The sequence below is a fragment of the Ovis canadensis genome, chromosome 3 (genome assembly GCF_042477335.2).
Source record: "Ovis canadensis isolate MfBH-ARS-UI-01 breed Bighorn chromosome 3, ARS-UI_OviCan_v2, whole genome shotgun sequence".
Lineage (NCBI taxonomy): Eukaryota > Metazoa > Chordata > Mammalia > Artiodactyla > Bovidae > Ovis > Ovis canadensis.
This window is the reverse complement of record NC_091247.1, coordinates 89,261,444-89,405,622: the sequence shown is the minus strand read 5'-3', so window position 1 is coordinate 89,405,622 and position 144,179 is coordinate 89,261,444. Positions and strand designations below refer to the sequence as shown.

The following is a 144,179-nucleotide window of genomic DNA, read 5'->3' as shown; positions in this document are numbered from 1 at the left end:
CGCACAGGAATCCAAGGAAGCTTCACCTTTAGACAGCTTGTCTCTTTGATGCTACAGGTTGGGAGGGGCAGAAAGGAGTTTTTGTCCCCACAGTTCTAAACCTTGATTTGCATGATTATTATATAGGTGAATATGTATGGAAAATCAATATACTTAAAAATTTCACTTTTTGTTATGAGACATGCCTCAATATGGAGAAGGCAATGGCACCTCACTGCCGTACTCTTGCCTGGAAAATCCCGTGGATGGAGAGGCCTGGTAGGCTACAGTCCTTGGGGTCACTAACAGTCGGACACGACTGAGTGTCTTCACTTTCACTTTTCACTTTGATGCATTGGAGAAGGAAATGGCAACCCACTCCAGTGTTCTTGCCTGGTGAATCCCAGGGATGGGGGAGCCTGATGGGCTGCCGTCTATGGGGTCGCACAGAGTCAGACATGACTGAAGTGACTTAGCAGCAGCAGCATGCCTCAATAAATACATTTTAAAATATTTAAACCAGGAATTTCCTTGTGGTCCAGTGGTTAGGACTCTGTGCTTTCATTGCTGAAGGCCTGAGTTCAATCCCTGGTTGAGGAACTAAGACCCACCAGCCCATGTGGCATTGCAAAGAAAAATTAAGCCATGTAAGTAATTCATTTTAACACTCACCAGGGACAAAAAACATGAATTTGTGGTAGAGAATGTAATGCTGTAGAAATAATGACACTCTATAAGCTATCTTATTGTTTAATTTAGAATTGCCATTTCTTTTTTTTTTTTTTTTTTTTTTTAGTGTTTCAATATTTTTATAGAGGGTACTCCATTTAAAGTTATTTATACAATACTGGCTATATTTCTCTGTGATATACAATATACCTTGTGCTTATTTATTTTATTTTTTTATTTTTATTTTTTTAGTTTTTTATTTTTTAAATTTTAAAATCTTTAATTCTTACATGCATTCCCAAACATGAACCCCCCTCCCACCTCCCTCCCCAGAACATCTTTCTGGGTCATCCCCATGCACCAGCCCCAAGCATGCTGCATCCTGCGTCAGACATAGACTGGCGATTCAATTCACATGATAGTATACATGTTAGAATGTCATTCTCCCAAATCATCCCACCCTCTCCCTCTCCCTCTGAGTCCAAAAGTCCGTTATACACATCTGTGTCTCTTTCCCTGTCTTGCATACAGGGTCGTCATTGCCATCTTCCTAAATTCCATATATATGTGTTAGTATACTGTATTGGTGTTTTTCTTTCTGGCTTACTTCACTCTGTATAATCGGCTCCAGTTTCATCCATCTCATCAGAACTGATTCAAATGAATTCTTTTTAACGGCTGAGTAATACTCCATTGTGTATATGTACCACAGCTTTCTTATCCATTCATCTGCTGATGGACATCTAGGTTGCTTCCATGTCCTGGCTATTATAAACAGTGCTGCGATGAACATTGGGGTACATGTGTCTCTTTCAATTCTGGTTTCCTCGGTGTGTATGCCCAGAAGTGGGATTGCTGGGTCATAAGGTAGTTCTATTTGCAATTTTTTAAGGAATCTCCACACTGTTCTCCATAGTGGCTGTACTAGTTTGCATTCCCACCAACAGTGTAGGAGGGTTCCCTTTTCTCCACACCCTCTCCAGCATTTATTGCTTGCAGATTGTTGGATCGCAGCCATTCTGACTGGTGTGAAGTGGTACCTCATTGTGGTTTTGATTTGCATTTCTCTAATAATGAGTGATGTTGAGCATCTTTTCATGTGTTTGTTAGCCATCCGTATGTCTTCTTTGGAGAAATGTCTATTTAGTTCTTTGGCCCATTTTTTGATTGGGTCGTTTATTTTTCTGGAGTTGAGCTGCAGAAGTTGCTTGTATATTTTTGAGATTAGTTGTTTGTCAGTTGCTTCATTTGCTATTATTTTCTCCCATTCAGAAGGCTGTCTTTTCACCTTGCTTATATTTTCCTTTGTTGTGCAGAAGCTTTTAATTTTAATTAGATCCCATTTGTTTATTTTTGCTTTTATTTCCAGCATTCTGGGAGGTGGATCATAGAGGATCCTGCTGTGATTTATGTCTGAGAGTGTTTTGCCTATGTTCTCCTCTAGGAGTTTTATAGTTTCTGATCTTACATTTAGATCTTTAATCCATTTTGAGTTTATTTTTGTGTGCGGTGTTAGAAAATGATCTAGTTTCATTCTTTTACACGTGGTTGACCAGTTTTCCCAGCACCACTTGTTTCTATGACTTCTGAAGCACCCTATAATCACAAACTACAGATATAAAATAAAAACTTAAAAGATTAAATGTAGTTGCATTTGTAGCTTCTGGTTAAAAATATTCAGTAATGGCATGAAATATGGAATGTACTTCTGGTAAAAAAGTAATAGAAATGTAATGATGCTATATTCCTTTGTATAGGGCTCTCAGGCATAGGCAACACTTTGTTGCAGTTTCATCCTTATTTCAAAGAGAATACTCAATTCTAGAGAGGATAGGTCATTAAAACAAAGCCCTATGTTAATGATTAACTCAGATTATACATTTATAAATATATTTCTCCATATTATTCCTTTATTAGTTCATATGTGCAATTATATAACCATTAACGAATGTGTGTAAACATATGTAAACTCATGTGAGAGAGTCAGAATAGAATTTAAGCAGAATGGTGTTTATCTTAAATTGTCTTATTCCCCTCTTTCTATTTTTCTACCCCTCCACCCAGTTGCCCCAATACTGTTCTGTTCTGACAGTTTCCCTATATTGAAGGCAAATTCTTTACCGTCTGAGCCACCAGGGAAGCTGAAAGTTTCCCTAGGTGACCATAAATAATTTCATCAAAATATCTCTAATTTCTCAGATTTTTGACTCTACTAGTCTCTATCACAATTTCACTTGCATTTGTGTTTGAGGTCAAGTTTGCTTAAAAGCCATTTTGACAAGAAACTTCTTGTAAAACATTTAAAGTAACAGCATATTGTACTCTATTTTCTATTAGGGTATCTTCTCCTCCTGCACTCTAAACCATATGCTGAGGTTTCTGAGAATCAAACCATAAAAGGTCTCTATCTCCATGATATGCATCATTTCTAGAAAAACTTTCTTTCCAGAGCTCCTATTCTCTTTGTGTTTTGTTAAAGTTGGAGCTAAAGAATCAGTCCAAAGAAATACTGTGCATCTTTGCACTCCCCTCTGATCCCTTTAGCATTCTGGAATCTAAGATGAACCTCAAGGAAACATTGCTTTTGCCTTGAATGAAAAGAAAGGGAGAGAGTAGGGCAGGGGAGTCAGGAACAAAAGGAAATGCAAACTTTTGCATTCAATCTGTGGTAACCTCACATATTATGTGACTTCTGGAAAACTCCATTGTACACTTGTAAGAGAATAAGAGTGAAAATTATGTTTTAGTATTATTATGAAAGTAGTTTTTTGACTTTGTGAACCCTTTAGAGGGACCACACCTTGAGAACCAATTGCCCTTATTAAATAGTTTATATGGGATCAACAATTCTCAAAAATACATTTTTATATAAACATAAAAATCTTAATCAAAAAAAGATTAAGACTTAAATGCATTTTTGATATTCCATGAGTATTTACTTCATTAAGTAGAGGAGTCCTCATCTACTAACACTTCTCCAAAAATTCACAATAGTCGTTGACACACAGAGCCAAATCTGCTGAATATAGAAATAAAGCATTACAGAAATTTCTTTAAACCTAGAATGTAAAAATAATGTGTGTGTGTGTGTGTGTGTGTTTGTCTACTTCTAGAGGTAGAATTCATTTAATAGGCAGTCTTGAATGTGAATGATTAGACAGCAATTTAATTTTCATTTTATAGGATCAATAAATTTTCTAACTTGTTTCTATACATAAATAATCACAAAATGACAGCATTCTTATAACAAATGAAGTCCGGGAGAGAGAATGGCAGAGAGGTGTTCATGAAAAATAAAATTAATTGGGCTCTCCTTAAGGATAACTTAATTCCAAAGGTTGGAGCTATTTTTTGCATATTGTTGAAAATTTGCCAAGATATTTATATATTTTTTTCTGCTAGGACACGTTCACTGTTATTTCAGGCTGTAATCTGTGAGTGCCAAGTGTCTGCATTCCTCAGTTGCCCACCAACAAATGTCTGTTCTTAACAGATGTTTTTACCCAGCATGAGCCATTATAGCCCTCAGCTCCAGATTGCAGAACGAATCCTCAGAGCATATGGCATTTGGGAAAATGAATGCTAACTGTTCTTCATTCTTTCTCTATGGGAAACTCATTTCCCTTCCTTCTGCATTTTTTATTTTGATGTGAAGATTTCAGAAACCAAGAATTGCATTTGAGTTAAAAAGTTATTCTTTGTCAAAATAAATTAATGAAATCATTTAGAAAAATAATTGTACTGCTGTTGTACCAGAAGAGCCTCAGTGGGTTGACTGAGAAGCTGATAATATCTATACAGCAACACAAGAGAAAAGAATGAAAAGAAGGGTAATCAGACAGAGCTTAGCCAAGGCAACATCACTGTATTGACTAATCATTTACTAATGTTGGTCCTTTCATCATCATCGGTCTAGCTAAAGTAAACAGGATTTCTTATTTGTTTGCTATTCAGATAATATTTTACCTGTGAAATCCATTTGACTTAAGACATACATTATAAAATCGACATTGCTTAAATTAGGCATATATCATTTTCTTTCATATTGTGGATGAGGATCTTTGCTCATGTTTTTGAGTGATGGAAAGAGAAAACTTTACTTCTTCCTACCTAGCATAAGAATAGGAGAAGGCAATGGCACCCCACTCCAGTACTCTTGCCTGGAAAATCCCATGGATGGAGGAGCCTGGTAGGCTGCAGTCCATGGGGTTGCTAAGAGTCGGACACAACTGAGCGACTTCACTTTCAGTTTTCACTTTCATGCATTGGAGAAGGACGTGGCAACCCACTCCAGTGTTCTTGCCTGGAGAATCCCAGGGACGGGGGAGCCTGGTGGGCTGCCTTCGATGGGGTCGCACAGAGTCGGACACAACTAAGGCGACTTGGCAGCAGCAGCAGCAGCATAAGAATAGAGTTTTACTTCTCTACAGTCCATGCTGCTACTAGATGAATGTCCTTTATGTTATTGTGGTAAAACACTTACTGAGAACTCAGTTCAGTTCAGTTCAGTGGTTCAGTTGTGTGCAAATTTTTTGAGCCCCTGGACTGTAGCACACCAGGCCTCCTTGTCCATCAACTACTCCCGGAGCTTTCTCAAACCCATGTCCATTATGTCAATGATGCCAACCAACAATCTCATCCTCTGCTGTCCCCTTCTCCTCCTGCCTTCAATCTCTCCCAGAATCAGAGTCTTTTCCAATGAGTCAGGTTTTCGCATCAGGAGGCCAAAGTATTGGAGCTTAAGCTTCAGCATCAGCCTTTCCAATGAATATTCAGGACTGATTTCCTTTAGGATTGACAGGTTGGATCTCCTTGCAGTCCAAGGGATTCTCAAGAGTCTTCTCCAATACCACAGTTCAAAAGCATGAATTCTTTGGCACTCAACTTTCTTTATGGTCCAAGTCTCACATCTATATATGACCACTGGAAAAACCATAGCTTTGACTAAACAGATCTTTGTTGGCAAAGTAATGTCTCTGCTTTTTAATATACTGTCTATGTTGGTCATAGCTTTTCTTCCAAGGAGCAAGTGTCATTTAATTTAATGAGAACAAGCCTTCTAAAAATCTTAATGCATTCAATGGAATATTTTTGACTATCAGTACAGTGTTCTATGGCATATTTCTAGAACCTCATTTTTTTAAGTTAAATATCACATCATGTTTATTTTTTTAATTTTTACTTTTACTTTATTTTGCTTTAAAATATTGTATTGCTATGCCATAAATTGACATGAATCAGCGATGGGTGTACATGAGTTCCCAATCCTGAACCCCCCTCCCACCTCCCACCCCATATTATCTCTCTGGATCATCCCTGTGCACCAGCCCCAAGCATCCTGTATCCTGTATGGAACATAGACTGGTGATTCGTTTCTTACATGATAGTATACATGTTTCAATGCCATTCTCACAAATCATCCCACCCTCTCCCTCTCCCACAGAGTCCAAAAGTCTGTTCTATACAACTGTGTCTCTTTTGCTGTCTCGCATACAGGGGTATCATTATCATCTTTCTAAATTCCATATATATGTGTTAGTATACTGTATTGGTGTTTTTCTTTCTGGCTTCCTTCACTCTGTATAAACAGCTCCATTTCATCCACATCATTAGAATGGATTCAAATATATTCTTTTTAATGGCTGAGTAATACTCCCTTGTGTATATGTACCACAGCTTTCTTATTCATTCATCTGTGATGGACATCTAGGTTGTTTCCACGTCCTGGCTATTATAAACAGTGCTGCGATGAACATTGGGGTACACGTGTCTCTTTCAATTCTGGTTTCCTCGGTGTGTATGCCCAGCTGTGGGATTGCTGGGTCATAAGGTAGTTCTATTTCCACTTTTTAGGGAATCTCCACACTGTTCTCCATAGTGGCTATACTAGTTTGCATTCCTATCAACAGTGTAAGAGGGTTCCCTTTTCTCCATACCCTCTCCAGCATTTATTGCTGGTAGACTTTGGGATCGCTGCCATTCTGACTGGTGTGAAGTGGTACCTCATTGTGATTTTGGTTTGCATTTCTCTAATAATGAGTGATGTGGAGCATCTTTTCATGTGTTTGTTAGCCATCCTTATGTCTTCTTTGGAGAAATGTCTATTTAGTTCTTTGGCCCATTTTCTGGTTGGGTCGTTTATTTTTCTGGACTTGAGCTGCATAAGTTGCTTGTATATTTTTGAGATTAGTTGTTTGTCAGTTGCTTCATTTACTATTATTTTCTCCCATTCTGAAGGCTGTCTTTTCACCTTGCTTATAGTTTCCTTTGTTGTGCAGAAGCTTTTAATTTTAATTAGAACCCATTTGTTTATTTTTGCTTTTATTTCCAGTATTCTGGGAGGTGGATCAGATAGGATCCTGCTGTGACTTATGTTGGAGAGTGTTTTGCCTATGTTCTGCTATAGGAGTTTTACAGTTTCTGGTCTTAAGTTTAGATCTTTAATCCATTTTGAGTTTATTTTTGTGTGTGGTGTTAGAAAGTGATCTAGTTTCATTCTTTTACAAGTGGTTGACCAGTTTTTCCAGCACACTTGTTAAAGAGATCATCTTTAATCCATTGTATATTCTTGACTCCTTTGTCAAAGATAAGGTGTCCATATGTGTGTGGATTTATCTCTGGGCTTTCTATTTTGTTCCATTGATCTATATGTCTGTCTTTGTGCCAGTACCATACTGTCTTGATGACTGTGAGTTTGTAGTAGATCCTGAAGTCAGGCAGGTTGATTCCTCCAGTTCCATTCTTCCTTCTCAAGATTGCTTTGGCTATTGGAGGTTTTTTGCATTTCCATACAAATTGTGAAATTATTTGTTCTAGTTCTGTGAAAAATACCGCTGGTAGCTTGATAGGGATTGCATTGAATCTGTAGATTGCTTTGAGTAGTATACTCATTTTCAATATATTGATTCTTCCGATCCATGAACGTGGTATATTTCTCCATCTATTAGTGTTCTCTTTGATTTCTTTCATCATTGTTTATAATTTTCTATATATAGGTCTTTAGTTTCTTTAGGTAGATATATTCCTAAGTATTTTATTCTTGTCGTTGCAATGGTGAATGGAATTGTTTCCTTAATTTCTTTTTCTACTTTCTCATTATTCGTGTATAGGAATGCAAGGGATTTCTGTGTGTTGATTTTATATCCTGCAACTTTACTATATTCATTGATGATCTCTAGTAATTTTCTGGTGGAGTCTTTAGGGTTTTCCATGTAGAGGATCATGTCATCTGCAAACAGTGAGAGTTTTACTTCTTCTTTTCCAATTTGGATTCCTTTTATTTCTTTTTCTGCTCTGATTGCTGTGGCCAAAACTTCCAGAACTACGTTGAATAGTAGCGGTGAAAGTGGGCAGCCTTGTCTTGTTCCTGACTTTAGGGGAAATGCTTTCAATTTTTCACCATTGAGGATAATGTTTGCTGTGGGTTTGTCATATATAGCTTTTATTATGTTGAGGTATGCTCCTTCTATTCCTGCTTTCTGGAGAGTTTTTATCATAAACGGATGTTGAATTTTGTCAAAGGCCTTCTCTGCATCTATTGAGATAATCATATGGCTTTTATTTTTCAGTTTGTTAATGTGGTGAATTGCATTGATTGACTTGCAGATATTGAAGAATCTTTGCATTCCTGGGATAAAACCCACTTGGTCATGGTGTATGATCTTTTTAATGTGTTGTTGGATTCTGATTACTATAATTTTGTTGAGGATTTTTGCATCTATGTTCATCAGTGATATTGGCCTGTAGTTTTCTTTTATTGTGACATCTTTGTCAGGTTTTGGTATTAGGGTGATGTTGGCCTCATAGAATGAGTTTGGAAGTTTACCTTCCTCTGCAATTTTCTGGAAGAGTTTGAGTAGGATAGGTGTTAGCTCTTCTCTACATTTTTGGTAGAATTCAGCTGTGAAGCCATCTGGACCTGGGCTTTTGTTTGCTGGAAGATTTCTGATTACAGTTTCAATTTCTGTGCTTGTGATGGGTCTGTTAAGATTTTCCATTTAATCCTGATTCAGTTTTGGAAAGTTGCACTTTTCTAAGAATTTGTCCATTTCTTCCACGTTGTCCATTTTATTGGCATATAATTGCTGATAGTAGTCTCTTATGATCCTTTGTATTTCTGTCTTGTCTGTTGTGATCTCCCCATTTTCATTTCTACTTTTATTGATTTGATTTTTTTCCCTTTGTTTCTTGATGAGTGTGGCTAATGGTTTGTCAATTTTATTTATCCTTTCAAAGAACCAGGTTTTGGTTTTGTTGATTTTTGCTGTGGTCTCTTTTGTTTCTTTTGCATTTATTTCTGCCCTAATTTTTAAGATTCTTTCCTTCTACTAACTCTGGGGTTCTCCATTTATTCCTTTTCTAGTTGCTTTAGGTGTAGAGTTAGGTTATTTATTTGACTTTTTTCTTGTTTCTTAAGGTATGCCTATATTGCTGTGAACGTTCCTCTTAGCACTGCTTTTATAGTGTCCCACAGGTTTTGGGTTGTTGTGTTTCCATTTTCATTCATTTCTATGCATATTTTGATTTCTCTTTTGATTTCTTCTGTGATTTGTTGGTTATTCAGAAGCATGTTGTTCAGCCTCCATATGTTGGAATTTTTAATAGTTTTTCTCCTGTAATTGAGATCTAATCTTAATGCATTATGGTCAGAAAAGATGCTTGGAATGATTTCAATTTTTTTGAATTTATCAGGGTTAGATTTATGGCCCAGGATGTGATCTATCCTGGAGAAGGTTCCGTGAGCACTTGAGAAAAAAGTGAAATTCATTGTTTTGGGGTGAAATGTCCTATAGATATTAATTAGGTCTAAATGGTCTATTGTATCATTTAAAGTTTGCATTTCTTTGTTGATTTTCTGTTTAGTTGATCTGTCCATAGGCATGAGTGGGGTATTAAAATCTCCCACTATTATTGTGTTATTGTTAATTTCCCATTTTATACTTGTTACCAGTTGTATTACATACTGAGGTGCTCTTATGTTGGGTGCATATATATTTATAATTGTTATATCTTCTTGGGTTGATCCTTTGATCATTATGTAGTGTCCTTCTTTGTCTCTTTTCACAGCCTTTGTCTTAAAGTCTATTTTATGTGATATGAGTATTGCTACTCCTGCTTTCTTTTGGACTCTATTTGTGTGGAATGTCTTTTTTTCAAGCCCTTCACTTTCAGTCTGTATGTGTCCCTTGTTTTGAGATGGGTCTCTTGTAGACAACATATATAGGGGTCCTGGTTTTGTATCCATTCAGCCAGTCTTTGTCTTTTGGTTGGGGCATTCAACCCATTTTCGTTTGAGGTAATTATTATTAAGTATGATCCCATTGACATTTAGTTTGTTGTTTTGGGTTCGAGTTTATACACCTTTTTGTGTTTCCTGTCTAGAGAATATCCTTTAGAATTTGTTGGAGAGCTGGTTTGGTGGTGCTGAATTCTCTCAGCTTTTGATTGTCTGTAAAGCTTTTGATTTCTCCTTCATATTTGAATGAGATCCTTGCTGGGTACAGTAATCTGGGCTGTAGGTTATTTTCTTTCATCACTTTGAGTATGTCTTGCCATTCCCTCCTGGCTTGAAGCATTTCTATTGAAAGATCTGCAGTTATCCTTATGGGAATCCCCTTGTGTGTTATTTGTTGTTTTTCCCTTGCTGCTTTTAATATTTGTTCTTTGTTTGATCTTTGTTAATTTTATTAATATGTGTCTTGGAGTGTTTCACCTTGGGTTTATCCTGTTAGGAACTCTCTGGGTTTCTTGGACTTGGGTGATTATTTCCTTCCCCATTTTAGGGAAGTTTTCCACTATTATCTCCTCAAGTATTTTCTCATGGTCTTTCTTTTTGTCTTCTTCTGGAACTCCTATAATTCGAATGTTGGAGTGTTTCATATTGTCCTGGAGGTCTCTGAGATTGTCCTCATTTCTTTTAATTCATTTTTCTTTTTTCCTCTCTGATTCATTTCTACCATTCTATCTTCTATTTCACTAATCCTATCTTCTGCCTCTGATATTCTACTATTTGTTGGCTCCAGAGTGTTTCTGATCTCATTTATTGCATTATTCATTATATATTGACTCTTTTGTATTTCTTCTAGGTCCTTGTTAAACCTTTCTTGCATCTTCTCAATCCTTGTCTCCAGGCTATATATCAGTGATTCCATTTTGATTTCAAGATTTTGGATCATTTTCACTATCATTATTTGGAGTTCTTTCCTGTGTTGCTGGAGAATATGTGTGGTATGTCTTGCTCTGGAACTTGTTGGCCCTTGGATGGTGCTTGGTTTCAGTGTAGGTATGGAGGCGTTTGATGATCTCCTATTGATTAATGTTCCCTGGATTCAGGAGTTCTCTGATGTTCTCAGGATTTGGACTTAAGCCTCCTGCTTCTGGTTTTCAGTTTTATGTTTACAGTAGCCTCAAGACTTGTCCATCTATATAGCACCGGTGATAAAACATCTAGGTTAAAGATGAAAAGTTTCTCCACATTGAGGGACACCCAGAGAGGTTCACTGAGTTACATGGAGAAGAGAAGAGGGAGGGGGTAATTAGAGATGACTAGAATGAGATGAGGCAGGATCAAAAGAGGAGAGAGCAAGCTAGCCAGTAATCACTTCATTATGTGTGCTCCATTGTCTGGACCACTCAGAGATGTTCACGGAGTTACACAGGGAAGAGGAGAGGGAGGAAGTAGACAGAGGATAAAAGAGGGAAATGAAAAGGAGAGACAGATCCAGCAAGTAACCAGTTTCCTAAGTGTTCTCCACCGTCTGAAACACACAGAGATTCACAGAGTTGGGTAGAGAAGAGAAGGGGGAGGGAAGAGACAGAGACAACCTGGTGGAACAAAAGGAGAGTCCAAAGGAGGAGAGAGTCGTCAAGCCAGTAATCTCGCTCTCAGGTAAACTTGGGTACTGAAGATTGGGTTTTTAAATGTACAAAGTTGACAACAACTACCAAAAAGCAAAGATTAAAAATCTAGAGTAGAGGTTGGATTTTCAAAAATACAATATTAAAGAAAAGAAGAACAAGAAGAAGAAGAAAAAAAAACAGAGTCATGAGAATTATTAAAAACAACAACAATATCAACACACACACAAATATATATATATATATATATATATATATATATATATATATATGTGGCGTTTGCTTTAAAAATAGGGTCTTTTTTTTGAAAAGTGATAGTAGGTTATAAAAATTAAAATTAAAGGAGAAATAGAGGACTTACAATTTAAAAAAGTTAAAAAAAGGAGAAGAAAAAGAAAAGAAGGAAAAACAATTAAACAACAACTTCAACAAAAAAAAAATAAGAGGGAATGGTTGTAAAAATAGTAAAGATACTTCTGGGACTTTCTCTGTTGTTGTGGGCAGTGTGGGGTCACTTCCAAGACAGTTCCCTCTGTTTAGCTTCTTCTGTTTGCTGGTCTCTTCAGTGTCTGATTTCTGCCCTGATACAAGGGGGGCGGTGGTGGACACTTTTTTTTTAGGCTCACTTGTTCAGTCACACTGTGGGGAGGGAGGGACGCTGCAAACAAATAACACTGGCGTGTGCTCACAGTGTCTCAGCCACGCTGGGCATGCCCCTGCACAGGGCACACATTGCTCAGGCTCTACGTTGCTCTGCCAGGAACCATCCGAGGCCAGCCCTAGGCTGCATGCACCTCCCTGGTCTAAGCCGCTCAGGTCTGCTCTCAGGTAGCCCTCAGAGGCGCAGATTCAGTTGGGCCTGTGTTTTGTGCCCTTCCCAGGACCGAGTAGCTCAGGTGTTTGGCAAGTGCGGTCACTGCAACTTATCACCTTTCCCTGCTGCTCAGCTTTCTGGGTGTTCCGCTGGCACCCCTTGTCAGGCAGATGATGACTCTCCAGAACCCCTAGAAGTCTTAGTTAGCAAAGAAGCCTGCTTGCAGTTTGGTAGGTAAAGTCTCTCCGGGGCTGCAATTGGCCCCTTCCAGCCCGTACAGCTCTGGCTGCCTGTCACCTGCGGGGGATGGTCTGCAGCCAGCTATTTCTGTTCTGTCCTTTGTTCTATGCATGGTCCTGGCGGTGTCTTGTGTTAGAGCTTTTCCATGGTAGCTATCCCACAGTCTGGTATGCTAGCCCAAGTTAGTTCAGTCTGGTTATTTGGGGCATTCCGGCCTGATTTTTAAAAAGCACTGCAGCCCGCGCCTCCCTGCCCAGCCCCCACTTGCTAGTGGTGGATGCAGGCGTCTGCGCTGCTTCTCCACTGGGGGAGTTACCGTTGGGCTCGTAATCTGTTGGTTTTAATTATTTACTTATTTTTCTTCCCTGTTATGTTGCCCTCTGTGCTTCCAAGGCTCGCCACAGACTCGGCAGTGAGAGTGTTTCTTGGTGTTTGGAAACTTCTCTCTTTTTAAGACTCCCTTTTTGGGATGGGACTCCATTCCCGGGATGGAGCTCCCTCTCTACCTCCTTTGTCTCTTTTTTCTTCTTTTATATCTTTTCCTACCTGTTTTTGAAGACAGTGATCTGCTTTTCTGGGTGCCTGATATCCTCTGCCAGCATTCAGATGTTTTGTAGAATTTACTCAGCATTGAAATGTTCTTTTGATGATTTTGTGGGGGAGAAAGTGGTCTCCCCACCCTATTCCTCTGCCATCTTAGGACCACCTCTTTAGAACTTCTTAACTAAAATTTGATGCCCATTGATTAGTAATTGCTCATTTATCCTTCCCATCACCCCAGCCCCAGGCAAGGTTCATTGACTTAGATACCTAATTTATTTGGCATATATAACCATCTAATAACATAATGCTAATTTATGTAATCTGTAAATTAGGAAAGGTTATTTAAACATTTCTTATAATTATGATTACAACTACTACTTATGAATGCTCAAGTTAGGATTAGTCAAGGAATACAAATGGTTGTTACTTGTTTCAGAGTCTTTTATTAGTAATTCAGAGGACATCAGAGATGCTGCTACCTTCAAAGTCTCAGTTCTACTGTAGGGCTGCTCCATCTCAAAATGTGGATATCTGGGAGGAGTTCTGAGATAGTCTCCAGAATAATCTCTCCATATGTCCTGAGGCTTATAGTGAAAGTCACCTATAAATCAATTTGAGGAATATTTTAATCTTACTACAGATGGGTCTTCCAATAGATGAAAATGGGCCTTCATGCCATTTGTCTCAATTTCTCTTTACAATGTTTTGTAGTTTTCAATTTCAGCTCTCAAATCCTTTATTTTTTTACTACATATTTTCTTTTTTAATGTTACTATAAAACTTTATTCAAGTTTTCTAATTGTTCCTAGTACAAATAAATAGAAATTTTTTTGTGTGTGTTAGCATTATATTCCAAAACCTTACTAAATTCATTTATTAGTTCTAATATGTTTGTTTTTAATCTCATAGGATTTTATACCTCATCTATTATTATTTATCTATAAATAAGAGTTTTACTCATTTTTACATTTTCTATGCCTTTTATTTATTTTTCTTATTGAATTTGCTAAAATCTTAAGTATAATGCTAAATAAAAAGTGATGAAAAGGGTTATCCTTGCTTATTCCTGAGCATAGATTGAAAGTATAGAGGTTTTCAAGCTTGAACATGCTATAGGCTTTTTTCAGATGCCTTTAATGAGGTTGTGAAAGATCACTTCCTTTTCTACTTTAGTAGTCATTTTTACTCTGAAAGAGTGTTAAATTTTTCCAAATTTTATACTATATTAATTAAAATTACCTTAGATTTTTTTCTCCTTTATCCTATTAATATGATCTATTATTGATTTTTGGATGCTAGACCATTCTTGAATTCCTGGGTAAAATTCTAGTTGATTATGATATATTATCATCAGAAATTTTTAAAAATCTGTTTTCATTAAGGATATTAATATAACTGCTTCAGGTTTCTTTTTAAAAAGTCTTTGTTTGGGATTTCTGTCCATTTTTCTTATATTCACATGCATTTGTGAACAATACATATAGATAGATTGTCCTTAATTAAAGTGATCTATTCTGATACCTTTTTCTTTTAATTGGTGAGACTTGTCCATTAACATTTAATGGAATTATTAATATGTTTAGGGTTTAATTCTGACATATTTTCTACTCAACCTTCCTATTTTCTACTTCTTATATCCTGCCTCTTTTTATTATTTGATCTTTTTTAGAATTCTGTTTTACTTTTTTTTTTACATTGTAGCTATTGGGTTTTTCTCTCATTAAAAGCTGATTCCCCAAGAAATTCCAATATATATCCATATATTCTTAATTTTTTGTAGTTCACTTATTAACAGTTTTGTAGTATTTCAGGTAAAACATATCAAGATCCTTGAATTTGTCATAACTGTAATCCTTACAGAGCCACAGAGTTATGTTCAAGGAATTTGCTATTTAAGCTAGCTTATCCTGAAAGGAAACAATGAATTTTCTGAATTAAGTGAAGTCCATTCTTTCTTTAATAACACAAATGTAGTGCCAAATAAATTTAAAAAGCAATTTCAGAATAACACTTTAACAGGACTTAACAAAGCATATCATTTCTGTTGCATGTTGTAGATAATTGAATACTATACTTCATAATGAACTAATGGTATTTGTCAGACAAATGATAATATTTTGTACTTGCATAGCATCTTTCTTCTAATGAGCTCAATAATGATTCAGTGGTCTAATTTTTCCTTGCAATAATTTGGAAGCATTTACATGAGTAATACCTTTTCATGCAAATTTCTCCTTACTGTTGAGAAACTAGATAATATCAAAGGTAAAGATGATAAGTTCATTTTGCAATTAGAGTAGCTAGCCAAGCTGCATGCAATTGTCAAAGTTAATCAGGGTATATTTGTGATACCATCTAGAAAAGACAGAGCATAGCAACAAGTCAATAAAATTGATAAAGTTTAAAAATGTTCCTGGGATGAGGGAGACTCAAAAGGAAGGGGTTTTATATAGATACTTATGGCTGATTCACTTTGTTGTATGGCAGAAACTAGCACTACATTGTAAATCAATTATCCTACAATTAAAAAAAATGTTCCTTAGAGAAACAGTGTAAGTAGTGTAAGTAATTTTGTTAGTGACACATAAAATGATAGAATGAAATATTATATATAAAATATTGCAATATTTAATTATCTGTATCAATTATTTAACTGTGCTATTTTTATATAATTCTTTATTGAATGTGGATCAGATATCTTCTCCCTCTATAGGATAAGTAACTGATTTCTTAAGCATTATTACCAAAGTTGTCTTAGATACAGATTTATCAAGTCAGCTCCACAGATGATGTTTTTAAAGAATATGTTGCTGTAATTTAAAATATTTAGTATTTCTATAAAGTTTTATAATTACTTTTCTAATATTTCATCACTTCTGTAGTAACTAATAGATCCTTGGGAGAAAAATACAAAGAAAAGTCATTTCTATTTTTGGATAGTTATTATTCACTAAAGGAATATACTAAATGAATATTTTGGCTACCAGTTCTGTGAACTTCTATAAGTCACTTAAACACTGCTTGGCTCTGTCTCCTGGTTTATAAATGACAATAATTACATTATCTTTATCTGCCTTAGAGAAGTATTGACTCAAATATTAGGATTATAAGAGAATTTTGAAAATATAAATAAGAATATACATAATCAAGATATTAAATATATAATCAGATATATGATATCTTGATTATATATATTCTTCATTATATAGATTATATAAATAAAATAATCAAGATATTATCTGTAATAATTTTAGTAAGATATTCTTAACTATTTAACAGGGCTTGCTTCTTGCTTGATCCATGTGAGTTCATTCTCAGGTTCTTAATGTCATGGGCAATATATGAAAATCATACTTGGAGTACAAAATAAAGAAGAAAAAGGGAGTGTGCCAGTGTAGCTCAGTCACTAGGACACAGTGACCGTAAAAATTTTGCCAAATTGCCGATTTTTAATTAACTAATTAATGTCCACTTGTTGAAAATCTACTGTCTAATCTTCCTGCAATGTCTCAAGCATTAAACAACTAAGTTGACAGTTAACTGACTATTTTGGTAGGCTTTAGGTAAAAATTGGTGGATTAATGAATTAAAGACACTATATAGATATGTAGTTAAAAATATGACAAGGCACATAGGAAATAATAACATTTCTGATAGAACCATGGAATGATAAAAACTTCAAACTATACAACAGAATGTATGATACGGGTGCAGTAGAGTGTAAATTAGTCCAGTTGAAGAGGACAATCAGATTTGATTAATACTAACACTGGAGTAGAAAACAAATGTATCCTGAAAGATCTTATAAATCATTCTTTGCTTTGATCAGCAGAGTCTGAAGACATCTATAGAAATTAAGCAAAGTCAAAAGTATCCCTTTAGAAACTTCATGCACTCCAATGAGTGCCATGGGAGCTTGGGCCAGAGGATGAACTGCACAAATATGCCTTTCTTATTTTCTCTAATCCAGAGTTCTAACCAGGAGAAATGATGTCAATATGAGGAAAGCTGGAAGAAGGAAGGAAAGCAAGTATTGATACTTCAGCTAATTGAGATAAATGAGTTTTATATTATCTGCTGCTGCTGCTGCTAAGTCGCTTCAGTAGTGTCCGACTCTGTGCGACCCCATAGATGGCAGCCCACCAGGCTCCCCCGTCCCTGGGATTCTCCAGGCAAGAACACTGGAGTGGGTCACCATATATTATCCAGCAGTCGATTAAGTTGTGACGTGTAAAATGTGGACCTCATGTAAAATGTGGAGGTTTCAAGGAGGCAGGAATGATATGATGAGAAACTGATTTCCTAGTTGAAATAGTGGCATTCTCCAGTTTATTACCTCACTCTTTTAACATCATATTCTTGAACAATTGTTCACTGTCTGAATTGAATAGCTCTGTTTCTACTTTGAAGAAGAGCAATGTACAAAAAGAAACTAGCATGAATACTATGCATGTATAATACAATTCTGCAAGGATTACTAAGCAAGAGGAAGAGGAAAAGAAGAAGAAAGAGGAGAAGAATGAAGTAACATTAAAGGCCAATGACAGATAAAGAATAGTCATTTGAAAAGAATCATTTTAAACATTCATCTTAAAGGGGATGAAGGAACTATCATTACTATCATCATCATCAACAACAAAAACAAGAAACAATCCAAAATAACTCAGAAATGAAGATAAACAAAAACAAGAAACAAGCTGAAATAATTCAGAAATGAAGATAAACAAATATTAAGCCATTATAACATTTCTATTTGAATATGCAACTATTTTCTCAGATCATTTCCAGGTTGTGTTAGAGTTATTCTTATGTAAGAACATCTATAAAGATATTCTCCGCAATGTCTGATTTGGATGGATTACATCCAAATCTGACTACTTTCAAATATCCTATTGTGATTACAAACCTTTGGAACAATAATGAGTTTTAAGGAAGTATTTTTCAAAATTAGAGAAAATGAACTGGTAATTTTGCAAATGGTTTGTTAACAAAGCATGAAAAATTTCTGAATAAGACATAGTCACTGAAACAGCTCACTGCTGAGATAAAGAGATAATTGTTTCCAACAATATGTTCATAAATAAATAAGCTTTGACTTCATTTATGTACCAGAAAGTTTCATTCTCCAGGTACATTCTTTGTTTATTTATTTATTTATGCTCCTGGAAATTTCAGGCAGTTACCTATACCATCCAATAAAAGAACTGCAAAGATGATTTAAGTCAGGTGGCACAGTGGTAAGGAATCTACCTGGCAATGAAGTAGACATGAGAGATCAGGTTTGATCCTTCGGTTGGGAAGATTGTCTGGAGTAGGAAATGGCAACTGGCTTCAGTAATCTTGCCTGGAAAATTCCATGGACAGAGGAGTCGGCAGGCTACAGACTAAGGGGTTTCAAAAAGTCAGACATGACCAAGCGACTAAGTGTGCACAAACACACACACACACACACACACACACACACACATAATCCTAGGAAATTGCTGTTAAGGAAAATTAACATTTTTCACCTCCCTCAAATTCCCTTTCTTGGCCTGATAGAAACTTCTGTTTCTACTCAGTTCCTTACAAGAAAATTAGTAGAAGAAAATTCTAGGAGTTGATAGCCAGAGAAAATGACAGTGGCATGAATTCAAGATCTATGTGAGGATAAAGCACATATGGCTTAGAAGATGGGAAAAGGGCACATGAACTATCAAAAGGGAGCAAAGGATATAAAATATGGCAAAAGATATGGTGAAATAGTCCAAATGAAAATAGTCAAAAAGAAAAAATTTGGCAGAGACTTTTTTTGTGACTGAATATTATGCTGGGGCTTTAAGAAGTTAATTTAGGTTAAATGTGGTCATATGCATGGTGCCCCATCCAACAGGACTCATGTCCTTATAAGAAAAAGAAGAGATACCAGGAGTGTACACACGCAGAGAAAATGGTCATGCTTCGAGAGAGGCCCCAGGAGAAACTAACTCTGTTGTCACCCTTATCTTGGACTTCCAGCCTCAAGAACTATGAGAATTTAACTTTCTGGCGTTTAAGGCTTCCAGCCTGTGATATTTTGTTATGATATCTCTGGAAGACTAAAACAGGGGATGAAAAAGACAGTACCAAATCCTCAAATCCTACCTCCTCTATTTCCCTCCAGTACATTGGACTGCATTTTTGCTCAGTCACTTCAGTCATGTTAAACTCTTTGCAACCCCATGGATTGTAGCCTACCAGGCTCGTCTGTCCATGGGATTCTCCAGGCAAGAATACTGGTATGGGTTGCCATGATCCCCTCCAGGGGATTTTCCTGACCCAGGGATTGAACCCACGTATCTCATGTCTCCTGCATTGACAGGCAGGTTCTTTACCACTAGCACCACCTGGGGAGCTCACATTGGACTACTTCCCTTATTCTGAAATCACCTTCTCTTGCCCTGCTTTTTGTAGTTGTTTATTACCAGCAATATTTTTCACAGAACTAGAACAAATAATTTCAAGATTTGTATGGGAATACAAAAAACCTCGAATTGCCAAAGCAATCTTGAGAAATAAGAATGGAACTGCAGGAATCAACTTGCCTGACTTCAGGCTCTACTACAAAGCCACAGTCATTAAAACAGTATGGTACTGGCACAAAGACAGACATATAGATCAATGGAACAAAATAGAAAGCCCAGAGATAAATCCACACACATATGGACACCTTATCTTTGACAAAGGAGGCAAGAATATACAATGGAGTAAAGACAATCTCTTTAACAAGTGGTGCTGGGAAAACTGGTCAACCACTTGTAAAAGAATGAAACTAGATCACTTTCTAACACCGCACACAAAAATAAACTCAAAATGGATTAAAGATCTAAATGTAAGATCAGAAACTATAAAACTCCTAGAGGAGAACATAGGCAAAACACTCTCAGACATAAATCACAGCAGGATCCTCTATGATCCACCTCCCAGAATTCTGGAAATAAAAGCAAAAATAAACAAATGGGATCTAATTAAAATTAAAAGCTTCTGCTCAACAAAGGAAAATATAAGCAAGGTGAAAAGACAGCCTTCTGAATGGGAGAAAATAATAGCAAATGAAGCAACTGGCAAACAACTAATCTCAAAAATATACAAGCAACTTATGCAGCTCAATTTCAGAAAAATAAACGACCCAATCAAAAAATGGGCCAAAGAACTAAATAGGCATTTCTCCAAAGAAGACATACGGATGGCTAACAAACACATGAAAAAATGCTCAACATCACTCATTATTAGAGAAATGCAAATCAAAACCACAATGAGGTACCATTTCACACCAGTCAGAATGGCTGCGATCCAACAATCTGCAAGCAATAAATGCTGGAGAGGGTGTGGAGAAAAGGGAACCCTCCTACACTGTTGGTGGGAATGCAAACTAGTACAGCCACTATGGAGAACAATGTGGAGATTCCTTAAAAAATTGCAAATAGAACTGCCTTATGACCCAGCAATCCCTCTGCTGGGCATACACACTGAGGAAACCAGAATTGAAAGAGACACATGTACCCCAATGTTCATCGCAGCACTGTTTATAATAGCCAGGACATGGAAACAACCTAGATGTCCATCAGCAGATGAATGGATAAGAAAGCAGTGGTACATATACACAATGAAGTATTACTCAGCCGTTAAAAAGAATTCATTTGAATCAGTTCTGATGAGATGGATGAAACTGGAGCCGATTATACAGAGTGAAGTAAGCCAGAAAGAAAAACACCAATACAGTATACTAACACATATATATGGAATTTAGAAAGATGGCAATGACGACCCTGTATGCAAGACAGGAAAAAAGACACAGATGTGTATAACGGATTTTTGGACTCAGAGGGAGAGGGGGAGGATGGGATGATTTGGGAGAATGGCATTCTAACATGCATACTATCATGTAAGAATTGAATCGCCAGTCTATGTCTGACGCAGGATACAGCATGCTTGGGGCTGGTGCATGGGGATGACCCAGAGAGAGGTTATGAGGAGGGAAGTGGGAGGGGGGTTCATGTTTGGGAACGCATGTAAGAATTAAAGATTTTAAAATTAAAAAAATAAAAAACTAAAAAAATAAAAATAAAAATAATAATAATAATAAAAGAGCAGAGGGATTTCTCAAAACTGAGTATATAATCGAGTTTCTATTAATAGTTGAAACTCATGTAACAATTTCCTTTGATGATGATATCAAGTCCAAGCATCTAATTTCAATGTAAAAGTCTTCTAAGATTTCCTGGTCTTCACTTATCTGTGTGGTATATGGTTTCTTTCAGCCGTTCTTACTTGCTTTATCTGTTAAAATTCATTTTAATCAGTCAGTTTCTCTGTGAAGATTTTTTGGTGAATCATTGGCAGAACTCTCTCCAGTTTCCTCTGTGCTTTGTACCAGTCTTACCGTGTCCTATAGCAGGTCAGGTTAGTGAGTTTTTGTACATTTGCACATATTTTGCGTCAGAGAGGACATTTCTTGAGGGAAAATGGCTGTATTGCTGCTCATCTTTGAATCCCCAAATTGAGATTTCATATATATGGGCTTTCCAGGTGGCACTAGTAGTAAAGAAACAGTCTGCCAGTGTAGGAGACATAAGAGATGTGGGTTCAATCCCTGGGTTGCAGAGATCCCCTGGAGGAGGGCATGGCAACCCTCTCCAATTTTCTTGCCTGGAGAATCCCATGAACAGAGCCTGCCGGGTTACATTCCATATGGTTGCAAAGAGTCAGACATGACTGAAGCGACCTACCAGGCAGGCAGACATATATATGACTCTGTATATAAATTTATGCATGTATGTATGTATACATAAATAAAACAGGTATTCATTAAGTGTAGAGTGACTATAGAGGAATAATTGTAGCTAACATATATTGAATAAATGAAATACTTTAGGAACTATTATACTGAATGATTTGTATTTTAATACAGCTACAAGATACAGTAGTATTTTGGTAAACATTATTTGTTGTAACTAGTTAAGATTTTAAAAAAGAGAGAGATATAAAGAGGTTTAGTACTGCCCAAGTTCACTCAAGATCTAAAGAAGAGAGAGAGAATTCTGTCCTTGGTATTCTGACCCACAATAGATTTAAGTTGATAAAGGTAGATCTAGTGATAGGAAGGATCATGGGGGTTTTCTCTTTTCTCTGATTTATATCTCAGATTGAGGTTAACTTGTTTAGGATTTCTTTTGTTGTTGTTGTTTTCATTTTATTTATTTTTTCTTGCTCTAAGTTGGTAACTTGAACTTAAGTGATAGAAGGATTTCTAAAGGAGATCTCCTATGAAGGTCATTATTTGCTCCAGTTACATTAATTCAGCAGTTATTTATTGAGAATATCAGGCACTTTTTGCATGTTTAATGTCAGAAATGTCATGTTGAGCATGGGAGAGTAAGGGGCCAAATGGTATTGGCAACTGAGGCAGGAACCATATGTGGGCAAAAATAAGGATTTTCCTAATAGCTATGGGAAACCATTGTGTACTAAACACAAGAGGCAAAATAATTAAATTCACATTTTGGACAAATTGTGTGGTTGGCAATGTAGCCACAGTCAGTATAAAATGAACGTAAAAATTTAAAAGCCCAGACCATATGGGTGAGGGCCTTGAGGAGTTTTCACATCTCTTTTGGTGGAAGGTATGTGTATGTGGTGGTTATCTTTATGCTCAATATAGGGAAACATGAATTTTAAAGGTGAGAACCATGGTTAGAGATTCATTTATTTTACATTTACCATGACCTTACTATATCTTTGTTTTTTTTAATTCATAGTCATATGTGTTTTTAATGAAAAAATGTAGAATAAATTTGTTTGATTTCTTTTTTATTTTTTTAAATTTTTATTTTTACTTTATTTTACTTTACAATACTGTATTGGTTTTGCCATACATTGACATGAATCCTTTAAATTTATTTATTTTAATTGGAGGCTAATTACTTTACAATATTTTATTGGTTTTGCCATACATCATCATGAATGTGCCACAGGTGTACATGTGTTCCCAATCATGAACCCCTCTCCCACCTCCCTCCCCATACCATCCCTCTGGCTCATCACCGTGCACCAGCCCCGAGCATCCTGTATCCTGCATCAAACCTAGACTGGTGGTTCATTTCTTATATGATATTATACATGTTTCAATGCCATTCTCCCAAATCATCCCACCCTCTCCCTCTCCCACAGAGTCCAAAGACTGTTCTATACATCTGTGTCTCTTGCTGTCTTGCATATAGGGTTATCATTACCACCTTTCTAAATTCCATATTTATGCGTTAGTATACTGACATTCCATATGGTATACTGAGGAAATTAAAATGTAAGTAAGACAAAATAATCTCACTGTCTGAAGGATTCCAAAGCTATCAACTGGGCAGGTTGATATGAAATGAACTAGGTGAAATTACAGTAAAATCTTGCTATGGAGAAAGGACTGTATCTTGAAAAATTGGAAACTGACTAGTAGAATCCCATTTGTTTAAGCATCAGCTTTCATTTTGTATTTTTCCTTTTAAGATGGTCTTTAGCACTAAGAACAATCCATAAGGGAAACCCAATGATGCCAAGGAGACTCAGGAAACTTCAGTAATTTTTACTGCAAGCTAGCCTTTTCTGTTTGCAATGCCCCTTCACAATCTTTTTTTTTTTTTTAATTTCCTATATTCCTTTGATTAACTTTCTTCCCTGTACTTTCATGATTCCTGTGATGATTTTTGCTCCTGGACTCACTCTTCTTTTTCTTTCTGTTTCACATTTTGTGACCTAGGAGAGCCCTGCTGTACATCTGGATCTACTGTCAGTTTTGAGTTGGATTTCAGATAAAGCTCCAGGACACAGCTTGATAGCTGTGGAGGTTTCACATTTAAAGAAATGTAATGAAATTTTTCATGGATGTTTTAAGGTTTTTAAGGTATCAGGGAAAGAAGCAGTCTTTAGAAGAGAGAGTTATCCCATTATTAAGATAAAAATTCCTAGGAAACTGTATATAATATGAATTGTGTATATTCACTGTGTACATGTGTATATAGATACATGCAAACATATATTTTGCATATTAATTTTAAAAATAGGTATAATGTACACACATTTACAAGGAATAATAAAGAGAAAGAAAACTCCTTTATTTTACAAAATTCCTATTCCTCATTAATGCAAATAAGGTCTGTGATAATAGAAATTTTAATGGGAGATAAGATTCTGTGCATTATATAAATGAAGCTGCAGGGAGGACTGCAATAGGCTTTTAGGCTTAATTCTTTCTTTGAAAGGACTATGTTATGCGTTCCCATTTATTGCCTAGTGCTCTAGTTTTATGACTTTCCAAAACAGAAGGGGCATTTTATATGTTCATTTCTACATGAGGAAAAACTTATTTAATATTATATTCTCTAAATTTCAGGTGCTGTTGAGATGTTCATAATGATAAGGTAAAATACATATAATTTTCTTTATGTATACATTAAGGAAACCAGAAAAAGTTAATAGAAAACTGATACAAGACACCTAAACAATCTTGGGTAACAGCACAAGGCAGTGGAACGAGAATTCAATTGGAAGGGCAGAAATTTAAAATTTAGTCCAGTGATAATAACATATGTGACATTTGAATCACAAGTTAAGGTCCACAGGAGTCTTGCTCCATAGCCCACTTCTTTAGACACTAAACTATACTATTCCTGAACAATTAGTGCTCAGCTTATATGTCGTTAGTTTTGCTATTGTGTGTAGAATGCTAACTCAAGTTATTCTAAACTCTGAATTTTCCTTAGTACATTTTATTTCTATTTTTTAAATATCCACTCTTTTTTATTTTATTTTTCAATCATACATATACATGTATGGCTGTATATGTACAAACACATACAAACTCCCCCTAACTCCCCTCCTATCCAGGCTGCCACATAATATAGAGCAGAGTTCCTTGTGCTATACAGTAGGTCCTTGTTAGTTATCCATTTTAAATACAGCAGGGTAAATATGTCAGTCTCCAACTCCCTAACTATCCCTTTCTCCAACCTTTCCCCTGGTAACTGTAAGTTCAGAACATTTTGAAGTAATTAGTCTCCAATTAAAATGAATATATTAAAAAAATCAGTTCAACAACAGCAACAAAAAGTCGATTATTTTTTCTTCTGAAAGACATATATGCAACAGTAATGATATTAGTTAATGATATCATGTTGTTTACACAGAGCCCTGAGTGAAAATGAAAGTGAAAGTTGCTCAGTCGTGTCTGACTCATTGTGATACCATGGACTATACAGTCCATGGAATCCTCCAGGCCAGAACACTGGAGCAGGTAGCCGTTCCATTCTCCAGGGAATCTTCCTGACTCAGGGACCCTGAACTCAATCCAAAATGTCTGGAGTTCAGATTGGTTACCTGACTCTGTTCCAGGGTTACCTTGTTATCATCCTTCCCCAGGTGCCAGGGTGCCAGGATCACCCAAAGCCAGGTGTTCAAATTCAAAGCCAAGAGAACTCTCAGCCGATATCTCTGATTTGGCCAGGAAAGCTGGTTGGCACATTGCAGTGGAATATCCAGGGAAAAGGGCTGGACATGAAAGACAGTGAATTAGCTCTCCTAATTTGAAGCCAGCAATAAAGTGTCCATTGTCATAATTTTAATATAATATATGTTTTCCAGATTTTGTACAATTCTATGTCCATTTTGTCTATGTGTGGCCTTTAGTATTTACAAAAAGCAATGTAAAATGAGGTGACTCTCTTGATATAGACTAGAAGTACTAATCCAATAATATGGGTCTAACATACCAAGTAGAATTCTATGGGTTTGGCCATGTATTAAGAAAGATGTTGTTTTTCACTTTAGGTCTTTGAAAGATTTCTAATATAGGAGTGAGCAGAGCAGCACATCAAGCTCAGCTGGTAAAGAATCTGCCTGCAATGCGGGAGACCTGGGTTCGATCCCTGGGTTGGGAAGATCCCCTGGAGAAGGGAAAGGCTACCCACTCCAGTATTCTGGCCTGTAGAATTCCATGGACTCTATAGTCTACAGGATCGCAGAGAGTCAGACACGCCTGAATGACTTTCACTCACTCACTTTCACTCAGAGCAGCACATCTAATGGTGGGGGGAGTGGGCAACAATATTCAAATATTAGAAAGACATGGAAATATTCTTTGAAAAGATGAGTCCAGATAAATTGTATTTACCTCACAGCCCAGTATAAGATTAAAAGGCAATTCATGCAGATATATGTAGTCTTAGATTTCATATTAATTCTTATAATTTTGGATGTAGTAATAATTGTGTAGATAGTATTTTAATAAAATTATTCACTTAAAAGGTAATGTATATTTAGGTCATTAATAAATAATAAGAAATAGTCAAAGGGGAAGTCTGTAATAAAGGTTACACTAAATACAGATGTGCTTGTTGATGTTGGTTGGGAATAAGGATGGAGAGAACCCCTGATTCGTAGATTATTTGTATTACAGTTAAGGACTAGGACTCCAAAATAAAAAAAATAAAATAAACTTGATTAAGGTGTTAAAATGCACTCTTTTATTAAACACAAAAATAGATTTTATAATTTTCCATCCCGCATAGGAAAGAATACAAAGTATATAAAAAATATTCTGGACAGCTGAAGAGAATGATGAAATATTGTCAGACTTCTGTGAGTATTCATATATTTGTGGGTGATTTGGTGTGAATCTTTAGTAATTTTATTGTCAAATTGTCTCTGAGATAGATGTATCACTGAAAAACATATCTGGGAATCATGAGAGATTTGATAATCATCGTGAGTTAATTATGTGTTTCATGACTTCGTGTCAAGAAAAGTATTTCCTTTTAAAGATCTATAACCATAAACATTCCTTAAATGGTAGTTGATCTTGATTTGAAATTACACATATAAGCATGACTGATTACTTACATGTTTGTTCCATATGATTAATTTTCTCTCTTCAGAATCAAGACTAGGTTGGGAAAAGTGAGGCATTTCATATTAGTGCAAATTTTACAAGGGTCCAAAGAAACTCAGTAATCCAGATAGTTTACATCGAAATGATTTTTGCTTTGGTGTTTTAAATAGCAAAATGTAAACTTTCTGTCAGTCCAGTGCTAGGCCATCTTATGAAATGATGTTTTTGGTATATGTAATTTTAGTCTCTTGCTTTTGATGAAGTTGCGCTCAACAATAAAATCTGCACAGTCTAATTTTGAAAAGAAATTAACCATTGAAAATGTGTAAAAAAATCCTATTTTTAATATTTACTTATTTATTTATTTTTGGCTCTGCTGGGTCTTCATTGCTGCACAGGCTTTTCTCTAGTTGTGGAGAGCAGGGGCTACACTCTAGTTGCGGTGCATGGGCTTCTCATTGCAGTGTTTTTTGTTGTGGAGTGAAGCTGTTAGGGTGCGTTGGCTTCAGCACTTGTGTTTCCTGGGCTCTAGAGACCATGTTCAATAGTTGTGGTGCAGGGGCTTAGTTGCTTTGTAGCATGTGGGATCTTCTGGGATCAGGGATCAAACTTGTGACTCCTGCATTGGCAGGCAGATTCTTTACCACTGAGCCACCAGGGAAACCCAGTACTTTTAATATAAACACAATTTTAAGGTTGATATACCTTGATATATCTTATTTCCATTAAAAATATTTTTTTCCAACTGCTTTAACGTTCTGGAGAAATTTGTCATTTAAAAACATACAAAAGCATGTATATAGGTGCAGCTTTCTCTCTCTCTCTCTCTATGCCCCAGAATCAATGTGGCTTATCAGATCCTGTCTTTATTTTTAATATTTTGTTCATCATGGATTTTTCCCATAAATTTTAGCTTTTAAAAATAATACATAGTTTACTGATTTTCTTTGTTGTTGTTTAACAGTCTGTTAGGTTTTTGCCCATGATGAGCACTTCTCTCTCCTCACTGTAATTTTGATGTTTTCCTGAATAGATAAGCCATCTTTCTACCATTTGATTAATCAGGCACTGTTAAACTTTGTAAATTTAAGAAGTGATTTTCTTTAAAAGAGAACACATATTCCTTTACATTTCTCCACAGGGACCAAAGGAACTTAGTGAAAAACAAAAAATTTAGTCTATTACATTTCATTTCGGTCAAAAGGATTTCACCTGAAAGCCAAGATTTTTTAATACTTGTCCTGTCCTCATTATTATTAAATAATGAGTTACTTAAATAAACTAATACAGTAAACCAGAAATGCTTTACACCACTTTGATGAAGATATATCTTGATTCTTAATCCTAAAATACCTGGTTTCCTAGCTCACCTATGATGTGTATCTTTGGCAGTTCCCATGAGAGTGTGAGCTCCTAAGGGAAGATTTCTGGACACTACTGCTTTGACTCCTGTTGTCCCTTATAAGTATATAAAATAAAATAAATAAATAAAATAATAAAATAAAATAAATAAAAATAATTAAAAAAATAGATACATTCTAAATTTCTGAGTCAAAGTTATGCTTGAAATTAATAGCACCTAAAAAGATCATTTAACTTTCTCCCCTCCTTCCTTGTTCTCATCTTCCTTCCTTTTCTGCTCCTTTTTTTTTCTTTTACATTTAAAAGAGGGTTTCTTTCCTTCCCAGTGATAGGACTGTCTTAGAGATGAAAAAGCACACTTATTGGGTCAGAGTTTCTTTGTTGAAGCAAAGGCACCAGAATGGCTGATTATTCACCCAGAGGTAGGGCAGAAATGAAATAATACTTTTTGTGGAATCCCAGGCACTAACAAATAATTAATGCAAATTAGTAAATGTATCAGACAAAAATTTTCTGTGATATAATGTGTAGTTTTGGGGAGGAATTTTTCTGGTTCTAAAGACATCTTGACATTTTTAGTAAATATTGAGCTACCTTTGTCTCTTACATGAAAACAAAAGTGAATGAGATACAGAGACAAAGAACTACAGGTAGAGAGAGAGAGGAAGACAGAGACAGAGAGAACGAGGAGGAAAGAATAGGGCTGGGGAGTCAGATGGAGAGGAGAGGGAAAGAGAAATGAGGAAGAAGGGGAAGAGTGGAAGGCAGTAATCTGAAATGGCTAAAAGTATTCAAAACAGGTAAAAAACAGTAATAGTATTCAAAGTTCAGAATTGGGGAACCTTAATATTCAGCATGAGGACAGTAAGTGTTGGCAAAAAAAAAAAAAAAATTCTAGGCTGGATTTATGGATTACATTATTCTCTTTTTTTGATCTTCTATAATTTTCTGAAGCACCTCTTAGAGGACAGGTGCTAATGTACTGCTGTGAAAATAGAGTTTATCTGCCAGCAGATTTTGGGTCATTGTAAATGCATGCCATTGTATCACAATGGGTTGGTAAACCTAGATAAAGTTTCTCACATAAACCATATACGAGGCACAAATGAGATTTTACCTATAAGAGAAGTAAAAGTGATGCACAAATACAAATGATGTACATACATGCATGTAGTTTTTATTTTTTTAAAAGAATGTAGACTTAATGTATTAAGTTTAGAAAGACTCATCTGTTTTCCTACTATTTGACTACTCATCTGTAGTCAAGTAAATACATTCTATGCCATATATTAAATTTTATTGATTTTTTCCCAATATCTTTTTCACACAAGTACACCTTCATTCAACAAATATTCATTGAGGACTACTGGAAGATCAGCATGTTTCTAGGATCTGGGAACTGAATGGTGAAGTAGTATATTCTTTATTCAGAAGGGACTGACTAGCAAAACTCAGATGTGATATCTGTATAGTAGCCTAAAATATTTTATTATTTTCAAAAAAATGCACAATCCTTTTCACATATGTCTGAGAATAAACATGTTTAATAAAATTAACTCCTTGAACACCTTCTAATACTCAGTTATTGGCTTAAAGGCTAATAGCACAAAACTAAAGTCCTCCATAATATATGCATGCATTGCAGAAGATGTAACCGGTGAATGAAAATTCAAACGCAATGCAGATCCCTGTCCCCAGGTGCCCACTGAGAAGTACTCATTAATGTTAAATAGCAGCAAAATATAAAGATCAAAACATAAAATGAAATATTTTAAAATGCTGGAAAGGCAAATAATATTTTGAGTTCCAGAAAAAGGAGGAAATCTAAAGCCCAGAGGGTGAATGTTTCAAAAAAGAATGAAAACTTGGGCCATTTTAAAAAGTTTGAAAGGACTTAGATTGGAGGAGAGAAAGTCTATAGGGAAAAGAGATGACACTAAGAAGAGAAATGGAATGAGGCCTGAGCAAAGGTGTGTTTATTTATTTTAATATTATTTTTATTGTCTTAAGAGCCCATTTATAAACTGGTGACAATTGAATTCCCAGCTGTTAAGTAAATATGATATATCTCCTTGATGAACAGTTCTTCATATGTTAGAAGTGGCAGCTATTAAGATAGTATTGCAGCAAAGAAAGTTTATTACAGAATGGTTGCTTTGTAATGATTTTTTTCATTTTATATGTATGTCATTTTTTTATATCTATCTTTACGTGTATATTTTTATTCTACATAAACATTAATAATTTGACAATATCAACTACGTTGATCATTCTCTAGGTATTCCATCAGACAGTTCTGGGTTTGATTTGAAGCAAGATAAGTTCATAAACTATACATTTAAGAGAATACCTCCCCTCACAGATCAATGAGCATTAAGTGAGTGAGTATATCCATAAAGCACTCAGTTCAATATTAGTAACTGTTATAGAAATTGAAGACTTTTTCATTCTCCACCCTCTCCAGTCAGAGGAATGTAAAAATGTAGTAGAGTGGCATGTGAGCATGAAATGGGGAGGGGTATGTGTGGCAGGCAGAATAATAGCCCCACTCCAGAGATATCCACGGCCTAACCCCAGAATCTGTAAATGTGTTAGGTTTCATGGCACAGGGGAATTAAGTTTGTAGATAGAATTAGGGAATATTATCCTGGATTATCCAAATGAGCCCAATGTAATCATACAGATTTTAATAAGAGCACAAGAAAGGCAAAAGAATGAGACCGGAAAAGATAGAGTGAGAGGGACTTATTCTGAAGTTGTTGGCCTTTTAGATGCAGGAATAGGGTCATGAATATTTGAAAAAGTAAGGAAACAGATTTTGCCCTAGGAGGGACATTGACCTGCAAACACCTTGACTGTAGCTCAATGAGAACCATTTTGGACTTCTAACCTTCAGAACTATAAGAGAATACATTTGTGTTGTCTTAAGCCAGTAAGTTTGTGGCAACTTGTTATAGGAAACTAATACAAAGTCTTAGGGATAAAAGCCTATGTCTAGCAGGAGAGAAGGGAAGTGAAGAGAAGACCACTTAATGATGCTCTGTGTTCCGTCCTCTCCTTCTTCCTCATTAGAAACCCAGTTCCTGTTCTCTCTCTTTCTCTTTTATCTTCAACTTTCCACTCCACTGGCACTTTCCTATTAGCATTCAAGCAAGCTCACATTTCTACACTTCTTAAAGGCTTTCCCCATACCTTGTGTCCATGTTATGGTTACCACCCCAGTTCTCTCAATTATTTTATATGTAAGATTCTGCAGTAGTAATGTTCACTTAATTCCTGCATTTTCAACTCAGTGTTCATTTGTTCATTCTTGAACCTTCCTCTAGCCCTTTAACCTGATTTCTACCCCTAGCATATCAGTGTAACTACAAGGTAGTTGGTGAAGAACACATTCAACAATCTGAAGAACACATTCAACTCCTTAGTCTGCTTTGACTCTGTCTAGCATTCAACACAATTCACTATTTTCATCTGAAAACACTGTCCACAATTTGCTCTGTTCCCTCTCTCCGTGGCTTGTGTTTTTCTTCAAAAGTCTCTCTTTTACTTTTGTATTAAATGCTATTTTCCTCCAAGAGTCTGCCATCAATCTTCTCTCTTCCTGGATGATTCTGAAATTTAAAGCACGGATAACATCTTAATTCTTTAAATTGGGTCAAACACAAAACTTTTGTGTTTTATTTCTCTAGGGAGGGCTCAGGGTATTCATTAAACTTCAAAATGGGTGAAATTCAGTGGTACTCTGGTACTCACAGGCTCCCCAGAAAGCAACTATTTATATAACAAAGAAACAAACAAACAAACAAAAAATCATGAATGATGCCATTAATTGACTATTATGATAGAAGGACAAGGAAGCCTGGCATGCTGTAGTCCATGTGGTCACACAGAGAAGGACATGACTGAGAAATTGGACAGCAGCAAAGTCTCATTTTGGCTGAATGTAAACTAAAGATGGAAATTTCAGACAATCTCAAAAGCTGTCAAGTAGCAAAGGAAGGAAATATATTTACTGTGTGGTTTCTATTGTCACCATGGTATGAATGGGTAGCAGTCAGTTCAGTCACTCAGTCATGTCCAACTATTTGGGACCCCATGGACTGCAGCAAGCCAAGCTTCCCTGTCCATCACCAACTCCTAGAGTTTGTTCAAACTCATGTCCATCAAGTCAGTGATGCCATCCAACCATCTTATCCTCTGTCCCCTTCACCTCCTGTCTTCAATCTTTTCCAGCATCAGGGTCTTTTCAAATGAGTCAGATCTTCACATCAGGTGGCCAAAATATTGGAGCTTCAGCTTCAGGATCAGTCTTTCCAATGAATATTCAGGACTGATTTCCTTTAGGACTAATTGGTTTGATCTCCTTGCAGTCCAAGGGACTCTCAAGAGTCTTCTCTAACATCACAGTTCAAAAGCATCAATTCTTCAGTGCTCAGCTTTCTTTATGGTCCAATTATCACATCCATACATGACTATTGGAAAAACCATAGATAGCTTTGACTAGATGGACCTTTACCTGCAAAGTGATCTCTCTGCATTTTAATATGTTGTCTAGGTTGGTCATAGCTTTTCTTCCAAGGAGAAAGCTTCTTTTAATTTCATGGTTGTAGTTATCATCTGCAGTGATTTTTGAGCCCCCCCAAATAAAGTCTGACACTATTTCCATTGTTTCCCCATCTATTTGCCATGAAGTGATGGAACAAGATGTCATGATATTAGTTTTTTGAATGTTGAGTTTTAAGCCAGCTTTTTCACTCTCCTGTTTCACTTTCACCAAAAGGCTCTTTAGTTCCTCTTTGCTTTCTGCCTTAAGGGTGGTGTCATTTGCATATCTGAGGTTATTAATATTTCCCCTGGTAATCTTGATTCCAGCTTGTGCTTCATCCAGCCTGGGATTTCACATGATGCACTCTGCATATAAGTTAAATAAGCAGGGTGACAATATATGGTCTTGACATACTCCTTTCCCAATTTGGAACCAGTCCATTGTTCCATGTCTGGTTCTAACTGTTGCTTCTTGAACTGCATATGGATTTCTCAGGAGGCAGGTAAAGTGGTCTGGTAAAGTGGCAGGTAAAGAGGTAGAAATCTGTTTAAGAATTTTCCAAAGTTTGTTGTGATTCACTGTCAAAGGCTTTGGCCCAATCAATAAAGCAGAAGTAGATGTTTTTCTGGAACTTTCTTGCTTTTTTGATGATCCAATGGATGTTGTCAATTTGATCTCTAGTTCCACTGCCTTTTCTAAATCCAGCTTGATCATCTGGAAGTTCTCAGTTCACCTACTGTTGATTGATGCCTGGCTTGGATAATTTTGAGAACTAATTTTCTAGCATGTGAGATGAGTGCAATTGTGTGGTACTTTGAACAGTCTTTGGCATTGCCTTTGGGTAGCAATATGAGTTATAAAAAAAGTCATTATAAGAAATTCTCTTTGTACTAGTTTCCTCCAAAAATTGGATGACCACTCTTGTAAAGAGTTATACATTCTCTCACTGAAGGAGATGGACTGGAGTAGATAACTTTAAGGATATTTATATAAGTGCTATTCATCAAGAGATTGAACTGGTAATTTTTCTATAATTTTTCCCAAACAATATAGCAATTTGTTTTATTGATTCTGTACTCAGAAACACTGTAGAAAACTTTTTCTGAACAACATTGTTCTATGCAATTCAGCATTATGTTACTATTGGTGATAACACACTAGTAAGTATTAGGGCTTTTTAGTTGATTGGTTCAATATATAGCACTGTCATAAATAATGCGTGTGCTGAAGTAGTGAGGCAAACCCAAAGGATAAAGTCATCTCATTCAGTTCTATTGATCTTTTACTTATGTTATGTTTTCTTAATTTTTGGAACTGTCATATTCGCACTTAAACATGAAATCTATATTTTAATTTGATTTTGGAAATAGATTAGAAGGATTAGACCTGATAGAGTGCCTGAAGAACTATGGACAGAGGGTAGTGACCTTGTACAGGAGGCAGTGATCAAGACCATCCCCAAGAAAAAGAAATGCAAAAAGGCAAAATAGTTGTCTGAGGAGGCCTTAGAAAAAGCTGAGAAAATAAGAGAAGTGAAAGGTAAAGGAGAAAAGGAAATATATATTCATTTGAATGCAGAGTTCCAAAGATATCAAGGAGAGATAAGAAAGCCTTCCTCAGTGATTAATGCAAAGAAATAGAGGAAAACAATAGAATGGGAAAGACTACAGATCTCTTCAAGAAAATTAGAGATACCAAGGGAATATTTCAATGAAAGATGGGCACAATAAAGGACAGAAACAGTATAGACCTAACAGAAGCAGAAGATATTAAGAAATGGTGGCGAGAATACACAGAAGAACTATACAAAAAAAGATCTTCTTGACCCAGATAACCACGTCAGTGTGATCACTCACCTAGAGAAAGACATCCTGGAATACAAAGTCTAGAGGGCCATAGGAAGCATCATTATGAACAAAGCTAGTGGAGGTGATGGAATTCCAGTAGAACTATTTCAAAACCTAAAAGATAATGCTGTGAAAGTGCTGCACTCAATATGCCAGAAAATTTGGAAAAATCAGCAATGGCCATGGGACTAGAAAAGGTTAGTTTTCATTTCAGTCTCAAAGAAAGGTAATGCCAAAGAATGTTCAAACTACTGCACAATTGCACTCATCTCACCTGCTAACAAAGTAATGCTCAAAATTCTCAAAACCAGGCCTCAACAGTGTATGAACTGTAAACTTCCAGATGTTTAAGTCAGATTTAGAAAAGGCAGAGGAACCAGAGATCAAACTGCCAACATTTGATCACAGAAAAAGCAAGAGAGTTCCAGAAAACCATCTACTTCTGCTTTATTGACAACACCAAAGCCTTTGACTTTGTGGCTGGAAAATTCTTAAAGTGATGGGAATACCAGACCACCTTTCCTTCCTCCTGAGAAATCTGTATGTAGGTCAAGAAGCAACTGTTAGAACTGGAAATGGAACAACGGACTGGTTCCAAATAGGGAAAGAGGTACATGAAGGTTGTATATTGCCACATTGCTTGGATGGCAAGGAGATCAAACCAGTGGATCCTAAAGGAAATCAGTCCTGAATACTCACTGGAAGGACTGATGCTGAAGGTGAAACTATAATACTTTGGCCACTTGATGTGAAGAACTGACTCTTTGGAAAAGACCCTGATTCCAGGAAAGATTGAAAGCAGGAGGTGAAGGGGGTGACAGAGGATGAGATGGTTGGATGGAATCACTGACTTGGTAGACATGAGTTTGAGCAAGCTGCGGGAGTTGGTGATGTACCAGGAAGCCTTGTGTGCTGTAGTCCATTGAGTTGCAGAGTCAGACACGACTGAGTGACCAAACTGACTTGCTTTTGAAATATTCAGAAATAGTGAAAGCTGGTCCTAATTTCTCTTCTTCTTCTTTTTTTTTTTTTTGTACAAATCAGTTTTTTTCTTGCTATCAGCTTTCTTAAAGTTATTATTTTTTCACCTTCAGACATGATTCCCAGGAATCTATAAGAGGTATAAAGAGTGAATTTGTATACAGAATGAAAGAATTTCTTGTACTCATGTCTGTGGACATACATGAAATTTATTAATTATCTTTCAGTGCCTGAGGAAAGCCTCTTAGAACATTTCTTTCAAGTATGTGATCAGTAAGAATAGTATTTGAAATTAAAATCTGAGTCAATTAAGCGTAGAGCTTTTGTGCTAAGTACTCAAAAAATAGTTTATCAGCAGCCTATGGCCAAAGGAGGATCAGAATTCAAGTGCAGTGAGGCTAATAGAGGCATCAGCTGCTAAAATAGAATTGAACTGAGGTTTAGGAATTAGACTTGACAGAAAGATTAATAATTCAACCAGTATAGAGAAAGCAACATGAATGGTTTCAGGGTTTGGTGATTATGCTATCTGAAAAAAAAAAAATAAAATCAATCACACTTTGGACCCTGATACTTTGTGAAGTGGAATACTGACTGGCAGAACCCCTGAAGCTGATATCATGGCTCTCTTCAATCAATGCTTTCACCAGGTTTTCTCTTGGCCCATCAACAGAGTGACTATTGTTCATAAGCATCTAAAGGAAAAATGGAATTTAGGAGCGCATTTTAAATAAGGATAAACCCAAAGACAAACATTGGCTATTTCATTTGTGCAATTCTGTTACTCTGGTGTTCAGAGTGTCTCTGTCTTGGATTATGACAGACTTCGTTTTCTTCTTATTATAGCCATGGGAAAATCAGTTGCAAATGAGCATATCCAATATCAGCTGGCAAAATGTACCAGACAAAGTGAAAATATGTAATCAAACCCCCAAAACAGCTATCTAAAATGTGTAGCTGCAAGCTAAATAATGTGCATTAAGCTTATAAGGATATAAGAAATGACTAATACATGCAAGCAAACCAGAACACTGATGAATTCTCAACCCAACTCTCACAGTTGACTAGTGAGTATTGTACAGTTATTGTTACTAGTGTGCATTATACAGTGACTCACCTTGGAGAGTGTATGAATCAGCTAAGGCAGTTTATTGGCACACAATGGTAACATTTTTACAAAACTGTGGTGATTATCTTTCTGTCAGCTGACATCTACATCTCTAACAAGGATCCCTCTAATGTTTATGGTTTTAACTTTGAAAGTGAGAGATATGTTAACTTGAGACAATCTTAGGAAGAAAAAATGGGGAGGTTCTAAGGATATCATAATACATACATAACTGTGGCAAAGTGATATCTCAGTAGTTTCTACTTTCATACACACTTGTAAGAATGGATTCTGTGATCCACATATACCTCAGTCACAGTATAGTCTCTTGAACCAGCTTAGAACATAACTTTCTATTTAATAAGTCCTTTAACTTTGTTGGGTTTCCCTGGTGGCCCAGATAGTAAAGAGTTGGTTGTAATGCAGGAGACCCAGGTTTTATTCCTGGATGGGAAGATACCCTGGAGAAGGAAATAGCAACCCACTCCACTATTCTTGCCTGGAGAATTCCTTGGACAGAAGAGCCTGGTGGGTGAGCTATAGTCTCTAGGGTCACAAAGAGTCAGGCATGACTGAGTGGCTAATACTTTGACTTTGCTGAGTTAGTAAAAGTTATTATTTACTCTCTTTATCTTTTTCTAACTTGTATTAACAAGACTTTCAAGAAGCTGCAATTGTTAGAAAGGACAGTGTAGATTTTAAAATTATCAAGTTTTATCTAATAATCTGATATTTGAAAATATGTTGTACTAGACTAAGAAAAGTTGTTGAGTATGCACAGGAGTAGGGAAGGAAACTAAAATTTTTGAGCATCTGTTATGATGATTAAAATAATTAGGTCTTTGCACATAGTATCTTCGTCTTCACAGCAACCTTATAGGCAAATGTTATCACCTCATTTACAAACATGGTAAAAGCTGCCAAACGTAATTATTCTTGTGACTTAAGAATAGTAAGGAAGAGAAAACGAACAACTGTACTGTTCTTTACATCCACACTCTTTTCATTACACCTTCAGGCTGGCATTGAATCTATCTACCAGTGCAATATGTCATGGCTCTCCAACAATTATATTCATAGAAATAGAGTAACATTGCATTGATTGCTTATTGTTTGTCTCCTTATTTTTTCCAGATGTAGAGTCAGATCTAGGAGATTTTAGTTGTACCAAGGGGTAAGGCCTGCATGACTTATTTTTAATTTAATGTTAAATACTCTGTCAAGAAAATAAATTTAATCTCAAAAATGATTTGAGATTACCATAAGAACAATGAGTTTGCCTTATATTGGGTTCTTGTATCATCCATTTTCAGGTGTCAGACAAAAAATATCATAGTCAGCATCTCGTCACATGAGACAACATTTCAACTCAATTTAATCTTAGCATTGAGAATATAATATATTTTTTTCATAGGGGCCTATGGAGGCTGAAGGGGGATGTCTTAGATACCTGCTACAATCACAGGTATTTTAAAACCTCCCTCCTGGCAGAGTAATCTCTATACTTGAGATGCCTATTAGAAGTCTAAGTGACTATGCCAATTAAGTAGTTATATGAAAATGTGAAAAAAAACGGAAAATGTGATTAAACATGTGCATTGGAGTCATCAAATGGAGTATGGAAAAGGTATTTTTAACATCAAAATCTTAGATGAGATCACCAAGGGAGGCAATTTAGGCACAAAATAGATGAAGTTTGGATATTTAGCTCTGGGGTTGTCCCAGGATTCTGATGGGAGTTAAAAGAGATGTCAATAAAGGACACCGGGAAGGAGTGATCAAGGCAGTCCATGACAGACCACAGAAGTGCAATGTCTCAGAAACCAATTAAGAAAAATGATTCAAGGTAGAGAATATGTTCAACTACATCACATGTTACTGAGAAGGTAAGACAATGACTGAGGCTGAGGTAGTGTGGAGGTCCTTGGTAATTCCAAAGGACAAATGAGGACACAATGCTGATGAGAGAGGTCAAGATGTCACAGAAGGAGAATAAAGAGAATAATGACTATAGATACCTCCTGTGAGAGGGACAGAGAAATGGAGGGGTTCATGAAAGAGGATATAGGAATCAACACAATGTGTCTGTTAAATGGAAAGATATAAAAGAGAGGAAGATTGTAGATTCTGGAGAAAGAGAGAGGATGGGATTAAGTGTACAAGGGATGAGTTCCTTTGATAGGATCAAAGTGATGCTATCCAGCACAAGTGCAACAATAGAGTTCTGAATTCAAATATTGTGAGGATGTCAGTAGGTCTGATCATGGGAACATGCTGCAGGTCTCTTCTCTTTTCTTTTCTGTTCCTGGGAAATGAGAACAAAGGTTATAAACTAAAGTAAGAAATAGTTGGCAGAGACAGGAGGAGAATGGATTGACAAGAAAAATGAAACAGGAATGTCAGGCAGCACTGAGTCTCCAGGGAACATTTAAGACATTGATGTGTGATGAGTCCAATCAGGTCACTCTAATTAAGTGAGGCTGTTGGATTTGACTGTACAGTAGGAACAGAATAGGCTAAAACAGAATTAGGCTTTGCCAGCAGAATGTGATGGAGGAAGAAATCAAGAGAGTCAACTGTGTCTGAAAATATTTTAGTATGGAGATGATTCATGAAAGCCAAATGTGTGCAGATGAAACAGAGAACATGAGGGACAGTGAAAAGTTGGTAAGGTTTCATGAATCTGAAGCATGAGTAGAGTTGATGACTAGGATATTAGAGTGGTGACATAGAAAGATTTTGCCATATGTTGAGATACTTGAAATGAATATTATGAGGTACAATCATATTGGAAAATATGCTGTCTAATCAATGACCAAGATAATGATCAGTTGAGGTGAGAATGAGAATAAATTCATTGGCAGTGAGGACGCAGGATGAGAGACACAGGGAGATAGGTGAATTATTTAAAAGGACGAAGACCAATGAAGAAAGTCAGGGTGGAAAAAGAGCTGTACTGCTACCGCTGCTAAGTCGCTTCAGTCATGTCCGACTCTGTGCGACCCCATAGACGGAAGTCCATCAGGCTCCTTCATCCCTGGGATTCTCCAGGCAAGAACACTGGAGTGGGTTGCCATTTCCTTCTCCAATGCATGAAAGTTAAAAGTGAAAGTGAAATCGCTCAGTCGTGTCCGACTCTTAGCGACCCCATAGACTACAGTCTATCAGGCTCCTCTGTCCATGGAATTTGCCAGGCAAGAGAACTGGAGCGGGTTGTCATTGCCTTCTCTGAAAGAGCTGTCAGCCAGGTGCAAAAAACGCTTCAGAAAAAGCATAGATGCCCAGGATAAAGAGAGGTGACCTCAAAGGAGCACAGATGATGTATCACTTAATTTCAGTTCAGTCACTCAGTCGAGTTCAACTCTTTGCGACCCCATGAATCACAGCACGCCAGGCCTCTCTGTCCATCACCAACTCCCGGAGTTCACTCAGATTCATGTCCATCGAGTCAGCGATGCCATCCAGCCATCTCATCCTCTGTTCTCCCCTTCTCCTCCTGCCCCACATTCCTCCCAGCATCAGTCTTTTCTAATGAGTCAACTCTTCACATGAGGTGTCCAAAGTACTGGAGTTTCAGCTTTCGCATCATTCCTCCCAAAGAAATCCCAGGGCTGATTTTCAGAATGGACTGGTTGGATGTCCTTGCAGTCCAAGGGACTCTCAAGAGTCTTCTCCAACACCACAATTCAAAAGCATCAATTCTTCGGTGCTCAACCTTTTTCACAGTCCAACTCTCACTTCCGTACATGACCACAGGAAAAACCATAGCCTTGACTAACTAGACACCTTAGTTGGCAAAGCAATGTCTCTTCTTTTGAATATACTATCTAGGTTGGTCATAACCTTTCTTCCAAGGAGTAAGCGTCTTTTAATTTCATGGCTGCAATCAACATCTGCAGTGATTTTGGAGCCCCCAAAAATAAAGTCTGAAACTGTTTCCACTGTTTCCCCATCTATTTCCCATGAAGAAAAAGGACCGGATGCCATGATCTTCGTTTTCTGAATGTTGAACTTTAAGCCAACTTTTCCACTCTTCACTTTCACTTTCATCAAGAGGCTTTTTAGTTCCTCTTCACTTTCTGCCATAAGGGTGGTTTCTTCTGCGTATCTGAGGTGATTGATATTTCTCCCGGCAATCTTGATTCCAGCTTGCGTTTCTTCCAATCCAGCGTTTATCATGATGTAATCTGCATATAAGTTAAATAAGCAGAGTGACAATATACAGCCTTGATGTACTCCTTTTCCTATTTGGAACCAGTCTGTTGTTCCATATCCAGTTCTAACTGTTGCTTCCTTACCTGCATACAGGTTTCTCAAGAGGCAGGTCAGGTGGTCTGGTATTCCCATCTCTCTCAGAATATTCACAGTTTATTGTGATCTACACAGTCAAAGGCTTTAACATACTCAGTAAAGCAGAAATACATGTTTTTCTGGAACTCTTGCTTTTTTGATGATCCAGCGGATGTTGGCAATTTGATCTCTGGTTCCTCTGCCTTTTCTAAAACCAGCTTAAACATCAGGAAGTTCACGGTTCACATATTGCTGAAGCTTGGTTTGGAGAATTTTGAGCATGACTTTACTAGCATCTGAGATGAGTGCAATTGTGCGGTAGTTTGAGCATTCTTTGGCATTGCCTTTCTTTGGGATTGGAATGAAAACTGACCTTTTCCAGTCCTGTGGCCACTGCTGAGTTTTCCAAATTTGCTGGCATATTGAGTGCAGCACTTTCACAGCATCATCTTTCAGGATTTGAAATAGCTCCACTGGAATTCCATCACCTCCACTTGCTTTGTTCGTAGTGATGCTTTCTAAGGCCCACTTGACTTCATTTTCCAAGATGTCTGGCTCTTGATGAGTGATCCCATCATCATGATTATCTGGGTCATGAAGATTTTTCTGTACAGTTCTTCCATGTATTCTTGCCACCTCTTCTTAATATCTTCTGCTTCTGTTAGGTCCAGACCATTTCTGTCCTTTATCGAGCCCATCTTTGCATGAAATGTTCCCTTGGTATCTCTAATTTTCTTGAAGAGATCTCTAGTCTTTCCCATTCTATTGTTTTTCTCTATTTCTCTGCATTGATCACTGAAGGAGGCGTTCTTATCTCTTCTTGCTATTCTCTGGAACTCTGCATTCAGATGCTTATATCTTTCCTTTTCTCCTTTGCTTTTTGCCTCTCTTCTTTTTATAGCTATTTGTAAGGTCTTCCCAGACAGCCATTTTGCTTTTTTGCATTTCTTTTCCATGGGAATGGTCTTGATCCTTGTCTCCTGTAGAATGTCATGAACCTCATTCCATAGTTCATCAGGGACTCTATCTATAAGATCTAGGCCCTTAAATCTATTTCTCGCTTCCACTGTATAATCATAAGGGATTTGATTTAGGTCATACCTGAATGGTCTAGCGGTTTTCCCTACTTTCTTCAATTTAAGTCTGAATTTGGCAATAAGGAGTTCATGATCTGAGCCACGGTCAGGTCCTGGTCTTGTTTTTGTTGACTGTATAGAGCTTTTCCATCTTGGGCTGCAAAGAATATAATTAATCTGATTTCAGTGTTGACCATCTGGTGATGTCCATGTGCAGAGTCTTCTCTTGTGTTGTTGGATGTAATTTAATGTATTTTTATTCTGCTTTAGGGAAGAGGCAATAAGTAGTGAGGCAGAACCATCTTCTTTAGGTTTAGCTGTAGGCGGGTGTTGGAAAAGATACACCAGCATTGAGACCGCCTTCTTCAGTACTACATTCAATAGAACATCTACACTTCATTAGGGAAAAAAATAGAGAGATAAGCTGTGACCTAACAAGCCTAGGCTTCTAGTGGTGACTTAAATATAGAAGGATCAACTTTAATAGTCTCTAAAAGAAATACAGGTAATGAGTTCAAATGGTAGCCTTTTCTGAGACTGCTGGGAGGTTTGGAATGGCAGGAAGGATAGATATCCGTGCGCCTCCCTTGAACTCCCATTGAAGGCAGGATTGAGAGAGGTGGAGATACAGTTCAAAATCGGAATTACTTGACTTTGGGACAGTGCTTGCCCTCTGCAACCCCTGTTTGCTATCATAACTACATGGGAAAATCTGCCCCTTTTGCTTTTTCTTTTTGTGGCTATAGTGCCTGTGTCAGAAATGATTGAAGTACATGGCTCACACTTTAACCAGAGCAATAGATTATCACCACTACAGGTACCTGTTAGAGAATTCAAACGTGAATTTACTGCAATTTAGCACCTGCCAAATGCTTGCTTAAGACATATAATATGTGACAAGAATAGCTAAATTGAAAGACTTTGTGTCCATTAGGCTCTCTCTTAAGTTACAATTCTTACATTAATTTAGATCATCAGAATGCAACAGAACTGAAGGCATAATCATATCAGCCCCTCACTGAGTCACATTTATTAATATTCCTTCTCCCTTATAAAGATGCATTCATTTGAACAGCAGTTCTATCTTTTATTAAACCAAAGATTATATATTGTGTTAATCGTTGTCTCTTAAACAGAGAAGCTTGCCATAAATTCTTTTATTTAACTTTATTTCAAGGAAATCACTTAATTCTGTAAGGAAATTTGCCTTACAGATTTTGTCTGAGTGCAAAATTAACTTAATGAATTTTAGTTCTTTTTCCAGATTTTAGGATAATCTGGAACCTAGAAAGTTTAGGATAATTTTCAAAGCCTGACTCTATATTATCTCTCTGGAAATAAAGTATATTTGACACGTGTTTTTCTTAGATGTTCTCTTCTGAGCTTCGACTATACTAAAGCCCTATAATGAAAGTTCAAGCTTTCTCAAATTTTTTTAAAGAAGTAAGCTGAATAAAAGTACTTAGATTATGTAAATTGTCTCAATTCCATCAATATTTTTGCTTTAAATTAAAAAAAAAAAGAAAAACATTGCTATTTGTTATGTAAGCCTAGATTACCTATGTTTCCAGGTAAATCCAAAAATAAATATATGCATTCATGACAATACATAAAACTTAGAGTAGGAGAGAAGGGAATTGATAATGTTAATAATACTTTGAAAATCAGATGTGATTAGTCAAATTCTATGTACTTGTTTATATATTCTTATATAATGTTATATATTATTATTAATTATTATTATTATTATAGAAAATTGCAGCTTTGAGACAGTAATTAAAATTTCTAATCTCACATTGCCCATATTTACAAGAATGGGGATAGGAACTCAAATATGTTTAACTTAAAAACCTGAACTCTTAATCCCACATCTACTAAACTCATTGCAGGATATCTAGGCTTTCCTGTATTCACATTTTTACTCCTTCAACTTTTAGTTAAAGTTCTGGTAAGGAGCTTGTTACTCAGAGGCAGAACAAACATCTATTACACTGCACATCTCTGTGACTACAGAACCTACCAAAATATGCAGGGAAGCCTTGAAATTATTGAGTGTCCTAAAGGCTTAGTAAATATCAATAATAGTAGGTCTGCTGTCTAAGGACTAATAGAATATAATTTTGCCCAAGTGATAGGCTATTTTGATTTAATTCCCTTATTTCTCTTTGTTCCTAGAGGGGAGATTATGATTAGAATAAATACATTGACCCCTAAAATATTTAAGAAGACAATATAAGGAAATAGCCATCATTATAATATTCAACTTGCCTAAAAGAGTATACTTTTTTATCTAACAAAATCTTCTGCATTTGATCAGTTAATTGAAAAACTGTATCAATCCAGTGGAAATTCCATGTGGTTTGGAGCTGTTACACCTGAGTTTTGAGTTATGACTTGAGTATTGATTAGTTCTATTAACTTGGGTCAGCCATTCAATCTGTTAGCTTTTTCATCTGTAGAATGATGATTGTAAAATAATAGCTATAATAGCTTGTACTGAAGATCAAATGAGACCATATACATAAAAAGGCTTTAGTAAGTGCTTTGTGGTCAATTTCTTTGCTGTTTTAATATACTACATGAATAAAACCAAATTTTGGCCTTTTATGAGCTTTTTTTTTTACTATTATGAATCCATAGTTTAATAAAATTAATAAATGTTAAATTATTTTAGAAGGTAATGTTGGCATGTATTTTGAAATTAATAGAAAACATGGCATTGTTTGTCTCAAAAGGAAATTTGCTTACATGCACTGTATATTTTTTTTTTTTCTTAAGAAGCATGTGGGCTCAGAAATTCTTATAGGGCTGTTTCATTAGTTTTATTTGATTTTTTTGGTTGAACCACGTGGCTTACAGGATTTTAGTTCCCTGACCAAGGACTGAACTCTGGCCATGGCAGTGACAGTGCTGAGTCCTAACCACTGGACCACCATGTAACTCCACATTAGTTTTAATTTTTCTTTTCTCTCCATATCCTAGACACTTTAGGAAATGGGAAGGTCTTGATCTAACTCAGAAGCTTCTGAGAGCATGTGGCTCATTTACTAAGAAACTCTGCAAGAGCCAAGTCTTGAGGGGCTAGTTTCTCCTGGCACAGTTTATAAACACTTTTTAGACTTACTCTGTAAATTTCTCCTTCTTCCCATTTCTCCTTTACCTATGCAAGTCTTTTTGCATCTTTGTCCTAAAGGCAGATAGTTAAAAATTTGGACAAAGTAGACATCCAAACAATATCTTTGAAAATGTGAGCAGTTATTTTTTCATAACTTAGTCTTAATAGTTAACAGGCTCTCTATTAGTGCTGACTTTTTAATATATGTAGCTTTACTTGAGTCTGAAATGTGTATTCATTATAAAGTAAGTTCTAGAAAGGTAGGACTTTTTGTTTGTTTGCTTCTGTTGGTCTGTTTATTCACTGCTTAACAACCCTAAACTTAAACAGAGGTGCTTAGTAAATATTGCTAATTAAATAACTGAATGTGTTTTAATTTAAAAAGTAACTGCGTCAACTACTGCTCAGAACTGTTTAGCCAGACAATAAAGAGCTCACACAGGATTTCAGCCCAGAATGAGGAAGTGCACAGTAATTTCCTGAGGGAAGCAGGTAACAAGGCAAATGCAAAAGCCTATAAGAATTTCTGACTTTTGATTTGACATTAATGGAGATTAGTTACAAATAAAAGCAGCTGCTCTGCAATAATAAACAAAAATTTTCAACATCCCTCTTTTCCTTGCCATTTTGTCACTCTAGCCTTATCTTTTAATTAAACTTGAAATTTAAAATAAATGTGTCTGGTTTGCTAGTTTATTAAATGGAATATCAATAGTGAGCTTCTAGATTCAGCAATTGGTGTGCTATAGAATGTCTTCGAAAAATAAATGGCCACATCAAAGGCTCTGATGTGGAGGCTTTATCGGAAGTCCAAGTTTATAGTTCTACTATTAGTAAGAAGGAAAAGAAAAGTGAAAATTAAAGTGGCTTGATTTTAGACTCCTTTATAGTACGTTGAAGTGCTCACATATCTTCATTTAAGGAATAATTAACTTTTATTAACCATGGAAATGTTGCCAAGAAATGTAAAGTTCATTATACTTTGTACAATGCCATACACCTTAAAACTTCTGAATTTATAACTTCTTGAATTTTGCATGCATTGATCATTTTTGTATTTTGCTGAAAAATCCATCCTAATGAAATTCATTGTATATTCTCTCAATTAATCACATAACATTTGAGTTAGCAAATAATATTGTTTGCTTTTGAGCTATTATTTTGTCATTAACCAATGGCATAAAATTGTCAATAATAAGAAAACCAAGGGTAATTATTTTGCTTACAGGCATATAATCACACATACTTAAGGTTTGGTTGTACTTTAGTATATTTGTGGTGCTAGTGGTTAAAGCAATGGCACCCCACTCCAGTACTCTTGCCTGGAAAATCCCATGGACGGAGGAGCCTGGTAGGCTGCAGTCCATGGGATCGGTAAGAGTCGGACATGACTGAGCGACTTCACTTTCACTTTTCACTTTCATGCATTGTAGAAGGAAATGGCAACCTACTCCAGTGTTCTTGCCTGGAGAATCCCAGGGACGGGGGAGCCTGATGGGCTGCCGCCTATGGGGTCGCACAGAGTCAGACACTTCTGAAGTGACTTAGCAGCAGCAGCAGTGGTTAAAGAACCCATGTGCCCATGCAGGAGATGTAAGAAACACGGATTCTATCTCTGGGCCAGGAAAATCCCTTGAGGAGGACATGGCAACCCACTCCAGTGTTCTTTCCGGGAGAATCCTCATGGACAGAGAAGCCTGGTGGGCTACAGTCCATGGGTTGGCAAAGAGTTGACACTACTAAAGTGACTGGCATGTACACAGTATATTTAATGACCACTATATCTCAGGATTATGGTTATTAGCCTTGTTTCTACTAGCATTTGGAGAAGGAAATGGCAACCCACTCCAATATATTTGCCTGGAAAATCCCATGGACAAAGGAGCCTGGTGGGCTACTGTCCAGGGGGTTGCAAAGAGTCAGACACAACTGAGGTGATTTAGCACAGGCTACCAACAATCTGTGACTTTTCTTTTTCGTATTTCATGACTCAGCTTTTATTTATGAAATAAGAATGATAATATTTGGCTTCAGTTAATCTTATGGATAGGTGGAAGGGCAGAAAGAAGATATATAGCAATTTTCCAGGAAATATTCTTAAAGTATCAAAGCAAAGCATTAAAATATTAGTAATAGTCTCTAAAAAGTCAGACTTTCAAAATGGCAGAAAATAGTTTTCCTACTATTATTTACCGTTGATATTGTTTTATCATTTACCTTTGTTATTGTTTTTAAAATAATCTGTATCTGCATATTTTGTATATATTCAGTTGTGAATGATAATGCCATATTTAGCTCTTTACATATTCACTGTACTAGTTATATCAACTTGGTAGAAATGCAAATACTGTGGTACTGTAGGTCTTTAATCCTACACTAGATAATAGCATGGGAGGTAGTATTGGTCATTTAAAAAAGAAATGTATAATTAATATGTAGCATAATAAAAGAATGGGCTTCAATAGTGGATCAGTGGTAAAGAATCCATATACCAATGCAGGAGACACAGGTTTGATCCCTGGGTTGGAAAATAACTTGGAGAAGGAAATGACAATCCATTCCAATATTTTTGCCTGGGAAATCCTATAGAAAGAGGAGCCTGGTGGGCTACAGTCCATGGGGTCACAAAAGAGTTGGACAGGACTTAGCAGCTAAACAACAACAAAAGAAAAATATCAAGTTGGCAGTACCTCTTGGGGGACAACTATAAGACAAACCTAAATAAGAATAAATATTATTATCTAGGATCTATATAATATCCTGACCCAAGGATTGAACCTGCATCTCCCATGTCTCCTATATTAGAGGCAGAATCTTTACCACTGAGCCACCAGGGAAGCCTGGATCTAACTGGGTAAAAGTTCATAGGAAAACCGGCTTTATTATAAAAGAAAAGTAACTTTTTAGGTTACTTCATTAAAATATATTGCAGTGTTCATTTATGGTTGACAGTACATCCACTTTGTAGTATTAGATTTTTAACTACTTCTATTTAAAAAAATACATTTATTTTTAATTAAAGGATAATTGCTTTATAATATTGGTTATTCTGTGCCATACATCAATGTGAATCAGCCATAGGTTTTACATATGTTCCCTCCCTCTTGAACCTCCCTCCCAACTACCACCCATACTACCCCTCTAGGTTGTCACAGAGTACCAGTTTGAAATCCCTGAGTCATAGAGCAGATTCCCACTGGCTATCTAATTTACATGTGGTAATGTAAAATTTTCCATTCTGCTCTATCCATTTGTCCCACCCACTCCTTCCTACTCTGTGTCCACAAGTCTGTTCTCTATATTCATGCTGTCCTGCAAAGGGGTTCATCAGCACCACATTTCTAGATTCCATATGTATGCATTAATATATGATACATTTTTTTCTCTTTCTGACTAGCTTCAGTCTATATAACAGGTTCTCATTTCATCCACCTCATTAGAAGTGATTCAAATGAATTCCTTTTTATGGCTTAGTGATGTATGCAGTATGAAAAGGCAAAATGATAGGGTGCTGAAAGAGGAACTACTCAGGTTGGTAGGTGCCCAATATGCTACTGGAGATCAGTGGAGAAATAACTCCAGAAAGAATGAAGGGATGGAGCCAAAGCAAAAACAATACCCAGCTGTGGATGTGACTGGTGATAGAAGCAAGGTTCAGTGCTGTAAAGAGCAATATTGCATGGGAACCAGGAATGTCAGGTCCATGAATCAAGGCAAATTGGAAGTGGTCAAAGAAGAGATGGCCAAGAGTGAACGTTGACATTCTAGGAATCAGTGAATTAAAATGGAATGGAATGGGTGAATTTAACTCAGATGACCATTATATCTACTACTGCGGGCAGCAATCCCTCAGAAGAAATGGAGTAGCCATCATGGTCAACAAAAGAGTCCAAAACACAGTACTTGGATGCAATCTCAAAAATGACAGAATGATCTCTGTTCGTTTCCAAGGCAAACCATTCAATATCATGGTAATCCAAGTCTATGCCCCAACCAGTAACGCTGAAGAAGCTGAAGTTGAATGGTTCTATGAAGACCTACAAGATCTTTTAGAACTAATACCCCCAAAATATGTCCTTTTCATTATAGGGGACTGGAATGCAAAAGTAGAAAGTCAAGAAACACATGGAGTAACAGGAAAATTTGGCTTTGGAATGCGGAATGAAGCAGGGCAAAGACTAATAAAGTTTTGCCAAGAAAATGCACTGGTCATAGCAAACACCCTCTTCCAACAACACAAGAGAAGACTCTACACATAGACATCACCAAATGGTCAGCACTGAAATCAGACTTATTATATTCTCTGAAGCCAAAGATGGAGAAGCTCTATACAGTCAACAAAAAAAAAGACCAGACGCTGACTGTGGCTCAGATCATGAAATCCTTATTGCCAAATTCAGAATTAAATTGAAGAAAGTAGGGAAAACCGCTAGACCATTCAGGTATGACCTAAATCAAATCCCTTATGATTATACAGTGGAAGTGAGAAATAGATTTAAGGGCCTAGATCTGATAGATAGAGTGCCTGATGAACTATGGAATGAGGTTCGTGACATTGTACAGGAGACAGGGATCAAGACCATCCCCAAGGAAAAGAAATGCAAAAAAAAGCAAAACGGCTGTCTGGGGAGGCCTTACAAATAGCTGTGAAAAGAAGAGAAGTGAAAAGCAAAGGAGAAAAGGAAAGATATAAGCATCTGAATGAAGAGTTCCAAAGAATAGCAAGAAGAGATAAGAAAGCCTTCTTCAATGATCAATGCAAAGAAATAGAGGAAAGTAACAGAATGGGAAAGACTAGAGATCTCTTCAAGAAAACTAGACATACCAAGGGAACATTTCATGCAAAAATGGGCTCGACAAAGGACAGAAATAATATGGACCTAAAAGAAGCAGAAGATATTAAGAAGAGGTGGCAAGAATACATGGAAGAACTCCACAGAAAAGATCTTCATGACCCAGATAATCACAATGGTGTGATCACTCATCTAGAGCCAGACATCCTGGAATGTGAAGTCAAGTGGGCCTTAGAAAGCATCACTACGAACAAAGCTAGTGGAGGTGATGGAATTCCAATGAAGCTATTTCAAATCCTGAAAGATGATGCTGTGAAAGTGTTGCACTCAATATGCCAGCAAATTTGGAAAACTCAGCAGTGGCCGCAGGACTGGAAAAGGTCAGTTTTCATTTCAATTCCAAGGAAAGGCAATGTCAAGAATGCTCAAACTACTGCACAATTGCACTCATCTCAGATGCTAGTAAAGTCATGCTCAAAATTCTCCAAGCCAGGCTTCAGCAATATGTGAACCGTGACCTTCCTGATGTTCAAGCTGGTTTTAGAAAAAGGAGAGAAACTAGAGATCAAATTGCCAACATCTGCTGGATCGTGGGAAAAACAAGAGTGTTCCAGAAAAACATGTATTTCTGCTTTACTGAGTATGCCAATGCCTTTGATTGTGTAGATCACAATAAACTGTGGAATATTCTGAGAGAGAAGGGAATACCAGACCACCTGACCTGCATCTTGAGAAACCTATATGCAGGTCAGGAAGCAACAGTTAGGACTGGGCATGAACAACAGACTGGTTCCAAATAGGAAAAAGAGTACGTCAAGGCTGTATATTGTCACCCTGCTTATTCAACTTATATGCCAAGTACATCATGAGAAACGTTGGGCTGGAAGAAACACAGGCTGGAATCAAGATTGCCAGGAGAAATATCAATAACTTCAGATATGCAGATGACACCACCCTTATGGCAGAAAGTGAAGAAGACCTAAAAAACCTCTTGATGAAAGTGAAAGAGGAGAGTGAAAAAGTTGGCTTAAAGCTCAACATTCAGAAAACAAAGATCAATGGCATCCGGTCCCATCACTACATGGGAAACAGATGGGGAATAAGTGTCAGACATTATATTTTGGGCTCCAAGATCACTGCAGATGGTGGTTGCAGCCATGAAATTAAAAGACACTTACTCCTTGAAAGAAAAGTTATTACCAACTTAGATAGCATATTCAAAAGCAGAGACATTACTTTGCCAACAAAGGTCCGTCTAGTCAAGGCTATGGTTTTTCCAGTGGTCATGTATGGATGTGAGAGTTGGACTGTGAAGAAGGCTGAGCGCCGAAGAATTGATGCTTTTGAACTGTGGTGTTGGAGAAGACTCTTGAGAGTCCCTTGGACTGCAAGGAGATCCAACCAGTTCCTTCTGAAGGAGATCAGCCCTGGGATTTCTTTGGAAGGAATGATGCTAAAGCTGAAACTCCAGTACTTTGACCACCTCATGTGAAGAGTTGACTCATTGGAAAAGACTCTGATGCTGGGAGGGATGTGGGGCAGGAGGAGAAGGGGAGAACAGAGGATGAGATGGCTGGATGGCATCACTGACTCGATGGACTCGAGTCTGAGTGAACTCTTGTTGTTGGTGATGGACAGGGAGGCCTGGCGTGCTGTGATTCATGGGATCGCAAAGAGTAGGACACGACTGAGCAACGGAACTGAACTGAATGTATTCACTCCAGTCCCAAAGAAACGCAATGCCAAAGAATGCTCAAACTACTACATGATTGCACTCATCTCACACGCTAGTAAAGTAATGCTCAAAATTCTCCAAGCCAGGCTTCAGCAGTATGTGAACCGTGAACTTCCAGATGTTCATGCTGATTTTAGAAAAGGCAGAGGAACCAGAGATCAAATTGTCAACATTTGCTTGATCATAGAATAAGCAAGAGAGTTCCAGAAAAAACATCTATCTCTGCTTTATTGACTATGCCAAAGCTTTACTATGTGGATCACAATAAACTGTTGAGAATTCTGAAAGAGTTGGGAATACCAGACCACCTGACCTGCCTCTTGAGAAACCTGTATGCAGGTCAGGAAGCAACAGTTCGAATTGGACATCGAAAACAGACTTTTTCCAAATAGGAAAAGGAGTACGTCAAGGCTGTATGTTATCACCCTGCTTATTCAACTTATATAGAGAGTACATCATGGGAACTGCTGAGCTGCATGAAGCCCAAACTGGAATCAAGATTGCTGGGAGAAATATCAATAACCTCATATATGCAGAAAACACACCCTTATAGCAGCAAGTAAAGAAGAACTAAAGAGTCTCTTGATGAAAGTGAAAGGGGAGAGTGAAAAAGTTGGCTTAAAACTCGACATTCAGAAAACTAAGATCATGGTTCTGGTCCTATCGCTTCATGGCAAATAGATGGGGAACAGTGGAAACAATAGCTATCTTTATTTTTTTGGGCTCCTAAATTACTGCAGATAGTGAATGCAGCCATGAAATTAAAAGACGCTTACTCCTTGGAAGGAAAGTTATTACCTACCCAGACAGCATATTAAAAAGCAGAGACATTTCTTTGTCAACAAAGTTCTGTCTAGTCAAAGGTATGGTTTTTTCAGCAGTCATGTATGGATGTGAGAGTTGGACTATAAAGAAAGCTGAGCACCAAAGAATTGATGCTTTTGAACTGTGGTGTTGGAGAAGACTCTTGAGAGTCCCTTAGACTGCAAGGAGATCCAACCAGTCCATTCTGAATGAAATCAGTCCTGGGTGTTCATTGGAAGGACTGATGTTAAAGCTGAAATTCCTGTACTTTGGCCACCTCATGCAAAGAGCTGACTCATTGGAAAAGACCCTGATGTTGGGAAAGATTGAGGGCAGGAGGAGAAGGGGATGACAAAGGATGAGATGGTTGGATGGCATCACCAACTCAATGGACATGAGTTTGGGTAAACTCCAGGAATTGGTGATGGACAGGGAGGCCTGTTGTGCTGCAGTACATGGGGTCACAAACAATCAGACACTACTGAGCAACGGAACTGAACTGATGGTAGTTTTGTTACTAGTTTTTTAAGGAATCTCCATACTGTTCTCCATAGTGGTTGTATCAATTTACATTCCTGCCAACAGTGCAAGAGGGGTTCCGTTTCTCCACACCCTTTCCAGCATTTATTGTTCGTAGATATTTCAATGATGGCCATTCTGACCAGTGTGAGGTGATAACTCATTATAGTTTTGATTTGCATTTCTGTACGGTGAGTACTGTTGAGCATCTTTTCATGTGTTTGTAAGCCATCTGTATCTCTTCTTTGGAGAAATGTCTGTTTCAGTCTTCTGCCCACTTTTTGATTGGGTTGTTTGTTTTTCTGATATCAAACTGCTTTTATATTTTGGAGATAAATCTTTGGTCATTTGTTTCATTTGCTATTATTTTCTCCCATTCTAAGGATTGTCTTTTCACCTTAGTAGTTTCCTTTTCTGTGCAAAAGCTTCTCAAAAAGAAAATTGATACCTTAGAATGTATCTGGAGTGATAAGAGGTTTGTAAACCACACACATGAGGAACATGTGAAGTACTAAACCTAATTAGCTTCCCCTCCCAAATGCTATCAAAGCACCTATAGAATTTTATCATAATTTACAAAACTGTCTACCTCTCTGTAACCACATTAAGCTATAAACTCTGTAACACACAATGTATCTTATTCACCATAATATCCCCAGTGTCTCAGTTCAGTTCAGTTCAGTTGCTCAGTCGTGTCCGACTCTTTGTGACCCCAAGAACTGCAGGACGCTAGGCCTCCCTGTCCATCACCAACTCCCGGAGTTCACTCAGACTCACATCCATCGAGGCAGTGATGTCATCCAGCCATCTCATCCTCTGTCATCCCCTTCTCCTCCTGCCCCCAATCCCTCCCAGCATCAGGGTCTTTTCCAATGAGTCAACTCTTCACATGAGGTGGCCAAAGTACTGGAGTTTCAGCTTTAGCATCATTCCTTCCAAAGAAATCCCAGGGCTGATCTCCTTCAGAATGGACTGGTTGGATCTCCTTGCAGTCCAAGGGACTCTCAAGAGTCTTCTCCAACACCACAGTTCAAAAGCATCAATTCTTCGGCACTCAGCCTTCTTCACAGTCCAACTCTCACATCCATACATGATCACTGGAAAAACCATAGCCTTCACTAGACGGACCTTAGTAGGCAAAGTAATGTCCCTGCTTTTGAATATGCTATCTAGGTTGGTCATAACTTTTCTTCCAGGGAGTAAGTGTCTTTTAATTTCATGGCTGCAGTCAGAGAGGCCTGGAGTGCTGCAGTTCATGGGGTCGCAGAGTCGGACACGACTGAGCAACTGAACTGAACTGAACTGAACTGATTAGACAGACCTTAGTTGGCAAAGGGATGTCTCTGCTTTTGAATATACTATCTAGGTTGGTCATAACTTTTCTTCCAAGGAGTAAGTGTCTTTTAATTTCATGGCTGGAATCACCATCTGCAGTGATTTTGGTGCCCCAAAAAATAAAGTCTAACACTGTTTCCCCTGTTTCCCCATCTATTTCCCATGAAGTGATGGGACTGGATGCCATGATCTTCGTTTTCTGAATGTTGAGCTTTAAGCCAACTTTTTACTCTCCACTTTCACTTTCATCAAGAGTCTTTTAGTTCCTCTTCACTTTCTGCCATAATGTGAAGTGAAGTGAAGTGAAGTTGCTCAGTCGTGTCTGACTCTTTGCGACCCCATGGACTGTAGCCTACCAGGCTCCTCCCTCTATGAGATTCTCCAGGCAAGAGTACTGGAGTGGGTTGCTATTTCCTTCTCCAGAGGATCTTCCTGACCCAGGAATCGAACCCAGGTCTCCCGCGTTCCAGGCAGACACTTTAACCTCTGAGCCACCAGGGAAGCCCCTTAAGGCAAACCTAATTATTGGAAGGCTGCTTCTAAAAGTAAAGCTGACTCATCAACCACAATATTTAATCAGATACTGGGTAACCATTTGTCAGGATTATTCTGGAAAGAGATTTTTGTCCTTGGGTTAAGGTTAGAATTAACTTCTAAGAGTCTTAAAACCTATGTTTCTGATTGCTATAAGGCTCAGTTTTTAAAACAAAAGTAGATAGATTTATGTGCTAAGTTCCTTTGCTCAGCTGTGTCCAACTCTCTGCGGCACCATGGACTGTAGCCCTCCAGACTCCTCAGTCCATGAAATTTTCCAAGTAAGAATACTGGGGAGTGTGATGCCATTTCATATTCCGGGGTATCTTCCTTACCCAGGCATTGAACCCACAAAGCATTATCCAGAAGTAATGATCACAGATTTTTCTCCATCAAAAATGAGTCACTACATTTGAATGGCTCAGGGCTACAAAGGATACCTACTAGGAAAAAACACCTGATCCACCCGGTTTCCTTTATATGACAGGGAGCTGCCTCCCAAAAACCCTGGTTTACCTTGTGCTTACCAGCTTCACATTCTGCCTCTCAAGAATATTGCACTTTCCTGTTCAGTCCCTGTTCCTTGTTTTTCAGTGGCATCATAACTCAATCTCTTTTATAAGATCATTAAAATGAATAAGCAGAGTAATTACATTGTCTCAAGTAAGGCTAATCTCATTGCACGTACCCTAAATGTCTTAACTGCTTTGAAAACCAGCTGGTCTATGCCGCAAATGCTGAAAACAAAGGCACTGGCCTTGACACCTAAACAATCCAGTGGTTTTCTTCTGTGGGGTTTTAGATTGGCTACAGGGGAAAAAAAATTATAATAGCTTATTTCACAATGATAATAGCTTAATATATATCAATTATTGTGAGGCAACTGAAACAACTTGTAGTTCCTGACTGTGTATTATCTCTCAGGGCCAGAGCAGCATAACCATTTTTGGTGAGAAATACCTAGCTCTCTGTTTACTGCCACTTGATTGGAATAATATAGAAATTCATTTGTTTGCCAGAATTATTTTGGCTGTGAGATCTAGGAAATGTGCTCTGTGTTACTGCAGTGATGCTCATTTTTGGATCGTTGGGTTTTTGTCTTGTTTTGTTTGTTCCCTTTTCTGGTCTTTTCCTCACCCCTTCACTTAATCTATACCCTCCAAGCAACTGCAGGGAAATCTTTGAGTTTTCCCATCTGGACTAGACATTGAAACATTTTTGTGTTCCCTATGTGAGAACAAGATGGCAATCACTCACAGGGAAATATGTGCATTCAGCTGCCTCATACATATTTGTGTCATAGTTGATGCCATGTAGATGCTGGCTCTGGGATTCTCCAGAAGCCTCCCACCTCTATTATGGAAAGGCCAACATAGCCCGAACAACACTCATGAATAAACTTAATGGCCGATATCTATTTGGCATAGGAAAGTCTGCTTTCCCTCTCAAGGATGAAACCTGTATTCAATAACTTGCTAAGTTACACCGAGAACAAATTATCAAGATTATGAGTGAAAATTGAGGGTATTGTGAGATACAGTTGTTGCTATAGCTTAGTTTAGATTGAGACTGTGTTTTCTAAACAAATAAGCTGTTTGAATATTTGTTCCAGTTCTTGTTAGCTATGTGACTTTAGGTAATATAATAATTCCCTCTCCAATAGAATAATAAATAGAACTAGCATCAAAGGTTTGATGAGAATTAAATGTGATACTGTCTACGGAGGATATACAACAGTGCTTATTTCATCATGTTTAACAAATATAACACGTTTGCTGCTTCAGTCATGTCCGACTCTGTGTGACCTCATAGATGGCAGCCCAACAGGCTCCTCCATCCCTGGGATTCTCCAGGCAAGAGTACTGGAGTGGGGTGCCATCGCCTTCTCCAACAGTTCAGTTCAGTTCAGTCACTCAGTAGTGTCCAAATCTTTGCAACCCTGTGGACTGCAGCACGCCAGGACTCCCTGTCCATCACCAACTCCCAGGGCTTACTCATACTCATGTCCATTGAGTCGGTGATGCCATCCAACCATCTCATCTTCTGTCATCCCGTCTCTTCCCACCTTCAATCTACTAAGCATCAAGTTCCTTTCAAATGAGTTAGTTCTACGCAACAGGTGGCCAAAATTGTGGAGTTTCAGCTTCAGGATCAGTCCTTCCAATGAATATTCAGGACTGATTTCCTTTAGGACTAATTGGTTGGATCTCCTTGCATTCCAAGGGACTCTCAAGAGTCTTTTCCAACACCACAGTTGAAAAGCATCAATTCTTTGGTGCTCAGTTTTCTTTATAGTCCAACGCTCACATCCATACATGACTACTGGAAAAACCATAGCTGTGACTAGACAGACCTTTGTTTGCAAAGTAATATCTCTGCTTTTTAATATGCTTCCTAGGTTAGTTATAGTTTTTCTTCCAAGGAGCAAGCATCTTAATTTCATGGCTGCAGTCACCATTTGCAGTGATTTTGCAGCTCAAAAAAAATAGTCTCTCACTGTTTCCATTATTTCCCCAACTATTTGCATGAAGTGATGGGACCAGATGCCATGATCTTAGTTTTCTGAATGTTGAGTTTTAAGCCTACCTTTTCACTCTCCTCTTTTACATTCATCAAAAGGATCTTTAGTTCTTCATTTTCTGCCACAAGGGTGGTATCATCTGCATATCTGAGGTTATTTATATTTATCCTGGTAGTCTTCATTTGTTCTTGTGTTTCATCCAGCCCAGCATTTCTCATGGTGTACTCTGCATAGAAATTAAATAAGCAAGGTGACAATATGCAGCCTTAATGTAGTCCTTTCCCAATTTAGATCCAGTCTGTTGTTCCATGTCCAGTTCTAACTGTTGCTTCTTGACCTGATACAGATTTCTCAGGAGGCAGGTCAGGTGGTCTGGTATTGCCATATCTTTAAGATTTTTCCATAGTTTATTGTGATCCACACATTCAAAGGCTTTATCATAGTCAATAAAGCAGAAATAAATGTTTTTCTGGAACTCTCTTGCTTTTTTGATGATCCAGCAGATGTTGCCAATTTGATCTCTCATTCCTCTGCCTTTTTAAAATCCAGCTTTGAACATCTTGAATTTCATGGTTCACCTACTGTTGAAGCCTGGCTTGGAGAATTTTGAGCATTACTTTGCTAGTGTGTGAGATGAATACAATTGTGCAGTAGTTTGAACATTCTTTGGCATTGATTTTCTTTGATTGGAATGAAAATTGACCTTTTCCAGTCTTATGGCCACTGATGTTTTCCAAATTCGCTGACATATTGAGTGCAGCACTTTCACAGCATCATCTTTCAGGATTTGAAATAGCTCCACTGGAATTCCATCACCTCCACTAGCTTTTTTCATTGTGATGCTTCCTAACACCCACATGACTTTTCATTCCAGGATGTCTGGTTCTATCTGAGTGATCACACCATCATGGTTATCTGGGTCATGAAGATCCTTTTTGTATAGTTTTTCTGTATATTCTTGCCACCTCTTCTTAATATCTTCTGCTTCTGTTAGGTCCATACCATTTCTGTCCTTGATTGTGTCATCTTTGCATGAAATGTTCCCTTGATATCTCTAATCTTGTTTAAGAGATTTCTAGTCTTTCCCATTCTGTTGAATGCCTATTTTTCTTTTCATTGATCACTGATGAAGGCTTTCTTATCTCTCCTTGTTATTCTTTGGAACTCTGCATTCGAGTGGGCATATCTTTCCTTGCCTTTACTTCTCTTCTTTTCACAGCTATTTGTAAGGCCTCCTTAGACGACCCTTTTTACTTTTTTTAAATTTCTTTTTCTTGAGGATGGTCTTAATCACTCCCTCCTGTACAATGTCACAAACCTCTGTCCATAGTTCTTCAGGCATTCTATCAGATTTAATCCCTTGAATCTATTAGTCACTTCCACTGTATAATTGTAAGGGTATTATTATTTTTTTTTTAGATCATATCTGAATGGTCCAGTGGTTTTCCCTACTTTCTTCAATTTAAGTCTGAATTTGGCAATAAGTGGTTCATGATCTGTGCCACAGTCGTCCCCTGATCTTGTTTTTCTGACTGTATAGAGCTTCTCCATCATTGGCTGCAAAGAATATAATCAGTCTGATTTCAGTATTGACCATCTGTGATATCCATGTGTAGAGTCATCTCCCGTGTTGTTGGAAGAGGGTGTTTACTCTGACCAGTGCTTTCTCTTTGCAAAACTCTATTAGCCTTTGTCCTACTTCATTTTGTACTCCAAGTCCAAATTTGCCTGTCACTCCAGGTATCTCTTGACTTCCTATTTTTGCATTCCAGTCCCCTATAATGAAAAGGACATATTTTTTGGGTGCTAGTTCTAGGTCTTGTAGGTCTTCCTAGAACCATCCAACTTCAGCTTTTTCAGCAGTACTGGTTGGGGCATAGACTTGGATTTCTGTGATATTGAATGGCTTGCCTTGGAAACAAACAGAGATTATTCTGTCATTTTTGAGATTGCATCCAAGTACTGCATTTTGGACTTTTTTGTTGACTTTGATGGCAACTTCATTTCTTCTAAGGGATTCTTGCCCACAGTAGTAGATATAATGGTCGTCTGAGTTAAGTTCACCTATTCTAGTCCATTTTAGTTTGCTGATTCCTAAAATGTCGATGCTCACTCTTGCCATCTCCTGTTTGACCACTTCCAATTTACCTTGATTCAATACTGTTACTACTATGGCTACTACTACACTGTAATGTAAAATTATTTAATTCATCACTAATAACTAAGATAAACAAACTTATAAAGAGGTCAATATGTAGAAAATGAGTTATCAAACTCATTCATAGTAAAGCCTCATTTTTCTGGTGGACTGATTGCTATAAGCAGTCTTAACTTTGGATCAGCTGGCAACACAGCATAGGCACAGCTGTTTAGATATTTAAATAACAATTTAGCCAGAACAACATGAGAAGATAGGAAGGTTTATCTTTTTTGTCACTGTTGTTACTTCTGTTGTAGCTGGTTTTATTTGTTTTAAATCCCTTGCCATCACTCCCAGCTTGTTGAGTGCTGAGCCAGCTGGGAAGAAGAGCTCTCATAAGTACTTATTTATCTACTCCCAGTGCATAACATCCCCAGTATGCTGGAGGATACAGGGAAAATAAAATTACAGGTTGCATTTTGCCAAATATTTCTGTCATTTCACATAATCATTTTGGCTTTTCTTCCCATCAGTCTGATGTATCTAAAAATATGGGCAAATTGTTCCTGAACAAGGCCACTCAATTGGAGCTGTCTTAGTTAGATTCTGGAGCCTACCCAGATTTCGGAAGTTCTTCTAATTTCCCTTCTCAGGAATGGATTTTCCATGTCATTCATATTGAAATGTGTCTGAAAGAATGGATACATTAGGCAGTTTGGGCAGTGGCATTTCCTCCAGGAAACATTCCCTTTGCAGGAACATAGTCACATTCTGCAAGGAATTCTCCTTGTCTTAATGCAGGATAATAGCTTGTTTGGAAACTTAATCCAAAATTGACTTTAAGTATTTGTGTTCTTTTTTTATATCAGAGATCATTTTTTTAATTGGAAAAATAAATTAAACAAAAGAAATGTTATACTTCTGTTTTTAAACAACTGATCCACATTTTTATGAAGAAAAATGGATAAAATAATACAGAACTGGTAGTTAGGGGAACTATATCAATTTTTAATGTTATACAATATATAAATATAATGATAGTTGAAAACAGCAGTCTCTTAAAATTAACAAATGGATTACTTAAAGGTTGGTATCATTGAAAATATAGAGGATGGTGGTGGAGGATGGGAGGAAAGTAAGATTTTCATTGCTGTTCAGTTCAGTTCAGTTCAGTCACTCAGTCGTGTCCGACTCTTTGCGACCCCATGAATCACAGCACGCCAGGCCTCTCTGTCCATCACCAACTCTCGGAGTACACTCAGACTCATGTCCATCAAGTCAGTGATGCCATCCAGCCATCTCATCCTCTGTCGTCCTCTTCTCCTCCTGCCCCACATCCCTCCCAGCATCAGAGTCTTTTCCAATGAGTCAACTCTTCGCATGAGGTGGCCAAAGTACTGGAGTTTCAGCTTTAGCATCAGTCCTTCCAATGAAAACCCAGGACTGATCTCCTTTAGGATGGACTGGTTGAATCTCCTTGTAGTCCAAGGGACTCCCAAGAGTCTTCTCTAGCACCACAGTTCAAAAGCATCAATTCTTTGGTGCTCAGTTTTCTTCACAATCCAACTCTCATTATCCATACCTGACCACTGGAAAAACCATAGCCTTGACTAGTTGTACCTTTGTTGGCAAAGTAATGTCTCTGCTTTTGAATATGCTATCTAGGTTGGTCATAACTTAGATATGTTCAAAAATAAATGATTTATTTATAAAAGAACAATAATAATATTCATTACAACTTACAAACTGAAAACTGAAAATTCTAAAAGGGTTTAATTGTGGCCCTCTGTATCTGTGATATTCTATCTGATATAATGGAATATGATAGACTAGGTGGCTTATAAACAACAGAAAGGTATTTCTCACAGTTCTGCAGGCTGGGCAGTCTAAAATCAAGTCACTGGCAGATTTGGCAGTTAGTGAGGGCCTGCCTCCTGTTTCATAGATGACCATCTCTTCTGAGTCCTTACATGATGGAAGAAACAAGAGAGTTCTCTGAGGTCTCATTTATAAGGGTACTTATCCCATTTCATGAGGACTCTACCTTCATGACCTAATTGCCTTCAGAGGCCTCACTTCTAAATACCATTATATGCAGAATTAGATCTAAACACTTGAACTTTGGAGAGACAGAGACATTCAGTTTATGTTTGTCTGATTGTCTTAATTTATTTATGTAGATCCAGGATTCTATCTGCATAGTACTCATTGTACATAAAGAACTATTTATGACATTTCTTGTATTGTATGCTAAGTCACTTCAGTCATGTCTGACTCTCTGACTCCATGGACTGTAGACCATTAGGCTCCTCTGTCCATGGGATTTCCCCAGGCAAGAATACTGGAGTAGGTAGCCATTCCCTTTTCTAGAGGATCTTCCCAGTCCAGGAATCAAACCCATGTCTCTTAACGTCTCCTGAACTGGCAGATGGGTTTTTTACCACTATTGCCACCTGGGAAACCCCAGATGTATTGTATATTACTGGCCAAAATTAATTCATCTTTGGTTTATCTCAAAATGTCTTTATATAATCTTTTTTCTAATAGCATTTTACTTGATATGGAATTCTAGAATGGAGATATTTTTCATCTTAGAACATTAAAAATGTCATTCTATACAGGCCCGTGCTTACATTGTTTCTAAAGAAAAGTTGTTAGTATTTCTCATCATTCTTCTTAGGCATGTAATTCCTTTAGCTCCCATTTACTTTTTTTTTTTTTCTTTTTGTTTCCCCCTTTATCATTATTTTTGAACAATTTGACCACAATATGCTAGGAATAGTTTTCTCAATGGTTCTTAAAATTCATTCAGCTTTTTAAGTCTGTGGGTGGATATTCTTTACCACAATAAAAAGAGGCAATTAATTTACTGGTGGATTAATGTGATACTGATCAAGCTTGATTTTAACCTTTGTCAGAGTAAGCCTAAGATTTACAAAGTGGTGCAAGTAGTTCTCCTTTTAAGGTATGACCTTTTGGAATCTCAGTTGAAAATCTAAGGTATTTATAGTGGCCTCTCTACTTTGTCAGCCTGAAATTCCTATGTATTCCTGTGTTTTCTGGCCCATGTGATATCTGTTCAGCCCTCAACTTCTCAGTAACTAGACCTTATGCAATTTCATCTTGCATCTGCACAGTTTAAGGCAGACTCTGTGCAGTAACTTCCTTTTCTCCAATTACCAGCCACTTCAGTAGACTGAGCTCAGAATTCTGCTTCCTCAGCTCAGCAGTATCATTGTGTTGGCTTAGACTCCATTTCCCTAAATTGTTGTCTGGAATGTACCTTAAAGCAAAAAGCTGGAGTAACCCGAGAAATTACCACATATATTTCTCTTTTGTTAAGAATCACATTCCTGCACTGGCTTTTCTACAATGTCTGAATAGTATTGTTTAGTGTGTTTTGTCCTCCTTTATACTTATTTATGGTAGAAGGACTAGTCTGGTATAAGTTATTATATCATGGCCACAGTCAGAAGAGTTTTGATTTGGGGATATATTAATTCAAGTATTGCTGCTGCTGCTGCTGCTAAGTCGCTTCAGTCATGTCTGACTCTGTGGGACCCCATAGATGGCAGCCCACCAGGCTCCTCCGTCCCTGGGATTCTCCAGGCAAGAACACTGGAGTGGGTTGCCATTTCCTTCTCCAATGCATGAAAGTGAAAAGTGAAAGTGAAGTCGCTCAGTCGTGTCCGACTCTTCACGACCCCATGGACTGCAGCCCACCAGGCTCCTCCGTCCATGGGATTTTCCAGGCAAGGGTACTGGAGTGGGGTGCCATTGCCTTTTCTGCTTCAAGCATTAAGTGAGTCTAATGAATCCAGTAGTTAGGTTGAATACAGAAATCAATTCTAGTTAGAACACTTTATTTTGATAATTACTAACAATGAGTAGCACTCATTATATGGTTATGTAAGCATGTGTAAATCATCCCTGGAAGATGCTTAGCAATGGAAAGCCAAACTTTAGAACATAAATCTACAAACATAGTATATTTTTCCTTTGCACGTGGCTATTTGATTGCTCATCTTAAAATCTACCAGTAAACTGTGTTAACTAACAGCTTTAATAAAACTTTTTCTAAATTCAAAAATGATAAAGTTATTTTCCATTGGTCTCTAAAATGAGAATATGAACATATCTAGCCAATATGGAATACCAGTATTTTCACTAGCTATTTCAGAATTCAGAGATAACAGAAAATAAAAACCTTAAAAATCTTTGTGGTATATATGTCATAACAATATAATTATAATTTAGTTGCCATTATAAAATTGCACTATCAAATATAACAGCTCATTATGGACAATTTCTATCTTTGAGAACAACTACCATTTGTTTTTACTATCTAAAAAATTAATAAACATAGAAAATGTTTTCAATTTCCTTCATCAAATTAAGCTTTTCTGTGTGTGTTTTTGCTTGCCCATACACATATCCTACAAATCAAGACTTCTTATTTTAATCAGAATAGTGTAAGTTATCATTTTAGAACACATACTAAATGAGAAAATAATTTAACAATTTCCCAATGTAGACAGAGATTTATGGTGTCCTTCATAGCTGTGTAACCAAAGATGTTTACATTTGAAGAGATGAATGTGTCATGTCTTGTTAGAAAACAGAACATAATTTTTTTTTTTGGAATTTACATGAAGTAATGACCTATGATTATTTTATTTTGTTGACTAATAAACTACATCACTTAATTATAACATGGACTGAGTTTGCTTTGTGGGTAGAAGGTGGTAAGAGTAATTCATATGATACTCATATTCTTTAATGGCACCTAAAGGGAAAGTCCCCTGGACTGCAAAGAGATCCAACCAGTCCGTTCTAAAGGAGATCAGCCCTGGGTGTTCATTGGAAGGACTGATGCTAAAGCTGAAACTCCAATACTTTGGCCACCTCATGCGAAGAGTTGACTCATTGGAAAATACCCTAATGCTGGGAGAGATTGGGGGCAGGAGGAGAAAGGGACAACAGAGGATGAAATGGCTGGATGACGTCACTGACTCGATGGACATGAGTTTGAGTAAACTCCAGGAGTTGGTGATGGACAGGGAGGCCAGGCGTGCTGTGATTCATGGGGTGGAAAATAGTCGGACATGACTGAGAGACTGAAATGAACTGAACTGAACTGAAGGGGAAAGTAAATTGTTTTAAGTACTAGTTTGAAAATTGCAAACAATTGGACATTAAGGAAACTTCAATAAATTATTTGTTCTAGTCTTCTTCACTGTTAGGCTAATGAGAGAATGCAAAGCATTTAAGACAAATTGTTGAGTATTTCCTTAATGTATTGAAGCACCTAGAACACCTGTCCTGATAAATTGCTATTGCTTTAAAAAAAAAAACAACAACAACATGTCTTGTTTGGAGTATTTATGTATGTGCATGATAAGTTGCTTCAGCTGTGTCTGACTGTGTGTGACCCTATGGGCTGTAGCCAGCTAGGCACCTCTGTCCATGGGATTCTCCAGGAAAGAATTCTGGAATGGGTTTCCATGCCATCTTCCAGGGGATTTTCCCGACCCAGGGATCAAACCCTCATCTCTTATATCTCCTGAATTGGGAGGCAGGTTCTTTAATGCTAGCTCCACCTGGGAAGCCCATTTATGTATATGGAACACCTATATTTTGTATTCCTTTAATTATGGTTCTTCATTACAGACAGCTATAGGGATGGTGGTGTTAACCTTTCTCTTTCTTCTAACAAATAAAATTTGGAACTTATAATTATGTAGAAATGTATTGCAGCATATAAGCCATGCTTGAGGAGAGGCATAGTGTCCTTTAATACCCAGAGCAGTTACAGCCTCAGTGTGTCCTCTATCTATAGACAGATTTTTCTTTGTGGCCCTTCTTCCTTCAGTAATCAGAGCCCTATAATGACAATCCTTTATCCCTCTAGTATCACACCCCCCTTTTCATTGTAGAGCCACCTAGAAGGATTACTCTTACCACAACCTCATTCCCCACTGTCTCATGCTATTAGATCAAAAGTCAGAGAAACATAAATGCAAAATTAAGAGACCCTATAAGCTCTAACCATCAGATAGTATAAATGCAAACTCATATACAATCATATCAAAATATTCTTCTAATTCAAGAAGTTTTTCTGTATGTTCCTGATATGTTCAAAGCAAATCTGTGAAAGAGGCAGAAACAATTTTGAGGTTACTCTTTATTGAGCATATTTTCCACCTTTGTAAAAATGAAAATAACAGCCGTAGTAAAAACATATGGATCAGCAAATGCTCTGGTCTAAATATTCCTCTGGCATTTATGCCACAAAATGCTTCCCTGTTCTGGCATTCAGTTTTTGCTATAATAGCACACAGAGAAGCAATGCCAGCTTGAAGTGCCAAGTAAGGCATCCCTCCTATGGTCTGGTAGGAATGGGACAATGCCGGCACCCTGAGCACCACACAGAGTGCTGTTAGTGCTAATATCTTGATGTACAACTCAGGAAATCATAGAGCCAAGGCTTGGGACTGTACAGATAACATCTTTCCAGAACTCTTTTTGACTGTCATTGTTTTTAGTCACTAAGTCGTGTCCAACTCTTTGCAACCCCATGAACTGCAGCACGCCAAGCTTTCCTGTCCTTCATTACCTCCCAGAGTTTGCTCAAACTTTTTGACTATTGGGGAGTACTTGAAGTATAGGAAAGTGTTACAGTCAGACCAATGTCTAGGGTTGCAGATTTTTTTTTTCTCTGAAATTTAATAATTAAAGAGACAAAATGAAGTTCAGGCACCAAAGGTTGAAATGAAGCCAAGATGTCTAATAAAGGCAAGTTACATTATTTAGAAGGAAATATGTGGAGGTCCTAAATATTTCACAGGTTGAAATAAAAATTCAAGGTTATGCTAATTTCCCCCATCTCAAATATAGTTGCTGAAGTCCTTTAAATATTACTAAAAATAATGGAGCAACAGAATACAACATTTGAAACAAATCTCACCATCTCTGCAGAAGGATTCTATCCATGTCTCTGCCCCCACCCCCACCCCCCCACCCCCCACTGCTATAACTGCTTCCTTCACAATTGGCACTTAGACTCTTTAGTCAGCAGCATCAGGGTGCTACTCTCAGGGATGCAGGGCTTCACCAATATCAGCTTCATAGGTGAGCCTTCAAGGAAAAAAGGGAATTGCTTCAAGGGACTGAAAGGAGGAGGGAAATAAAAGAAGTAGCACTTTTAATTCTGCTTAGACCCTGTCCTTCAGTCTCAGGACACATTGTTAAGACCTGCTGTGCTGATAGAGGCCATGCTTTCCAATGAGATGCAAAACAGAGGTTCTAACCTCATATACCTGAAACAGATTTTAGCACTTTTTGACAGGGAAATGATCCTGATGTCTTTGCCAGAATCCAGTGTGGTAACTGCATTTCTGCTCACCAATCCTCTCCAGAAAGTTAGTAGCAATTTTTCTAATACCTTATGAAGTGACACATTTAGCCACCACATTCCAAGGATAGTATGTCCTCAAGACAGGAAGAGAAGATAATAAAAATCAAATGTTCTTTCATTCTCCTCTTTTGATATCTATGATGTACTTTGTGTAAAATTCTTAAAACTCTAACACAACTAAGAAAAAGTGTACCCTACTTTACCAAGAAAAGTGCTAAATGATAGTAATAAAAGATATTTATGCAAAGTCAAGTGGGTAATCAGTAAATAATAATAATAATAATAATAATAAAGACAAGGTCATTCTGGAGGACTGAAAAAAGTGTAAGAGTGATTTTAGTTATTTAGGGCAAGTAGACAATTTATATAAATGCACTCACTAATACCCAATACCTTTAATTAGTCTTGATTACACAAGAAATGCACACATCTTCATTGCAGCACTATTTATAATAGCTAGAATATGGAAGCAACTTAGATGTCCATTGACAGATGAAGGGATAAAGAAGTTGTGTTACATATACATGGTGGACTACTATTCAGCCATAAAAAGAAATGCATTTGAGTCAGTTTTAATGAGGTGGATGAACCTAGAACCTATTACACAGAGTGAAGTAAGTCAGAAAGAGAAAGATAAATTTCATATGCTAGTGAATATATACAGAATCTGTGAAAAATGGTACTGAAGACTTTATTTACAGGGTATCAATGGAGAAACAGACATAGAGAATAGACTTATGGACATAAGGAGAGGGGAGGAGAGGGTGAGATGCATGGAAACAGTAACATGGAAAGTTACAGTACCAAATGTAAAATGGATAGCCAACTGGAATTGGCTGTATGGCTCAGGAAACTCAAACAGGGGCTCTGTAGAGGGGAAGATGGGGAGGGAGATGGGAGGAAGGTTCAAAAGGGAGAGGATATATGTATACTGATGGCTGATTCATCAGTTTGTTTTTTGACAGAAAACAAAATTCTGTAAAGCAATTATCCTTCAATTAAAAAATAAATTAATTAAAGCAATTCACAAATCCATTTTCTTGTAAAGATAACATTATTAGCTCTATTCTGTTACATTTCTCAGAGGAAACCAATGCTATTAATTTCATAGGTTTCCTTTCAGAAAACATGTGTGCATAATTATATATAGTCACCTATAATTTTTTTTTTTTTTTGCACAAATGCTACACACTTTATCTGGGCTCTGTATATTCTTCTTACCTAACAACATTTCTTAAAAGTCTGCCACATCATTGCACCTACCACCTTGTGTATTCAGATTAGTGCATCTCAGACTAGTTACTAAGAGAGAATTGCTGGGTCAATGGAAATGCACTGAGTAATTCTAAAGTGTCTTCCCAATTGTCTGTGCATATATACCCATTCTGATTTTTTTAATATTTCTGTGCCAAATGCCTATATACCTTTGTAGTAGCCCTTTATATAGAACACCCTGACTAAATACTGCTACAGAACCACTCTTCAAAGCTCTGCTCAAAGGCATAGTCTACTGAAGACATTACTATAGCACATCTGTAATTAATGTTCCTCTCATGTGAAATTCTTCGGTTCTTTACTTATAACTTTGCCCTGGCACTTACTGTGGGTTCATTGCATTATAGACATTTGTATTCAGAGTTGATCTCCTCCTGGTCCCTCAGTAGGCTGTAAGTTTCCTAAGGGAAATATTCATGCCATCATTTTTATATTTGGATCTCCATCTCCTATAGTTGTGTGCCTTGCTTAGACTTTTCTTCTATAAGTCTATGAAATGAATGAAAAGATGAATAAATGGATGTATTGTGTAGCACTTCATGTTATATCAGTGCCTTAAAAATTACAGGAAATGTCTGTTGTGTTGTCTATTGTCAAGTCCGTGGAAGCTTGACTTGAACTTTAGTTGTCCAGTTTTGGTCTAATCACATGTTTGCTCCATTATACATCATGTTTTACATCACCATTAATGCAAATGATCTTATGTATTTTCAGGGTGGTCCTTGTCCTTGAAGAAGAATCCTTGTGAATCCTTCTTGAATTGTTCCTTTTCTCCAATACTATTCTTACCTGCAGTGAAGGATACATTTATGATAAGTATTCTGAGTATGTATTTGATTCAGCCTGGCTGATATGTCATCACAAAACCTTGACCCAAGCCTTATCTCCAACTCAGTCACCTACGTGGATATCAAAAACCACTCAATCTATGGGTATCAAGATGCTGTATGTCTCAGGAGATTCAGTGAAACTATTTGTCCTTCTTTCTCCCATCCTTCCTTTTCTTTATCCCTTCTTTTATTTTCTCTCTTTGAAGTGGAATCAGCAGAGAAAAGGGTGTGTTTGGAATAAGTTAGAATATACCCAAATTAAACTAAAGATATTATGGGGAACTTTTGTGATTTTTAAGGGGAAAAGATTGTAACATTTAGAAACTCATGTAACATACCAAAAAAGTTGAGTACTGAGACTCAAAGTAGTGTTAGGCAGACCCAAACTCTGGCTTTCAATATATCCCATCTATCTTCCATCTATAGTCTCTACTGAACCTTTTTCACTTTATGATTTTATTTTTAGTGTTTCCTCTCTCTAGTCTCATCTATCTAGTAATGGTAACTTTTTAAAATTATGAAGCAGCCAATGTTTGTATGAGGACCTATGTGATTTCTAATATTTATTTATTAAAGAAATCTCTACATTGTAAATCTCATAATATATTTTGAATTTCTATTGCTAAACATTGTTTAGAATGTGGACACATAATAGTGATTTATTAATGTAGACTGATAACCAAGCCATGATTAAAACCTTGGAAATATCTGTTCTGCACCCCACTTCCTCCAAGGAGAGGAGAGAGCCTGGGGACTGAGTTAATGACTGACCAAGCCTACATGATGAAGGCTCTACAAAATTCCCAAGAGTGCACAGTTTAGAGAGTTTCCAGGTTGGTGTACAAATGAAAGTGTTCACAGAGTGGGTATAGAAGCTCCTTTCCATACCATTTGCCCTATGTATCTCTTCTACTGGCCATTCATTTGTATTCTTAAGCATATTCTTTATCACTGGAAACTGGAAAGCCCTTATTCATCTTCCATCCACAATGCCCATAGATGGGGGGAAAGTGAAAGTGAAGTTGCTCAGTTGTGTCTGACTCTTTGTGACGCGATGGACTGTAGCTTCCCAGGCTCCTCCATCTATTGGATTTTCCAGGATGAAAACTAGAGTGAGTTTCCATTTCCTTCTTCAGGGGGTCTTCCCAACCCAGGGATCAACCTCAGGTATCCCACATTAGAGGCAGACACTTTGCCGTCTGAGCCACCAGGAAATCCTCTTGATAGTAAAATGGCAAATGTGTTTCTCTGAGTTCTCTGAGCTATTCTAGTAAATTACTGAAACCAAGGAGGGGTCACAGGACTCCTAATTTATAGCCTGTTGATCTAAAGTACAGGAGAAAATCTGGGATTTATAATTAGTGTCTGAAGGTGGGGACGATCTTGTATAACTCAGGCATTAACTTGTGGAATCTGATGCTGACTCCAAGTAGATAATGCCAGAACCAAATTGAACTATAGGACACCCAACTGGTGTCATAGACAATTATTGATGTAGGGGAAAACTCCCCACACATTTAGCGACAGGAAGTGAAGTGTTCTGTGTGAACAGTAAAGGAGGAAAACACAAAAGTGTATCATCCCTAGACAACTGTGCTGGGTCTTAAAGGAGGGGAGCAGGGATCTTCAAGTCAGCTTTTGCTGCACTTTCCCAAGAAACTCATCTTTCAGATTCTTGACTTGGAAATTTGATTGAACACTAAATTCAACACAGGTCTCCATTTATCTTAATAAAAAAACTTCCTTTAAAGCAATTTCTGCCTTTACAGCTGCCAGAAGTAGTTTTCAAAAATATTTATTGACTGCTTTATAAGGTTAATTGAAATGAAAAGATGATATGCTTTCCCTTGAGAAATAGTGGGCTTTTGACCTCTGCTTACAAAACAAATAACAAATGTTTTATGTCTCCTTGACTTATTAGACAGATGAAACTGTATTCCTCTTGAACAAAACTTTTCTTTTCTTTTTTTTTCATTTCTGGTGGATTCTAAACTATTGTATTTGCTTTTCACTGCTTATTGCCTTTGCAAGCCAATTCTGCTCCATGTAACTAATTGAATACTAGCCTTGGCATTAAATTTGGAGACAAAGGGTTCTTCTGAGGGTACGAATGTCTACCACTAGCTTAAGACTTCTAGAGAAAGGAGCAGAAGCATGTTTTCACTACAGCAATAACACAGAGTTTGAAAATTAAGTAAATTTAATCCAAAACACTATGCTACTTTGGACCAGCATTGGAGAAGCACAAAGACCAGTAATATATCTATCTATGTTGTGCTGTGCTTAGTCATTTAATCATGTCTGACTCTTTGTACTCCCATGGACGGTAGTCTACCAGGCTCCTCTGTCTATGAAGATTCTCCAGGCAAGAATACTGGAGTGGGTTGTCATGCCCTCCTCCAGAGGATCTTCTTGACCCAGGGATCAAACCCAGGTCTCCCACATTTCAGGCAGATTCTTTACCTTCTGAGTCACCAGGGAAGCTTAAGAATATTGGAGTGGGTAGCCTATCTCCTCTCCAGGGCATCTTCTGGGCCAAGGAATTGGACTGGGGCCTCCTGCATTGCAGGTGGATTCTTTACCAGCTGAGTTACCAGGGATTTTCCAGGCAGGAGTAGTGGAGTGGGGTGCCATTGCCTTCTCCGAAATCTATCTATGTAGATATATATTAATATATTACATCTATTCATGTCTATAATACACACACACGCACACACACACACACACACACACACACACACACACACACGTGCTTCTTCCCTGCTGGATCAGATGGTAAAGCAATGTAGGAGACACAATACAGGAGATGTGGGTTCCATACCTGAGTCAGGTAGATCCCTTGGAGGAGGGCATTGCAACCCACTCCAGTATTCTTGCCTGAAAAGTCCCATAGACAGAGGAGCCTGGCGGGCTGCAGTCCATGGGGTTGTAAAAAGCTGGACAAGACTGAGTGCATATATATAAAGAAGGCATCAATACAAGTGATACAGAGTGAAATAATCTGTATATTTGTGATCATTGGAGGGAAGTCCTTGCCTTAGAGGGGATAAAAGAATAAGGAGAAATTGCTGAAGCATTCTTTCCACATTAAGAAACATTCTTTCCACATTAAGATTTAAAAGAAAAAAAAAAGTATCACCTATTTCTTTGCCTTCCATTAGTTTTTTATTTCTTTCTCACTGTATTCCATCCACTGAAGGACTACTCTGGTTTAGTTATTTCATGAAATAACCTCCTCTTCCTTCCCTTCAATTATTTTATCTTGTTTCCTCCTCTAATTCATCTTTTCTTCCATCTATTCTCAACTATGGTGGCATGTCATGACAAATACTTTATGGTAATTTACTTGGTTATAAGTAGTGAAAAAACAAAATTAAAACTCTAAATCAAAGCAAAATTTCTTTTATTTAAAAGGCAGGGACCCTATAATTTTACTGAGTTATAACTCTGTTTTTGTATAATCAACAAACTAATATTGGTCTTCTTTAGTTAGATTTTTCTTTCTTCTCAGCTATATTGTATCTTCTTATTCATGGAAAAGTTAAAATAAAATATTTGGAGATATTAAACAGGGAAAACTATAATGCCATTATTAGGTTCCCATCTGAAAAATTTTCACAGTTATAAATTTTCATTGAATATTTTAAGTAGTGATACCTAGTTACATACAGGATATTTGTTATCACTAATATTTAGTATTTTTAATGAGTTCTAATTTAACATAGTGTGATTAGGGGTATTAATTTGATTCAATATGAATAACCATATTTGTACTCAAACTACTTACTTATAAACTATCTGTATGTAGGAGATGAGGCATGTCATTCTCTTCAAGAAAGTGATGTGAAGTGCTATTTATTTGGGCTTCAGTTCAACCGCTCAGTAATGTCCGACTCTTTGCGACCTCATGGACTGCTGCATGCCAGGCTACCCTGTCCATCACCAACTCCCGGAGTTTACTCAAACTCATGTCCATCAAGTCAGTGATGTCATCCAACCTCTGTTGTCCCCTTCTCCTCCTGCCTTCAATCTTTCCCAGAATCAGGATCTTTTCCAGTGAGCCAATTCTTCACATCAGGTGACCAAAATATTGAAGTTTCAGTTTCAGTATCAGTCCTTCCAGTGAATATTCAGAACTCATTTCCTTTAGGATGCACTGGTTGGATCTGCTTGCAGTCCAAGGGACTCTCAGGAGTCTTTTTCCACACCACAGTTCAAAAGCATCAATTCTTTGACGCTCAGCTTTCTTTATAGTCCGATTCTCATATCCATACATGACTGCTGTAAAAACCACAGCTTTGACAAGACAGACCTTTATTGGCAAAGTAATGTCTCTGCTTTTTAATATGCTGTATCAGTTGGTCATAGCTTTTCTTCCAAGGAGCAAGCATCTTTTAATTTCATGGCTGCAGTCACCATCTGCTGTGATTTTGGAGACCCCCAAAATAAAGTCTCTCACTGTTTCCCCTTATATTTGCCATGAAGTGATGGGACCAGATACCATGATCTTAATTTTCTGAATATTGAGTTTTAAGCCAACTTTTTTATTCTGCTCTTTCACTTTTATCAAGAGGCTCTTTAGTTCTTTTTCACTTTCTGCCATAAATGTGGTGTCATCTGCATATCTGAGGTTACTGATATTTCTCCCAGCAATCTTCATTCCTGCTTGTGCTTTGTCCAGTCTGGCATTTCACATGATGTACTCTGCATATAAGTTAAATAAGCGGATGACAATATAAAGCCTTGACATACGCCTTTCCCGATTTGGAACCAGTCTTTTGTTCCATGTCCAATTCTAACTGTTGCTCTTTGACTTGCATCTAGATTTTTCAGGAGGCAGGTCAGGTGGTCTGGTATTCCCATCTCTTTAAGAATTTTCCACAGTTTGTTGTGATCCACAAATTAAAAGGCTTTGGCATAGTCAATAAAGAAGAAGTAGATATTTTTCTGGAAAATATTTCAAGATTTTGGACATACAATTTTCATAATTTTTTACTCAACTATAGATTTTTGTGTTTTATACTCAGGAAGCTGTTGACACTCTCTAATCATTTCTGGGAAAAGTTTACAAACTGAAACCATGAGTCTCATTGAGCCAAATTATACATATTGTTTTTGAGATTCTGCATATGAATATACAGAAATGTATTATCATATGAGAAGGATCTCCAACCCATTATTTTAGTTCATAGGAATCTTAGCAACATGTCTTCTCTTCATTTGGGAAAGATGAGTGTCTCTTCTACACGGTTCTGTAAGGAAAACCAGAATTGGATTTGCTTTGACCCAGCTGTATATCTTAAACTAGTCGCTGCTGATTCACTGTACACAACACCTTCTTCAGTAGTTAAATATATTTAAATATAGACATTCCCTGAGTGTAGTGTCACTGCCATACAAATGCCCTATTTTTGTGCTTATTTCTCATTATTATCATTGAACTGTGTCTGGAACTACCAACTACTATTCAAGAAGTGCTAGTGTAGCCAGGTGACTACAAACAGCTTGCATAAAATAGCTTATTTAATTTTTGAAACATATGGTCTGAAGAAGGAAGAAATATACATAGAATTTAAAAACTAAAGTGCTAGGTAGACTCAAGTTTATGCACTAGAACGTTTTTATTTCCTTTTTCCTCTTCCTTTTCCTCCATCTTATATTTCTTTATTTTATTTTATTTTTTTATGTTTTTCTTTTTCTTTTTTTAATTTTTAAAAAAAAATTTTTTATTTTTACTTTATTTTAATTTACAATACTATATCGGTTTTGCCATTCATTGACATGAATCTGCCACAAGTGTACATGAGTCCCAAACATGAACCCCTCTCCCACCTCCCACCCCATATCATCTATTTGGATCATCCCCGTGCACCAGCCCCAAGCATCCTGTATCCTGCATTGAACATAGACTGGCAATTTGTTTCTTATGTGATAGTATACATGTTTCAATGCCATTCTCCCAAATCATCCCATCCTCTCCCTCTCCCTCTGTGTCCAAAAGTCCACTCTACACATCTGTGTCTCTTTTGCTGTCTCGCATACAGGGTCATCATTGCCATCTTTCTAAATTCCATATATATGTGTTAGTATACTGTATTGGTGTTTTTCTTTCTGGCTTACTTCACTCTGTATAATCAGCTCCAGTTTCATCCATCTCATTAGAACTGATTCAAATGTATTCTTTTTAATGGCTGAGTAATACTCTATTGTGTATATGTACCACAGCTTTCTTATCCATTCATCTGCTGATGCACATCTAGGTTGTTTCCATGTCCTGGCTATTATAAACAGTGCTGTAATGAACACTGGGGTACGTGTGTCTCTTTCAATTCTGGTTTCCTCGGTGTGTATGCCCAGCAGTGGGATTGCTGGGTCATAAGGGAGTTCTATTTGCAATTCTTTAAGGAATCTCCACATTGTTCTCCATAGTGGCTGTACTAGTTTGCATTCCCACCAACAGTGTAAGAGGGTTCCCTTTTCTCCACACCCTCTCCAGCATTTATTGCTTACAGACTTTTGGATCACAACCATTCTGACTGGTGTGAAGTGGTACCTCATTGTGGTCTTGATTTGCATTTCTCTAATAATGAGTGATGTTGAGCATCTTCTCATGTGTTTGTTAGTCATCTATATGTCTTCTTTGGAGACATGTCTATTTAGTTCTTTGGCCCATATGACAAACCCACAGCAAACATTATCCTCAATGGTGAAAAATTGAAAGCATTTCCCCTAAAGTCAGGAACAAGACAAGGGTGTCCACTTTCACTGCTACTACTTCTTTATTTAAAAAAATTCATAACCACAAGTATCTCTGACTTCAAATCAGTGCCTTTGGAGCAGCATCCTCTTTGGAGTTATTTGCAGAACAGGATCAGGATTAACTTAAGTGGTCTGGTGTTCCAACCACCAAAGAACATGATGGTGGAATTAAGTAGGGAGTGTCTTGGGCAGTAGACCAGAAAGAAATTAGCACTGGAATAATTTCACAGTTCATTGTTTGTAAATCCATTTTCAGGGGTAGCGATGCCTAAGCAACTTGTAGAGACTAGAAATAACATGAAAGTATGCCAGAAAACAAATAGCCCATTGAAAAAATTTAGGCTGAGTCACATGCTGTGATGTGCTCAATCTCTCAGCCGTGTCTGACTCTTTTTGGCCCCATGGACTGTAGCCCCCCAGGATCCTCTATCCATGGGATTTTCCAGGCAAGAATACTGGAGTGGGTTGCCATTTCCTCCTCCAGGGGGTCTTCCTGACCCGGAGATCAAACCTGTGTCTCTTGTATCTCCTGCACTGGGAGGCAGATTCTTTACAACTGTGCCACCTGGAAAGCCTGCTAAATCACATGGAAGTACTCACATACAATAAATGGAACCTAGATACGTGTCAAAAAATATTTCAAAATCAAGTTTCTACCTGTGAGATAGCATTTAATCTATTAAAAAGGCCCACGTGGCTTCCAACATATAATGGAACATTATCTCAACCCATTGTCATCAACTCAAAGGAAGGTAAAACAACTTCCCAAAGAATTGTTGCTGCTTGTTTCTTCATTTTGAGGTTTATTAACTATTTGTATTTATGACACTCAATTTAATTAAATAGAAAATATGACATCTATTAAAATTACTCTTTATTGCTGTTTTCATCATGTAGTATTCTTTTGATTTATTGTGATTATCACTCTACTCTTACTAGTTTCTAGATACTGCCCAGGAAATTATGGCCACAAATCAACTTCCCTACAACTAGTTTGGAAATGCACTTGATTCATGGTGGTCTCCATTTCTGTCAGTTCTCAAAATTTTAATGATTTAATTAATAGCTTGCCTCCTAAAGTTGAAAAAGTATTATCCATCTATAACTGTAGGCTGAGTTCCTACAGGAAAATTAGTTCATATTAGAAAGCATTATCATATCATTTTTGTGGGTTGGTTGCTGACACATTATTGTACAAAAAATCATGAAGAGGATTATGTATATATGTATATATACATATATGCATATATATATATATATATAAAACAAAGTAAAAGAAAAGGATAAAAAGATCATTGTTCTTAGAATTTTTTAAAAGATTACTTATGTAATGAATGTCTAAAGAGGGATTTTATTCTTATCCTCTTGTTTCCTTGCAATGCTCGAATTCTTTCTTGGAAAACAAGTCTCAACTCAGTGAAGTTTATTAGCATTTTGTTCACCATAAGTTTGTACCAAATGCTCTAAAAGTGGCTTTCTTTTAAAAAAAAAACAATAACAATATTCCTAAAGAGCTCTGAAGGAGAATAATTTAAAAATACATTACATATCTTTAATCTCAAGGAGTTTATATAAGTAGTTTGTTATTGATGTATGCCTCATGATAATTCTGCAATATATTTAGAAAAACAAATTTGATTCTCTTTACCTTCATTGTATTTATTGTTTTAATTTTTGTTCTCTATCTTCAAGGACTTGATGAGCTATCACAGACTTTACAATCTGGCAGAAAGCAGAGTTCATGTCTCTGGGCCTCATGATCTAATGAAGGATAAATAATAACACAAATATATAATTAACAAGAAACATAGGATATACACATGTGTGAACGCGTGCGTTCTTGTGTCTATGTATACTATCTGGGGAAATGACCTTCCATGCAGTTTCCACAAATGTAGCTCAAATCACTTTGCTTTTTTGACTTGATTGCTCTAACAGGTTCTCACTCACTTTCTTGCTTTCCCTACCTGCCTTACTTCTATTTTCACCATTATCGTCAAATCAATCTTTCTAAACCATAAATGTCATTATATCTCACTTGTATTTACACTTATGAATCCTCATTGCCCTAAAAATAATGTCCATTGTCCCTATCATGCATTGCAAAACTTTCAATACACGGCTGCTCACACTTATATCTTCTGAGCAATTGCCACCTACTCCTCTTCCTACTCTGTACCACTCAGTTTAATTATTTCCAATGTCCTGAGCATCCTCAGCCTTCCTCAGCCCTCAGCTTTTGCATGAGCCATTCTCTAAGTAAAGCAGTATTTTCCTCCCTCTCCTCTAGAAGTTGCCTGGCTAAATAGATGCATTTTTGACATCTCAGCCTGCATAAGTAGACCTCTCTGTATGTGGCAAGTGCTAGGCAGTGCTTCTCTTTTACATGGACTGCCATGCTATTCTCTATTACCCACCAGTAGCCATCACTGCTTTATGTTATTGTTGACCTGAAACAAGTAGGCTGCCATACATTTCTCCAGCAAAGTTGGCTTTTTGGGGATCAACAGAGAACTGAGATTCAGACTCTACAGCCATGGTGAGTCATGTGCAAGTCTCCTCACAGCAAGGGAAGGAGAACATTTTATAGAAAAGAGAAAGAAATGGGGAGGGCTTTAGTAAATAAAGAATCCATGGCTTCTCATTGACTGGGTCCTTTTGAGGAAAGAAGACAACTGTTTCTTCTTTCTGTTTGGGTCTGCTATTAACTCAGACTATGACAGCTTTCCCTCCCCTCTGGTCTCCCAACTCTAACTGAAGTTTTGGTTTATTAATATTATTTTTTGGAGTATTATCTCCTATTTATTCATCTGAATCCCTCACTAGTCTCTCAGGTATTGAGGCAGGTACAGTTTTGACCCTGGTTTATCTTGTATGTAAGCTATCTAGTTCAGTACATAACATATAGTAGACAGCAATAAATGTTTGTTGAATTAATGAATAAAATAATTAGACAGGGGTTATTTCGTTTAACAGTCATAATAGTGAAGATAATTTAAGAAACTAAAGCAAAATGGTCCTATTTTCTTAGGAAAAACTTTTAAGTCTGAGAAGCTTACAAATATAGGAGAATGAGGACACATTATTAATTTTCGATTCCCAGGGCAAAGCTCGAATATATTCTAACCTCTTCATGTAATTTGCATGGTAGCTGTCTGCCAATTACCCCAAATCCAACCTTACATTTCCTTATACCACAAGATACACTTATATTCATTTTTTTGGTTTAGGTATTCTGTGAAAAAAAATGAAGTACGAATTTTTATCACAACAGAACTAGGTGGTGAGCTACCACTAATATTATCAATTAATGAAACCTATAAATAAGCGAACACTGAAAATCTTAATAATGAAAGTGTTAATCTACAATTGCCTTGAAAAATGCCTATAAATTTTTTTTTCCTTCAAATTTTGCTGCCAACAACATTATGGTAGAAATAACATGGTGTTACAATAAGAAAGGTTATAAAATGTTATAGCCCAATATTTTAGAGTGTTCTGGGTTGTAAAAAGGTATAAGTAATTCTCAAAACTTTTTACTGCTATGTATTGGGAGTTCTGTATGAAATTGATAAAGTACTATTGATGGAAAAGAAGATAGCTTCATTTTTTTTTTTGTGCTGTTTGTATGATTCTGTCTGGTATGTGTAATTCAGATTTACAAGTATAACCAAATGAATTGGAAAAAGAATCATACTCAGTCTCTAGATTTGCTCACCAGGGCTTTGCAGTACAATATCACCTGTCTTTCAGGGTTAGAGTCTATCATGTTCACATTTTAGTTCTCAAAGTTTCATGTATATTTCTGTCTACATTGTACATATCACTAAGTGTTTGTTGAATGAAGTTGAAATCAAAAGACATTTGGAGTATATATCATAAGAATTTTATTCTAAAGTGATTTGCCGTCTTAAAAATTTTTTTTACCAATATATTTAGAAAATCTGACTTTTATGGTTTATATGACCCAGAAATAAAAATATAGCAAAATGTCATCAGAAACAATGTATAAGTCCAGAGGATATATGCTCTTAATTTAGCTGCTTCTGCAAACCAAAAAGGCAAGTGTATTGAAGTAGATCAGAACATGGGCTTTGGGGTTTGATGACCTGGATTCAGACAACAGATCTACCACTTAATAGGCAATTTTACTTTTGCAAGCATCAGTTGCTTCATCTAAAATAAGAGTATACAAACACCTACCCCATACATTTCTTTTGAGTATAAATACAGTAATAAATACAACATATTTAGCATAGGACCTATCACTCATTAAGCTTTTAGATACTCTATCTTTGTTTCTCAACTTGGAGAAGGAAGCTGTTGATAAAAAGGAAAAGTAATATAAAATTACTCTGCAGCATGCAATATGGTTTTGAGTGTCCTTATTAACATAGGCCTCAGTATCAGAAAATTTGAAGCCCAAATGAACTAGGAGACCCAACATAAGCCACTTAAAATTTTTAGATTTCTACCTGTTAATTAATAAAAACAATAACTACTTTGCCTAACTCAAGTAATTGTTATTAAAGGGAGTTTTAAATACACCAGGGGGCTTCCCTGGTGGCTCAAAAGGTAAAGAATCTGCCTGAAATTCAGGAGACCTGGCTTTGATCCATGGGTTGAGAAGATTTCCAGGAGAAGGGAATGGTTACCCACTCCAGTATTCTTGCCTAGAGAATTCCATAGACAGAGGAGCCTGGTGGGCTATAGTCCATGGGGTCACAAAGAGTTGGACATGACTGAATGACTAACACTTCAACTTTTTTAAAATACAAAGTATTAAATAAAGGAAAAGAACAAAGAACATAGTCTAGACTGTGCCAGTTTGTGTTTAGTGACTTGCAGATTTAAGTTGCTATGCGACATCGCAGGATGTTAAAAATTTGGAAGGCAAGAGCCAGATAAGTGGAAAATTTGTTTTGGAAATAATGTTTGTTCAGGTTATAAGAGCAAGTCCATTTTTTTCCCTCAGGCAGATATTTAAAGATTGGACTAGCTTCATTTTCCAGAAAGAAAGGTAAAGAAAGGAGGTTAATCTTATCTCTTCATGTGTCATGTACCTTTGGAGCCAGTCAATAAATATTAATTGATGAGGATGATATTGCAAGGACTATGTTCTTGAAATTGGCTCACAGAAGTCAACTTTAGGCAGTTAGACCAATGTGATTGGATGTTTCCAACATCTTTGATTTGATTCTCTCTTTGTAAGATCCTGTCAAAATAAATGTGTTTGATTTGGATCCTGAGTGTCTATCTTCCTTTCTTCCTCCTCGCTTCCTTCCCTCCTTTTCTCCCTCCCTTTCCTCCTCTCTCCCTCTCACTTCCTTCCTCCCAGCTCTCTGTCTTCTTCCATTGCCTGTTTTTATAATGTATAATTAAACCATAACTTTTTCATAACCAGTCCTTGAAAAGTCTTAGCTAACAAATCTAGAAAGTAGAGGAACAAGGAACCTAAGCTATTTTTTTTTTCTTTCTTCCTGTTACCATTTATCATTCACAGAAGCTCTCGGTTCAGGTTGTCTTTCTGAAAGTTTATTTTGTGAAAAGTTAAATGAGTTTCAGGACGTGTACACACTGGCACTGGACACCTTCAGCTTGGGAACATGGCTGGTCTGAACCTTTGTTTTATAAAATAGCAACTTAAATCCTAGAATACCATCTCAGCCTAACCTGTGCTTGATCTGGTCCCTAGAATAAATTCCTGCCTTATGTGCTGCCTCATTATTCTTTACCCCTTAGGCTCACACACAGAGGAATGCTTCTGATCACATAAAATCATGATCTGAATAACAAAGTTTCTGGTTCTTCCCAAGAGTTTGATTTTTCATGAAATGCAATTAATTACAGAGGCAAGCCATGGAATTCCATATTATAAAGTCAAAATGTTTACCATGTGGCTGAAACCTTGTGGGGTGGACTAAAAGCCCCTGCTTAGAAACATATTTCACTTTTACACAATTTTAATATTGATTTTTTTTGTTTTCCCTGAAAGCCCAAGTTTTGGCAAGTTTCTTTCTATCAGCGGTTTTTTGGGAGGATTCACATGGTAAATCAGTTCAACAGACTGATTTGAGTCCAACTTGTGTGCAAGGAAGGGGGTAGGAAGGAACAGGACAGCCTGTGTGGTGGAGAAAGTCAAGGTAGCATGGAATTTTTTGTTTACATGTTCAGGAGAGCCTATTTTTATGATCTCTTCCTAGGTATACAAGAACTTGTCTTTTTTGTTTCTGTCTCTGTCTCTCTTTTATCTTTAAAATCATAACAGTTTACCAGGAAATATCTTGAAAATTATGATTTCATATTTGTTATTGTAGAGATATGTGTACTCCCTCCTCTGCACTTGGATTCAAGTTTACCTTTCATTTCTGAACAATTTCTCAATTACAAATTAGAAAAACTTTAAAATTTTTTTCAGCTTTTGTCTTTGTGAAGACCGTGTCTCTCATTTTATGTATTTTTAACTTCTTAATCATTTTCAGTTATTTAACTAGTTTTTTCTTAGGCTTGCCCTCTGGCACTTGCCTTTTTATATCTCAGTGTGACCTTCATTTTTGGTGCCATTTTATTTTTTCACCTATTTTCCTGAGCAGCAATGAAGTTACATTTTCATGTCTTTCCTCTTCCTGCCATGCCAGGTTCCCTTTATTTACTTTGTACTTCTGGTTGTGTGTGTGTGTGTGTGTGTGTGTGTGTGTGTGTGTGTGTGTGTTTGTATGTGAGAGAAAGAAAGACAGAAAGAAAGAGAGAGAGAGAGAATGCAAGTGCTTTGGTTTAATTTTCTTTATTCCCAGATTTTCCTTATTTCTAAAGTTATAGCCTTGCTCATAACTCAGACTCTTCTCCAATGCGCTTCCCCTTTGGATAAGCCCTTTGGTGATGGGACATCTGTAAATTCTTTTATTTATCCAAGAACCTATAAACTGTAGTATCTAATGGGGTACAAAGATCTTCATTCAGCAAGCCATGCCCCTCGGTATCCTTCCCCCTAACAATGGTGTTTGTTCTGTTGCTCAGGGTGAGGCACCTGGCCTGGAAATCTCTGGGTTCTTCCAGCATTGCCTGCACCTGCACCAGCAGGCATGTCTCCTCTAATGTTTACTTGTTCTGACAACTGTTTTCATACATTGGGCCTGGGGTTATAGTGTACCCTAGATGAATTGAAGAGTTGATGTGTCTATTTCTCATCCTCCCTCTAAGCTCAAACAGAAAAGGGGGATTCATGTCCTGATCCTGTCATCTTAAATGTAATGTCCCCAGAATCTTTCTTTAAAGTTCTATTCATAATTTTATGACATTTGTTGTGATAAAATGATAAAAAGAGTTGTTAGTTTTTGCAGTCAAGAATCTTCCCTGAGGATTGTTTACTAATCTTGTGTGCTCTTGAGGCTTCCCTGGTGGCTCAGATGGTAAAGAATCTGCCTGCAATGCAGGAGACCTAGATTCAACCCCTGGGCTAGGAAGACCTCCTGGAGAAGGGAATGACTATCCACTCCAGTATTCTTCCCTGAGGTTCCACTCTTGACAGCATAAATACAATACAATACAAAGAATAGTAGCTAGGGTTTGAGTGTGCTTACAATACATCCTAAGCTTTAGATACAACTCATTTAATTTTCACAATCACCCTATGAAGATTTGATAGATGCTATTTTAGGCCAATCTATCATTCAAGATGATGAAAATACACAGATTGAGGCTTGTAGCATGCAGTGTAACAGAGATTATGTTGTAACAGGTACCATAATGTAGCCAGATTTATAATTTAATTTTTGCTACTGGAAAATGTGTTTCTCTGATACGGTAATAGAATCAGTAATATATATACATAACTTTCCTTATAAATCAGATTTTTTTAACCAATCAGATTTTTTTAAAAGTAATATGCTAATAAATAATGATCAGACTTGAGAGTGGAGGGCCAAGAGAAGACCTAGGCCTTTTGTAATTGACAGGAACTGGTGATGTTGGATGGATTAGCAAGAGTAGCTGAATGTATGGTTTGCTTTAACAGAAAAAAGGTTTGATATCCAACTCAGTTACTCATGATCTCCTTGATAACAAAAGGTTAAATAACTGAAACAAAAGCCTGGATCAACAAATTTCTGGTCTCATATGTGTGAATAACACCTGATTATTACCAGCTAAATCCCACTGTTCTCAGTATGATAATCTTCTACCTTGGGATGAGGAATGAATAGTGAAGCAATGAAGGGACTTGGTTTATTGCCATGTATTCTTTTAAAATATTTTTCATTTTTTTACTGCACCTGGCATGGAGGCCTACCCTTTATTTTCTAATTGGACACCTGGTGATTACAGGTGCTTAATTTAGTTGAAGCATTCGGGTAGTCCAGGAAAAAATAAAATTGGCTCTCTTTTCATGAAGTTATCACAGAAGTCATTCTATAATATTTTTTCTGCATTATATTTAATATCAAGTTCACACTGATTCATGTGTGCTCAACACAGTAACACTTACACAGAAGAAAATCTATAAGTGCATTTTGATTGAATGTAAATTCTAGCATGGTTAAAGTATCACACTTTTTGTGGACTTTTACCTGATCAGAATTCTTGAGCAAGGTAATTATATGACTTACCATCACTCTATGACTAAAGGAAAAAAAAAAAACTATTGAGAAAAGGCCTATAAATAGCTTCTTAGACTTCTTGCTGTATAAATCTTGTAATGCTTAAGATCACAAGATTCAGAATCAGCTGAACTGTGTTTGAATTCCAGATCCACTATTATTCCTTATTGTGAGAATTTAAATATGTTACTCTAATTCTTTGAGACTTATTTTCTTCATCTCTGAAGTGATGTTAGTAAGATGTATTTCTAAGAACTTTATGGGAATTATCAGAGAAAAAATGAATTAAAGCACCCATCTTTAAGGCTTTACATTTACTAAAGAAATAAAAGAGAGAATGCTATCTCAAAGAACTTAGAGTTCAAAACTCTGGATCACTCAAGTTGAAAGCAGGCTTCCTGAACATCTACTAATGCTATCTTGATTTTTATAGGGCCAGAAGTGTAACCGAGTCCAAGTTTATACCACTGACTACAGGATAGCCAATAAATTGAGAGATGAGGTTTGGGGCTAGGAGTGGTGACTTTATTCAGAAAGCCAGCAGACTGAGAAAATGGTGGACTACTGTCCCAAAGAACCATCTTACTGAGTTAGAATTCAGGCTTCCTTTACACTAACAGAGGAGGGGATGTGGCTGGTTTCTGCAAACTTCTTGGTTCCAAAATCCTTTGTTCTTAGAACTGTTCACATAGGGCTGGTCACAGTGTTCCTATAAACCTCCAATCCCTTCATGAATCATTGCCTTGTCATGGTGAAGGAACTTGTGTAACTCAATGAAGCTATGAACCATGCCATACCGGGCCACTCAAGATGAACATGTCATAGTGTAGAGTGATAAAATGCAATCACCTGGAGGGGGGAATGGCAAACCACCCCAGTACACTTGCCATGAGAACCTACTCAACTGTATAAAAAGACTGAAAGATACGACACCGAAAGATGAGTCCCCCAGGTTGAAAGGTATCCAATATGCTACTAAGGAAGAGTGAAGGACAACTACTAATAGCTTCAGAAAGAATGAAGTGACTGGGCCAAAGCGGTAATGACTCTAACTTGTAGATGCATTGGGTGATGAAAGTAAAATCTGATGCTGCAAAGAACAGTATTGCATAGGAACCTGGAATGTTAGGTCCATGAATCAAGGTAAATTGAAAGTGGTCAAGGAGGAGATGGTAAGAATCACTTTTTAACACCGCACACAAAAATAAACTCAAAATGGATTAAAGATCTAAATGTAAGATCAGAAACTATAAAACTCCTAGAGGAGAACATAGGCAAAACACTCTCAGACATAAATCACAGCAGGATCCTCTATGATCCACCTCCCAGAATTCTGGAAATAAAAGCAAAAATAAACAAATGGGATCTAATTAAAATTAAAAGCTTCTGCACAACAAAGGAAAATATAAGCAAGGTGAAAAGACAGCCTTCTGAATGGGAGAAAATAATAGCAAATGAAGCAACTGACAAACAACTAATCTCAAAAATATACAAGCAACTTCTGCAGCTCAATTCCAGAAAAATAAACGACCCAATCAAAAAATGGGCCAAAGAACTAAATAGACATTTCTCCAAAGAAGACATACGGATGGCTAACAAACACATGAAAAGATGCTCAACATCACTCATTATTAGAGAAATGCAAATCAAAACCACAATGAGGTACCACTTCACACCAGTCAGAATGGCTGCGATCCAACAATCTGCAAGCAATAAATGCTGGAGAGGGTGTGGAGAAAAGGGAACCCTCCTACACTGTTGGTGGGAATGCAAACTAGTACAGCCACTATGGAGAACAGTGTGGAGATTCCTTAAAAAATTGCAAATAGAACTACCTTATGACCCAGCAATCCCACTTCTGGGCATACACACCGAGGAAACCAGAATTGAAAGAGACACATGTACCCCAATGTTCATCGCAGCACTGTTTATAATAGCCAGGACATGGAAACAACCTAGATGTCCATCAGCAGATGAATGGATCAGAAAGCTGTGGTACATATACACAATGGAGTATTACTCAGCCGTTAAAAAGAATTCATTTGAATCAGTTCTGATGAGATGGATGAAACTGGAGCCGATTATACAGAGTGAAGTAAGCCAGAAAGAAAAACACCAATACAGTATACTAACACATATATATGGAATTTAGGAAGATGGCAATGACGACCCTGTATGCAAGACAGGGAAAGAGACACAGATGTGTATAACGGACTTTAGGACTCAGAGGGAGAGGGAGAGGGTGGGATGATTTGGGAGAATGACATTCTAACATGTATACTATCATGTGAATTGAATCGCCAGTCTATGTCTGACGCAGGATGCAGCATGCTTGGGGCTGGTGCATGGGGATGACCCAGAAAGATGTTATGGGGAGGGAGGTGGGAGGGGGGTTCATGTTTGGGAATGCATGTAAGAATTAAAGATTTTAAAATTTAAAAAATAAAAAACTAAAATTAAAAAAAAAAAAGAATAAACATTGACATCTTAGGAATTGGTGAAATAAAATGTATAGGAATGGACGAATTTAATTAAGATGTCTATTACATCTACTACTGTGAGCAAAAATCACTTAGAAGGAATGGAGTAGCCCTCATAGTCAACAAGAGTCCAAAATGCAGTACTCAAAAACAACAGAATGATCTTGATTCGTTTCCAAGGCAAGCCATTCAACATCACTGCAACTCAAGTCTACGTCGTTATCACTGATGCCAAAGAGGCTGAAGCTGATTAGTTCTATGAAGACCTAGAAGACATCCTAGAACTAACACACACACACACACACACACACACACACACACACAAAAGTGTTCTATTAATCACTGGGGATTGGAATGCAAATGTAGGAAGCCAAGAGATACTTGGAGTAACAGGCAAGCTTGGAGTTCAAAATGAAGCAGGGCAAACAAAGGCTAAATGAAATGTGCCAAGAGAATGCACTGGTCATAGCAAGCACCTTTTTCCAATAGCACGAGACAACTTTACACTTGGAAATCACCAAATGGTCAATATGGAAATCAAATTGATTACATTCTTTGTACCCAAAGATGAGAAGCTGTGTAACAGTCAGCAAAAGCAAGATCTGGAGCTGACTGTGGTTCATATCATCAGTTTCTCACAGCAAAATTCGGGCTTAAACTAAAGAAAGCAGGGAACCACTAGGCCAACCAGGTACAACTTAAATTAAATCCCCTATGAAAATAAAGTGGAAGTGACATATAGATTCAAGGGATTAAATCTAGTAAACAGTGTGCCTGAAGAACTATGGATGGTGGTACATACAGGAGGCAGAGAACAAAACCATCCCAAAGAAAAATAAAAGTAAAAAGGCAAAGTGATTATCTGAGGAAGATTTACAAATAGCTGAAGAAAAGAAAAGTGAAAAGCAAGGGAAAACCTCCAATGTAGGAACTTGTATTATGAATTATTTGTTAATTTGTTGTATAAGAGTAATTTGAGAGAACACAGTAGAGGAAACAGAAAAATTATTAAAAATAAATATTTTGAATTGTCCTAATTTTTGTTTCTATCCAATTTCCTGCACTTTAAAAGACTTCCAATACTAAATGTTACTTGGAAAAATTTTATCAACAAAGCTAGTGGATGAATTTCCAGAAATGCAATTGTCTTAGTTGGCAAGACACAAGTATTTCTCTTTAAGTGTTCACCAAACAGTACTAATTGGGCTGAAGAATTAATTGACACTGTTTTAAAATATAATCTTAAATGTACTTTTAACACAAAGTCAATCTTAGTAAACTAAATTGTTTTTCTCTCCCTTTTGCAGAAATTGAAGTTAAAAAATTGTCAGTTATTTTTAAATTTCATGAAAGAGAATGCCTTGTACTTTTTTTATAATAGAAAAGTCAGATGTTACCCAAACTCATGGCAAATTAAACTGACTATGCTGCAATATTTTTAGGCTACTGCAACATATCTGAAATACTCAGTTATTTATGTTCTACTTCTTTCCTTTAACCAAATTTTTGCCAAATTTTGGACAAATTTAATAATGTTTTACTGCATAGTATCTAGTGTTCCTGCAGCTTTTGCTATTTTGCTTGAAAATAAAAAAAATTCTACCCCAGAGAATGAAACAATAAATTTATAAACCAGAAGATAAAAAGTAGTATGTTCACAGTTTTATTTATTTAACAATTTGTAATTTAGGAGAAAGAGTACATTGAACCATGAAACCCAATCTACAAGTTAAGGGAAATGAGACCTAGTGAACAGCATAAGGGTGCAGAGACTATATTATGGCTCATATGCAATGTGGATCCCTATCAAATCCTGTGAAATTGTGTAGCATCTGGGTCAATTTGAACCTGTAATTGGAATTTCAACTTCATCATTGGAAGTTTGTTTTCCTGTTAACTAGCATATTTGTTAAGGGCATACAAGTTATTTAGAAAAGGCAGAGGAACCAGAGATCAAGTTGCCAACATCCATTTGATCATTTAAAAAGCAAGAGAGTCCCAGAAAAAAATCTACTTCTGCTTTATTGACTATGCCAAAGCCTTTGACTGTGTGAATCACAACAAACTGTAAAAGTACTTAAAGAGATGGGAACACCACACCACCTGACCTGCCTCCTGAGTAATCTGTATGCAGGTCAAGAAGCAACAGTTAGAACTGGACATGGAACAACAGACTGGTTCCAAATAGGAAAAGGAGTACATTAAGGCTGTATATTGTCACCCTATATATATTGAGTGTGGAAGAATTGATACTTTTGAACTGTGGTTTTGGAGAAGTCTCTTGAGAGTCCCTTGGACTACAAGGGGATCAAACCAGTCATTCCTAAAGGAAATGAATCGTGAATATTCATTGAAAGGACTGATACTGAAAACTGAAGCTCTAATATTTTGGCCATCTGATTCGAAGAACTGACTCACTAGAAAAGATCCCAATGCTGGGAAAGATTGGAGGCAAGAGGAGAAGGGGACGACAGAGGATGAGGTTGGATGATATCCCCGACTCGATGGACATGAGTTTGAGCAAGCTCCAAGAGTCAATGATGGACAGGGAAGCCTGGCGTGCTGCAGTCCATCAGGTCACAAGTAACTCAATATGACTGAGCAATTGAACTGAACTGAACTGAATATGTGAGGTGCTTTCACATACTATAATGTCTATTTTAATCTTAATGACATAACAATATGGTAACTGTTAACCTCTTTTGACTATGCCAAAGCGTTTGACTGTGTGGATCACAATAAACTGTGGAAAATTCTGAAAGAGATGGGAATACCAGACCACCTGACCTGCCTCTTGAGAAACCTGTATGCAGGTCAGGAAGCAACAGCTAGAACTAGACATGGAACAACAGACTGGTTCCAAATAGGAAAAGGAGTACGTCAAGGCTGTATATTGTCACCCTGCTTATTTAACTTATATGCACAGTGCATCATGAGAAACGCTGGACTGGAAGAAGCACAAGCTGGAATCAAGATTGCCGGGAGAAATATCAGTAACCTCAGATATGTAGATGACACCAACCTTATGGCAGAAAGTGAAGAGGTTCTAAAAAGCCTCTTGATGAAAGTGAAAGAGGAGAATGAAGAAGTTGGCTTAAAGCTCAACATTCAGAAAACTAAGATCATGGCATCCAATCCCATCACTTCATGGGAAACAGATGGGGAAACAGAGGAAACAGTGGCTTACTTTATTTTGGGGGGCTCCAAAATCATCGCAGATGGTGATTGCAGCCATGAAATTAACAGACACTTACTCCTTGGAAGGAAAGTTATGACCAACCTAGATAGCATATTCAAAAGCAGAGATATTTGCCAACAAAGGTCCTTCTTCTCAAGGCTATGGTTTTCCAGTGGTCATGTATGGAGGTAAGAGTTGGACTGTGAAGAAAGCTGAGTGCTGAAGAATTGATGCTTTTGAACTGTGGTATTGGAGAAGACTCTTGAGAGTCCCTTGGACTGCAAGGAGTTCCAACCAGTCCATCCTAAAGGAGCCCACGCCTGGGTGTTCATTGGAAGGACTGATACTGAGGCTGAAACTCCAATACTTTGGCCACCTCATGCGAAGAGTTGATTCATTGGAAAAGACCCTGATGCTGGGAGAGATTTGAGGCATGAAAAGAAGGGGACGACAGAGGATGAGATGGCTGGATGTCATCACTGACTCGATGCACATGAGTTTGGGGTAATTCGGGGAGTTGGTGATGGACAGGGAGGCCTGGTGCACTCTGATTCATGGGGTTGCCAAGAGTTGGACATGACTGAGCAACTGAACTGAACTGAACCTCTTTTGAAAATGAAAAAATAAAAAAAAAGAAAGAAAAAATCAAGTCACTGGTAAGTTATTCACTGAGCATAAGATTACACAAATAGTAAATGGCATTTTTCACTCAATTCCATGTTTTTCTGACCCCATAGACCATGTTATTCTCTTTTACAAAGTTACTTGTTTCTTTTTTGATTGAAGTTGCCAGCCCATAACCATGTTAATAAATGAAACAGATGAAAGATTAACAATTTCACGTGGCTGCTTCTTTATTCTTTCTGGGTATCCCACTGTCCGAGTTCTCAGATATTTAAGAATTTCTGAGTGAGTGTTACTCAATATTGCAATCTCATATTGCAGTTGGAAACAAAATCCCAAGTTAGGGAATTCCTTCGTGGTCTAGTGGCTAGAACTTTATGCTTTCACTAGCACATGGCAGAAAAGCTAAGATTCCACAAGCTGTTCAGGGCATGATAAAAATAATAATAACAATGCAGATTTTTTAAAAATCCCCTAAGTTAAATTCTGTTTCTATTATTCATTTATTAGGTTGATGATCTTGAAAAAGTTAGCAGATTTCTGAGCCTCATTACTTCCAAATTATGATATTTCCCGAAGGGTCTAGGGTTCATTCATCAGTTTGTCTCATATCCATCAGGAGTTTTATGTTTCTCACTTGCCTTGCCAAGCTAATCTTTATAAAGTACATCCACTCCCCCCCACACACACTTTTATTATTTATTAATCTCACTCTTGGTATATTTCTCTCTATAATGAATTATATTTTGAAATTATTTCATTTATTTTATTTAATTGTCTTTGTCTCCATTTAATTAGAAACCTTGTCTGTATGATCATTATTTTATGTCCAATGCTTAGTACTTTTCCTCACACAAATATCAGTACTCAATAACTATTGACTGAGTGGAGAAATGATTGAAATAACTACTGTTCAGTTTGAGTCATATTAGAAAAGCAGTAACATTAACAAATTGTTTCCTTAATTTTATTCTGATTGGCATGTGAGACGTATTGCAACTCATTTGTCTCTAAGTGAGGCAGAACATTTGCATTGATTTAAAATGTTGATCTGCTGTTTTCTTGATGTAAACTGTTTCTTAATGGTGTGGCCACACAAAATATTTCTAAACATTTCAAGAAAAACTAAAATGTCAAAGGTGATATGTAATATGTGACATCTCTTAGAAGCATAAAGGAGAACAAATATCAAAATATCAGCTAGAAAATGATCAAAGGTAGGGTTTTTTTCCTGAGAACACAGTATATAATATTTCAGCTAAATATTTTATTTAACAGTTGTAGTTACAGAGTAAATCTTTATCTATAAAATTTAATAATAAATTTGAGAGGATATTTTCATAGAAAAGAAAGTAATGTTCTGCTATTAGTGGCCACAGAGGGACAGTTTGAGGTTGAGACATGGAGAAGAATTTGGAATTACTAGAATTTCTTATCACTCAAGTAGAAATCCCAGGAATCTGCTCTTCTATAGTAGAGGGATATATGATAGAATTGCTGTTGTTTTTCAGTCTCTAAGTTGTGTTCAACTCCTTGTGACCCTATGGATTACAGTCACACTGGTCTTCCCTGTCCTTCATCATCTCCTGGAGCTTGGTCAAACACATGTCCATTGATTCAATGATGCCATCCAGCCATCTCATCTTCTGTCATCCTCTTCTCCTTTTGCCTTCCATCTTTCCAGCATCAGGGTCTCTTCCAATGAGTTGACTCTTCGCATAATGGTAGAATAATTAGTGGTAGCCATATCTATAAGAAAATGACTTTTCACTATCTTTATCCAATTCCCCCTCCTCTGGTAACCACAAATATTATTTCTTTTTCTGTGTTTGTTTGCTTGCTTTGAAGTATAATTGACCAAAAACATTATGTTAGTTCCTGGTACACAACATAGTAACTGGATATTATATACTTTTCAAACCAATCACCAATCATTATAATAAATTTAGTTACCAAAAGTTATCATATAAAGATACTACATGGTTATTGACTATCTTCCCCATATTGTTCATTTCATACCTGTGCCTCATTGATTTTGCAACTGGAAGTTTGTATTTCACTCATTTTTCTTCCCTCTATCCTTTTGTTCTGTTTGTTTAGATACCACATATAAGTGAAATCATATATATATATATATATATATATATATACACACAGTATTTGTTTTTCTATCTCTGACTTATTTCACTTAATACCCTCTCAGTGTATCCATGCTCTTGCAAATGTCATGATTTCATTCTTTTCTACATTTATATATTGTTGTTGTTTTTCCCAGGTACCTCAGTGGTAAACAATCCTCCTGCCAATGCAGGAGACATAGGTTTGATCCCTGGATTGGGAAGATACCCTGGAGAAGGAAATGACAACCCACTTCAGCATTCTTAACAGGCACATTCCATGGATAGAGAAGTCTGGTGGGACCGCTAATGGGGTCCCAAAAGAGCTTGCCATGACTATAGGCAGTATATATACGGGTTGTTTCTTTGTTTATTTAATTAATTAGCCACTTTATGTATTTTGATTGGAGTGTTTAATTCATTTACACTTAATTATTGGTGGGCATTGCCATTCTGGGGGTGGTTTGTGGTTCTTTTTTGTTGTTGTTCCTTGTTTCTTTTGTTCTCTTCCTTTATATTCTGATGAGTTCTTTGAATGTATTTATAATCATTTCTTTGAGCTCTTTATTAGGTAGATTGCCTATATCCACTTTAAATAGTTCTTCTTTGGGGGTTTTATCTTGTCACTTCATTTGGAACATGTTTCTCTGTTGCCTCATTTTGCCTAATTTGCTGCTTTTATTTTTATCTGTCTGGTAGGTTTGGCCTTGGAGTACAGAATGAAGCAGGGCAAAAGCTAATAGCGTTTTGCCAAGAGAACGCACTTGTCATAGCAAACACCCTCTTCCCACAACACAAGAGAAGATTCTACACATGAACATCACTAGATGGTCAGCACCGAAATCAAATTGATTGTATTATTTGCAGCCAAAGATAGAGAAGCTCTATACAGTCAGCAAAAACAAGACCGGGAGCTGACTGTGGCTCAGATCATGAACTCCATATTGCCAAATTCAGACTTAAATTGAAGAAAGTAGGGAATCCCTTACGATTATACAGCAGAAGTGAGAAATAAGCTTAAGGGGCTAGATCTGATAGACAGAGTGCCTGAAGAACTATGGATCCAGATTTATGACCTTGTACAGGAGACAGGGAGCAAGGCCATCCCTCCAAAAAACAAATGCAAAAAAAGCAAAATGGTTATCTGAGGAGGACTTACAAATAGCTGAGAAATGAAGAGACGTGAAAAGCAAAAGAAACAAGGAAAGATACACCCATTTGAATGCAGAATTCCAAAGAATAGCAAGAAGAGATAAGAAAGCCTTCCTCAGTTATCAGTGCAAAGAAGGAGAGGAAAACGATAGAATGGGAAAGACTAGAGATCTCTTCAAGAAAATTAGAGATACCAAGGGAACATTTCCTGCAAAGATGGGCTCAATAAAGGACAGAAATGGTATGGAGTTAACAGAAGCAGAAGATATTAAGAGGTGGCAATAATACACAGAAGAACTAGAGAAAAATAATCTTCACAACCCAGATAATCATGATGGTGTGATCACTCACCTAGAGTCAGACATCCTGGAATGTGAAGTCAATGGACCTTAGGGAGCATCACTACGAACAAAGTTAGGAGAAGTGATGGAATTCCAGCTGAGCTATTTGAAATCCTAAAGGATGATGCTGTGAAGGTGCTGCACTCCAAATGCCAGCAAATTTAGAAAATGCAGCAGTGGCCACAAGACTGGAAAAGGTCAGTTTTCATTTCAGTCTCAAAGGCAATGGCCAAGAATGTTCAAACTACTGCACAATTCCACTCATCTCACACATCTCACTAGTAAAATAATGCTCAAAATTCTCCAAGCCAGGCTTAAGCTATATGTGAACCATAAACTTCCAGATGTTCAAGCTGGTTTTAGAAAAGGCAGAGGAACCAGAGATCAAATTGACAACATCCGTTGGATCATCAAAAAAGTAAGAGAGTTCCAGAAAAACATCCATTTCTGCTTTATTGACTATGCCAAAGCCTTTGACTGTGTGGATCACCACAAACTGTGGAAAATTTTTCAAGAGATGAGAATACCAGACCACCTGACCTGCCTTTTGAGAAACCTGTATGCAGGTCAGGAAGCAACAGTTAGACAAACTGGTTCCAAATAGGAGAAGCAGTACGTCAAGGCTGTATATTGTCACCCTGCTTATTTAACTTATTTGCAGAGTACATCATGAGAAACGCTGGACTGGAAGAAGCACAACCTAGAATCAAGATTGCCTGGAGAAATATCAGTAACCTCAGATATACAGATCATACCACCGTTATGGCAGAAAGTGAAGAGGAACTAAAAAGCCTCTTGATGAAAGTGAAAGAGGAAAGTGAAAAAGTTGGCTTGAAACTCAACATTCAGAAAACTAAGATCACAGCATCACATCTCATCACTTCATGCAAATAGATGAGGAAACAGTGAAAATAGTGGCTGACTTTATTTTTGGGGGGCTCCAAAATCACTGCAGATGGTGATTGCAACCATGAAATTAAGAGACGCTTACACCTTGAAAGGGAAGTTTTGACCAACCTAGATAGCATATTAAAAAGCAGAGACATTACTTTGTCAACAAAGGTCCATCTATTCAAGGGTATGGTTTTACCAGTAGTCATGTATGGATGTGAGCGTTGGACTATAAAGAAAGCTGAGAGCCAAAGAATTGATGCTTCTTAACTGTGGTGTTGGAGAAGACTCTTGAGAGTCCCTTGGACTGCAAGGAATCCAACCAGTCCATCCTAAGGGAAATTGGTCCTGAGTATTCATTGGAAGGACTGATGTTGAAGCTGAAACTCCAATACTTTGGCCACCTGATGAGAAGAACTGACCCATTTGAAAAGAGCCTGATCGCAGCACTGTTTATAATAGTCAGGACATGGAAACAACCTAGATGTCCATCAGCAGATGAATGGATAAGAAAGCTGTGGTACATATACACAATGGAGTATTACTCAGCCGTTAAAAAGAATTCATTTGAATCAGTTCTGATGAGATGGATGAAACTGGAGCCAATTATACAGAGTGAAGTAAGCCAGAAAGAAAAACACCAATACAGTATACTAACATATATATATGGAATTTAGGAAGATGGCAATGACGACCCTGTATGCAAGACAGGAAAAAAGACACAGATGTGTATAATGGACTTTTGGACTCAGAGGGAGAGGGAGAGGGTGGGATGATTTGGGAGAATGGGAATTCTAACATGTATACTATCATGTAAGAATTGAATCGCCAGACCATGTCTGACGTAGGGTGCAGCATGCTTGGGGCTGGTGCATGGGGATGACCCAGAGAGATGTTGTGGGGAGGGTGGTGGGAGGGGGGGTCATGTTTGGGAACGCATGTAAGAATTAAAGATTTTAAAATTTAAAAAATAAAAAAAAATTAATTTAAAAAAATAATAAATAAAAATAAATAAATAAATAATAATAAAAATAAAAAATAAAAAAAATAAAGTAGGAAAGGTAATGAATCCAATGTTCACTCTAATTTTCAATGAACTTTACATGTTTATAAATGTGAACTAAAATAATTTCATTCTAACATTAAACTTAAAAAAATCTTCATATTGAACCTGAAGCAAAAGTTACAGAAATAATGAATTAGTTAATTGTTCAATATTTATTGAATACCTGCTATTCCCCAGAGAAGAGATTAGGGAATTCAAAGGTTTAAAGAGAATTTTTACAAATCTAAAACTTGTATCACTAGAAATGTTTTCTAACCTGCATTTTAAAAATTCAACAATAAAAAAAAAAAAGAAAAAAAAAAAGAAAAGAGCCTGATGCTGGGAAAGATGGAAGGCAAGAGGAGAAGGGGATGACAAGAGGATGAAATGGTTGGATAGTATCACCAACTCAATGGACAAGAGTTTGAGTAAACTCTGGGCGTTGGTGATGGACAGGGAGGCCTGGTGTGCTACAGTCCATGGGGTCTCAAAGAGTTAGACATGGCTGAGCGACTGAATTGAACTGAACTGATTGTTAATGGAAATCTGTAATGGCAAAATAATGACTGACAAAATAATAACAGTGGTTGTTTCAGGAGTACTGCATTTGGGATCGACTGGAAAGGAGGACGCGGGATAGCACCTCCCGGTGGCCACCGTGACTCAGATGCGGGGGGTCTCCTCCCGGCCGCCACTGACCTTGGACGGGGGGTAGCTCTTCTCGGCCACTGCCCCTGACCTCGGACACGGGGTGTCTCCTCCCGGCCTCATCCGGTCCCATCACTTCATGGGAAATAGATAGGGAAAGAGGGGAAACAATGTCAGACTTTATTTTTTTGGGCTCCAAAATCACTGCAGGTAGTGACTGCAGCCATGAAATTAAAAGATCTTACTCCTTGGAAGAAAAGTTATGACCAACCTAGATAGTATATTCAAAAGCAGAGACATTACTTTGCTGACTAAGGTCCGTCTAGTCAAGGCTATGGTTTTTCCAGTGGTCATGTATGGATGTGAGAATTGGACTGTGAAGAAAGCTGAGCGCCAAAGAATTGATGCTTTTGAACTGTGGTGTTGGAGAAGACTCTTGAGAGTCCCTTGGACTGCAAGGAGATCCAATCAGTCCGTTCTGAAGATCAACCCTGGGATTTCTTTGGAAGGAATGATGCTAAAGCTGAAGCTCCAGTACTTTGGCCACCTCATGTGAAGAGTTGACTCATTGGAAAAGACTCTGATGCTGGGAGGGATTGGGGGCAGGAGGAGAAGGGGATGACCGAGGTTGGGATGGCTGGATGGCATCACGGACTTGATGGACGTGAGTCTGAGTGAACTCCGGGAGATGGTGATGGACAGGGAGGCCTGGCGTGCTGCGATTCATGGGGTCGCAAAGAGTCGGACATGACTGATCGACTGAACTGAACTGAACTGGAAAGGAGAATAAGGAAACATTAGAATGACCTTAAGCTTCCTTGGTGGCTTAGGGAGTAAAGAATCTGCCTACAATGCAAGAAACCCGGGTTCAATTCCTGTTTGGGAAAATCCCCTGGAGAAAGGAATGAATTACCATTGAAGCGCTGGAAAAGGTCAGTTTTCTTTCCAGTCCCAAAGAAGGGCAATGGCAAAGAATGCTTAAAGTGAAAAGTAAAATTGAAAGATGCTCGTGCTTCAAATCCTCCCAGGTAGGCTTCAACAGTATGTGAATCGAGTATTTCCAGAAGTACCAGTTGCATTTGGAAAAGGCAGAGGAACCAGAGATAAAATTGCCAACATCTGGTGGATCATAGAAAAAGCAATAGAATTTCAGGAAAAAAAATTAATTCTGCTTCATTGTCTATGCTAAAGCCTTTGACTGTGTGGATCATAACAAACTGTGAAAAATTCTTAAAGAGATGAGAATGTCAGACTGCCTTACTTGTTTCTTGAGAAACCTGTGCGCCGATCAAGAAGTGACAGTTATGTTCTTCTCTAGGATTTTTATAGTTTCTAGTCTTATATTTATATCTTTAATCCATTTTGAGTTTATTTTTGTTAATGGTGTTAGAAAGTGTTCTAGTTTCATTCTTTTACAAGTGGTTGACCAGTTTTCCCAGCACCACTTGTTAAAGAGATTGTCTTTAATCCATTGTATATTCTTTCCTCCTTTGTGGAAGATAAGGTGTCCATAGGTGTGTGGATTTATCTCTGGGCTTTCCATTTTGTTCCATTGATCTATGTTTCTGTCTTTGTGCCAGTACCATACTGTCTTGATGACTGTGGCTTTGTAGTAGAGCCTGAAGTCAGGCAAGTTGATTCCTCCAGTTCCATTCTTCTTTCTCAAGATTGCTTTGGCTATTCGGGGTTTTTTGTATTTCCATACAAATTGTGATGGCAAAACCAATACAGTATTGTAAAGTAAATAAATAAATAATTTTTTTTTTTAAAAAGTGAAAGTTAGAAGTCACTGTGAAACAACAAACTGGTTCCAAATTGTTGTCACCCTGCTTACTTAAATTCTATGCAGAGTACATCATGTGAATTGCTGGGCTGCATGAAGCACAAGCTTGAATCAAGATTGCCAGGAGAAATATCAATAACCTCAGATATGCAGATGATGCCACCCTTATGACAGAAAGCAAAGAGGAACTGAAGAGCCTCTTGATAAAAGTGAAAGAGAGTGAAAAGGTGGCTTCAAATTCAACATTCAAAAACTAAGATCATGGCATCTGGTCCCTTCACTTCATGGCAAATAGATGGGGAAACAGTGGAAACAGTGACAGACTTTATTTCCTTGGGCTCTAAAATCACTGCAGATGGTGACTGCAGCCATGAAATTAAGAGACACTTGCTCCTTGGAAGAAGAGCTACAATAAACCTAAACAGCATATTAAAAAGCAGAGATGTTACTTTGCCAACAAAGGTCTATATAGTCAAAGATAGGTTTTCCAGTAGTCATGTATGGATGGTAGATCTGGACTGTAAAGAAAGCTGAGTACTGAAGAACTGATTCTTTTGAACTGTGGTGCTGGAAAAGACTCTTGAGAGACTGCAAGGAGATTAAACTAGTCAATTCTAAAGGAAGTCAACCCTGAATATTCATTGGAAGAACTAATGCTGAAGCTAAAGTTCCAGTACTTTAGCCACCTATTGTGAAAATCTGACTCACTGGAAAAGACCCTGATGCTGGAAAGATTGAAGGCTCTGAAAGAAGGTAATGACAGAAGACAAGATGGTTGGATGGCATCACTGACTCAATGGACACAAGTTTGAGCTAATTCCAGGAGTTAGTTCAGTTCACTTCAGCCACTCAGTCATGTCCAACTCTTTGTGACCCCATGAATCGCAGCACGCCAGGCCGCTCTGTCCATCACCAACTCCTGGAGTCCACCCAAACCCATGTCCATTGAGTTGGTGATGCCATCCAACCATCTCATCCTCTGTCATCCCCTTCTCCTCCTGCCCTCAATCTTTCCCAACGCTAGGGTCTTTTCAAATGAGTCAGCCCTTCGCATCAGGTGGCCAAAATATTGCAGTTTCAGCTTCAACATCAGTCCTTTCAATGAACACCCAGGACTAATGTCCTTTAGAATGGGCTGGTTGTATCTCCTTGCAGTCCAAGGGACTCTCAAGGGTCTTCTCCAACAACACAGTTCAAAAGCATCAATTCTTCTGTGCTCAGCTTTCTTTATAGTCCACCTCTCACATCCATACATGACCACTGGAACTAGATGGACCTGTGTTGGCAAAGTAATGTCTCTGCTTCTTAGTGAAGGACAGCAAAGCCTGGTATGCTGCAGTTCATGGGGTCACAGAGAATTTGTGATATGACTGAGTGACTGAACAACAATAACAACCATTCCAGTATCCTTGCCTGGAGAATTCCATGGACAGAGGAGCCTGGCTGGCTACAGTCCATGGGGTTGCAAAGAGTCAGACATGATTGAAGCAACTAGTACACACAGGGTAAATTTAATGTTCTATAAGATGCTAGGAGTTTGGTTTGCATGGGTATATATATATATATATATATATATATATATGTATAAAATTTAAAACTCCATAAATGCATGCTTAAGATCTACTTTTTCATTGTATGTAAATTTTATATTAAAAAATAAAAACAAGAATAATTTGAATTATTGTTGGTAAAATTTTTGCTGAAGTATTCAGATGGAATACTTCTTTTTCTGAGCACCACTTAACAATGATTTTATTAGTACTTCTTTCTCAAGGTAGGGGACTCAAGCTGTGTTCCCAGTTGTGTATTCATACGTCTGAGTGCATATGATAATTTGCTATCATAAGTACAATAAATTTGTCCATATAATTCATTTTCACTCAATACTGAATAATTTAAAGCTTCCTATTCATTTTCAGAAAAAAAGATACTTTATAGTATAGAATAGAATGCCAATTTCACAAGAAGGTTTGAGACAAAAATGTGAGAATGTGTGACTTGGAAGACAGTTATTTTTGTTGAGTTGCTTCAGGCTCTGCCTTTGCACGCCCGAAGGCACACATTCAATCTCCTGCGCTTTTGGGGACACTGTAATGGAAAAGTTAAAGAAAACTTGCAGCTGAAACAAAAGATCAAGAATGGGATTACGTGAGAATTATGTGAAAATCTTTTAGTACAGATTTCATTTTAGCAAGTAAAGCTTGGTAGGAAAAGACAATTCTCCTCAGTCTCACACTGTGTTTCTGCAGGGGGCACTTTGACGTTAGACTTATTCAGTGTAGTTAAAACATCCAGAGAGGTCTTTAATATCTGCTTCCATATAATAGCCACAGCGTTCTGTTGTTACAGATCGTAAAATGTCATTGTTGCTCTGTCAAGGAATACATATAACTCCGCAAGAAAATCTGAACTAATTTCAGTGTATATAGTTAGAGTAATTGCTTTTGAAGTGGGGAGCTATGGTGGAAATATTTAAATGGGGTGTATAGTTTTTACTCACTGAACTCAGAAAGTATATTTTCTTAGCTCAGTAATATAGTAGAAAACTTAAACTTGGTGCAGTTCTCAAGAACCAAGCTAGTTCACCAATTTCACCCATTTTTAAAGCATGTCCAGTTAAGAGAAAGGGCGGACTGGAGAGGATGATTAAGTGCCCTATGGGTCCAAGTCAAGTTTGCATCTGTATTCAAAAAGAAGCCAAAATATAATTTTATTTGGGGTATACACACACACACATGCACACACACACACGTATGTATATATGAAATTTTGCACATATATATCTGCTATGTATGTGTTATATATTTTATACAGTAGTTTATATTTTAAAATATGCATGCATTTTTAATATTATGTACATATTTATGTATATACAACAAACTATGCAAAACCCTTAAAGAGATGAGGATACCAGAACACCTTATCTGTCTCCTGAGAAACCTGTATGCAGCTGAAGAAGCAACAATTAGAACCGGACATAGTGCCAACAGACTGGTTCAAAACTGAGAAGGTAATATGGCAAGGCAGCATATTGTCACCCTGCTTACTTAACTTATATACAGAGTACATCATGTGAAATGCCAGGCTGGATGAAGCACAAGCTGGAATCAAGATTGCTGGGAGAAATATCAATAACCTCAGATATGTGGGTGACACCTCCCTTATGGCAGAAAGTGAAGAGGAACTAAAGAGTCTCTTGATGAAAGTGAAAGATGAGAGTGAAAAAGCTGGCTTAAAACTGAACATTCGAAAAACTAAGATCATGGCATCTGGTCCCATTACTTCATGGCAAATAGATGGGGGAAAACAATGGAAACAGTGACAGACTTTATTTTCTTGGGCTCTAAAATCACTGCAGATGGTGACTGTAGCCATGAAATTTTAAAAATCGCTTGCTCCTTGGAAGGAAAGCTAAAACAAACTAGACAGCATTTTAAAAAGGAGAAATATCACTTTGTGACAAAGGTCTGTATATCAAAGCTATTTTTTTTCCCAATAGTCATGTATGGATGTGAGAATTGAACTATAAAGAAAGCTAAGTGCCAAAGAGTTGATGCTTTTGAATTGTGGTGCTAGAGAAGACTCTTGAGAGTCTCTTGGACAGCAAGAAGATCAAACCAGTCAACCCTAAAGAAAATCAACCCTGAGTATTCATTGGAAGGACTGATGCTGAAGCTGAAGCTCCAGTATTTTGGTCACCTGATGGGAAGAACTAACTCACTGGAAAAGACAATGATGCTGTGAAACACTGAGGGCAGGAGAATGAGGGTGTGATAGAGGATGAGATGGGTGGATGGCATCATTGACTCAATGGACATGAGTTTGAGCAAACTCAGGGAGATAGTGAAGGACAGGGAAGTTGACATGGTGCAGTCCATGAGGTCTCAAAGAATCAGATATGATTTAGCAACTGAATAACAACACTTTATAAATACACTATCTATCTATATTTTATCTATACCACATATACATAGATATGTATATTTAAAGTAGCTAAATATATTTCAGTGAACAGCCTCTCAAAGGCAGTTTCTTATAATTTTATATGATTTAAGCATTTTGCAGTGTAAATAGAACTAGAAAGAATCATGGAATAAGCTACCCATAATTCTAGAAGAGAACAAGTAGAATGAAGTATGGCAAATATATATGTTCCAAGAATTAGGAGGAGGAGAAACATCTTAAGATCCATAGAGATGTGCAGGAGAACACAGACTGAGAAAGAAACATTGAATTTGGAAAACTATTCACTTACTGACTTGGGCAACAGGAGGATTGCTTCAATAATTATAAATCATCAGTTTTCCATTTATCTTATTTCATAACTTTGCTGATTTGGGAACTGTGCATCAAGCTATCATTCCTAAATACCTAGAGTATGAGAATGCTATTTTCATCCAAGAACACATGCTCAGTTCTGCCCCTAGAAAGAAGTTAAGAGAAGAGCTATTTGGTCTTTGTAGTATGCCTTCTCTCCATGACTATACTCAAGCATGCATCCCTGAAAATGTTTGTTTGGCCAATGACATTTCTTGGATTTTTATCAACCAGCTAGTCCATCCTGACTTCCTTCTGTACTATTAATTTAATGAATTTGAGCTTAAAGCAAGGGGAAAAGAAACAAAACAAAATCACACTGACAAATATTCACCTATTAGTAGTTTATCCAAACAACCCCATGGAACCAACAAAGAGAGACAAACTTTAAAGATGACTGCTCTAACACCTACCCTTTTTCTATTATAATAAAATAGAACACTTGCCTATGGAATCCAACAATTGCCTATCAACACAATGTATTTCATTTTACTTGTCAAAGCTAAAGATAAAGTTGTCAAAGATTTCCTCCAAAGTGTTCCAGATGAATGTCCATGTCAAGAATCCCCAAGTCTCCCCTCAATACACCCTCAAATAGCACAGTCTGCATTTGAGAAATTTCCAATTCATAGTAAACATTATACTAACAACTATAAAACTAAATGAGTGTATTGAAAATTGTTACTGTGCTTTAAAAAAAAAAAAAAGAAAAAGACTTGCAGAGGATAGATTTCTCTGTAAGTCTTCCATACAATGAGAGCTATGTATCAGTTCAGTTCAGTTCAGTCGTTCAGTCATGTCCAGCTCTTTGCAACCCCACGGACTGCAGCACACCAGGCCTCCTTTTTTATTGCCAACTCCCAGAGTTGACTCAAACTCGTAGCTCAGATGGTAAGGCATCTACCTACAATGCAGGAGACCCGGGTTCAATCCTTGGGTTGGGAAGATCCCCTGGAGAAGGAAATGGCAACCCACTCCAGGACTCTTGCCTGGAAAATCCCATTGACTGAGGAGCCTGGTAGGCTACAGTCCATGGGGTTGCAAAGAGTTGAATACAACTGAATGACTTCACTACACTTCACTTCACGTCCATTGAGTCTGTGATGCCATCCAGCCATCTCATCCTCTGTCATCTCCTTCTCCTTCTGACTTCAATATTTCCCAGCATCAGGGTCTTTCAAATAAGTCAGTTCTTCACATCAGGTGGCCAAAGTATTGGAGTTTCAGCTTCAGCATCAGTCCTTCCAATGAATACTCAGGACTGATTTCCCTTAGGATGGACTGGTTGAATCTCCTTGCAGTCCAAGAGACTCTCAAGAGTCTTCTCCAACACCACAGTTCAAAAGCATCAGTTCTTCAGAACTAAGCTTTCTTTATAGTCCAACTCTCACATCCATACATGACTACTGGTAAAACCATAGCTTTGACTAGACGGACCTTTGTTGGCATAGTAATGTCTCTGCTTTTTAATATGTTGTCTAGGTTAGTCATAGCTTTTCTTTCAAGGAGTAAGTGTCTTAATTTCATGGCAACAGTCACTATCTGCAGTGATTTTGGAGCCCCCAAAGTAACGTGTGTTGCTGTTTCCACTGTTTCCCCGTCTCTTTGTCATGAAGTGATGGGACCAGATGCCATGATCTTAGTTTTCTGAATGTTGAGTTTTAAGCCAACTTTTTCACTTCCCTCTTTCACTTTCATCAAGAAGACCTTTAGTTCTTCTTTGCTTTCTGGCATAAGGGTGGTGTCATCTGCATATCTGAGGTTATTGATATTTCTCCGGCAATGTTGATTACAGATTGTGCTTCATCCAGCCCAGAGTTTCTCATGATGTACTCCACATTCAATTGTGAGAATATATATATACATATATATATATACACACACACACATACAGTGAGGGCTAGAAGATTATCTGTTATCATCATCTTCAACTTCTTTGTAAAGAAAAACAATTTCTCATTTTCTTAAGGCTCTGTGATTAAAAAGTAGACCCTGACAAAGATGTCATTGGTTGGGAATGAGGCCAGATTGTTTTATTACACTGTGCATGCATTCTTCATTTGAGCCATAGACTCAGTTTATTGATAATATGATCATCCAGGTCTCTTCAACATTTCTTTTCTTTTTCCTTCTCTCCTTTTCTTCTTTTCCTTAAATAAAAATCGTAAGCATTTAATAAATGCTTAAAGAGTGCTATCTGTATGGTCATGGGCCCACAGAGAAACCAAGAATAATATTAATAATTTAAAAAAAACACAAATTATCAGTATCTGGTCAGAATTAAATGCTTATCAATTATGTATACACTAGTAAAATGTCCCTAGTTTTCTCAAACTATAGTCTTTTAATTGAGCTTCACGTGTGCTGGACTTCAATGTACTAAGGATAAGCGACATTCATTTTCCTATGTATCTCCTTAGATATTATATATGTATTGATTTTGTGTTAATACCTGTTAACTTGCCCTCAATAATTTAATATGAGAAAGACAAACTCTACTTTAAAAAAACAAAAACAAAACACAATTCCTGCTAGAGTATTTTTCTACCCATGGACGCCTTTAGAAAAATCAGAATGACCCATCTTTCTGAATATTAAAGCTATAGAGGAGAATGAAGGACCCCTACATTGGACAAGAATTTGAATTTGATATTCTGTCAGACCTTTTCTTCACCTTTGCTGTTTGATTTTATTTCTACATCTTTATCTTTCTTCGCTCCCCTACAGAGCATGTTCTGTGCCTTGCCACTTGTATGCATTGCCCATAATTCCCTCCACTCTTCATTTGTCTAAGCCCTTGCTCTCTTTGAAAATAAAGTTAAAGTTAAGGGGTTAAAATTAAGGGTTTTTCTATTTAATTAAACATAAACATAAAAATATCTGGTAAAAAAAAAAAAAAGATATGGGGAAAGACCAGCTGGCTGTTACATCTCACCCAGTTTATCATCAGAGTTGCTGATCTTGATATCTAAAGAGCTGCCTTCCTGTACATCTCACGTCACTGGCCTGTGTTCAGTGAAAGGTATGACTGCCTTCAAACTCTACCTGTTCCATGAAGCTTTCAATGATAGGTTCACCTTCTAAAATTTTGGCAGAAAATTCCAACTTTGAGTCTTTTTAGCAAAGTCATAAGTGAATAATTAAATAGGTGAAAGAAAGTAATATGGGGGTGATATAACATATGCAATGCTTTTTAATTGATGCCTCTTACTCAATGGACTATTAATCCTGATTTCTCACTTAGCAGTAATGCCCCTAAGTTCACACTCTGATTTTTTTTTCTTCAAGTGTAAAGATCTCACTCAAATAACCCTTAGAGATGGTGAGTTAAACACATGCATTAGCTTCCACTTTGTTGTGAATTATAATCTCATCAAAATTATAACTATTTGGAAAATGGCAGAATGGGAAACAGAGTTGCATGGTGAGTGAGCCTAAATCTGTGTATGTGTAGAGGGATAAAACTCACAAAAGAAAGCAAAATCTCAAGTTCCATAGATATTGACTAAAACTGAAAAGTGAAGAAGTAGCAGTATAGGCATGTTATTTAGAGAGACAGGCAAATAAACATAATCAGTTAAAAGATTAAAAGGAAGAGCTGATCTTTTGGCAGCAGCAAATGTATGTGGGATAAAGAAAAAAAAATGACTCAAACTATATTTATGCATTACTTCCTGTATTGCAGCCAGATTCTTTACCAGCTGAGCCACCAGGGAAGCCCTATATTTATGCACGTTTTATTTAAAATACTAAATATGAACTTTGAGAATAAACTATATAATTTTAGAAAATTATAACAAGTGTAAGAACATAAACACATATGAAACAGAAGATGTGATCTCTGACTGGGCAACACTGGGCAGCTGGCTGTCTTCTAAAAGGCTGATCTTATGTCATAGTTATAGTTAGTGTAACATAGTTTAAGGTTTGACCCCTAGTAGTATAAACTCCACTCCAGTACTCTTGCATGGAAAATCCCGTGGACGGAGGAGCCTGGTAGGCTGGAATCCATGGGGTCGCGAGGAGTCGGGCGCGACTGACGACTTCACTTTCACTTTTCACTTTCAAGCATTGGAGAAGGAAATGGCAACCCACTCCAGTGTTCTTGCCTGGACAATCCCAGAGACAGTGGAGCCTGGTGGGCTGCCATCTATGGGGTTGCACAGAGTCGGACACGACTGAAGCGACTTAGCAGTATAAACTCAGATATGATTCTTTAGCATACCAAGAGTAGATGTTTCTCTTATTGGCAGATTCAGGCCAAAAAAGTTTATGAAACTGATGTTCAAAATCAAAATGTTCCCTTTAAAATAGATTGTATAGATTGTAAAGGAACCAAACATCTAAAATCCATATAACCAGTTTCTCTTGCCTAATGGCCAGATCTATTCATGAAATTATCTATAATAAGAATACTTCTTAACAAGCATGCAACATAAAATATAGACAGAGTAGGGAATAGTTATTATTGTTCTGTTGGTATGTACCAGTGATGTCCAATATAAATATAATGCAATCCACAAGTGGGAGTCCCGTATGTAATTTAGATGTTTCTGGAGGCCATGTTAGAAAAATAAGAAGAAACAGATGAAACAAATTTTAGTACTATAATTTATTTCACACAATATATATATAAAATATAATTTTAACATGCAATCAACAAAAACATACTAAGATATTTATGTAGCATTGGTACTATGTCTTCGAAATTCAAGGTGTATTTCACACTTACAGCACATCACAGCTTGGATCAGCCACATTTCATGTGGTCATTAGCAACATATAACTAATGACCACTAAATAGGATACTGCCAGGAAAGACTCCTATAAGCATTCAACAAGAAAATTAAACAGCAAAAGGGGGCTTTTCAACTTGGATTTAGAACCTCAGTTGTTAGTTATATAATTTAGATATTTAACTGTCTCAGGCTAAGATAACAAGGTGTATACTTTTCTGGGTACAAGGCATGCTAAGTTCTTTGACTTAGAGATGTTTCTTTCTTCTAAATAATGCCTGGTTGGATTCAGCTCAAGTTTACCTCTATGAATTTTCCTTTTTGTTTTCTGAATAAGCAACTAGTTTGGTGGATGACATATTCTTTCTTTAAATATGCTAATCCCTAATTTCTACTTATCTGGCAGCCCAGCAGGCTCCCCCATCCCTGGGATTCTCCAGGCAAGAACACTGGAGTGGGTTGCCATTTCCTTCTCCAATGCATGAAAGTGAAAAGTGAAAGTGAAATCGCTCAATCGTGTCCGACTCTTAGTGACCCCATGGACTGCAGCCCATTAGGCTCCTCCATCCATGGGATTTTCCAGGCAAGAGTACTGGAGTGGGTTGCCAAGCAGAGTGTTTTCCTTTTAGTAATCTTGCATATCTTTCCTATATTCCATTATGATACAGCATTAGAGGAGAAATTTCCTTTCCCATTATTTTCATATTTTTGGAAAATATTTTATTGCAGCCCTCAGGGGCAGGAAATTGAAGTCCATATTTCATAATTATGATGAGTGCATTCCCATATACCTTCCCGTAGATATGAATCATAATTTAGCAAGTTAGTAAGCTAAAGAATATATATCATTACAGTTCTTATATTTGAAAATATAAATTATATTTTAAATATGCAAATAACACTCAACATATAAATTAATATAAAATATGTTATATTTTAAATGTGCAAAAAACACTCAACATAAAAATCATGCCATAGAAACTATTTTCATATTTATTAAAAATGTTATATATTCTTTAGATGCTTCAAATATATTTTGTTTATAATCTATAGAAACTAAAATTGCCTTTTACAAATGCTCTAGGAATTCACTGGTTATTATGGGAAATATATATGTTATAAAATATTTTAAATGGATTTATTATCTATACACTTTTCTTATTTTTATAAAATATGGATGAAATTATAACATAAAGAACAAATGACATTGGCATTTGTCAGCAGAATGTTTATAAATTAGGAATAAATATACCATAAATAACAGTCATAAGTGCATAAGAACCTCCTTTAAAAGATGGCAAACATATACAGGAATAAATATGTGAAATTGTAAACACAAGTAACATTTTTCCATTAGACTCAATTTCTCAATGTCTTGGTAGTTATTTTCTTGGGAAGTTATTTCAGCAAGACCTATTTTCTGCATTATATTTGGCAAATACTATAGAGATTTTATTGGAGAAGGCAATGGCACCCTGCTCCAGTACTCTTGCCTGGAAAATCCCATGGATGGAGGAGCCTAGTGGGCTGCAGTCTATGGGGTTGCTAAGAGTCAGACACAACTGAACAACTTCACTTTCACTTTTCACTTTCATGCATTGGAGAAGGAAATGGCAACCCACTCCAGTGTTCTTGCTTGGAGAATCCCAGGGATGGCAGAGCCTGGTGGGCTGCCGTCTATGCGGTTGCACAGAGTCGGACATGACTGAAGCGACTTAGCAGCAGCAGCAGCAGCATAGAGATTGTATAGTGGTAAGATTACTAGTTAGAGGACTTGGCATTAGGAACTCTCCTATTGCAAACTGGGAAAGATATTTTTCATCTTATGCAAATAAGAGATTCTTCTGAACTCTAACATACAGGAATGTGTATATGACTGGACTAAGGTGTGACTACTCCTAACCAGAGGTTCTTGGCCCTCACTCTGGCTCTCTCTTTAAAACTTAATGAAGACTTTCTAGACCTACTGAAAGAATGCATACATTTCTTGGAGGAATGCAACCTCATATGCCTACCCATGAATCTAAGGTTTCTAAGACCTCAGAACATCAGAAATCTTGGATTTGATTTCTGCTTGTATTATTCAATATTAGATCCTGGACAAATTGCTCAGCATCCCCTGAGCATCCCCTCCTTAGCTTCAACATCCTCTTGTGTAAAACGGTGATAATAATTCCTGTCGTGCCTCTCTTATGTGTATATGTATTCATATGGTGATTCCTTGGTGGCTCAGATGGTAAAGAATCTGCCTGCAATGCAGGAGACCTGGGTTTGATCCCTGGGTTGGGAAGATCAGCTGCAGAAGGGAATGGCTACCCACTGCATTGTTCTAACCTGAAGAATTCCATGGACAGAGGAGCCTGATGGTCTACAGTACATGGGTCACAAAGAGTTGGACATGACTGAATGACTAATATATACACATGTATACATTTATGTATGTATGTATGTTTGTGTTTCTATGTGTGCCATATTAAAGCTGTTAAACATAATCAAGGGCTTTCCAGGCGGCTCAGTAGTAAAGAATCCATGTGCCAATGCAGAAGACACAGGAGATTTGGGTTCAATCCCTGGGTTGGGAAGACTCCCTAGAGAAGGAAATTGCAACCCACTCCAGTATTCTTGCCTGGAAAATCCCATGGACAGAGGAGGCTGGCAGGCTACAGTCCATAGGGTCACAAAGAGTCAGACATGACTTAGCGACTAAGCAACAACAACAAACTTAATCAAAGAAACAGTACTAGTATATTTTATCCAAGAATAAAAACATTTCATTTTTATCATTAGCTCTGAGCCAGATGATATACTAAAACTTTACTCCATTGACTTTTTATCCTTATGAGGTAGAATAGCTGTTTGCATTTCCCAAATGAAAAAAAAAAATTGAGATTTAGAGTTGTTAAATAATTGTCTAAAATTACACTGTCAGAAAATGGCAGAGTAAGGAATTGAATATGGGAGCCTAGTCTAACTTCAAAGTCTAATCTTTTAAAGACATTTCTTACTTCCTTAAGTACACTTGAACTCATTTCAAAAAGTGATTAATCAGTTCAACAGGACCCAGTTTTGCCTAAAATAATTGTGAAACTGCATAACAATTTAGGGCTTAGGCTGGTAGTAGGTAATGCTGAAAAAAATATACCATTACTCAGGATTCTGTGACCCCTTTTATCCTGGGTATCCTCCAACATCCTTGCCTGTTTCATTTATAAATGCTGTGTTTCTGTTAGGTCATCTACTAAACCACATAATGGGATTAGCATCCCTCCTTTGGTCCTTTGCTGATGCAAACATCTATTTGTCTTTTCCCTTGGTTGGTTTATGTTCTTCTATTATTCCTTCTAGCAGTAAATATTCTCTAAATCTAAGTTCTGGCAGTATTTTCATATTTCTTGTTTCTGTAATCCTTTCTTTTCTTTCTCCCTCCAACTCCTCTCCATTCTGGTATTTTCATATCTCATCTCCATAGTAACAGTATCTAAGTCTTTGAGCTACACCATCCTAAATGACATTCTAAGGTATCTGTCTTAACTGTTGTTCTGTAAGCATTTCTACTATTGATGCCTCCACACCTCCATGACATTACACCTAGCTTTTATTCTGCCTTCCCTCTCTCCCACTGCACTTGAAATTGCTCTTTCATGTTCAACAATGGCTTATGAAATGCAAAATCAAATAGGCTTTCTCATCTTTCAGTTTATTTAACCTTTTGGTGGGAATTAGTACTATTAGTCTCCCTTTCCTTTTTAGAAATCTCTACTCTTTTGACTCTTGCAATTTCCTAAATCTCCTCCTAAATGTCTCACTATCTTCATTGAGCCCTTTAATAATCTACACTGACCTACAAGTTCCTACTTGCTCCTTCAAATAAAGGAGAAAGGAAGGCAAGGGGACAACTATGACCATATATTGTCCTTTGCATGAAGCAAAGACCACCTGAACAAGAACGAGCATAAGCTATTTACTAAGAGCTTGTTATAGCAAGAAAATGAGCCATCATCACTTGCGTTTGGCAGAGACTCAAAGGCAGGGAAGAGAATGGGAAAGCTTTACAGTGGGGGAGAAAAAGGAATTCTTCAAGTATGTCTTGATTATAGAATATTGGCATGGATAACCTGGAGGTGGGCTAACTAGAAATCCAGCATCCTAAGCAATGGGTTTAGGGAATGTATATGGATTTCTTTGGTAGATCTTGAGTTGGAAACAAGGATAGGGGATAAAAATTTGGGAAGCTGGCAGTCATTGCCTAAGTACTGACTAGTTTAGGCCAATTACTGCAGATGCTATAGTTTGGATTCCCAGAATGGTAACTACAAGATTTTGGTCAAAGTTCTATTCTTATATGTGGTCTGAACTCATTGTTCCATTATCTCTCACCCTGAACTCCTAAAAGATGCTACTTTTGGAAACTAGCTCCTGCTTCTGGTCCTGATTTGCTACCACAATGTGTCTACCAGAGTGGAGGCAGGATAGATATTCTCTCTTCTTAAACTCCTTTAATCATTGACATGTTTATAGAACAACATGTTCACTGTCATCCATACAATGCCTATGTGGGCACACAAAGAGAGAGCTTCTCAAAGGTATGGCAAGGCCATTTTTGTTTTTCCACCGTGGTTTTGAAGATAGATGCAGTAATGTAAAATAACATGGTTCCTGTGTTAAAGCTCTTTTAGAATTTGTCTAGCAGGTTTTCCAGTTTGCACCAGAAAACTCCAAGAAAAAAAATGACAGTGTTTCAAATATTCAACTTTCCTCCTGATTAACACATAAAAGTAGAAAAAAATTAAATGCATTACTTTCCCTTTCCCTTTACATTTCTTTTTTTCCAGAATCATTTTATTTTTCTTCTGTTCTTTTATATCTGCTTCACAGAGAGTGATACATTTCCATTCTGAAATCTATATTGTGTCACCTGGACCAGGTATACCATAGTGATTTGAATCAAGAAGCAGATAAATCATGTGTGGTTGATAGCAAAGGAAAATGAATTATAATAAAAAATAATTGTCTTTATTGAACTAGAAGGCAGGTATTGTGGGGCTTAATGTTGTATAAAGTCCTAAGATTTTAGAGTTTTAGGTTAGCACTGCCATAAATCGTGATATAAAACATTTCTGTATTTCACAGATCATGCATGCACAATCCTTTTCACCATTTGACAGGAATATTTCAAGATCCATTAGGTGGTTTCTGCTGTGATTCTGTGAACAAAATCTGTTCTGTTCTTATGAACATCCAAGGAGAGGACAAAAATGTTTCAACAAGTCACATACCAGGGCCCTAAACAACTGAGTCATCCTCAAAACTGAGGACAGAGCAAGGGAAACATTTTCTTTCAATGTTAACAACCTTTGTATTGAGCCTACCACAAAATTCATTGTTAGAATTTAAAATGCTCAGATATAATGTGAAGAGTTCATTGAGGTTTATCTCATGATGTTATCACTAAAATTAAGATATAGAACATTTATATTACATGGAATATTTCCTTCACACAACTCATCAGCCAATCTATCCTACCCTCAAGTTTTTACCAAATATCTACTACTGTTCTGAGTTCAAATACCATAATTAGTTTTGTCTGTTCTTGAAATTCATATAAATCCAGTCATATAGTGTGTACACTTTTATATCTGACTCCTTGTACTCAATGCCTTTGACAATTTTTTTTTTTGTGTATAGCAGTATTTCTTACCTTGCTATTGCTAAATTTGCTAAATAGAATTCAGTTATATTAATATAGCATGCTTTGTGAATGCAATGGTATGGAAATGGTGTGAACCTAAGAGAAGCAGAAAATATTAAGAAGAGGTAGCAAGAATACACAGAAGAAATATACAAAAAAGATTTTCGTGAACAAGATAATCACAGAGGTGTGATCACTCACCTAGGGTCAAACATCCTGGAATGTGAAGTCAAGTGGGCCTTAGGAAGCATCACTATGAACAAAGCTAGTGGAGGTAATGGAATTCCAGTTGAGCTATTTCAAATCCTAAAAGATTATGCTATGAAAGTTCTGCACTTAATATGCCAGCAAATTTGGAAAAGGCAACAGTGGCCATAGGACTGGAAAAGGTCAGTTTTCATTCCAATCCCAAAGGAAGGTGATGCCGAAGAATGCTCAAACTACCACACAATTGCACTCATCTCTCAAGCTAGTAAAGTAATGATCTAAATTCTCCAAGCCAGGTTTCAACAATACGTGAACCATGAACTTCCAGATGTTTAAGCTAGTTTTAGAAAAGGCAGAGGAGCCAGAGATCAAATTGCCAACATCCACTGGATCACCAAAAAAGCAAGAGTTCCAGAAAAACATCCATTTTGGCTTTATTGACTATGTTAAAGCCTTTGTGCAGATCACCACCAACTGGAAAATTCTTCAAGAGATGGAAACATCAGACCTCATTGAAAAATCTGTATTCAGGTCAGGAAGTAACAGTTAGAACTGGACATGGAACCACAGATTGGTTCCAAATAGAAAAAGGAGTACATCATGGCTGTATATTGTCACCTTGCTTATTTAACTTATATGTAGAGTACATCATGAGAAACATTAGGCCGGATGACCCACAAGCTGGAATCAAGATTGCCGGGAGAAATATTAACAACCTCAGATATGCAGATGATACCACCCTTATTGCAGAAAGTGAACAAGAACTGAAGAGCTTCTTGATGAAAGTGAAAGAGGAGAGTGAAAAAGTTGGCTTAAAGCTCAACATTCAGAAAACTAAGATCATGGCATCTGGTCCCATCACTTCATGGGAAATAGATGGGGAAACAGTAGAAACAGTGTCAGACTTTATTTTGGGGGCACCAAAATCACTGTGGATGGTGACTGCAGCCATGAAATTAAAAGATGCTTACTCTTTGGAAGAAACGTATGACCAACCTAGACAGTATATTAAAAGCAAGAGACATTTTTTTGCCAACAAATATCCGTCTAGTCAAGGCTATGGATTTTCCAGTAGTATGTATGGATGTGAGAGTTGGAAGAAATTTGAGCACTGAAGAATTGATGCTTTTGAACTATGGTGTTGGAGATTCTTGAGAGTCCCTTGGACTGCAAGGAGATCCAGCCAATCCAACCTGAAGGAAATCAGTTCTGAATATTCATTGGAAGGACTGATGCTGAAGCTGAAACTCCAATACTTGGGCCACATGATGTGCAGCACTGACTTATTGGAAGAGACCCTGATACTGGGAAAGATTGAAGGCAATAGGAGAAGGGATGACAGAGGATGAGATGGTTGGATGGCATCACCAACTCAATGGACATGAGTTTGAGTAAGCTCTGGGAATTGGTGATGGACAGTGAGGCCTGGCATGCTGCAATCCGTGGGGTCTCAAAGAGTTGGACATGATTAAGCGACTAAACTGAACTGAAATTTTGAATTATTTTACCGATGAAAATTTGGATCGTTTCCTTTTTTTTTTCTCACTGGGTAACACTGCTGTGGACATTCCTTTAAGACTTTGTGTATATATGCACCATCATTTCTCTTAGAGATATACTTAGAAATAGAATTACTAGTTCATGCAATAGGTGTATGATTATGAAGAAAGGAAACTGTCAAAGAATTTTTTCAAAATGGCTATATCATGTCACATTCCAATAAGCAATATGTGAGAATTTTCCTCTACATTGTCATTAACTCTTTGTATTGTCTACCTATAACCATTTTGATTAGCATGGTATCTAGTTCTGGCTTTAATGTTGGAGACCCTCTACATGTACTTCAGTTGTCTCCTGACTGATCTCCATGTGTCTGTTCAATAATTATTTCTCTAAATTGCAGAAGAAAAATCTTTTTTAAATAAATCATATTTATCTTTGACTTAAAGTATTCTAAAGTAAATATCAAGGATATAAGGTCCTGAAAATGTTAATTATTGCTAAATTCTATATTATTATCTTGTGTTCCTCATCTCATTGATCCAATGTCCAACCAAGCTTGTATTCTTTTTTTCTTAGCCACCTTAAGTTTTTTACTCTTTTGCCTCTCTAAATGTAGAAATCTCTATTCCCAGATTCTCTCTCTCTCTCTCTTTTTTTTTTTTTTTTCTGATGTTCAGTCCTAAGTCGTATCTGACTCTTTGCAACCCCATGGACTGCAGTATGCCAGGCTTCTCTATCCTTTACTATCTCCCAGACATTGCTCAAACTCATGTCCATTGAGTTGGTGATATAATCCAACCATCTCATCTTCTGTCACCCCCTTCTCCTCCTGCCATCAGTCTTTGCCAGTTAGAGGTTCCCCCTCCCTCAATGAGTCAGCACTTCACAACAAATAGCCAAAGTTTTGGAGCTTCTGCATAAGTCTTGTTAATGTATAGTCAGGGTTGATTTCCTTTAGGATTGACTGATTTGATCTCCTTGCAGCCCAAGGGACTTTCAAGTATCCTCTCCAGTGCCACAGTTCAAAAGCATTGTTTATGGTCCAACTCTCACATCCATACATGACTACTGGAAAAACCATTGCTTTGACTCTATGGACCTTTGTTGGCAAAATGATGTCTCTTCTTTTTAATATGCTGTCTAGGTTTGTAATAGCTATCCTGTCATGGAGCAAGTGTCTTTTAAGTTCATGGCTGCAGTCAACATCCACAGTGATTTTGGAGCCTAAGAAAGGAAAATCTATTACCGTTTTGACTTTTTCCCATCTCTTTGCCATGAAGATCTTCTCATAGATGCCTTCTTTTCATCAACAATGTCCAAGCTCATTTGTCACCTCCTCATAAAAGACATTCTTTAATGCGCTTTTAAAACAACATATTCTCAACCCAATTTGCTATTACAGTAATGTCTCTTTTATTGTCTTCATGGATTTCCAATATCTGAAACTGAACTGATTGTTAGTTATCCTCATTTTGCCTATTATGTTTCCACTGGAATCTAGAATCTATTAGAGCATTAATTTTATTTTCAACCTCTCGCTTGTGTCTGGAAGTATACCTGTTATAAAGAAATGTTGAATAACTCCTCAGGTGTTAATTAAACAACATAAGGTTTAGATGGGATTTTGGTTGTTTTGAGTGTGCATTCTTGGTTGTTTCTTAGATTAAAAAAATAAATAAATAAACCAGGCAGTTTTTCTTGACTTAAGTAGAAAGCAAGAACTTAGATTGAGTTATACTTGAATTTGTTTTCAGAACCTCAATATAAACAAAACAACAATTCTTTCTACTTGCCTCTGTCAGTACTCCACAACCATATTCTCAGTACAAATGGGCTGCAGGAATGATTCAGGGTTATACTTCAATCTGTACTTAAGTTTTCTGAGATAACCAATTAAGTGTTCAATTTAAGTTATATTGTAGAAAAAAACATTATTAACAAAGTCATACATTCATGAAGACTTAAGATTAGTAAGGCATATACTGTAATCATACAAAATAAATAACAAGTCAATACTGAGAAACACAACAGCAGAAGACAAGAGTCCTATTACTTCTGGAAAACTGAATTAAGTCTGATAAATCGTCAGAATTTCTTTTAGGTTTAGTGTAACCTTATAAAACTATCAAGGGACATTTAAAATAATTTGATGAAAAGATTTGAAAATTTTATTTAGAAGAATTCATAGCATGGATCCAATATTATAACAAAAGTCAAAAGGAGAAGCTCTATAAATTGGAAAACATGAATTACTCACACAAGTTAAAAACAAAGCACTGAGGCATCAAAGAAAAAATGTTAAAAATTACAAAACAGGAAATAGTAATCACTAACAAATATATTAAAATATTAAGCCTAATGAAATCAAATAAGCACTACTAAAAATTAAGATTATCAAATTATCATATTAGGATTCGAGTATCAATATAAATTATTGCTTTTCCATAGTGATTCTACTATGTCTACACCTAAAGATTTTTTAAAATAGGGATATAGCCATTTTATAATGTCGTGTTAACTCCTGTTATAAAACAATGTGAATCAGCTATATGTATATATCCTCTCCCTCTTGAATTTTGCCCCCATCCCCAATCCCATCTCTCTAGGTTACCACAAAATGGAGAAAACAATGGTACCCCACTCCAGTATCTTGCCTGGAAAATCCCATGGACGGAGGAGCCTGGAAGGCCGCAGTCCATGGGGTCACTAAGAGTCAGACACTACTGAGTGACTTCACTTTCACTTTTCACTTTCATGCATTGGAGAAGGAAATGGCAACCCACTCCAGTGTTCTTGCCTGGAGAATCCCGGGGACTGGGAGCCTGGTAGGCAGCCATCTATGGGGTCGCACAGAGTCGAACAGGACTGAAGCAACTTAGCAGCAGCAGCAGGTTACCACAAAACACCAAACTGAGCTTCCTGTGCTATATGCAAGTTGGCTATCTAGTTTACACTTGGTGTTATACATTTGTCAGTCCCAGGCTCTGTGTTCATCCCAACTTCCCTTCCCTGCTCTGTCTGCATGCCCATTGTCTACATCTGGATCTATTCCTGCCCTGTGTCCCAGGTAAAGAATCTGCCTACTGATGCAAGTGACATGAGAGACATGGGTTCGAATCCCTGGATCAGGAAGATCCCCCTAGAGAAGGAAATGGCTATCCATTCCAGTATTGTTGCCTGGAAAATCCCATGAACAGAGAAGCCTTGCAGGACTACAGTCCATAGGGTCACAAAGAGTCAGATACAACTTAAGTGACCTAGTATGCATGTACCATTTTTCTAGATTCCACATGTGTTAATATTACATGCTCATTTTTCTCTTTCTGGCTCACTTCTCTCTGTATGACAGACTCTAGGCTAATCCACATTCCTACGAATAATTTGAGTGAAACTTTTTGAAATATATAACTAAGAACAAATGCACTAGGTCATAAGTAAGTTGACATATTTTTTGTTTACTTGGAATGAACTTGGTTTAACTTTATTGTTTCAGAATAAAAATATATAGTACACTCTTTCAGTCTCCAAATTGTATGTTCACTCTAGCCATAGGTTATGTGTATATTTAAATGATTAACTATTTCCAAGGTCTCTTCAGAATGGCTGTGTCAGCCAAGCTCTTTTCAGCACTGTGTCAGCATTTCTGTGTACCAACATCATTGCCAGCACAAGGCCAAGTCAATATAAAAGACATTTCATTGTGGTTTCAATTTGTATTTATGTGATTATTAATAAGTTTGAGTACAACTTGTTAGATTTCCTATTTTATAAATTGCATGTTTATATTATCCACCATCTTTTTACATGTGTTCTTCAATATTCCTGGTTGATTTTTATAATTGGAAATAAAACACCAGCTTCTAAGAAGCAGCTGAATATGAGGACCATAAAAGCACAATTAAAAGACAATTTAAAAAATATTGGTTTGATAATAAAATTCCACTCTTAAGTTTTTCTTTGCTTTAGTATATTCAATAAATGATCGTTGGTTTTCAAGTAACACCTATATTCAACTCCTACTTGATATTAATCTTTTTTTTTCAGATATGCATATATTTTATTTTAGTGTATCAGCAAAAAGTTTCTTTTTACCTGATTCCATTATCCTTTTGTTATTTTGTTTGAAGTCAGGAAGCACAGCAAAAAAGAAAGTTGGAAAGATAGCTACATTTTAATTTTGAGTAGACAGACTGATTCTGGACATGGCATAAGTGACAGAACTATCTGTATATAGCTGGGTTTGATCATCAGTTGGATGTCCTTGTTAAAGTCAGTTCCTCACAAGACAGTTGAGATAACCTCTAAGAAGTGAAGCGTAATTTCAAGATATCTCATTCAGACTCTAAGAAAGTAGTTTTTCAAAATAAATTTCCATACATTTTTGTACGGTTATCAAGAAAAGGATATTTCTTGTACTTATATTTCTTTCAATGTTAATTATAAAAAAACACCAGGTAAATGATTTTTTAATCTCTCAGCTCAATCAGCATCCCAGTTTCCTAGATTTTTTTTTTTCCAAGAAGTGTACTTTTTTCCAGAAGATGCATTCACTTTTTCAGGGATTAACAAGCTTAGTGCACAGTACATTTAAATACCTTTTGTACTGGAAACAATGCTATACTTCAGATTCAGAAAAGCACTTTTAATTGAGTGATCTTAGCATATTTAACCATTAAGATTATACTTAAGTGATGTAAATGAGAAATTGACATAAATAATTATATGTAACATTTCTTCTCTTGACCATCAATTAGGGAAATGTCTATTTATTGTTATTCATTACATCACATCTGATAATGATTTTTACTTTCACATTAAAAACAAAACAAAACAAAAAAAAGAGCCTTAATAGTCGCATGGCCAGTTTTATGTTTAGCCATCTTAATGACTTGTTAATATTACTTCCCTGTGGGTTAGATTTATTGCTGAGCAATCAGTCTTCAGTATGACCTCAAATTCCAAATCAAGCATGTCATGCTCAATTTGGTAGGGCAATTTCAACACTGTTGGTATGGATACTAAGTTTTTGTCAGTCTCACTTTGTGTCCTTGGTCAGTTCATTAAATTTTTGGATGGATGAGTATCTTTCTCTATTAAGTTGATATTTTACTTGTTGAAAATGGAGGAAAAAACAGCTGATTAAAAATATGAGACCTTTTCATGCTAACAAATATAAAATAAAAAGTAAATCTAACAGTTGATCTGTAAATGTTTATACTACATGACTATCAAATATGATTAGTTGTAATGTTAATTTTATACTTCATCCAAAAACATTTGTAATTTGATTATACAAGGAAAATAATAGGGACAAAACTTTGATTTAGTACATAAACCAAGTTATTTTTAAATTTAGCCAGGAATAAAAAGGGGGGGAGAACAGTTGATGAAAAAAACCTTGGAGGCACAGTCAAGACATAATTTATTAGGCTCATTACAAAAATTATGAGCATATGAAGTATGGGTATTTTATATCTTTTAAGTACCCAGGTGTAATTCATATAGTTTATTGCTTAATCAATTTGCATTTTCTCTAAAATAATTGTATTTTGGTTCCTGTTGTAATCTCTTTTTCATTCAAAATATACCTTCAACTTCCAACTACCCACTCCAAGTTTAGCTCAAACAGGCCTAAAAGTGCATGTAAATTCTGGTAAGAGTAATGAGCTCAGGAACTCTAAAAAGTTCCCGGTGTTTTCAGTTTTTCAGGATATCATGGTGTATTGCTGTGATCTTGAAACAATTATAGACATTTGCCATGATCAGACATGCTAGCTAGAAGCTAAAAACTATTCATGGGAAGAAGGACATAGCACAGGCAGAACCAGAGTTGGAGGCACAAATATTGGAGTTAAACCAAACTTGAACTTTCTCTGCCTCTGGCTTTCCAGTTAGATGAATCATTGTCATACTTACTGTTTAAGATCAAGACTCCAAGCATGTATGTATAGGTCATATTCTACAAAACCACAGTGGATGCTATTCATGTAGACCTCAGTTTGTTCCTAGGTGTTTTAACATAATAATAAAGCAGTTACCTCAGGGGAAAACATCCTAAAGTATGAAATATTTAATAATTGTTTACAGCTTACAGATAAGGCTCTTCACAATCTTTAACAAGACTAAATATTAAATATTGCTAAAAAGAGTAAGACTATGAGGATAATAGTGAGATTTGTCGTCATTCAATCACTAAGTTGTGTCCAGCTCTTTGTGATGCCATTGGCTACAGCATGCCAGGCTCTGCTGTCTCTGCCATCTCCTGGAGTTGACTCAGATTCATGTACATTGAGTTGATGATACCATCTAACCATCTCATCCTCTTCCACTCCCTTCTCCTTTTACCTTTAACCTTTCCCAGCATCAGGGTCTTGTCCAACTAGTTGGCCCTTGGAAACAAGTTGCCAAAGTATTGGAGCTTCAGCTTTAGCATCAGTTCTTCCAATATGGAGAAGGCAATGGTGACCCATTCCAGTACACTTGCCTGGGAAATCCCATGGATGGAGGAGCCTCAGTTCAGTTCAGTTCAGTTCAGTTCAGTTCAGTCACTCAGTTGTGTCCGACTCTTTGCGACCCCATGAATCACAGCACGCCAGGCCTCCCTGTCCATCACCATCTCCCGGAGTTCACTCAGACTCACGTCCCTCGAGTCCATGATGCCATCTAACCATCTCATCCTCTGTCGACCCCTCCTTCTCCTGCCCCCAATCCCTCCCAGCATCAGAGTTTTTTCCAATGAATCAACTCTTTGCATGAGGTGGCCAAAGTACTGGACCTTCAGCTTTAGCATCATTCCTTCCAAAGAAATCCCAGGGTTGATCTCCTTCAGAATGGACTGGTTGGATCTCCTTGCAGTCCAAGGGACTCTCAAGAGTCTTCTCCAACACCACAGTTCAAAAGCATCAATTCTTTCATGCTCAGCCTTCTTCACAGTCCAACGCTCACATCCATACATGACCACAGGAAAAACCATAGCCTTGACTAGATGGACCTTAGTCAGCAAAGTAATGTCTCTGCTTTTGAATATACTATCTAGGTTGGTCATAACTTTTCTTCCAAGGAGTAAGCGTCTTTTAATTTCATGGCTGCATGTCACCATCTGCCATGATTTTGGAGCCCGTAGGCTACAATCCATGGGGTTGTGAAGAGTTGGACACGACTGAGAGACTTCACTTTCACTTTTCACTTTCATGCACTGGAGAAGGACATGGCAACTCACTCCAGTATTCTTGGGCTTCCCTTGAGGTTCAGCTGATAAAGAATCCACCTGCAATGTGGGAGACCTGTGTTAAATCCATGGGTTGTGAAGATCTAGAGAAGGGAAAGGCTGCCCACTCCAGAATTCTGGCCTAGAGAATTCCATGGACTGTATAGTTCATGGGTCATGAAGAGTCTGACACGACTGAGCAACTTTCACTTTCACTTTCATTCTCGTTCACTTTAGTTCACTGATTTCTAAGATGTCAATATTTAATTTTGCCATTTCCTGCTCGACTGCGTTCAATTTACTGTGATTCATAGGACCAGGTTCCTATGAAATATTGTTTGTTACAGCATTGGACTTTACTTTTATCACCATACATCTCCACAACTGAGCATCATTTCTGCTTTGGCCTTGCATAGCATGGCTCATAGCTTCATTGAGTTATGTGAGCCACTTTGCCAACACCAGGCTGTGATTCATGAAGGGAAATAGTGAGATTAGCAAAAGTTTAAGTAATATCATAATGTGATTATTAATAGAATTATATTCAGCTAGAAGCAACCTTTTCACTGAGCAGGTAGTATATGTAGAATAATACACTAGATGAAGCAAAGTGTACAAAATTATACCATCTGGAACTTGACATCATTTACAAAAACATACCACAACAAAAATAGCTAAGTACTTGGAAGCTCAGAAAGTGATAAAGCCTACTAATTGCTAGTAGACATCTCTTCGTTAAAGAGGTGGGACTTGGTTGTCTATTGAAGAACAGAGCTTGATAGAGTTTGAGAGATGTAAATACAGTAGTGGTATTTTGCAAAGATATGAAATGCAAGAAACCAAAACAAAACAAACAAGCAAACAACAACAAATACACACAATAAAACCCAGAAATTCTACACTAATTGATGTGAATTAATTATTCAGTTCAGTTCAGTTGTGTCCAACTCTTAGCAACCCCATGAACTGCAGCATGCCAGGTCTCCTTGTCCATCAGCAACTCCCAGAGTTTACCCAAACTCATGTCCATCGAGTCAGTGATGCCATCCAGCCATTTCATCCTCTGTCATCACCTTCTCCTCCTGCCCCCAATCCCTCCCAGCATCAGGGTCTTTTCCAATGAGTCAACTCTTCGCATGAGGTAGCCAAAGTGTTGGAGTTTCAGCTTCAGCATCAGTCCTTCCAATGAACATCTAGGACTGATTTCTTTTAAGATGGACTGGTTAGATCTTCTTGCAGTCCAAGGAACTCTCAAGAGTCGTCTCCAACATCACAGTTCAAAAGAATCAATTCTAAAGCATAAATTTTTCAGCACTCAGCTTTCTTCACAGTCCAACTCTCACATCCAGACATGACCACAGGAAAAACCATAGCCTTGGCTAGACGGACCTTTGTTGGCAAAGTAATGTCTCTGCTTTTGAATATGCTATCTAGGTTGATCATAACTTTCATTCCAAGGAGTAAGCATCTTTTAATTTCATGGCTGCAATCACCATCTGCAGTGATTTTGGAGCCCAGAAAAATAGTCTGACACTGTTTCCACTGTTTACCCATCTAATAAGTATTAGAGTGTCTTAAAAGATTTACAGTAACTAGAGAAAAATATTAGTGAATTGGAATATACATCAATAGAAAATATTCATTATGAAGAGAAAGAGAAGAAATAAGAAAAATAAACAAATACTTAAAGATCCTTGGGACAACATTAGCATTCATATATATATGTTGTATGCACAATATGCATATGCACTAGGAATTCCAATATATATATTGTATACACAATATGTACATACACAACATTCATTTACATATATATATAATAAAATTCACTAAAAATTCTGATGCTGATGTTGTCCCAATGATCTCTAAGAATTTGCTTTTCTTATTTCTTTTCTCTCTCTTCTTAATGCATACTTTGTATTGATCTGTATTCCAGTATATGCGGGGCTTCCCTGATAGCTCAGTTGGTAAAGAATCCACCTGCAATGCAGGAGACCCCAGTTCAATTAATGGGTTGGGAGGTCCACTGGAGAAGGGATAGTCTACCCACTGCAGTATTCTTGGTCTTCCCTTGTGGCTCAGCTGGTAAAGTATCCGCCTGCAATGCAGGATCCTCTGGAGAAGGTAAAGGCTACCCACTCCAGAATTCTGGCCTAGAGAATTCGATGGACTGTATAGTCCATGGGGTTGCAAAGAGCCGGACATAACTGAGCGACTTTCGCTACTACACCACTACTATACATATATATGAGTCTGAGAAATAGATGTTCAGAAGGCTCAAACAAAACCTTGTGTGCACCAGAAGACCCCACAGAGACTGAGTCAGACCTGCCTTTAGGTGTTTGAATGTCTCCTGCAGAACTATGGGTCATCAGTGGACTGCCACAGGAGCAGGGGCTCTGGCTGCAGAAGACATGGGTGTGGCATACGCCTTCCTGAAGGAGGTCACCATTAACCCCAACATAGAGCCCCCAGAACTTACAAAGGACTTGAGAAACAGACTCTTGGAGGGCACAACAAAACCTTGTGCAAAAAAGGACCCAAGAGAAAGGAGCAGTGACCCCACAAGAGACTTGACTGTGAGTGTCCAGGAGTCAATGATGGAGGCATGGGTCAGTGGTGGCCTGCTGCAGGGTCAGAGGCACTGAGTGTGGCAGTGCATACATGGGACCTTTTGAAGGAGGTCACCAATATCTTCATTAACTCCACCATAGTTTTGGCTCAGGTCAAACAACAGGGAGGGAACACAGCTCCACCCTTCAACAGAAACTTGGATTAAAGATTTACTGAACATGGCCACACCCATCAGAATAAGACCCAGTTTCCCCCTCAGTCAGGCTCTCCCATCAGGAAGCTTCCATATGCCTCTTATCCCTATCTAACAAATAGCTGTGAAAGGAAGAGAGGTGAAAAACAAAGAGAAAAGGAAAGATATAAGCATCTGAATGCAGAGTTCCAGAGAATAGCAAGAAGAGATAAGAAAGCCTTCTTCAGCAGTCAATGCAAAGAAATAGAAGAAAAAAACAGAATGGGAAGGACTAGAGATCTCTTCAAGAAAATTAGACATACCAAGGGAAGATTTCATGCAAAGATGGGCTCGATGAAGGACAGAAATGGTATGGACCTAACAGAAGCAGAAGATATTAAGAAGAGGTGGCAAGAATACACAGAAGAACTGTACAAAAAACTTCACAACACAGATAATCACGATAGTGTGATCACTCACCTAGAGCCAGACATCCTGGAATGTGAAGTCAAGTAGGCCTTGGAAAGCATCACTATGAACAAAGCTAGTGGAGGTGATGGAATTCCAGTGGAGCTGTTTCAAATCCTGAAAGATGATGCTGTGAAAGTGCTGCACTCAATATGCCAGCACATTTGGAAAACTCAAGAGTGGCAACAGGATTGGAAAACGTCTGTTTTCATTCCAATATGAAAGAAAGGCAATGCCAAAGAATGCTCAAACTACCACACGATTGCACTCATCTCACATGCTAGTAAAGAAATGCTCAAAATTCTCCAAGCCAGGCTTCAGCAATATGTGAACCGTGAACTTCCTGATGTTCAAGCTGGTTTTAGAAAAGGCAGAGGAACCAGAGATCAAATTGCCAACATCTGCTGGATCATGGAAAAAGCAAGAGAGTTCCAGAAAACATCTATTTCTGCTTTATTGACTATCCCAAAGCCTTTGACTGTGTGGATCACAACAAACTGTGGAAAATTCTGAGAGAGACGGGAATACCAGACCACCTGACCTGCCTCTTGAGAAATCTGTATGCAGGTCAGGAAGCAACAGTTAGAACTGGACATGGAACAACAGACTGCTTCCAAATAGGAAAAGGAATACGTCAAGGCTGTATATTGTCTCCCTGCTTATTTAACTTCTATGCAGAGTACATCATGAGAAATGCTGGACTGGAAGAATCACAAGCTGGAATCAAGATTGCCAGGAGAAATATCAATAACCTCAGATATGCAGACGACACCACCCTTATGGCAGAAAGTGAAGAGGAACTAAAAAGCCTCTTGATGACAGTGAAAGTGGAGAGTGAAAAAGTTGGCTTAAAGCTCAACATTCAGAAAACGAAGATCATGGCATCTGGTCCCATCACTTCATGGGAAATAGATGGGGAAACAGTGGAAACAGTGTCAGACTTTATATTTTTGGGCTCCAAAATCATCGCAGATGGTGATTGCAGCCATGAAATTAAAAGACGCTTACTCCTTGGAAGAAAGGTTATGACCAACCTAGATAGTATATTGAAAAGCAGAGACGTTCCTTTGCCAACAAAGGTCCGTCTAGTCAAGGCTATGGTTTTTCCTGTGGTCATGTATGGATGTGAGAGTTGGACTGTGAAGAAGGCTGAGCACCGAAGAATTGATGCTTTTGAACTGTGGTGTTGGAGAAGACTCTTGAGAGTCCCTTGGACTGCAAAGAGATCCAACCAGTCCATTCTCAAGGAGATCGGTCCTGGATTTCTTTGGAAGGAATGATGCTAAAGCTGAAACTCCAGTACTTTGGCCACCTCATGAGAAGTGTTGATTCATTGGAAAAGACTCTGATGCTGGGAGGGATTGGGGGCAGTAGGAGAAGGGGACGACCGAGGATGAGATGGCTGGATGGCATCACTGACTCGATGAACGTGAGTCTGAGTGAACTCCGGAAGATGGTGATGGACAGGGAGGCCTGGCACGCTGCAATTCATGGGGTCGCAAAGAGTTGGACACGACTGAGCAACTGAACTGAACTGAACAAAGGGCAGACAAAATGAAACTACAGTCACAGAAACGAATCAAACTGGTCACATGGACCGCAGCCTTGTCTAACTCAATGAATCTATGAGCCACGCCATGTAGAGCCACCCAAAATGGACAGGTCATGGACGAGAGTTCTGACCAAATGTGGTCCACTGGAGAAGGGAACGGCAAACCACTTCAGTATTCTTGCCTTGAGAACCACATGAACAGTATGCAAAGGCAAAAAGATAGGACACTGAAAGATGGACTCCCCAGGTCAGTATGTGCCCAATATGCTACCTGTGATCAGTGGAGAAATAACTCCAGAAAGAATGAAGAGATGGAGCCAAAGAGAAAACAACACCCAGTTGTGGATGTGACTGGTGATAGAAGTAAAATCTGATGCTAAAGAGAGCAATATTGCATAGAAACCTGGAATGGTAGGTCCGTGAATCAAGGAAATTGGAAGTGGTCAATCAGGAGATGGCAAGAGTAAACATCAAGATTTTAGGAATCAGTGAACTAAAATGGACTGGATGGGTGCATTTAACTCAGATGACCATTATATCTACTATTGTGGGTAAGAATACCTTTAGAGAAATGGAGTAGCCCTCATAGTCCACAAAACAGCCAAAATGCAGTTGTTGGGTGCAGTCTCAAAAACGACAGGATGATCTCGGCCCTATTGGCCCTACATGGCAAACCATTCAATATCACAGTAATCCAAGTCTATGTTCCAACCAATAATGCTGAAGAAGCTGAACTTGAATGATTCTATGAAGACCTACAAGAACTTCTAGAAGTAACACCCCCCAAAAATGTCGTTTTCATTATGGGGACTGCAATGCAAAAGTAAGAAGTCAAACAGACAAATTTGGCCTTGGAGTACAAAAATAAGCAGGACAAAAGCTAATGGAGTTTTGCCAAGAGAACGCACTGGAAATAGCAACACCAGTTTCCAATAACACCAGAGATGACTCTATACATGGACATCACCAGATGGTCAATACCAAAATCAGGTGGATTATATTCCTTGCAGCCAAAGGTGGAGAAGCTCTATACAGGCAGCAAAAACAAGACATGGAGCTGACTGTGGCTCAGATCATGAACTCCTTATCGCCAAATTCAGACTTAAGTTGAAGAAAGTAGGGAAAACCCCTAAAGCATTCAAACAAGGAGTAAATCATATCCCTACATTTATACAGCAGAAGTGACAAATAGATTCAAGGGATTAAATCTAACAGACAGAGTGCCTGAAGAACTATGGACCCAAGGTTCATGACATTATACAGGAGGCAGTAATAAAGACCATCCCAAAGGGAAAAATTCACCCATACCAGTTCATTTTAGTTCACTGATTCCTAGAATGTTGACATTCACCCTTGCCATCTCTTGTTTGACCACTTCCAGTTTGCCTTGATTCATGGACCTGACATTCCAGGTTCCTATGCAATATTGCTCTTTACAGCATCGGATCTTGCTTTTATCACCAGTCACATCCACAACTCAGTATTGTTTTTGCTTTGGCTCCATCCCTTCATTCTTTCTGTATTTATTTCTCCTCTGATCTCCAGTACCATACTGGGCACCTAATGACCTGGGGAGTTCCTCTTTTGGTATCCTATCATATTGCCTTTTCACACTGTTCATGGGGTTCTCAAGGCAAGAATACTGAAGTGGCTTGCCATTCCCTTCTCCAGTGGACCACAGACTGTCAGTGTAGCCATCATGGTCAACAAAGAAGAATTGATGCTTTTGAACTGTGGCATTGGAGAAGACTCTTGAGAGTCCCTTGGACTGCAAGGAGATCCAACCAGTCCATTCTCAAGGAGATCAACCCTGGGATTTCTTTGGAAGGAATGATGCGAAAGCTGAAACTCCAGTACTTTGGCCACCTCATGTGAAGAGTTGACTCATTGGAAAAGACTCTGATGCTTGGAGGGATTGGGGGCAGGAGGAGAAGGGGATGACAGAGGATGAGATGACTGGATGGCATCATGGACTCAATGGACGTGAGTCTGAGTGAACTCCGGGAGATGGTAATCAACAGGGAGGCCTGGCGTGCTGCGATTCATGGAGTCGAGCGACTGAACTGAACTGAAAGGGAAAAAAAAAATTCAAAAAGGCAAAATATTTGTCTGAGGAGGCCTTACAAATAGCTGAGAAAAGAAAAGAAGCTAAAGGCAAAGGAGAAAAGAAAAGATATACCCATATGAATGTAGAGTTCCAAAGAATATCAAGGAGAGATAAGAAAAACTTCCTAAGTGATTAGTGCAAAGAAATAGAGGGGGAAAAAAAAAAGAATGGGCAAGACTAGAGATCTATTCAAAAAAATTAGAGATACCAAGGGATATTTTCATGCAAAGATGGGCTCAATAAAGGACAGAAGTGATATGGACCTAACAGAAACAGAAGATATTAAGAAGAGGTGGGAAGGCTACTCAGAACTATACAAAAAAGATCTTCATGACCCAGATAACCACGATGATGTGATCACTCACCTAGAGAGAGACATACTGGAATATGAAGTCAAGTAGGCCTTAGGAAAGATCACTACGAACAAAGCTAGTGGAGGTATTGGAATTCCAGCTGAGCTAACTCAAATCCTAAAAGAAGATGCTGTGAAAGTGCTGCATTCAAAATGCCAGCAAATTTGGAACTCAGCAGTGGCCACAGGAGTGGAAACAACCAGTTTTTGTTCCAATTCCAGAGCAAGGAAATGCCAAAGAATGCTCAAACTACCGACAATTACACTCACTTCGGTTCAGTTCAGTTCAGTTCCGTCACTCAGTCGTGTCCAACTCTTTGCGACCCCATGAATCGCAGCACGCCAGACCTCCCTGTCCATCACCAACTCCCAGAGTTCACTCAGACTCACATCCATCAGATCAGTAATGCCATCAAGCCATCTCATCCTCTGTCATCCCCTTCTCCTACTGCCCCCGATCTCTCCCACCATCAGAGTCTTTTCCAATGACTCAACTCTTCGCATGAGGTGGCCAATGTACTGGAGTTTCAGCTTTAGCATCATTCCTTCCAAAGACATCCCAGGGCTGATCTCCTTTAGAATGGACTGGTTGGATCTCCTTGCAGTCCAAGGGACTCTCAAGAGTCATCTCCAATACCACAGTTCAAAAGCATCAATTCTTCGGAGCTCAGCCTTCTTCACAGTTCAACTCTCACATCCATACATAACCAAAGGAAAAACCATAGCCTTGACTAGACGGACCTTTGTTGACAAAAGAATGTCTCTGCTTTTCAATATGCTATCTAGGTTGGTCATAACCTTTCTTCCAAGGAGTAAGCGTCTTTTAATTTCATGGCTGCAATCACTATCTGCAGTGATTTTGGAGCCCCCAAAAATAAAATCTGGCACTGTTTCTGCTGTTTCCCCATCTATTTCCCATGAAGTGATGGGACCAGATGCCATGATCTTCATTTTCTGAATGTTGAGATTTAAGCCAACTTTTTCACATTCCACTTTCACTTTCATAAAGAGGCTTTTGGTTCCTCAAACTTTCTGTCATAAGGGTGGTATCATCTGCATATCTGAGGTTATTGATATTTCTCCTGGCAATCTTGATTCCAGCTTGTGATTCTTCCAGCCCATTGTTTCTCATGATGTACTCTGTGTATAAGTTAAATAAGCAGGGTGACAATGTACAGCCTTGACATACTCCTTTTCCTATTTGGAAGCAATCTATTGTACAATGTCCAGTTCTAACTGTTGCTTCCTGACTTGCATACAAATTTCTCAGGAGGCAGGTCAGGTGGTCTGGTATTCCCGTCTCTCTCAGAATTTTCCTCAGTTTATTGTGATCCACACACTAAAAGGCTTTGGCATAGTCAATAAGCAGAAATAGATGTTTTCTGGAACTCTCTTGCTTTTTCCACGATCCAGCAGATGTTGGCAATTTGATCTCTGGTTCCTCTGCCTTTTCTAAAACCAGCTTGAACATATGGAGAAGTTCACAGTTCACGTATTGCTGAAGCCTGTCTTGGAGAATTTTGAACATGACTTTACTAGCATGTGAGATGAATGCAATTGTGTGGTAGTTTGAGCATTCTTTGTCATTGCCTTTCTTTCGTATTGGAATGAAAACTGACCTTTTCCAGCTCTGTGGCCACTGCTGAGTTTTCCAAATTTGCTGGCATATTGAGTGGAGCACTTTCATAGCATCATCTTTCAGGATTTGAAATAGCTCCACTGGAATTCCATCACCTCCACTAGCTTTGTTCATAGTGATGTTTTCCAAGGCCCACTTGACTTCACATTCCAGGATGTCTGGCTCTAGGTGAGTGATCACACCATCGTGATTATCTGTGTTGTGAAGATCTTTTTTGTACAGTTCTTCCGTGTATTCTGGCCACCTCTTCTTAATATCTTCTGCTTCTGTTAGATCCAGACCATTTCTGTCCTTTATTGAGCCCATCTTTGCATGAAATGTTCCCTTGGTATGTCTAATTTTCTTGAATAGATCTCTAGTCTTTCCCATTCTGTTCTTTTCCTCTATTTCTTTGCATTGATCACTGAAGAAGGCTTTCTTATCTCTTCTTGCTATTCTTTGGAACTCTGCATTCAGATGCTTGTATCTTCCCTTTTCTCCTTTGCTTTTCACTTCTCTTCTTTTCACACCTATTTGTAAGGCCGTCCCAGATAGCCATTTTGCTTTTTCGTATTTCTTTTCCATGGGGATGGTCTTGATTCCTGTCTCCTGAACAACGTCACAAACCTCACTCCATAGTTCATCAGGCACTCTATCTATCAGATCTAGGCCCTTAAATCTATTTCTCACTTCCACTGTATAATCATAAGGGATTTGATTTAGGTCAAACGTGAATAGTCTAGTGGTTTTCCCTACTTTCTTCTATTTAAGTCTGAATTTGGCAATATGGAGTTCCTGATCTGAGCCACAGTTAACTCCTGGTCTTGTTTTTGTTGATGGTATAGAGCTTCTCCATCTTTGGCTTCAGAGAATATAATCAATCTGATTTTGGTATTGACCATCTGGTGATGTCCATGTGTAGAGTCTTCTCTTGTGTGTTGGAAGAGGGTGTTTGCTATGACCAGTACATTTTCTTGGCAAAACTCTATTAGTCTTTGCCCTGCTTCATTCCATATTCCAAGGTCAAATTTACCTGTTACTCCAGGTGTGTCTTGACTTCCTACTTTTGCATTCCAGTCCCCTTTAATGTAAAGGACATCTTTTTTCGGTGTTAGTTCTAAAAGGTCTTTAGGTCTTCATAGATCCATTAAACTTCACCTTCTTCCGCATTACTGGTTGGGGCATAGACTTGGATTACTGTGATACTGATTGGTTTACCTTGGAAACGAACAGAGATCATTTTGTTGTTTTTGAGATTACATCCATGTACTGCATTTCAGACTCCTCTGTTGACCATGATGGCTAGTCCAGTTCTTCTGAGGGATTCCTGCCCACAATAGTAGATATAATTGTCATCTGAGTTAAATACACCTATTCTAGTCCATTTTAGTTCACTGATTCCTAGAATGTCGACATTCACTCTTGCCATCACTTGTTTGACCACTTCCAATTTGCCTTGATTCATGGACCTGACATTTCAGGTTCCTATGCAATATTGCTCTTTACAGCACTGGATCTTGCATCTATCACCAGTCACATCCACATTTCAGTATTGTTTTTGCTTTGGCTCCATCCCTTCATTCTTTTTGGAGTTATTTCTCCACTAATCTCCAGTAGCCTATTGGGCACCTACTGACCTGGGGCATTTCTCTTTCAGTATCCTATCATTTTGCCTTTTCATACTGTTCATGAGATTCTGAAGGCAAGAATACTGAAGTGGTTTGCCATTCCCTTCTCCAGTGGACCACATTCTGTCAGATCTCTCCACCATTATCCTCCCATCTTGGGTGGCCTCATGGGCATGGCTTAGTTTCATTGAGTTAGACAAGGCTGTGGTCCTAGTGTGAGTAGATTGACTAGTTTTCTGTGAGCATGGTTTCAGTGTGTCTGCCCTCTGATGCCCTCTTGCAACACCTACCATCTTACTTGTGTTTCTCTTACCTTGGATGTGGGGTATCTCTTCACAGCTGTTCCACCAAAGCACAGCCACTGCTCCTTGGCTCACTTAGCACAACCAAGAGGAGCTACCCCATGTCTGAGGTCATGGTCAGAAGCCGGGAGGACCCCATGACCAAGGGGCATCAGCCAAGAGGAGTTACCCCACGTCAGAGGTCAGGGGCAGCGGCCAAGAGTGCCAGGCGGCAACAATGCAGGAACGACCGAGAGGAGCTACCCCAGTCCGAGGTCAGGGGTGGTGGCTGGGAGGAGCTACCCCACATCCGAGGTTAGGGGCGGCGGGCCAAGAGGAGCTACCCCACGTCCGAGGAGCTGTCGCTGCATGAGCACAGGAGAGCCTAGAGCAGCACTCATCTCAGATGCTAGCAAAGTAATGCTCAAAATTCTCCAAGCCAGGCTTCAACAATACATGAACTGTGAACTTTCAGATGTTCAAGCTGGATTTACAAAAGACAGAGGAACCAGAGATCACATTGCCAACAGCCACTGGATCATCTAAAAAGCAAGAGAGTTCCAGAAAAACATCTGATTTGCTTTATTGACTATGCCAAAGCCTTTGACTGTGTGGATCACAATAAACTGTGGAAAATTCTTAAAAAGATTGGAGTACCAAACCACCTTACCTGCCTCCTGAGAAATCTGTATGCTGGTCAAGAAGCAACAGTTAGAACTGAACATGGAACAACAGACTGCTTCCAAATCAGGAAAGGAGTACTCAAGGCTGTATATTGTCACCTGCTTATTTAACTTATACGCAGAGAACATCGTGTGAAATGCCAGGCTGGATGAAGCGCAAGCTTGAATGAAGATTGCTGGGAGAAATATCAATAACCTCAGATATGCAGACGACACCACCCTTATGGCAGACAGTGAAGAAGAACTAAAGAGCCTCTTGATGAAAGTGAAAGAGGAGAGTGGAAAAGTTGGCTTAAAACACAGCATTTGAAAACTAAGATCATTGCATCCGGTCCCATCACTTCATGACAAATAGATGGGATGAAAATTGAAACAGTGACAGCCTTTATTTTTTATTTTATTTTTTGGCTCCAAAATCACTGAAGATGGTGTCTGCAGCCATGAAATTAAAAGACATCTGCTCTTTTAAGGAAGGAAAGCTATGACCAACCTAGACAGCATATTAAAAAGCAGAGACATTACTTTGCCAACAAAGTCCATCTAATCAAAGCTCTAGATTTTCCAGTGGTCATGTATGGATGTGAAATTTGAACTATAAAGAAAGCTGAGTGCTGAAAAATTGATGCTTCTGAACTGTGGTGTTGGAGAAGACTCTTCAGAGTCCCTTGGACTGCAAGGAAATCCAACAAATCAATTTTGAAGGACATCAGTCCTGAATATTCATTGGAATGACTGATACTGAAGCTTAAACTCCAATACTTTGGCCACCTGATGCGAATAACTTACTCATTGGAAAAGACCTTGATGTTAGGAAAGTTTCAAGTTGGGAGGAGAAGGGGACAAGAGAGGATGAGATGGTTGGATGACATCACCAACACAATGGACAAGATTTTGAACAATCTTTGGGATATGGTGATGGACAGGGAAGCCTTACATGCTACAGTCCTTGGGGTCACAAAGAATCAGAATCTACTTAGTTACTGAATTGAACTGAGAAATAGAAGAGAATATGGGCAATATTTTTTGGAAAATAATGACTAAAATTTCATTAAAGTGATAAAAACATCATAAATCCACAGATCCATATAAGTTAAACCCAAAGTAGTCCACACCAAGTATATCACAGTCAAACTGGTAAACACCAAATCAAAGGAAAAGTCTTGTAAAACGAAAGAGGAAAAGAATACTTCTTCTGGTGCACAACAATAATGCATGTAAAAATTGATTGCTCATAATAATAGTGGAGACCTGAGGCCAGAGGGATGATAAATTTCAACTGTGTGTGGTAGAGATGAAGAAATGGGAAACACTGTTAATTAGAAATTCTGGATCTATCAAGGGCTTCCCTGGTGGCTCAGATAGTAGAGAATCTGCCTCCAATGCAGGAGACCTGGGTTTGATCCCTGGTTTGGGAAGATCCCCTGAAAGAGGGCATGGCAACCCACTCCAGTATTCTTGCCTCATGGAAGTATAAGATAATAATGACATTGTATATATGAATGTATAAGATAGAGATATTTGACAGTCATAGCATGAAGGAGGAAAGAGGATAAAACTTTTATTTAAGTTAAGTTTCCTTATTGTACTACAATTAAATTAGTATTAATTCAATGTAGATTGTTATAAATTAGCTGCTTATAATCTATAGAACAATCTATAAGAAAATAAATACAAGATATATAGTGGCAAAATCAACAAAGATTTTTAAATGTTTTGATAAATTCTCCAATAAAAACTAGACAATTCCAAATTTCAAAAAGACTAATTTTGATTCCTGTATTTTGTTTGCTGTCTTTGCTTTCTAGTCATTGGCCATTTCATTGCACAAAAAGGATTAGCAAGTTCAAGAAAGGAAATGAATAATCATGGTGATGGCCATTTAAAGATGTATCTAGAATTTCTAAATTTAACATAATCCAGAACAATAGAACCGCTCTCACTGGTGTAGTGACATTATAGAAACTTCCATAAGTACCTGTATAAATCACTGAACAAATGATCTGAGCATATCACACTTTTCCTCTTGCCTACTTATTATATAGAGTATGATGGACCTCTCTACTTCTGGAGTAAATTTGAGGATAATGTGTGTGAGAGAACGAATTAATGCTTTCAGTCCATTTCAAATTAATGTGGTGTGGAGTGGTCAAAAGAGATTTCACTGTCCCTCTGCTGGTCTTCCTTCTGTTCAATGAGTTCTGTTAAACGATCCCTGTAAGAGACATTCTTCATTCCTGGCTCACAAAATTGAGTTCTGAATAGCATTGTTTTTAGAGTATGGAATTCAACAGATGGTACCAAATGGCCAATATTTTAAACTACTTCCTGAGGGTAGATCTCCAGCTGAGCCTCTCTTTCAGCCTCATTCTCATTGAGTTTAACTGTGTTCACTCATTTCAACACTATCACATGAGCAGGTTTCCCTTTTAGAAGATGTCATTGTGTATATTAGCAAATATAAAACTTAAGTTTCATAGTGTCTGTTTTTCTGCTTGTATTATCTTCAAACAAGATCTTATTTTTAAATGACTGTGTTACATTTTAAATTCCAAATGGTGACTACTTATCTTTCTGTTATTCAGTTCACCAAAGAATGAAATATAGGTACTGATTTTGTCTTAGCTATCAATAGATCTTTGACAAACACCCTCATCTTTGTTTTCAGCATGAAGCACTCTGTTCTGGAACAGAGCAAAACAACATTCTTCAGACAGTGGTTATGAGTCTCTGAAGTCTTTACTGATACTCAGCACACCTTCACACTTTCATGGGAAGAAAAAGTAGATTTATATTAGAAACTGTTGAAAAATGTCCACTTGAAATGCACTCAAAGGACCTTCCATTTGTTTTATTGCAGTTCCAGAGTACCTTCATGTCACTGAAATAACTTGGGCTAAGCAAGGTAGACACTTTTCTAAATTTGTGGAAAACTACTTTGAAAAAGATGATGGGAAAATAAATAGGCTGCATTCAGCTGTTGTTATTCATGTTAGAGTCAGAGCTTTCTAGCAGTAAGTTATTGCTAAGTAGATGTAAATATCAGAGCAGCAATAAAAGATGAGTACCTACCATATATCTGTAACCTGTAATTCCACATTTGTAATTCAAACACAAGGTCAGTAGGACCACATGCATAAATATTCACATTTTCTCTGTAAAATATGTATAAAAATACTAGCAAACAAACTTTTGGTACCTTCCTAAATGAAATAAGGTCTTATCCTATATTAAAATAAAGATAAAGCAGCTAAAAGTTACTTCCAATAAGAAATCCTGACTTGAAAACTTGTAGAAAATATTAATTTTATATTAAAATTGAAGTGAATAGTCAAAAGTAATTATTTTCAAACAGATCACTCATTGCCATATCTGTGTTATGAGTCTCTTTCTTCTATTGGTTCTTCTTTCTGAAAAAAAGACAGCAGGCTTTACCTATGTATATGTTCATATTTCTTATTAAAATACTTGCATTCATGACAATGAATGCTCTAAAATAAGCATGGATACAATCTCAAGCATCCATAACCAAACATATATGTTTATCTAGTCTATATTACATACTCCAGGCACCATACTTTTAAAAAATAAATTCAATTTTATTTTCTTCTCACAACAGATATAGCTATCTGTGACAGGAAGTTACAGCGGAAATGACTTAAGGGGCTGCTGGCTGTAAATATGAGCAATGAAATTTGGATGATCTGAATATTTTGTGTTTGGTAAATGAAAAGGGAGATTTACATTGTGATTTAATACTAGTTGAATCATTACACCTTATTTTTGCCTCAAAATTTCTTTTGTTTAAAGGGAATAAAATACTCACCATATCTGGCTGGGGATGTCTGATGAACTCTTTTCATTTTGTCCCTTGGAAAAGAGGAAAAAAATAATAGGCCAGGATTGTGTCCAATCGCGAAATAAGGAAAGCTTTTTCTTGGTATCCTGCTCCATCTATTCCTAGATAAACCTTCTAAACTTTTCTTGGCCTCTTCTCATGCCAGCATGCTGGATCAAGGGAAAAGTTCAGTAAAAGAAACCAGAAATAATAATGGGACAAAGAAAGCAGGGCATAATTAGCCATTTAAGTGTTTAGGAAGTAAGGCTGAGACAGAGAAATGAGAACATTATTAGAAACATAATCCAAGTTATAATATCAACAAATGCTCTCCTATAACTTATTACTTGTCAGGCAGCATTTCAACTGCTTTACCTATGTTCATTCATTTAATACTCATGACTACCTTATGATAAGGCTACTATTTTCATCTTCATTATATGAGTGAGGGAAGTAGGAAACTAGTTAAATGTCTCATGCACAAAGTAATGGGAGAATGCTAACTCAAACCCAGACAGGCTGGCATCAGAGCCTTTGGCTTACCTACTGTATCATGGTACCTCCAACACCAAGGGGCTTGTTCAATATCAAAATAAATATTGATTTAGAGATAAAAATCCAGACAGCTACAAGGATGCTGAAAAAAACAAATCTGTAGGATTGAGGACATAAATAGAAGGAAAACAGAATTGTGCAAGCATGGTGCCTCCCATAAAGTTAACAGTAATTATCTATTGTGTTAATAATGAATGAAAAAATAATCATCCAGTCAGGATCCACCTGTACTTCTGGAGACCGGGGTGTAAGGTAAGACAGAGAAGCTGTTTCAGCAGTTCTTTTGATTTACATTCATTCATCTTCCTCCTATATTCTAGAACCCCCAACCCTCTAGATATTTGTTTGGAGGCTCTAGGTGTCTAATTCTTTCCTATTATCTGTTGCTCTTCAATAATTCAGTCTACAAGTATCTGTGGCACCACTGCATGTTTCAGGCCTTGCTCTGCTCTGTGTTATGGCAAAAGATTTTGAACAAGACAGAATCCTAGCCTTGCACTATTTCTTCTTTCAGAGTGATACAAAAGAAAGAAAAAAAAAAAGAAAATAGAGAAGGATGAGGGGACAGAGGAAGGAAGAAAGAGGAAAAAAGGAAAGAAAGAAAAAGAAGGAAGAAAGAAGAAAGGGAGGAGGGAAGAAGGGAGGAAGAAAGGAAGGAAGGAAAAAGAAATTAAACTTTTCACATATTGGTAAAATTCCATGATAGATAATTGCACATTTTTTGTATTACTTTTCAAAGCTTAAATTCAATCCTATATCTATAGCTCTTCTAACAATCTGTGAGCCCAATATAATTTTCTGTTTAATTAAACAGAACAGAGAGTAATGGCCAGCTGGGAGATTGACTTGCTGCTGCTGCTGCTAAGTAGCTTCAGTCGTGTCCGACTCTGTGTGACCCCATAGAGGGCAGCCCACCAGGCTCCCCCATCCCTGGGATTCTCCAGGCAAGAACACTGGAGTGGGTTGCCATTTCCTTCTCCAATGCATGAAAGTGAAAAGTGAAAGTGAAGTCGTTCAGTCGTGTCTGACTCCTAGCGACCCCATGGAATGCAGCCTACCAAGCTCCTCTGTCCATGGGATTTGCCAGGCAAGAGTATTGGAGTGGGTTGCCATTGCCTTCTCCGGGGAGACTGACTTAGGCAGGGTGTTTTAAGTAAACCTTTCTGAAACGGTGAAATTGAACTTCTGCATTGACTTTCAGAGACAGTCATCTAAAAGTTTTGAAGGAAACTATTCCAAAAGAAAGAAATACCACATTCAATGGCCCATTATCCTGAGTAGTATTTTTAGGCTTCTTAGTGTCTATGGGGTCACACAGAGTTGGACATGACTGAAGTGACTTAGCAGAAGCAGCAGCATATTTTGAAGTCTCTTGCTCTGATGGGGAATCTTAGACTGATAATTCCAGCCTTCTTAAAAAGTAACCCAGGAAACTGCCTTTCCCTCTTTCTTTGAATCCAAACGTAAGCAGGTGACCAAGGCTCCACACACCCAATCATGGGTACCTGTAAAGGAGGCTTTGGTTAAGAAATGCAAAGATGAGGAAACAGGCTCTGCCTGGGATCATCATTTTGCAGCAAGGCATGTGCCCGAGTTGTCCAGTATCAAGGAAAATGTTAGTTGCTAGATGGAGTTTCTGCATGAAAAGAGTTATAAGAATTATCTGCTGTAGCTGCTAGAGGACTGTCCAATTTCTGACGGCAGAGCAAATGGCAGCATCAGTTGTGGTTGCCTCATTCTATCAGTTTTCTGGCACATTTTTTGTATTACTTTTCAAAGCTTAGATTCAATCCTATATCTATAGCTCTTCCAACAATCTGTGAGTCCAATATAATTTTCTGTTTAATTAAACAGATCAGATTCCACTGCCTATTATTCACAACTGCCCACGGTAAAGGTTGGACTTGATTTTAGAAACAAAATAAATGCCGATGTGGCTCCTGGTTTCTCTTTAACCAAAGTAGCCTATCTAATTCTGCTATTTTTCTTGTAATTATTCATCATATGACTTCATGTTTACATCTTTCCATTCCCCTAATTCCTTCAAGGTTCTTACTTTCTAAATGAAACTCAGATAATGGTAAGGAAACAAAACATAAAGGGACCTCCTACAAGTTTTTACATTTCCCCATAACACCTCTTTTGCACGTCTAATATAAAAAAATCTGTGGTTCTTTCTGTATCAGTCTCTCTCAACCTTGCATGTGTAAGTTGCTTCAGTCGTGTCCTACTCTTTGTGACCTCATGTACTGTAGCCTATGGACAGCCGTGGGATTCTCCAGGCAAGAATACTGGAGTGGGTTGCCATGCCCTCCTCCAGGGGATCTTCCTGACCCAGGAACTGAACCTTTGTCTGTCTCCTACATTGGCAGGTGGGTTCTTTACCACCACACCATCTGGGAAGCCCTCTCTTAGTCTCATCTTGCCCTAAATTGTAACTTTTCCACATTTCCATCTTAGGTGAACAGAAAATAGATTCATACATGTCCCTTTCTCTTCTATACACCTTCAATGACCCGGAGTCTGGAGTGAAAGATAGAGAGCCCCTCATATGCCTGCTTACAACTTTCTTTCCTGAGGTCCAGCATTCTTAGTGAAATGTTCAGCCACACTAGAAAACATGCAGTTCTCAGCAAAGCACCCAGAGAATATTCTTAGCTCCTAACACCTGGAGAAATGCATGGGTATGACCTATTAATCAAGATGACTTGTTCCCATAAGTTTCACCCCTTTTGGAGAAATGGAGGTTCAAGCAACTGATCCCCTGAGCTGAGAAAGAGTGCTCAAAAATGTCTTTTTCCCCACAAACATCACCTAAAACCCTAAAATGGTTGGTTTGCTTGTTACTCTAAAAGGTCAGTAAAATGTATTATATTTGCTTGGACTACTTGCCATTGAAGTCTAATTACCTAGAGCAAAATGACAACTATTTTTAGAAATACAGAATTAACTTTGCTGAAGTTTTATTGCAATGCAACTCCAAATGCAGTTCATGTTGCTTATCTAGTGAAGCCATAGACTCAAATGCTGAAAAATAGTTTGATAGATACAATTTTTTTTTTTTTGGACAGTGCCAAGGACAGAATGTAGACAGAGACAGTTATTGGCTTTTTCAGAAGGCTTAAACCCATGATTTTCAAACTTTTGGCTATAAAATACATTTAATTTCACAGTTCAGTACAGGCAAAAGTTTAAGCACATATTTGCATATAACATAGATATGTTTATAAAAATAAAATAAAAGTGTCACAAATTCATTATCCTCAAAAAAAGTAGAATTTTACTTGATATATTCTGTTGTTTTCACTCAGCAAAAAAAAAAATGATTATTGTCTATTTATTTAATTCAAAACCACGAGTGGAATCTTACCCTGCAATTTGAAAAATGTTACTTTAAACATGGGTTTTGTTGCACTGTGCATCACATCTATTTGCAGACAGGCCAAGGAAACAAATCTGATGAGTGTGATTTTAATGGGAAGGAAAATTATTTTCAAGTTTAAACTCAGTTTGCAAACAACTTTCACATCTCAATTTATCATCACTTGTGGTTTGGCTATATTTTCTTCAAATGCCCTTGTTTGTTTCTTAAAATTAAATTTATTTTAATTGGAGGATACTTTATAATATTGTGATAGTTTTACCATACAGCAACATGAATCAGCCACAGGTATACATGTGTGCCTCCTATTCTGAACCACACCCCCAACTTCCTTTCCACCCCATCTCTCTGGTTGTCCCAGAGCACCACCTTTGGGTCCCCAGCTTCATGCATCAAATTTGCACTGGTCATCTATTTTCCATATGATAATGCACATGTTTCGATGCTCTTCTCTTGAACTATCTCACTCTTGCCTTCTCCCACTGAGCTCAAAAGTCTGTTCTTTACATCTAAGTCTCTTTTGCTGCCCTGCATATAGGATCATCAGTACCATCTCTTTAAGTTCCATATGTATGTGTTAATATGCAGTACTTGTCTTTATCTTTCTGACTTACTTCACTCTGTATAATTGGTTCCAGGTTCATCTACCTCATTAGAACTGACTCAAATGCATTCCTTTTTATAACTGAGTAATATTCCATTGCATATTGACTGATGTATATCTATAGTTTTCTACCTGCCCACATGGCACACACTTGGAGAGGTACTCAAAAACTTTCTCTCTTAGAAAACAGAGAAAGTGAAATCTAACATCTTTGACTACATGGCAGGAAATTAAAAAAAAAAAAAGTAGGGAGACATTTTTAGAAACGCACTTCTAAACTGTGATATTATTTTCACATAACAATTTTAATCACATTTAATGATGTTTTTGCACTATTTTATACCTACTCTTAGCAACCAAGGAGTTAACACATTTATTTTTATCTATACAAGATTCCTTCAGTAAAGCTTGTGAAATGTTCATCATAAGTCTCACATGTTTAGAAACAACAATACATTAATAGGAATGCAATTAAGTACTTATCGCTATTGTCATTTAAAGTAAGTTAACCAGATGTCATGAAATCCTCCAAAAGAAATTTTAAACAAACAATTGAGATTTAATTAATATGCAGCAGTTAACTCATTAAATTGTAACAACTAGCTCAATAAACTTAAAGTAAATACTTATTTGAGATGAATTTTATATTCCTTTTTACATTTATCTTCATTTTGCTTGACTGACCATGTGATAAATGGTGATTTTTGAAAGCTAAAACATTTAAAATACAAATGTTTCATACTTATTATATTTTTTCTTCTACTGACAAGATGGAACTTGATTTATTTTCACAGAAAATGCAGATTCCAATGACTATATAATAATATTAGCAATAAATAAAAGCACTTATTAACATAAGAAGCAAATAATCTTTTCTCTATCTACTGTTAGTACTGTAACATGGACCACACACTAATACTCCCAGTTAATTTTAAATAATTATTAAACTTCCTTACTCTATGCCTGTGTGCTACTTATAGCAAAATTGAGTCATGTGTCACTACTGTTGTTTAGTCGCTAAGTCATGTCTGACTCTTTTGTCACCCCATAAACTGTAACCCTCCAGGCTCTTCTGTCCATGGGGTTTCCCAGGCAAGAATACTGAAGTGGGTTGCCATTTCCTTTTCCAGGTGATCTTTCCCACCCAAGGATTGAACCTGCATCTCCTGCATTGATAGGCAGATTCTTTACCAATGAGCCTCCAGGGAGCCCACTGAGTCATGTACTTTTGATCAAAGAATGATTATCACTTTTCTGATGATATCATCATCCTTGTCCTTTGATTAAAATGAAAAAGGAGTGGAAACAGAGCAGGAGAGTACAGCCCTAGCCACACATATCATTCAGGGTTGTGTAACCCATTAACATGAAACAGATTTTGTAGCGATAGTACTTGACATCCATAGGAGAGAGCCTGCTTGTTTCCACAATTCTTAAGAATTTCAGAGGGTTTTAGTGTTTTTTTTTTTAATTTTTTTTTGCTTTTTTGCTTTATCATTTTAATGAACTCAAACTATAAAACTAATATATGCCACTGAAATTATCAGCTTAACATGAGTTGTTAAAAATATAAAATATTTTATGTCATTGTAACTGTGGAAGAAAAATCTGCAGTAATTACACAAAAGAAAAAGTTTAAAATAAAGAATTCAAACATACTACCATAAAACTGATCAAATCACAAAAGAAGACTGAAAAAATAAGGAAAAAAAAACAAAAATAAGAAACAAAGTATTTATAAAGCAATCAGAAAACAATTAACATGAGGCTAGTTGGCATTTGTCTATCAATAAATCAAACCTGAACTTTTTTCATTTAAACATAAATGAAATAAACTGTCACATCAAATGACACAAAATAGTTGACTGGATAA

General features: G+C 37.5%; 1 non-coding gene across 1 annotated transcript; it reads left to right on the top strand.

Annotated features, from left to right (window-relative positions):
- Positions 1-112,545: 112,545 nt before the first annotated feature.
- On the top strand, positions 112,546-112,607 carry LOC138438448 (U7 small nuclear RNA). Its single transcript, XR_011256378.1, has one exon. It is a non-coding gene; the product is annotated as a U7 small nuclear RNA (small nuclear RNA).
- Positions 112,608-144,179: the final 31,572 nt, after the last annotated feature.